General features: G+C 51.0%; 1 protein-coding gene across 1 annotated transcript; it reads right to left on the reverse strand.

Moving 5' to 3' along the window:
• Nucleotides 1-2,756: 2,756 nt before the first annotated feature.
• Nucleotides 2,757-111,394, reverse strand: ZBTB7C (zinc finger and BTB domain containing 7C). Its single transcript, XM_027525583.1, is given in 4 exon segments — nt 2,757-5,304; nt 5,307-5,647; nt 17,391-18,596; nt 111,135-111,394. Coding segments are annotated over 4 exon segments (1,980 nt in total). The 5' UTR covers nt 111,260-111,394; the 3' UTR covers nt 2,757-4,996.
• Between the last annotated feature and the right edge of the window lie 32,239 nt (nt 111,395-143,633).

Below are 143,633 nucleotides of genomic sequence, written 5' to 3' on the forward strand. Positions count from 1 at the left end.
TGTCCCCCTCTCACTTTCCCTTCAGAAGCCCTCCCTCCGCCGGCTCTCAGAGGGGAACCTGCAAGGGGAAAGCCAGTTGTGCCCGTTTCTGGAAACTGCACAGGCAGGAAGTGCCGGCGGTGAGGTCCCAGGAGAGGAGGAAGGGGGGTCTGTGCAGAGGTGTGCCGGGTGTGGCGGGGACCTCTGCTCCCCTCGGGAAGGGCGGGCCCTGGGCTAGGATGAAGGCCTGAGAGAGAGACAGTCTTAACTTCCTGTTGCTTCATTACTGTTCTGTCACACCTCCGGGATTTCACAATCAATCAGGGCCTTTTCTACACTGAGTCCTGTTTCTCCGGCCCCAAGCTGCTGTAGGTCACTGGGATGGCGGGTGGGGGGCAGCAGGCAGCCATAAGCCCCCACACTGAGTTTTGTGAAGGTGTTCCAACTTATCTTCTTCACTCGTCACCCCCTGACCCTGGTACGGTCCTTCTTCCATGAGGATATATATTCTCCTTTTTATAAGTCAGATGGCATGACCCAAGGGACAGGCCATCCAGAAAGCCCTCCTTCCACGTAGGAATCTTTGCTTCTTGGAAGGCGAGGTTAAACCCTTCCAGTGACCAAGAGCTCACTCCCTCACAAGGGACCTCATTCCCCTTTAGGATAATTCCATGTGGTAGGAAGTCGTCTTCCTTTGCTTGGGCACCTCGCTGTCTCCTGGAATCTCTCCCCTATTGGTTTGATTTGGCCAAACTTTTGGTATGATCCTTTCTCTACCTAACAGAACTTTAGAAGGTCCAAGGCCTGTTCTAACACATCTTAAGCCTTCTTCTCCAGGTTAAGATGCACCTGCTTCTTTGACCTGTCTTCAGTGGCCTCAGCCTCCTTCCTGTCCGTCCCTCTCTACTGAAGGTCCCTTTGCTGTCCATACCCCCCCTCCCTGAGCACATCAGGGAGCCTGCCATGTCCTGTGTGGCTCCAGGAAACACCTAACTGGCCAGGACTAGAGGCCACTTCACTCATCCGAGGTGAAGTGACATCCGAGGACCACAGATGAGTTCAGGAGCCCCCAGAAGTCAGGGTCCAGTGGGCCCACTTCCCTATCCTTTCCCCCTGTTCACCTCTGGTGCTCAGTGGACACCGATCCCCAGAAAGGGGACCCAATGATGCTAGAATAACACAAGCTGAGCCAGATCCTGACAAGCAGCTGTCCTCCTTTCCCTTGCACAGGCCCAGATTTATCCTCAAGTGCTCAGTCAGCCACGCGCTTGGGCCTCTCCAAGCTGCAAGGCAGCCAAGGGGCACTGACTTTACTAGAAGATCCTGGAGGAACGGCAAGTCACGTTCAAGACAATATTTTAAAATTAAGACAAACACACACCTATTGTGTCGTGGTTTAGTCGCATTAGTCCTATTCAACTCTGCGACCCCATGGACTGTAGCCCACCAGGCTCCTCTGCCCATGGGATTTTCCAGGCGAGAATGCTGGAGTGGGTTGCCATTTCCTTCTCCAGTGTATCTTCCCGACCCAGGGATCGAACCTGGATCTCTTGCATCGTAGGTGGATTCTTTACCAACTTTAGCCAGGAGGGAAGCCCCTTGTGTAACAGACTGCAAAAACGTGAATTTCAGAGCCACAACAGGAGACTTCAGAGGAGTTTTGTACTATGGGGAAGGTTGCTTTAGGCTATTTCTTTAAAATTCAGTTCGCAATCCCCCAACTGGCAGGCCCCCTTGGCTGAGGGGTGTTTAAGTTGGGCAGAAAACTTGGGGAAGTTTCTTGGAGAAACTCCATCTCCTTTCCTATTTGAACGAGGCAAGTGAGGACCAAGGTAGGAAAGTGATTAGCCTGAGGACACACAGCCTGTATCTGGATCTGAAACCCAGATCCGTGTTCTTCCTGTGCTGAGAAATGTTGCATTGCGTTTATAAGAGTGCTTACCACAGGAAGAAAGGGGATCTGAAGACAGAAAAGCAACTCTAGGTTAACCCTTGGTTATACAGAAAATGCAGCTCAAAGATCAATTTTACTCCAAGAGTCGGTGCTCTGGGTTCTGAGTAAGCTTGACCCCATTATATTCCCTTACCTTCTTCAGGGTCTAATGTTCCCTGTTTGGGAGACAGGATCAGGTTAATAAAGAAGAGAAGTCCAGTGCCAGTGCCAGGGAGTAAAAGGAGAAAGGCTGAGATGGAAGTAAGGCCAGCCACAGGTTACTCTGGATGCCAAGCCAGGTGACTGGTAGGACTGTCATGTTAAAATGGTCAGCACCCCTTTCACTTTCCCTTGCTCACACACCAAAGGCTGTATCTGCACATGTGAACACACACATACACACACATACACATACCTCACACTCGGAGTCACAGATACCCACAAGCTTATAGATCCAGCAAAGCCTCACGAATCAAAACTGTAGGGAACCACTGAAGACCTGAGCTCTGGATCCCCCATCAGTTCAAAGATCCATTTTACTCCAAGAGTCTGTGCTCCAGGTTCTGAGTAGAGTTGACCCCACTCAAAGCCCCCACCCCGACACCTGCAAGACAATGCAAAGGCGAATCAATGGAACCAGCGAGTTGAGTACCTGTGGCTTTCTTTTACTTAAAACGCTGTCCCTCACATTATTAAATAAGGGTCAAAGATTTGTAATTTTTTTTATAAAGGTGTCTTCAACATTTTTATAAATTTGTGACACCCAATTGTCAAACTCTTGAGCCACAAATGTCTGCACATTGTCTTGTGGCTGTCGCCTCTCACAGAAGTGCAACTCTCAATATAATTTCATCAAGTCAGTTAATACTGTTTAATAAATAGGCCAGAAAATTAGCTGAGAGTTTTTCTTGGCGGGATACGGCGTGCGACCAAAGTTATGGAAGATTGTCCCTTGAATCACTAAGGCAAACCTTGTTGAGCGTCATTTTACATAAAGCAATCACATAAAAAAGTTATAAATAGAAAAACTTCCAAAGTTCTCCCACAGACAGACAGGGAAATCGGAACATCCAAAAGAAAAAAAAAAAAAGGAAACAAAACACAAACATTCCTACGACCCATTTGCTTCAAGTTCTTGATCATACAGTACTCGACATCTTTGGATATTTTACAATGTACAACTCCAAATTGCAGCCAAGAGAAAACAAAACGAACTAACCAGTCGTCTGAAAAATTGAGTTTATAAGAAGTCATTACCTTTACAAAATAAAAACAAAAGCCCCAACACCACTGGATTCTAATTTGTTCATCTTCCCTTGTTTTCTCTTAAAGTTTGGGTCAGCCCCACTCCCTTGACTGAGGAGGGGGTACGTGGGCATGTTGGCTGGTGGGTCCCAGAAGCGAAGGGCAGAGTTGGAGACGGGAAGCTGAGAGGCGCTGCCCAGCAGATGACATCCGAGGACCACAGGGTGTCAGCAACAGCTCCCTCTGCTCAAAGGGCCAGAGGTGGTGTGTGGAGGCAGGGGTTTCTTCCAGCGAGTGGGGGAGCTGGGAGAGTGACAGAGTCTGTGGTCTTCTCTGGCCTTTTTGTTTTTTTTGTGTTTGCTCAGGAAGAAGCCAAGGCAATAGGAAGAGCCGAAGTCTCTGTGCCCACAGCTCCAGGGTTGGGGACACCAGCCCTTGCCCACCCGCCCAGATGAACTCGCCTCCCTTCTGGCCTACTGAGAAACAAAAGCAAACTCAGCAAGAAAAGGGGCAGGGCAGGAAAGTGGAGAGATCAGGAAGGCCCCAGCTGTCTTCCTTCTCAGGATGGCTACCCACCGGAAAGCCCGGGAGAGGGGGTGGACAGCCTTCACTCACAGAGCCCTCCACGCCCGTCCTGGAGCCAAGGCTCAGACTCCCCACACCGGACAACCGGCTTCCTCCTCGGGGGGCCAGGGAGGGGCTGTGGGTGTTCAAACACAGCAATGCCAAAGCCCCGAGAAGCCCACAACCGAAAAGCGAACATATACCTGGGTAACTGGGCGCTTTGTTTCTGGGAATCAGATGGAGGGAGGCAACGGCCAGGTGTTGAGAGGTGGCCTGTCTTTCTGTGTTGGCCCCAGGAGTCCTAAAAAACTCCTTATGGCATTGCCGGGGGTATGTGGAGGTGGGGACCATGCTAGGTGGTCGTCTCCGGATGTGCCCCTAGGGGAGGTAGGATTTGGAGTTCCCCAAAGCTTCTTGGGGGCTGTGGACAAGCCACACCCAAGCCCTCTTCCTCTGTCACCCTGTCTAGCATGGCCACATTTCTCACCTGTGCTAATGTAAAGATGGTTGTGATAAAACTAAGTCCAGTAAAATAGTATCACCAGGGGCATTAAGAGTGCAAGCTCCTGCTGTCTTCAGGCTTCTCTTTGGAGGGATGGGCAGATATGAGCATGTGGTGGGTGGGAAAGGGAAATGAAATCACCAGCCCTCTTTCACAGCAGGGAGAAACTGGGGTACAGAGGGTGAAGAGGTCCAAGGTCACAGGCCAGGGAGGGGAAAATGGGCCTGGATTCCAGGAGCCTCGCTCCTGACTCCAGGAGGCCTCCCAGCCAACAGGGCATCTCCCCTAAGGGTCCTAGGACCACTGGAGACCGGGAAAATGAAGCCATTAGAACCGAGTTAGCAGGGACTCCACTACAGAGCAGTGGGGCCCACAGGCGTGTGTCTCAGGACCCCACCCTCTTCCCTGCTCCATCCGGTCTGCATCTGGCCAAGCCACCTCCCTCCTTCTAGACCCTCACAGCTCCAAGGTGCTTTGGGACACGTGGCCTGGGGCCCCCACTGTGATATGGGCCCCTGTGGATTTCTCTTTGAGGGCAGGGAGAGGCAGCCAGGGAGAGGCCAGGCCTTTTGGGAGAAGACACCCATCTCAGACACCAGCAAAGGGGAGGCAGCTGCCTCAGGAGGCCCGGAAAATACCACTCCTGCTGCTATTTTTTTTTTTCTTTTTCTTTTTTTTTTTTCCTTTTGAAATAAAAAGTTCAGACCCATCGGATGGGGCAGGTGGGCCTGGGAGGGGACGGGGAAGCAGGACCGGGGTGGACAAGGACCAGCCTAATTGTTGGCTTCAGACATGGAGGCCACGTGGTTGAGGCCGGCGAGCCCCGGGAGGCCGGCCAGGCCCGCGGCCCAGGGGTCGGGCAGCGGGAAGTAGGGCCGCGCGGCGGCCACGTTCTCGGCCAGCGCGAAGGCCAGGAGGCCCCCCGCGTTCCGCTCGGCCTCGAGCTGGGCGCGCCCGAACAGCTTCATCTGCGTCTCCTCGAACTGCCGCTCCAGCTCCTGCAGGCTCAGCGCGCCCTTGGGCGCGGCCAGGAAGTGCTTGGCGGGGCTGGGGCCCGGGAGGCACACGGCGGCTCCCCCAGGTGGCCGCCCACGTCGCCCAGCGCGGGGGGCATCACGAAGGCCGCCTTCTCTGGGGCCGGGCCGCCGGGCCCGAAGAGCAGGCTGGCGGCCCTCCAGGCCGCGGGCTTGCGGCCGCGCCGGGGCCGGGCCATGCGGCAGCTCTGGCGCTTGATGTGGCGGTGCAGGTGGTCAGAGCGCGTGAAGCTCTTGTAGCAGAACTCGCACTGGTAGGGCCTCACGCCCGTGTGGATGCGCATGTGGTTCTTGAGGTCGTAGTTATGCACGAACTTGGCGTTGCAGTGGATGCACAGATAGGGCCGCTCCCCCGTGTGCTTCCTCATGTGGATTTTCAGCTTGTCCTGCCTGCAACACAGAGCCGGAGTCAGTCCCTGCCTGCAACCCCCGGGGCCGCCCCGGCTCTCTGCTGCCCTCCCTCCAGAACCAGCCAAGGCTCCCTACTGCCGTGGTGTCAACGCCCAGGAATGGGACCCCGGCTAGAATTTACCTTCAACTACGACATGGAACAACAGACTGGTTCCAAATAGGAAAAGGAGTACGTCAAGGCTGTATACTGTCACCCCGCTTATTTAACTTCTTTGCAGAGTACATCATGAGAAATGCTGGGCTGGAAGAAGCACAAGCTGGAATCAAGATTGCCGGGAGAAATATCAATAACCTCAGATATGCAGATGACACCACCCTTATGACAGAAAGTGAAGAGGAACTAAAAAGCATCTTGATGAAAGTGAAAGAGGAGAGTGAAAAAGTTGGCTTAAAGCTCAACATTCAGAAAATGAAGATCATGGCATCTGGTCCCAATCACTTTATGGGAAATAGATGGAGAAACAGTGGAAACAGTGTCAGACTTTATTTTTTGGGCTCCAAAATCACTGCAGCCATGAAATTAAAAGACGCTTACTCCTTGGAAGAAAAGTTATGACCAACCTAGATAGCATATTGAAAAGCAGAGACATTACTTTGCCAACAAAGGTCCGTCTCGACAAGGCTATGGTTTTTCCAGTAGTAGTCATGTATGGATGTGAGAGTTGGACTGTGAAGAAAGCTGAGTGCCGAAGAATTGATGCTTTTGAACTGTGGTGTTGGAGAAGACTCTTGAGAGTCCCTTAGACTGCAAGGAGATCCAACCAGTCCATTCTAAAGGTGATCAGCCCTGGGTGTTCCTTGGAAGGAATGGTGCTAAAGCTGAAACTCCAGTACTTTGGCCACCTCATGTGAAGAGTTGACTCATTGGAAAAGACTCTGATGCTGGGAGGGATTGGGGGCAGGAGGAGAAGGGGACGACAGAGGATGAGATGGCTGGATGGCATCACTGACTCGATGGACATGAGTCTGGGTGAACTCTGGGAGTTGGTGATGGACAGGGAGGCCTGGCGTGCTGCGATTCATGGGGTCGCAAAGAGTCGGACACGACTGAGCGACTGATCTGAACTGAACTATGTGTGTGTGTGTGCGCGCGCCTGTGCGCGCACTAAATCACTTCAGTCGTGTCTGACACTTTGTGACCCTATAGACTGTAGCCTGCCAGGTTCCTCTGTCCAAGGGATTCTCCAGGCAAGAACACTGGAGTGGGTTGCCATTTCCTTCTCCAATGCAGGAAAGTGAAAAGTGAAAGTGAAGTCGCTCAGTCGTATCTGACTCTTAGCGACCCCATGGACTGCAGCCTACCAGGCTCCTCCATCCATGGGATTCTCCAGGCAAGAGTACAGGAGTGGGATGCCATTGCCTTAGGCCCCCTGAAAGTCAGCAATCTTTCATTGTCTTCCAAGTGGGCAGCCACTTCTGATACTGGATTGCACTTTCAGCTCCGCTCTCTCCAGGCGACGGGGTCTTCCCTCTGGGTTCACCTGGTCCCATCCCAGCCCCTGGGCTGTTGAGACCTGCCTGTCCTCAGCACTAATCTGAAAGTTCCAGATAGCAGGCACACATTGTTCAAGTCTCCAGCGCTGTGGTTTCTTAGCTCCAGCCCTGGGCTCTCCTCTTTGTCTGCAGACAATTCCAGGGTTTACAAAAGAGCCAGGTGCAACAAGAATGCAGCCTAAGCTAGGGCAAAGCTTTGCAGGGTTTAAGTGGTATTATTCAGAGGTAAGCTATGATGTGGCAGGACGCCTCCCATAGGGTGTGTGGGAGCCCCTACTCCAGCTGCAGACCCACCGCTAACTGAGTGACTTTAGGTGAGTAACAACCTCTCTGCACAAGAATTGAACCTCGCATGAGACATCAGTTCCTGGTGTGCAGAGATGATGCACAGAAATTTGGGTTCGTGTTGAGCTGGATTCCACACACCTCCTGGTGGTCTTGAAAGGAGGACTGACATCTCAAGACTGTTCTTATAAAGACTGAATGCCGCCTAAACCAGCTAAAGGAGCCTTTCAGGCTGGCCAAGGTGGAGTCTGTGGAGCCATAACTCTCTTCGGCCTTCTGCACCTTCCTTGACCAGGCCCCTCAGGCCAGGAAGCTGGGTCGTCTCCCACCTCCTCCCTGCAGGTGTGGCTTGGGTGGAGCGTCTGCCTGTCATTTTTGGCTCAGGGTTGATGTTGGAGCAGATGTGGAGTCCAGGCACCCGCCCTAAAATGGCCAGATTTAAACCACACTCAGCAGCAACCCAGGACGCCAGCGGGAGTGGGTTCTGGCCGCCTGGTGTCCCCCCGGCCACTAGAGGTCTCGCTGGCTCTCGTTTTTTTCTGACTAGCTCCCCAGGGGCGGAGCAGGAGAGAAAAGGACTTTCATGAGCATGCTGGGGGGGAGCAGGGGAGAAGGATCAGGAGGATGGATCCGTCTCTAGAAGGCAGCCGGGCACCTGGGAGGTGAGGGCGGAGAGGGGGGCGGGCAGGGAGGAGGAAGGGAGGGTTGGTATTCTCCACACGCCAGAACCCCCACCCCCGGGTCCCTGCCCTGCCCACAACCCACCAGCTGCCCCTCAAGTGCACAGTGAGTACCCTGCTGTGACATCTCATGTGCCCTCCCCCCACCAGCATCCTGCTCTTAGGGTCTCCGTAATCCACATTTCATCCAGGTGATTGGATTTTGGAGCAGGAAGGGGATTTAGCATCTAGGCTAGTGGGCCTCAAAGGTAATGAGCCATTATCAGGGTTTGATGAAGCACGGAGGGCTGGGCTCCCCTCCCAGACAGCCTGAGTCAGGAGGTCTATGGGGAGAGAGCAGAGAATTTGCATTTTGAACAAGCTTTCAGATGCCACTGCTGCTGCTGCTGGTCTGAGAACCACCTGCCTAGGTTAATCCTTCACTTGGCTGGGGGGCAAACAGTGGCTCAGGGAGGTGAAGTCCCTAAGGTCACCGGAAGGATAATGACTGAGCTGGGACCAGAAGTGCCCAGGCCTCTGTCCTAAGTCCTGCGCTGTGGCCTGTGTGAACATGTTAAGGGTGGGGTGCAAAGTGCTATCTGTACCCCTGGAGTATGCTTGGGACCCCACACTTTCTCGAAGGCTCTGATGAGACGCTGATGCTCGGTACTTGGCCAGGCTCACTCACTGGCTGAGAGACTCCATCCTGGAGATTCGGGGCCTGGTGGAGCGTCACCAGTGGGGCTTTAAATACATCCTCTCATTCAGTCCTCACTGCAACCTTATAAGGTTGATTAAAAAAAATTACTATTATATATATTTAATAGTATCGACCCTGAGGGTCACCCTCAAATAGTGGACAATGCAAGTGGTAAATCTTCAAATGTCAAGGGCCTCCTTTAAATATGCACTGCTCTTCTGAGCTTTTCATTACGGCATCTAAAATAAATCACATCTCAGTAGCGATTGGCCCAAGTATGTGAGAAGTGCTGAGAAGGTGACTGTAACTTTGTCTCATTGAGTGCCTGCTTGGGGCAGGCGAATACACCATCTCAATGACTCTGGAAGGTCATTATTCACAAGCAAGGTGTAGTCAGGACAGGGGGCCCCTATTAGGGGTGTGGGAACCCCTTCCGGCTGCAGATCTTCCACTGACTTGCTGGATGACCTTTAGGCAAGTTACTTAACCTCTCTGTGCAGAGTTGAACCTAGGCCCAGACATGAGTTCCTATTGACCAGGAATCTGGGTTTGCATGAGCTTAATTCAACACACCTGGATCAATTTCCTCACTTGGATCCCAGAAGAGATGGGGGCTCAGAGAAGTCAAAGAGCTTTCCCAAAGGTACCAGGCAGTGAGGGGCAGAGGGGCCTGGAGGCCTAACTGGGCGGGGTTTGTTTGCAGGCTCTTTGGAGGATTTCCTACGGAGTGTTCCCAGCCTGAGGCCTGTAGGGGCTGCCTCAAAAAGTGCAGCCCAGACAGTCACACCAGGGCATCGGCAGCCAGCCTTCTGTCTCCGGGGCCAGAAGCCTGGGCCAAGCTGTGGAAGCAGCTCGGCCTGGGCAGGAGCCGCTGTCCCCAGGGGAGGCTTTTCCTGAGAGCAGTGGGGAGGGGAGTGGATGGAGCTCTTAAGTTAGTCCTGGAAAAAAATTAGCGATCATTTAGTTTACCGGGAGCATGTCTGAATCAGGGGCTGAGTAACCTGCATCGCTAGCCGTATGCTTCCCAGGACCTTGAAAGCACTGATCCAACCTGGCCCATTTCCAGGGAGGGAATGGCTTTCTAAGGTGGCCCAGCCTCCTTATTTCAGTAACGGCCTTTCCACATGGATGTGACGCGCAAGTGTGTTGGCTGAGCTGGGCCTCGGCTCAGCACACTCCAAGAACCAGACCAGGTCCTTAGCTGCCCTGGGCCTCAGTTTCCTGACCTCTAAAATGGGAGGCTCAATATGTCTGTTAGTTGCTCAGTTGTATCTGACTCTTTGTGACCTTCATGGATTGTAGCCCAGCACACTGGAGTGGGGTGCCATTCCCTTCTCCAGGGGATCATCCTGACCCAGGGATCAAACCTGGGTCTCCTGCATTGCAGGCAGATTCTTTACTGCCTGAGCCACTAGGGAAGACCTTTAGTGTTCTGAGAATGTTTGCATCTGGGTAATGGGCTAATATTGAATCTCTGGCTGGCTGGCTTCATATATCATGACTCTTCTGTTCTTGATCTGCTGGCGGAGGCATCATGAGTGAAGCTGGCACGTTCCAGCCTGACTCTCAGCCAGTGAACTCTTAGTCACTTTCCTTCAGAGCTAGGAGTCCGGTGGTTCCCCTTAAAATCTTCCAAGCCCCCAAACCCTGTCAAATGGCCTCTGTGCTAACTCACCCATTAAAATAGCTTTTCAGTCTCTTTACAAGCTCACCCCTTTCAGTTACAAAGGAATAAGATCTGGGGGCCCTTGGTGACTATAGTGCACAGTACTGTATTGTGTAATTGAAAGTTACTAAGAGGATAGATTTTAGATGTTTTCAGCACAAAAAAAGGTAACTAAGTGAGATGGGGGGTGTGTTAACTAACATGACTGTGGGTAATCATTTCACAATATATATGCATATTAAATCATCACTGTTGTACACCTTAAATATATACAGTGTTAAATGTCAAATATGTGTCAATAAAGCTGGAAAAAAGAATCACCCTCTCTCCCTTGCCAGTCCCCTGTCCCTCCTCACGGTACTGCACCCACATACCACACAGACTGCTGCTCCCCCAGTGGGCCCTGCTCCGGCCAGCTTTGCATCTTTGCATCTCTGCCGGCAGGAGCTGGACTGCCGGTGCCCCCAGCTCAGAGCCTGCCATATTATGGGATGGATGCTGGGCAGCCCTGGCTCCTCCCCCTTCTGTGCGTATCTTTGGACACACCACGCTCCATCCTCAGGTTCCCACCAGATGTCCAAGCATAGATGCGCTTCTTCCTTCCCAGCCGTGAGCCCCTCATTCCTGCCCTCCTCTTCCCTGCACCCTCGTCCTTCAGCTCTGCCCTCACCCTTGCAAACTGCCGTGCCCGAAATGCCTACCACTCCTAATCCCCGGGATCCTTCAAGGTCAAACTTAAGTGCAGTCTTTCATAATAACTTCCCCTGTCCACCCAGGTCTCATTCTTTGCCCTGACCTGCCAAAGCACCTGAACACTGCAGCCCAGGGCAGGTCACTCAAGGAGCAAGGAGGGAGCCACAGAGGACCACGTGTCTGCGTCGCCTTCTCCTGCCCTCTAATGGCCACTTACATATGAGCATTGCCTGCCCAGCAAGTCCTGAGCTCTAGGGGCCCTGTCTCCCCATCTGCATTCTGTGGCTCCCACTCAGCCACACGGGCGCTCCTGGCCGGCGGGGACGCTTGTCCAGAGGCTGTCCTTGCTGTCTTTGTTTTCCAGGCATGTTATTCCCAGGGCAGGGCCACCGTGTGTGCTGTTTCCTTAGCTGCTCCTCATGCCTGTGGAGCCACCGTCCTGTCCCTGGCTCCCAGGGACCTGTCTTGTTAGGCGCCTAGACAGCAAGATGATGCAGGAAGCAGCAGATTCATGGGCAAGGAGCACTGGCCCCCAGCAGATGCAAAAAAGGGACCCAGGCTCAGGGACAGTCCTGCCAGAACTAATCGTGTGCTCCGGTGGAGGCGTAACTATGCAGGTGATTATACCCTATCTCACTAAAGCCCATGAAGTCAGAGTTTCCATCATTCTTGGGAGGAAGTGGAGGCAAAGAGAAGTGCCGTAATGGGTCCAGGGCTTTCCTGATCTTGGGTGATAAATGGGGTCATAAACCTGGGTGTGAACTTATGGAGCACTTGCTTCAACCCCTCTGTGTTACATGGGGGAACTGAGCCCAGAGAGGGCAGGAGGCTTGGCCAAAGTCACACAGCTAGTCAGAGGCAGATCCAGGCCCTGAAGCTGGAGTTCCTGATCACCGTGCCCTGTCCAAGGGGTTGTAGCCCCTGGGAGACACTGAGCTCTGTGTTCCCTGCCCACCAGACCCTGCTCTCTTCCTCCTCATTCAGCACATGGCCCAGATGGTACCAGAACCTGCTCGGATAAGAACCCACCAGATGCTCTGGAGTTCCACCCAGTGCTGACCACTGAATGTACGGTGGGTGGTCATGGCTATGGCCTGCCAGTGTGGGGCCGCTTCTCAGAACTCCCCAGCCCAAATCTGACACGCTCCTCTCTTGCCCTGTGCCCTGGTCTGCCATCTCGTCCCTTTACCCTGCACGGGAGCCAGCCCAAGTCACATCCATGCAAGCCCCAGTAGGCATTCCCCCTTCCAACTCCAAGTGCTCCTCTTCGAGAAAGATAAGCCAGAACTTGTGGTCTCATTCCCCTGAGTGAAAGGAAGGGGTCGTGGGTCCTGGAGGCTCCCAGGAAGGAGAACGCTTTCCCAGCACCACCCATCCAGACCTCTTGGTAACCTGATGGTCGGAGAAAAATTCTCTTCCTGCTGCCACTGCTAATGACATTACATTATCTTAATAAGGTCCCCAGAGCTGCCAGGGGTGGGAGAACTAAAGAGAAAATACAGGAAAAGAAAAAAAAAGCAGCAACAGCCAGGATCCTGGCCTTGCCTTGAGAGCCAACAGCTGTCAGGCTACAGGGCAATCAGCAGCTGGCTTGCACTGGGCGTTGGGGTTGGAGGGTAAAAGCCGCAGGCTTTACGGGGTGTCCACAGGGGATTTGGTGGAGACTGGGGGAATTGCGGGGCATCAGAGACTGACACTTCAGGGCACAGAGGTTGCCCATCCTTTTCCAGGGCCTCTGTGGGACCTCTGTTGTCATGGGGACTGGTCTCTTTTCAAGTGTTGCAGTTTCTTGACTTCACAGTCGTCGCTCCAGGCACCTGGGAGAGCCAGGCTTCAGACAGGATGCCGGGGGGCTGGGAGGGGACCCTGCCCAGTGATGCTCTCCAGGGGCTCCCTGGACAGGCTGCCTGCACTCAAGGACCCATGTGGCAGGACAGGAGGAACCAAGAGTCTTCCAAAGCCTTCTTAGACTCAGGGCCAGGCCCAGTTGGCAGTGATGACTGGGTCTGGGGCAACAAGGAGCGGGAGGGCCCTGCGATGTGGGTGGGCAGGGAAAAGCCCCTCCAAGCACAGCCGCATCCTAGAGGACATGCAGAGAGGACGAATACCTTCCCATCTTCCCTGGCCCACATATTCCCTACTCCTCAAGGCCCATCCTAGGGCACCTCTGGTGGCCCCTGGAGTCTCGACCTTTGGCCTGGGCTTCCAGATTTTCAGATGAGGGGGGTCAGGGGCATCTTGATCCAGACTGCCTCTGCCCTAAGTCCTGGAGTTCTCTCTCCCAAGTGAGAGCCACGGGACCAGTTTCATCAGGATCTGTCTGTCTCTGCAGCCGGCACAGGCCCCGGCCAGCCTCAGGCAGAAAACGGTGACCTTGGACCAGGCTGGGGGAGTGGACACATAGACTCAGGCACAGACAGAGGGCTTGGAGCCCAGGTGACCGTAGGATGGTCAGAGCTAGGAGGGGGGCCAGCATGGGGCCAGAGATACACACTCTCTTTGAAGCCACTGAGGCCTTTTCTGGGGCACCAGGGTTGTCTCAGAGCTGGGAAAACCAGTGTGGGACAACCGTGGGCCTGGCTGAAATCAGGAACCCAGAGGTGAGGTTCCTGATGCCAAGGAATAGACAACATGCTGGTGGGAGGCCTCAGGCCCTTCTTGGACACCCATAGAATGAGAGCAGCAAGTGGGACCTTAGGGGTGGAAGGGGCTCTGTTGGAAGGCCCTCTGCCATGTTGTGCTGCTGTAGTCATGAGGAATGATGTTCCCATGGGGCGTGAACATGCTGGAAGTGGGCACTGGAGGCCGAAACTCAGAGCCTGAGCCAAAAGGCCACCTTGTGGGGAGACATAGCTCCCAGGAGAGAGGGAAAGTGGGTCAGTATCAAGAAGAGAGGAAAGGAGACCTGGCCAGAGGGCAGAAGCTCAGCTGTAATTAGGCGAAGACTCAGGCCCCAGAAAGGGAAATGATGTCCAAGAGAAGGACAGGAGGGCAGCAGGTCCCGGGTCCCTCTGCCTCTCGGGCTCCAGTCCAGCGAGTGGCTTTGCCTTGCAAGGGAAACTGGGAATTCTGAGTCAAAGAGGCAGCAGCTGCAGCTTTAAGTGGAGCTGGGGAAGGAGGGTGGGGTTACAGCTGGTGGCAATAAGGAGTCAGCTGCAAAGGAGGTCCCCACGGAAAGGCTTCGAGGGGACTTGGCTATAGCGAGAGTCACAGGCAACCCCAACCTGGACGGCCAGGGTTGACCCCGACCTGGACAGCCAGGGTTGAGGCTCTCTGATGTTTGAAAGGAATCCTACAGGGCAGCTCTGGGAGGAGGCAGGAGGGAAGCAAGGAATCAGTGATTCTGAGGAATGTGATGGGGAGGGGTGTCAGGGGGTGTCCATCATGTCCAGCCACAGCCCACAGTGAGAAATAAGAGTCCCCAACCTCCCCCCACTCCCAGTATCTCTGCTCTGAGGAGGTGCTGGAGGAGGGGGCGGGTCCCAGAACTTTTCTGGTCTTTCTCAGGAGGGCCAGTGCCCAGTGGGAAAAGAGTGAGGGGAGTTGCGGATAGAGGTGGGCATGGAGCTGCTTCAGCTGGAAGCAGGCCTGGGGACCCAGATGGCTGAGCAGGATTAACCCGAATGGAGGCCAGGGCCCCGGGCTGGAGGGCTACTTTGGCCTGGAGGAGCGGTGAGCCTGCCGCCAGCGGGCACAGAGGCCACCCTCAGTGATCAGCAGGAATGTGCTAGGAGGGAGGGTCTGGAATGCGACCCTCCTATGTAACCCCGCATGGAGGCTAGCTAGGCCAGAAGGCCCACGCAGAGGATGTTCTGGTGTCAAGAGGGTGAGAAGTCTGACTGTCTTGACCGACCAAGTTAAAAACTTTCCCTAGGGAAGGCAGGGACTCAGCCCCACATGGCCCTCATGGAAAGCGGACTGTGGGAAAGACCCAGAGGAAAGTGGGGGAGGGAAGGGAGATGGGGACTTGGGGGGTGGGGTGGGGGGAGGGGCAGGATCCCGTGGGGTACCCTCTGATGCAGCACCTCCCACTGAAGTTACAGTCCTGGGTCTCCCCTGCAGGGAGGGGTGTCCCCAGTGTCCACCATCTGCTCAGGGGACAAGCAAAGGAGGTGGAGCCTGGATGGCAGGACTCAGGGGCTGGCTTTTCTGGATCTGGCCTGTGAAGACTGTCCACGTCTTAAAGCCATTCCCAAGGGGCTGGGCTTGGAGGCACAGACTGCTAGATGGATGAACTACACTTGAATTTGGACTGGGCTCTTGCTTGTCTTCCTTCTGTTATCCCTGTGCTTTTTTGAAACCTTTCAGGTGTTCTGTGGATCTAAGGTAAATGCAGGGTGGGAGGTGGGAGTGACATCAGAGTGGCAGGGCCTTTAGTGAGGAGTACCTGAGAGGGGGTGAATCTTAGGGACTTTGGGTCTAGCTGCTCTGCAGCAATGAGAGAAGTGAGCACTTGAGGTCAGCACTGTTGGCTGGAAGGGGACACACCCCCAGGTATGGGGGGCCTGCCCTTCTACACCTGGAAATTCTCCATTTATTGTCAGCCTGGAGCAGCTGGGAGAGTGTGCTGGAGTTTCCTTCACAGCAGCAGCTGCGAGGGGACCCAAGGCCACCTTGGAAACAATCAGAGTTGTCCTTTGAAGCAGTCACCGGAAGAGCCTGCAGAGCTGTTTCCACAACTGCCATCTATTCCCTGACCCTCGCTGGCAACCTCAAATAGAGTTTTCAAGCCACCAGAGAGAGCGAGTCTCGTGACTTAGCAGGACTCATCTTGTTTTTCCCCTCAAAGCATTGCCCCTGATTTGATAATCTACCTGATTCAAAACACAGTAGTCTGTCCTCAAAACTGAAGCTTTGGGTCCACTGAGGAAAAGCAAAAGAATGAGCTCCCAGCAATTCCCAGAGCTAAACTGCTAAGAGGACATGGGGTGGCAGCAGCGCCACTGGGGTCAGTGTGGGTTTCTCCAGGTGGGTTCCTTGATGGGGACAGTGGCAGGGTGGGAACAACACCTGGACTAGGAAGTCATCGTCCCAGGGCAGATCCCACCAGGCTCTGTCCACGTCAGACAGACACACTGAAATGACGAAGCCCTGATGCAGGGCACTCACCAGGACCTTCCCCACCGTGGACATGGCTGTGAGGGTCAGCCTCACATCAGTGACCACCATTGATACCAACAGACCTTATCTCCCCCAACGAGGCCCATCGAAACCTAGCCCTGGACAAATCGGACCCCAAAGGATCCCACCAGTCAGTTTGGATCACAAAAATTGCTGTGCAGAGAAGGTATATAATACTTGAGTGCTGAATGGAACACAGTCCAGGGAAGATGAAAGGTTTATCATGTACTGATTTCAAATTTCCACTTTCATAACAGCATAAAGTTAACCCTCTTCCTAACACAGACAGTCAAGGGGGACCTCATAAAAGGAGGCACATCTTGAAGGTCTGACCCCACATAGGACTGAAAGGGCCTCCGGGGGTCTCACTGAGGTTCAAGTCCTAGCCCTGCCATTTCCCAACTGGGCTTAGGGGTGGCTAATTAGCTACTAGGAGACAGATCACCCATCTGTGGACAAAGGCCATGGCCCTCCCTGACTTCCAGGACGTGGCGGGAGGGGTAGTCTGAGGAATCCACTCAGGAGAGGTCCTGGCATGCTGACTGTGCTCCAAATAAAAAAAAAAAGGGCGGGGAGGGTGGTGCTGCTGCACGCTATTGGGGAGCTTCAAACTGGCTTCCCTGGGTCTGCAGTGGGAGCTTCCCTACTTCCGCCTTAACCAGACGGCTCTGCTAGGATCTATTTCATATCTTGGCCTTCCACCTAGTAGGGTAATATGAGAAAATATTTGAAAATCACTGCGCCTGGTAATGCCCAGCACCTATGACAATGAGCTTGCTGTGCGGCTACGACCCCGGTGGACCTCCCCTGACCTGGGTCCTTTCCCATCTCGGTGGCCAGCTTTCCATCCGGTGGCCCTCGACTCTCTCCACCGCGCCCCCGGCCCTCCAACCCCCGCCTCCAGCCCGCCCCGCCCCATCTCGCCCCGCCCCCGGCCACCAGCCGCGCCCTTTCTCTGCCCCCATCTCGCCCCGCCTCCGGCCCTCCCAGCCCCGCCCCCGGCCCGCCCCCGCCCCATCTCGCCCCACCCCGCCCCCAGCCCCGCCCCTGCTCCGCCCCCGACCCGCCCCGCCCCGCCCCGCCCCCACAGGCAGCCCTGCGCACCTGGTGAAGCGGACCTCGCAGATGTTGCACATGTATGGCTTCTCCCCGGTGTGGGTCCTCATGTGCCGCGGCAGCTTCCCCGCCCCCATGATAACTTTGTGGCAGATGGGGCACTGCTGAGAGGCCTTGGGCTTCAGCTTGCGCTCCTCCACCAGCGGCCAGGGCGGGAAGAGGCCCCCCAGGTGGGTGGCGCTCAGGAAGTTGAGATAGGCACCGTAGTCATTCTCCGCCTTGATGGGGCCCAGCGGCCCCCCGGGAAGGTCTGGGAACATGTCCTTGAAGAAATCGTTGGGGAAGGGCGGCGGTGGGGGTGGGGGCAGCTCCTCCTTCTCCTCCTCCTTGATCTTGCGGTTCTTGATGACCAGGTCCAGGGGCCCACTGTCCATGGGCTGCTCAGGCAGCTGGGCAAAGGCACCGAAGTCCCCTGGCCAGAGGTGCGGAAAGAAGTCCGGGGCGAATGGAGATAAGGAGGGTCTCCTGTCGGGGAGGCTGGCTTTGGGGTACAGGTTCTCCCTCAGCAGAGATTCGATGGAGAAGTCCCGGATCACGCCCAGGTGGCTCGGGCTGCCGGCCTGGAAGGAGTCGGGGAAGTCCCTGGGTGTGTCCGAATAGGCCTTCTCCGAGAGGTGGTCCGACTTGGAAGGGCTTTGGTGGCAACTGATGTCCTGGGGGTCAGGCAAGTTTTCTTGATCAGCAAAATCCTCCGTGTCATCATCGTCGTCCTCTTCTTCCTCCTCCTCCTCCTCCTCTTCGTCCTCATCATCGTCCTCCTCGTCGTCGTCGTCGTCCTCCTTGTCCCCCCCGGGCTCCATGATCTCCAGGCACACATTCACGATACACTGGATCTCCAGCATCCTGGCGGCGTTGAGGATGTGCTTGACGTTGGAGGCGGTGATGGTGAGCGTGGAGGTGTAGGCGAACTCCAGGATGGCGGCCAGCGCCTCGGGCTGGACAAAGTCGATCTCGTAGACGTAGGGCTGGCTGGCTAAGGTGCCGGCCGTGAAGAGCTTCTTGAAGTACTTGCTGCAGGCAGCCAGGACCGAGCGGTGGGTGCGGTATTCCTGCTCCTGCACCACCAGGAGCACGTCGCACAGCAGCCCGTCATGCCGCTGCTCATTCAGGCTGCAGAGGACCTCGCTGCTGTGGTTGGGGAAGGGAATGCCGATCAGCTCGTCAATGCCATTGGCCATGTTCTCAGCCGGAGCCCTGCGGGGGCACACACAGGAAGAGACTGAATTAGAGGACCTGGCTGGAGGGGACACCAGCTCTGGGATCCTGGCCCAGAGAGGCCAGGCTGGTGGGCCTAGGCGGTGCTCTCCTATCCCACACCTGCCTTTGCTTGGGGCTCCCCTCCCTCCTTCTCTGCTAGGGAAGCTGACCCCTCTTCCTCAGCTTTCCCCACTCTAACCTGTCACTCAGAGCCCCACTCCCAAGTGCCTCTTCTCAAGGTACTACTGGGCTCTTCCCAGGACCCTGAAGGCCCTGGAAGCTAGGCCCCTCATCAGGCCAGCTGGCGCCTGCCTTTTAGCAAAGGCTATGGAATCTCCTCTGGGTCACGATTTCACCAAATTCCACTTTGGGAATGTGCAAGTCCCGAACGCGAGGCTGGCCGGCCACGTGAGACTCCGCTGCTCTGTGTGCTGCGGGAATGGGGGCCACTCCTGACTCCCACCACGTCTGCCGGTCAGGGGCCAAAGGGGGAGTCTTCTCTCATGACTCGGGGCTCCCGCTGGGAGAACGCTTTGGTTTATTTCACAGATCCTCTGCCTCCTGTCACAGACTCCCATTTTGCTGCTTTGGCTACTGATGTGGCTGTACTAACAACGGGAGTGCTAATGGTAGCTGAGTTGTTCCCCGGTCCAGCTCCATCATGTTGAAGTCTCAAGCCCCAGGATGTCAGAGTGTTACTGTGTATGGAGGTAGGATCTTTAAAGAGGTAATTAAGGTTAAAACGGGGTCCTAGAGTGGGCTTTTATGCAGTGTGACCCCCAGAGGGGAGACCATGTGAGAACATGGGGCGGAGGGGGCGGTGGAGGCGGGTGGAGACAGCAAGCTGAAGAGAGAGGCCTCAAAGGAAATGGAGACTGCGACACCTTGATCTTGGACTAGATCCAGCTCTCTAGAACTGTGCGAAAATCAGTCTTGTTCTTTAAGCCCTGCTCCATGGTACTTTGTTATCACAGCCCTAGCAAACTGACACAGTTACTAGAAACCTTAAACCAATTTTGTGACCCCTTTTTTGCAAGGGAATGGGGGCCTTACAGCAGGTGGTTTGCCTTCTGCCCTCAACTTCTGGCTTCATCTTAGTCGATGAGGTTTCCCTTCACTTGCCATTCTTGGTTTTTTAAAAAACAGTGACCTCCTACATACGTATATCTCAAGCCATTTGATAAATATTTATATTCAGTGTTAAATTCAAGTTATATTTGGTATTAAATTCAAGTGCATTGTTAGCTAATTTATCATGTCAGTATTCTGTTACTCTCAGGGAAACATATCCCTGTGGGGAGAAGCCTCTTCTGAGATACATCAGGATTATCTATACATTAAACACAGTGTGGCCAGGGATAGCTGCTAGGAGGGAGGGGGGTCAGAAGGAGGGGTCCGGGCAGAGGACAGCAGGCACCCACTCCCTTCAGGGAGCAGAACAGAGTCAATTTGGACAACAAGCCACCTTAATTTTTAATGCCAGGACATGGAGGGCCCTGCTACTCTGGGCAAAGCTTGGTCATGGCCCATAGATAAATCCTAGCCAAGACCTGGCCCTTCCCTGGGTGCAGTTACAGTGGGGAGAAAAGAAAAAGGAAAACAAAGCCTGGAAGCCCCACGGCTCAGTGGCAAGAGCTCTGGGAGTTCCCATACACTTATCTTCTGGGTGTTTCTGCCCTAAGAAGGCAGATGCAACAGAAAGGGACAAGGGAGAAGTGTCAGGCCCACAATGTGGGCCCCGAGTGACCTGGAGGCACCAGGGATCCAGTGGGGTATCAGGGTGTCAGGGTGCCTCCGCCCCCTCCTCCCTGCTTCTCTATGGGTGATGGAGGGCCTTAGCCTTCCCTGAGCAATCCCACCTGGGCAGGTGTTCAAGCCGTTTCCTAGAGCAAAGGCCTTGCTGTTTTCCTGCTGTTTTTAAAAAGGACCAGAGGCCCTGCAGGCCATGTGTTTGTTGCCTGAATAGTCATTGGGTTTCTTCCTGAACGCGGCACTGCCCTGGGGTGTGGGAATGCACAGAGAGCAGACAGAGCAGGCCCTGCTCTAAAAGAGCTTACAGGGACATAACAACTATGAAAAAGGTGGAGCAAGATCCACCAATGAGGAATAAGAGAGCACCACACATCTACCAGAGTGGCTAAAGTAACAGGAAGTGACAACACCAAATGCTGGCAAAATCATAAAAGACATTGCTGTGTCCGCCTGGCTCTCTCTTGGATCACTCGCTCCGGGGGATGCCAGCTGCCATGTCATCAGGACAGTTCTATGGAAGGTCCACAGGGCAAGGGGCTGAGCTGTGTGAGTGACCACCAGGAGACTGGGTCATTGAGCCCCAGTCAAGCCTTCAGATGACAGCAGCCCCCTGACATCCTCACTGCAACCTCATGAAAGAGACTGACTCAGAACCACTTAGCAAAGCTGCTTCTGAGATAGTAAATGTTTATTCTTGTTTTCAGTTGCTCAATTTTAGAGTAATTTGTTATACACCAATAGATAACTGATAATCCAGGGAGATAACAGACGATACAACAGGCTATCCAGAGGCACTATTGACTATTCATAGACATTATAGACCTGTGATATTTATCAGGATACTTTCTGGCAATGGCAGTTAAATACTATCTTCTAACAAAATCAGTATATTATGACACTTGTTTGATAGATGGAAGTAGATGTATTGAGAAAATGATACCTTTTTCTAATTCCCACAAAGCTGCCCTAATGGTAGCAGGGTCCTGACCCTCAGAGGACCCTTTTCCTCTGAAAATGCCATTTGTGAATGAAACGCCCCCTCAACTGTTAAAAGCCCAAATCAGTAAGACCTCAAGAAATTAGTTCTTTCAAGCAAGTTTTCTTGCTTGCCAAGGGCTAATTCATTTAAAGACAAAAATGATTTTGAAATGTTTTTCAGGGAAAAATTCCTGCAATTCCTTAGACTCATCCCCATGTTCTTAAGTAGAGGAGTTGGGAACCCACTGGATGGGATGGGAGTGGTCAGGGTCTCGCTCGAGCGCTCCAAGGGATGGATCGCACCATCCTGACTTGACATGTCCTGCCTCCCAAGCTTTGGGAGCCTGGTCTGCTAGGGCCTGGGGGTCAGGAACCACAGCTGTGTGACTTTGAGAGGCCCCACCACCTCTCTGAGCTTCTCTTTTCTCATCTTGTCATTGGATGGACAGGGGAAATCTGATACTGGAGTCATGACCGTGAGGAGGGGCTTCCCATGTGGCACTGGTGGTAAAGAACTTGCCTGCGAATGCTGGAGACATAAGAGGCATGAGTTTGATCCCTGGGTTGGGAAGATGCCCTGGAGAAGGGCATGACAACCCACTCCAGTATTCTTGCCTGGGGAATCCCATGGACAGAGGAGCCTGGCGGGCTACAGTCCATGGGGTCACAAAGAGTTGGACATGACTGAAGTGATTTAGCACACCTGCACACACGACCTTGAGGAGCTAGAAGCACAAAGGGAATCTGGCCATGAGGAGGGGGGCAATAGGCCTGGGTGACTCTGGACTTGAAAGCTGGTCTATCCAGCAGTGACTTCTCACCGTGGCATGGTTTGGAGTCTTTGTCCCACTCCTGGAGGAACAGAAGTAACCATAGAGCTGGGAGGTGGGGGCTGTTTTTCCTGGCAGGAGGTAGCAGGGGAAGGGGGGCTGTGGCTTGCTGTTTTATTGACTTTTGCGGGAGAAGTGCCCCCACCCTGCCCTCTAGAAGCTTCCCTGGTGACCCTGAGATTCCCATGCCTGGAGGGTCTGCAGACAGCAGTGTTCCAGAAGGACTGAACGTCCAGCCCCCCTTCCCACCCGGGCCCTCCCTCCCATGGCCCAAGTGAAGGTACTCTGTCTCCAAGAATAATACGCTCAGGAAAGAAAATCACACACACACGAAAAGCAAAACCAAACCTCTTAACAGTTAGGAGAGGCTCGTAGGAAGGGGCTAGAAAAAATATAGAGCCCAGAAATAAAGGCAGAGGACAGAAAGGGGGAAAGAGGCGCTTGAAAATGGAGCAAGGGCACAGGTGTGGTCCCCATTCCAGAGGATGTGAAGCCCACCACAGCCTCCCCTGGGTATGTGCCCTCAGTGGAAGGTTCTAGAAGCCAAGGTGTGTCCATATAGCTTATCTGGCAAGAGCAGCATTCTCAGCTCTGGCCTAGGTTTATTCCATTACAGCATGAGAATATCACTTGCCTCAGGTACTCTACCTGTCCCCTTCCACTACAGGGAGCTTCATCATGCCCTCAACTCACCAGCGAAAGAAGGGGAGGGCCTGCTCCTACGATAGGAATGGAGACGAGATGGGGGTGGAGCCTTTGGAGAGAGAGGGCCTTAGACTTCAGAAATGCATTGAAAAACCTGGCTCTAGAAGTCCTCCAGAACTAATTTTTTGAGTGTGACTTGAATTTTTGTTTTTCATTTGTGTCCTGTTCTAATAACCCTATCATTTAAGCAAGCAGGCCAACATTTCTAATAACAATCAATACCAGCTACCATTAATCAAGTGCCTGTAACATGTCTGCCATTGAACCTCTAATCCTTCTTCACCCAACACAACCCTGAAAGGTACACATTTTTATCATCACTTCCAATTTGGCGGCAAAGAGTATGGAGAGGGTGAGTGACTTGCCCAATGGCAGACACAGTGTCTGAGCCAAGATTTGAACTTGGCTGCTTTGGTACCAAAGCTCATGTTCATTCCTCTTTACCATGCTGCTCCTACAAAGTCCATATGGGAGTGAGGGTTGGGACCCTACCTGTCAGAGGTTTAGAGATTTAATCAGAGACAGAGCTGAGGGGTGTGCACCAGGGGGCCTGAGACCCATGGAGGCCTGGGGGACTCAGGGCTGAGGGCACATGAGAAATAAGGACAGGGAGATAGCAGACCCCTGTGGGTTGGGGGATCCAAGCAGGTTTGCAGGAGGAGGGGCCCTTTCTGAGCTGTGAAAGATAGAGAGGATTTTGTTGGGCAGAGAGGCAGGAAGGACCAGCCCCATAGCATTTGGATCTGGAAAACTTTGGATCTCTAGAGTCCCCTCTGAAAGTGTGTTGAACCTGGGTACCGAGCAGGCTCTCACAAGAACTTGCTCTCAGCCAGCATGTGCCTGAAGTTGGCTGATGGCCATCTGACCACAGGGGGCTTCTCACGGGAGGTGGAGAGTGAGGACCCTGCTTTCAGACGTCCTGGGTCACTTCTGGCCTCGGGCACTTAGTATCACCCTCCTGAGCTCAGTTTCTTTATCTGATCGTGGGGATGATAATAATGTCCACCCCATAGAGTGGCTGGGCCGATCAAATGAGGTCAGTGCTGCTCGGACAGAGGAGGTGCTCAACCACTGCTGGCAATTATGAAGTCCAGGAGGGACCAGAGTCCTAACAGGGGTCTCGGCAGAGGGAGACAGGATCATACCAGGAACTAATTTGCTTTCTGTATAGTTTTGCAGAGATCACACTATTTAATCACCTCTCCCAAAGACACTCCCAGGGCTACCCTGGCATGTGGAGGACATCATGATCATCCAAGGTCCTTCCATATGTCCTGTCTCATGGACTCCTAACCCAAAGAGGCAGGCAAGGTGGGTAGAAACTTTATGCCTATTTTACAGATGAAGAAAATGAGGCACAGAGAGGAGCTGATGCCCAAGGTCACACAGCACATTAGTATCAGAGCTAGAACTAGAGCTAGATGCTTTGATGCCCAAGCTTGTGCCCCCAGCCAGGTGTGGGGCTGCCTGGCTGGTAGGTGCCCCATGTTCTAGGGCTGGCTTTACTAGGAACATGAAGTGCAGGGATGGGTAAATTTTGTATACACTCCTGCTGCTCTCAAGTTTGCTTATCTGGGAACTGGGGAAGTAATTGCATGGCTCTCATCTGCTCCCGGGCAGAGTTTGTCTCTTATATGTCTGTATCATTACCAGGATGCTATCAAGCAGGAACATGGCAGATGCTGAATGAACAAGGTCGGTTCAAATACATGGTAGGGAGAGGCTTAAAGTCACAAAAGGTGGTAAGAAAAGAAAGAAAGTGAGTCACTTAGTCGTGTCTGACTCTTTGCGACCCCATGGACTGTAGCCTGCCAGGTTCCTCCATCTGTGGGATTATCCAGGCAAGAATAATGGAGTGGGTTGCCATTTCCTTCTCCAGGAGATCTTCCCAACCCAGAGACTGAACCCGGGGCTTTCCTGGTGGCTCAGACGGTAAAGCGTCTGCCTGTAATGCGGGAGACCCGGGTTCGATTCTTGGGTTGGGAAGATCTCCTGGAGAAGGAAATGGCAATCCACTCCAGCACTCTTGCCTGGAAAATCCCATGGAAGGAGGAGCCTGATAGGCTACAGTCCATGGGGTCACAAAGAGTCGGACACGACTGAGCGACTTCACTTTCACTTTCATTCCTGCATTGTAGGCAGATGCTTTACCATCTGAGCCACCAGGGAAGTCCCTACAGAAGGTGGTGGGCAGCCCCAATCCTCTGCCTCAGGGACACCTGATATTTGAACAGAACCCTATCATTCCTAAAGTATTTCTATCTGTTCATTTCATCCTTATTACGATTCCCATTTGGTGGGGATCAGAGAGGCTGAGTCATTTGCCCTGAGTCACAGCTTGATTTCTACTCCAGTCCCATCTCTTTCCTGTCCTCCATGGTTGCCTCAGTGATGTGAATTTCAGGACAATTCTATTGTTGTGATGCACAAATCCAGCACCTCCTTGAATCACGCTCAGGTGAGCAAATCTGGGGCCCAGAATGATGTTTCCATCTGCCCCATGGCGAACTGGCCCCAGCTGGCAGGCTCTTTCTGCCCTGAGAGTGCCCCCCTCTCCAGCCTCTAGCCCCTCCCCTGCCCAGGCCTGGCAGAATCAGTGTCTCCAGGAGGGCAAGGGTAGGGTTCTGTAGGGTCAGAGAAGGCATGTGGATTCTTTTCCATATTTGGGAATGAGGCTAGGTAGCAGCTGGCTGCCTCCTCTGAGCAGGTTCTTAGTGTCTCTGTGGTCCGTATAGGCACAGAAACCTGCCAGGGGCTGGTGGGCCAGGGCAGGGCCAGGGCAGGGAGGCCTGGCCCAAGCAGCTGGCCGGCCCCATGAAGCCCTGCTGGGCGCACCCTACCTTGGCAGTTCCCCTAAGCAGAGCAGCCACACCCCTCGGCCTTGGAATGCCCCAGAGGCTGGGGCCAGACATGTGGGCTGGAAGGCTGGGCAGGGCCTCCTCTACTTCCAGCCTGCGCCCCGCCTCCCAGAGCACCTCCAGCAGAGGGCTGCCCCACCTGCCCTGCCACCCTGCTAAGACATGCCTGGAGCCCACGGTCCCCAGTTCAGCCTCGGGCCCAGGGCTTGGAGCTGCCTGGTTTCTGTGAAATGAGCTCTGGGTTTCCCTCCTCTGCCAACGATGACGGCCATGCCAGATGCTCTCCGACGGCTGGAATGGGGGCCCTCTCTGACACACATGGTCGTGCCCCCTTATTCTCTGCCTGCTCACCCCCCCACCCTCGCCAATGCCTGACCCCTCCACTCACAGCACACCATGTGAAAGGGCAGAGGCCAGCCTGGCAGGCAGGCACTCCTGTGTTCCTGACCCCACACAGAGGGCTTCTCCCCACATCCCGACTCCTGGGGGGCCTGAGCTTTTGCTCCTGAGACCAGATATTCGAGTCCCCACCTTACTGCTGTCCGAAGCCCCTGACTTACCATGCTGCGTGTTTGTGGGGCACACTCACCTTCCTCTATACATTTTCTTAGGATCCCCGGGTACAGAAGGAATTATTTGGCCCACGTGCTGGTGAGAAACCTAAGCTTGTGCTGGTGAAATGACCCACCCAGGGTCACAGAACAAGGTAAGGAAGTGACAGAGACCCCAGACCCCATGACTTGTCACCCACGCCCTGCCCACTGTCTCCTGTGGCATCTATCTCTTTTTACCCCGACCCTCACCATCATTACCCCTCCACACCCCACACGGGTTTGGTTTTTATCAGAACGAGGTCTAGGAGCCCCGTGGGAGTTTGGAGGGAGGACACGAGCCACGTTTGTATAGGGATGAGGCACACTCGGGACAGACTTGGGCGGTACCCCAGAGGGCAGCTGGAGTGATGGGCGACAAACAGCAAGGGGCAGCTGTCCTCCTGGGCTTTGGTCCCGAGGTGGGTCCGGGGCACCTGAGTGTCCGAGCTGTTTAATCTCCCCCTAGAGGAACCTGCTCTTCACAGCATCCCGTGAAAGTGAAAGGAGAAGGGAATGGCAATGCAGGCCAGTATTCTTGCCTGGAGGATTCCATGGACAGAAGAGCCTGGCGAGCTACAGTCCATGGGGCCACAAATGGTCAGACATGGCTGAATGACTAACACTCCCACTTCCAGAAGAACGTGTTCTTCACAGCATCTAGGTGAACTTCAAGTGGGCATGCTGGGGCCTCTGCCCCCATCCCCTCCCTCAAGGGGTGGCTTGGAGCCTGTTACTTTTCAAAGTGGGGCTTCCCTCATAGCTCAATCGGTAAAGAATCTGCCTGCAATGCAGGAGACTTGGGTTCGATCCCTGGGTCAGGAAGATCCCCTGGAGAAGGAAATGGCCACCCACTCCAGTATTCTTGCCTGGAGAATCCCAGGGACAGAGGAGCCTGGTGGGCTACAGTCCATGGGGTTGCAAGAGTCGGACACGACTGGGTGACTTTCACTACTACTACTACTTTTCAAAGCACTTTCACCTTCATGGTGGCAGGTGAAGCCTGTACGATACCCATTTTACAGACCAAGGAACAAAAGGGAAGCGAGGTCAAGTGACAGAGGCCAGCAATAACACTGCAGAGCTCACATATCCCTGAGGCCATACTCTGGGGGCACCCCTGCTGTGCCCCTTGGGCTGGGTTGTCTAAGGGCAGTGTGGCCTGGAGCAAGGCTGTGGGGGCTGAGACCACCCGAAGCTGCTGTGGGGAGGGTTCTCTGTGCTGCCTGGGTTGGCCATGGGAATCTGGGCTGGACAAATAAGTGGTATCCCTTCAAATGGTTGTTCTTTAATCATTTATTCATCCTTTATTTATTAGAGAGAGAGGCAGGGCGGGGTGGAGGGGAAAGACTTGTTTTCTTTTAAGAAGTACTGCACACCTCTTTATGTTCGGATAAAGGATTTACTACTTGTGTTTATTACAGGCGATTTTCCTGAGCCAGAAAACTCCTTGGGAGGCTTATTAAACCTTATTAAACCGCTGAAAATTTGGATAATAAAATAAATCACTTGTTTCCCATAAACAGCACTCGGCCCCAGGTTACTGAGTTTCAGAATCCCAGCTGCCTCTGCTGCCTTCTCCGGGCATCCCTGCTGGCAGGCTGGTGGGCTGTGCTCCCCACAGCCATGAGCTCACTGGGGGTGGGGGGCGGGGGCCACACAGGAGCCCCCCGGGAGCCCTATTCTCTTAGCATTCCTGCCCAAAGGGGCTGTCTCCTGCAGAGGAGTGGGTACAGTTTAGATTGTGTGCATTATTTAAGGAGTTGTGCTTGGAGTAGATTAAGAGTCCCCACTTATTTGAACCCTTCCTGGGGATATATTTTAGTGTTTCTTTTAAAAGGCACCACAGTGGTTGCACAGCTGGCCTGCCTGAGCTCGCCCTGCCTTCAGGCCACCTTGACTTGCGCACCCAGGGCGCCCTGCACTTTGCCCATTGCTGCCGAACCAGGGAACTTAACGGTGGGAGAAGGGAAGCTGGTCCAGGTGAGAGGGCCAGAGCTCTATTCTGGGAAAGGGCCTGAAGAGGAGGTGCTGAGACATGCCCAGGTGTGCAGTCGGCAGAGGGGGTGACAATGCTTTGGGGGAGGAGGTACAATTCTAGTCTGCACTGACAATTCATCTCTGCTCTACAGCTGAGTTCTTGGTGACCCTGGACTGGCCACATGCCCTTTCTGAGCTGCAGCTTCTTTTAAGTGAGACCAGGAGGCTGTGAAGGTCCCTTGTTGGTGCTATGGCATCCTCCAGCTGACCCACTTCAGTCTTTAGGTTCCAGGGTGGATCTCTGGATTCTGAGGGCATGAACAGCTCAGCTTCTGCAGTCTTGGGGCTGTTGTACCAGATGGTGGACTTCCTGATTCAGTCCCCCCCACCCCCATCCTCACCCCAGGTGTCTCAGAGACACTGCCAGGTTATACAGGGAAATACTGTGCACTCACAATGGGCTTTCAGAGGACAAGTGTTCTATCTGCAAGGTCAGGAGGGGATTAGAATTTGACCACACCAGGCAGGATGATGGACACGTGACCAGTTGATAGAAGATGTATGATACGTTCCGTCTCCACACCCTGGAAGAAGGGCGAGGAGGCCCACTCTGCGTTTATCTTCCCAGCTCTCAGACAGTGACCAGGGATAGGCCTGGAGTCTGGAAGTTGGCCAGGGCAGTGGCCAGGGCAGGGTCTGGAAGTTGCTTCCCCAGAATGTGCCCTCATTCATTATAAACAATCCTACAGGCCCTGTGTGGGGAGCGTGGGAGACAGACAGGCACCCAGCTTGCCAGAGATGTGACATATGGAGACAGAGGGTTGCTTCTGAGATTCCTCCAGCTATCGACAGAATGACGCTAGCCATGGAGATTAAACTAGCCATGGAGACGTACCTCGAGTGCCGGGTGTTTCGCTTGGTATGAGTCGCTGACCTAAATACAGTACGTAGATTCTTGCACTCGATAGCCGCTCAGTTGTGTCCGACTCTTTGTGACCCCGTTTCTCTTTGTGACTCTTTGTAGCCCTCCAGGCTACATGGGATTCTCCAAGCAAGAATGCTGGAATGGGTTGCCATTTCCTTCTCCAGGGGATCTTCCCCACTCAGGGATCAAACTTGGCTCTCCTGCATTGCAGGCAGGTTCTTTTTATCTTTACTCTGCAAAACCCAGTTTCAAACGGAGAAACTGAGACAGTCGGGATTGGAACCCAAGCCTTTGGGCCCCAGATTTCCTAAGCAGAGTTTACCCATTTGGGGCTGGAGAAACAGGGACGAGAATGATGGATGGAATTCCTAAAGAACTCACAGAAAACTGGGAGAGGAAGAAGCCAAGTTCAGAACTGGCCCAGAGGTGAGGACAGGGCCCCTCGGGGCGGAGCCAAGGGGCAGAGGCTCTGTTGGGGTCAGGGCGGGGACTCCACTGAGGAAGCCATGGCAGGGAGAGGAGACCTCAGATGCACCCGCACCCCTGTGTAAGAGGCCGGGGGAAGGAAGTCAGGGAAGTGTCTGGATCGGGGGAGAAATCTGCTTGGCACTGCGTCTGAGGAGGGGTCAGCAACAGGCAGTCCTGGCGGGGCAGGGCAGGGTGGCTGGAAACTGGCTAGGATCGGGTATCTTCTGACCCATTGCTCAGAGCCACACCCCTGCCCCTCTGCCTGCTCCAACCCATCCTGGGGGAGGGGGACCGGGTAAGGAGAAGCTCCTGGGGGAGGGGGCCGAGGGCAGAGGAGGGCAGGATCACTCTCCCAGGCTTCGTCCAGGTATAAGATGTCCTAGTTACGCCTCAGCTCTTAAGAGCCACCTTGACCTCCCTGCCCCGTCCACCTCGATTTGGAGATAAGACCCGGATGAGTGGCCCAGCCGGATGGCCTCCAGATCCCACCCCTGCCTGTGTTTTCCAAAGGAAGTGAAACCTCAGATTTGCCTCAAAACTTGCACTTTTCTTCCAAGCAGACGCCATCCGCCACGAGAACTGCCTGGCATTTGGCTGGGAGGACAAACTGGAAGCTTGCAATTTTCGGGCGTAATTGCACAGTTCCATATAATATTATTATATAGAACTTTTATTGCACTGAGAAAGTCCAAGCATTTCCTTTTCTTATTTACACTTGAGCCCAGTCCCTCCTCGGCTGTAATTTTCCCGCTTGCCCACTGCACAACTTTCGGCTGTTGGGTTCCAGGAGCCGTGCCCAAAGAAAGGCCAATTAGGATGTGAGTGGAAACTCTTGTCACAAGTGGTTCAGTCACAGAATGGGAATCAATTCACAAACACTGACCACTTGCCACAGCTTGCCTGGGGCTTCATGCTGTACGGGGCTCTGAACAAGACCTTGCATCTAATTTTGAGGGGCTTCTGGCTTTCCTGACCAGTAAGAATAACCCACAGTCTTCCCTGGTGGCTCAGACAGTAAAGAATCCACCTGCCGATGCAGGAGAGGCAGGAGACGTAGGTTCAATCCCTGGGTTGGGAAGATACTCTGGAGAAGGGAATGGCACCCCACTTCAGTATTCTTGCCTGGAGAATTCCACGGACAGAGGAACCTGGCAGGGTACGGTCCATGGGATTGCAAAGAGTCGGAGACAACTGAATGACTGACACACACACACACACGCACACGCATACACACACACACACACACAAGAATAACCCACAGCAAAATATTAAGGAGAAATATGGACCAAGAGGGAACCCGGTGTGGGCTGGGTCCTACAACTGGGGATGTGGGAGCCAGTAGGTGGAGGTCTGGGCAGAACCCCAGCACCAGGCAGCTGTGATGGAGGGACTCCTTGAGGGCATACAGCAAACACCCGCTTTTGAGCACAGTCCCTGGAGTCCAGCCTCCCTCGTGTCGGTTTCCAGGGCACATCTCAGGGGACGAGAGCTGTCCTCCCCTCTGCCATAGTGGGTCAGCCGCAAGTGCGTCCCACAAGTCCACAAGCCCCAGCCGGCACCAAGGGCAGGACGCTTTCACACCCTCTGGGGAGGGTGTCTGACTGTCCGCAGCTTACAAAGTTAACTGTCCCATCCCCCATCTCCCGACCACCATCGTTCATCATCCATTTGCACTGAGGGTTTTGGTCCCCAGACTACCATAAATTACAGTGAAAATATTCTCAAGGGACAAGAATCCCCCACCCTCCCCCCATCCGTCAGTCCCCAGCCCAAAAAAGCCAAAAAAAGCGCCAGAACAGGCTTAGCAATTTCTTCGTATCTCGGAAGTCTGGTCCCTCTTTGAAGTCTCAAGATCAAAAATGTTGAAGAAATACAAGGTTAAAGAGTTAGAAAAGAGTTGGTGAAAAACATCATTATTTGCAGAGGATATTACTGGATACTTTCCTATACAAACAATGGACAAGCTCAAAAACATAGAGGATCCCATTTACTTGGCAAAGGAAATAGATATAACACCTAAGAATAAGCTTATAAGAAATGTGTAAGGTCCATATAAAGAGAGTTTTAAAACATGACTCAAGCACTCTTTAAATAGAAAGTATAGCTGCATTCGGATAGGGAGCTATAATACTGTAAACATGCCAGTTCCCCTCTAAATAGTTCAATCAATGCAATATGGTCCCAATAAAAATATCAAGCAGAATTTCTATTGAAATTAGATAAGCTAACTCTAAAGTTCGCATGGAAAAATAGGCACTTAAGAATAGCCAAGAGATTTCTAAAACAGATGACTAATGGGAGTAAGGGGACCAGCCTTACCAGATATGAAAACACATTATAAAGTCATAAAAATAGAACATTTGATACTGGATCATGAACAAAGAGACAGATCAAGATGATGCCCATAAACAGACACACACAAATTTATATACATGTGAACTTAGCAAATAGTAAAGGTGGGATTTCAATTTTATTTTAAGATGGATTTTTCAATAAATAGGATGGGGACAACTGGCCAATCATGTAGGAAACAAATGAAACAAAATTCAGACCCCTTCCCCACTCCTTATACCAAAGCAAATGATGGGTACAGCAACAATTTTAGAATTTTTAAAAAGAATCATGAAAAAAATCAGAAAATAGTTTTATCATCTCAAAGGGAAGTGCTCTTCTAAGTAAGAAATAAATAATCTGGGAAAAAATATTTGCAAAACATATGATGAGGGCTAATCTCCTTTATAGCAAAAGCTTATATTAAATCAAGAAAAGACCTATACCTTGCTGGAAAATTGCAAAAACCGTTTTAGCTAAAAAAAAAAAAAGAAAACCAAACAAGGAGATCACAGAAAAAGAAATACTAGTAGCTTTTAAATATGTGAAAAATGTTCAGCATCACTCGGGATTAAAGATATAAAGATTACAGAGAGATTTTAACTCTGATGATCAAGAAATTTCCCTTATAAATATTGGTTTCATTATCACATGTAACTAACATAGGTACAAAGCTAATCCCTGCAGTATTGTTCCTATAGCCAAGGACTGGAAGTATCAGTATTCATCAATGGAGCGCTAGCTGGATACATCATGGAGTACTATGCAACCACTAAAAAGAATGAGACATATCTGAATGTGGATGTATGGAGAATAGCTCTAAGATTTAACTGCAACACAGAGTGTGATTTGTTACCATGTTTGGAAAGAAAAAGGTGACCACAAGTACATATCTTTTGGTAGATGCATGGGCTGTCTTTAGAAAGACACATTAAAAACTGGGTACTAGGTCTTTCTGAGGCGGTGTTGGAGAGCTGCCAGTGAGGGGTAGAAGGTAATTAATTTTCCTATATGTACTCTTGGGTGGTATTTGAATATTAAAACCATTGCTATTAAAAAGGTTGAATGATTAAATGCTCTCCCTTCTTTCACAAAACTCTCAAACTCTTCGGGATTTTTTGTAATGTCTGATCACTACTGATTTTTCTGGGGCCTTTCAACTAATTGATCTGTTTTTCTGTCTGTAAAATGGAGTTAATGACATTGGGCCATCTACCCCATTGGTGGTTGTGAGGATCAGATAAGAACTGAATGAGAACAGGCTTTGGCTGACATCAAGTCCTGTAGGATACAATTGTAGGATATTAGGAGGGGCCTATGGTCTGACTAGAATCTGCCTATGACACAGCACTGTTCCTGTGGCTAGAAAGGCAGGTTATACAGAGGGGTAGTTTTCTAACAGTAGAAAAGCCCACAGTTTCAGCCTCAGGAGGTCAATGTTGGTTAGTCCAACATTTATCATATAGCAACAGAGAACATAGGGAGAAGGAGCCAGGAGGTTGTTTTGGCACCTTCTGAACTTCAAGAACCTTGGGAAGGTCTGGTTGCAAATGATGATCCTCATGATAATCAAAACCTGACTGCTTTCCGGTCAACACCTATTACAGTTATTAACTCATTCATCATTCCCATTTTACAGGTGTGACTACTGAGCTCTAAAGGATTAAAGGGACTCATTCAAGGCACCCAGACAGGAAGAGGCTGAGCCTCCCGACCTGGATCTGGTCATGTCTGCACTGCAGAACTCTTGATGACTCCCTTTATTTAAGAGATCTCGCCATTCCAGTCTGCCCATCCTAGGCCTCCATTGTCTGGTCTTGACTTTATTTCCCAGTGCTCTCTGACATGGAACCTCTCTTTAAAGCTGGCTTGTGCATTGCCCTCAAAACACACCATGCTCATTCCAGCCCTGTGCCTGTTGCTTTAAGCTGCCACACCTCCAGGTCCACGTCTCTTGTCAACAGTCTCTTCAAGACTATGGTTGAGTCTCACTTCTTGCCTAATACCCTTCGTCTGTCACCTAAGGCAAACCTAAAGCCCTCCTGGTCCTGGTCCAGACCTGGGCTGGGACCGCGTCTCCCTCTCTCTCTCTCTCTTGCTCCCCTGCTCCCATTTCCATTTATTTCATTATATGTCAGGATGGCCCCCAAAGAACCTCACTTTCTGGTATTCAAAGCTTGTGAATTCCCTCCCACATTGTATCAGGGTTGGTTGGTGTGGCCAGGGAAGTGATGATGTGAGACTTCCAAAACTAAGTGATGAGAGACCTTGCCACTTTTGCCCTGCTTTCTCTGGGTACTCCTGCTGATGTTGGGGAATGCAGAAGCAGCCTATGGCGGGGTCTAAGTAAGGAGGAACTGAGACCTCACCAACAACCAGCTCCAAGTTGCCAGCTACTAAGTGAGCCATCTTGGAAGCAGGTCTTTTAATCCTAATCAAAGTTAACATGATCCCAGTCAATCAGTGTCCTGACTATAACTTCCTGGGAAACCTGAGCCAGATCTCCCCAGCTAAGCTGCTCTTGAATTTCTGACTATAAAATCATGAGAATAAGTGTTTAGTGTTGTTTTCAGCTGCTCAAGTTTGGGAGCATTTTTGTTACACACCAACAGCTGACTAATGTACATTCCTCTCACCACCCCCGATCCCTCAGGAGTTAGGACCTTATTGCTGGCCCTTGTCTTTGCTGGCTTTTCACATATAATCTTATTTGGGCTTCTCAGGTGGCTCAGTGGTAAAGAATCTGCCTGCCGATTCAGAAGATGCAGGAGACACGAGTCGATCCCTAGGTTAGCAAGATCACCTGGAAAAAGAAATGGCAACCCACTCCACTATTCTTGCCTGGGAAATCCCATGGACAGAGGAACCTGGTTGGCTACAGTCCATGGGGCTGCCAAGAGTTGGACATGACTGAGTGATTGAGAACGCGCGTACACACACACACACACACAGTGTTGTTTAATCTTATATAATCTTACTTCCTCAAGAAACAAGAAACATATGTGGTTTACAATTCCTGCATATCTCCCATCATGCCTAGTGAGGTCTGGGAACAAAGGGTGAGACCAATAATCATTTTCTGACTTCCTATTTGCGAAGAGAAGGTGAGTATGTAACTGAAAGGCCACAGGACATGAATGCACGATTTTTCCTGCTTGACTAGTAGCCTTATAAGCATGCAAACAACTCAACTTGCACAGAATACCTGCAAACCCAGCACCTGAGAACCACAGCTCACGCTCACACTGGAGCATCCACGTGGGAGCACTTGTGAACATTCCCGAGTGTTCCACAGTGAGTCACGGTCATGATTCACCCCAGGGGTCTCCCAGAGGGACTGAGCAGGAGGGGGACCTGGAAAGGGCTGTTACTTCTTACTAATGCCACTGAATGCTGGCTCCACACCCTTTCCAAAAATATTCCTTTCAAAGCTGGAGTAACAGCCCCCACTTCTGATGCTCAGTTCTAAATAGATGGTACGCCTCAGCCCAAAGAACAATTTAGAAGTTCGAGAATCATAAAGAGAAATACTGCCAAGGGAGTTGCTGCTACTGCTTTTAAGAAGCCCCGCTCCCACCCCCTAGTCCCTCTGCAGCTGCCACCCCAGACCCCAGAGACCAAACCCGCCCAGGCTCTTCTCCCTACAGGAGCTGGGTGGGAGGACATGACCCTTCCTCTGCTCCCTCCCTCCTCCCATCTCTTTCCCAGGCCTGAGTTTTCCAGACTAACCCAAAAGAGCTGAAGGGAGGAGGGGAGCCCTTTTGTAAAACGGTGTCTAAACAGAGGCAGCCCCACCAGTTTCTTGGCTGGGTGGGTGGAGGTGACCAAAGATACAATTATAACGGAGCCCATCCTCTCCCACAAGACCCGTTTTAACCAGTGTGTAATAAAGCCCCAGCTCATCCACCCTCTGATTTGGGTCAGATGAGATGCATTTTTAGCTTTTCTGGGGAGTTCATGCCAGCAGGGGAAGCACAAGGGGGAAGAAACAAACAGATAGGCTGCAGTCATTGGAAGAGAGAAGAGTCAGGAGCTGACTGCGCAGGAACCGGGAGTCCATCCTCTGCCTGCCACCACTGCTGGCCATTCTGGTCCAGACCTGGGCTGGGACCGTGTCTCAGTCTCTCTCTCTCTCTCTCTCTCGATCCTCTGCTCCCAACATCATGTGCTCACCTTCATCACCTGGGCTCTCCTCTCCATTCCTGCTGTCGCTTATTCAGAAGTGAATCGATTCTCGCTACCAGCTCCCAGTACAGGTGCCAGGATCCACCATGTGGGCCCTGCCTACCTTGCCTTTTGTCTGCCTCCAACAACCAGAGCCAGCATGTCCGGCTCCCACCACCTTGTCCCTGCTGCCAGAGCCTTGCTGCCTGTCAACTTCCTTAGCGCCCCCCTCTCCGACCTCCGCCTTTAGTGTGCTAACTCAGCTCATCCTTTTGGACCTGGCCTAGGCACCACCTCCTCCTGAGGTTAGGTGCTTGCCGTCCCTCTCTGCCAGCTCCTACCACGTAGAGATGCAGCTGGAAAGTGGGTGTGACTGTGATCAACCTGGGGGAGAGGAGGGAGAAGCCACTCGGATGTGAGGTGCTGAGAGTGGGGGGTCAGGATAGGGGTAGAGAGACCACAGGGGGTGCTGCGGGATGAGCTCTGGGTGTCAGGAATCCCCATAACCCATGGGGCGAGGGGGCTGCCAGGAATGGAGAGAAGCATGTCCCCAGTCCAATCCCAGGTGCCTGAAAGGTGCTGACCAAGCAGCCACGGCATTAGGAGGGGCTGGGGTGGGACTGGACAAGGTAGGGACAGGAGTGTGACCCTGCTCTGGCCTCCACAGGCAGAGGGACTGTCCACCCAGGGAGAAGAGCAGGACCCCTTGGAAATGTCTATAGGCAATTTACAAAGATTCGGTTATTAAAATTGTAAAAGGAACAACGTGTCTCCTGATGCAAAGCTCATCAGAAAGAAGGGTAGTGACGAAGGTTTCCTAAAACGGACAATGGACAAATGCTGACAAAAGCTAGGTTACTTACATCCCCCAGGAAGTTCCGTCCCTTCCTTTTTCTCTTCGCCCCGACATTCACCATGGTCTATAACGGAGGCCGCCACTCTGTGCTCTCCAACCTTGGAGCCCGTGGCTTCCTCCCTTCCTTTGTCAGGGAAGCCCTCACCCTCTCCAACAGTCCAAGTCCCCAGTCTCCCTCCAACTGTCCTGAGCATTCATCAGTTAAGCCCCTCAGGCTATTGGAGATGAGGGCAGAGGGTCTTCAGACACATAAGAAGCTCCTACTCCATGAGTATGTTGAACAAACTGTTTTGCAACACACACGCATTTGGCCAGTTTTCAAATGCGAGCAGATGGCATTGTGACAGATTCAACCCAAAGACACATAAAAACATTACTGAATCACAAGAGCCAGGTGGAGCCAGGCAGAGGTCCATGAAATGCTTTGAGCTTCAGAAAGGGATCCTCATCTTTAAAAAGGTGAGCTCCCCACCCCTCAGGGCTGGAATGTGAGTTCCTTGACAGTAAGAATGGTTTGCTCCTCTCTACCCAGCACAGGATGGAGTGCGGAGCTTCACACCCGCAGGCATCTGGCATGTTCGTCCAGCGACTCACTGAGCACCCACGGCCTCGTCATCTTGAAGTGGTCAGCGTCGCCTTGACCTTCTGAGAAAGAGATGACCCAGGAACATAAATAACAAAGCTCTCAGTCTGCAGCAGATGCTGGGTAAGCCTGGCCCTTCCAGCAACGTCACCCGCCGCACGCTGTGCCCCTGTGCAGCCAAGGAGAGCAACATGCTAAACCAGAAAACTGCATGAATTAAATTCCCAAGGGGAAAATGAGAGCATCTTATTTCTTCCGATTAAACAATTTATGGATCAGGATAAGAAGAATTTCCTCTAAAAACCTTCAGCACAATCATGCTTCACAATTGCTATAACCTCAAAACATAACAAGCACAGCCAACTGTGAGACACCCCTTTTTGTTCCTGAGTATTCACGGTTTGAAAGACGAGAAGAGTGTCCGATCGAGGCCTGTGAAGAGGTTTCATCCCTGGGAGACATTCCCTCGCCTCCTCTCCCAGGAGGAGCTGGGTGAGCTGGGGGCATCCATCACAAAGGATTCCACTCTGGTCGACGATGTCTAAACCTCACATCCCACCTCACCCACAGAGCCCCTGAGCCCTGAGCAAGTTAGACACATGGAGCAGTTTTAATTTCATGCACCACTTCCACACCTACTATGTGCCAGGTCATGAGTGGGCTCTTGTATGTGTATTACCTCATTGAATCCTTCCAAGAACCCTGGGAGCTGGTTGTGTCTGCTCCCATTTTCCTATGAGGAGACAGCCAGGAGTGGTAAAGTTTCAAGTCCCGGCACGTGCAGTGAGTCAGCGGTCTGCTCCATTCATTCTAAGGGCTCCATGTGAGAGCATCCAACAACCGACAGCTGGGATAATGGTGGAAGGAACTGGGAATTCGGTCTGCGTACATCTTAAGATGGCTTCTAGGATGTCGGGGCTGGGTGGGCCAGAGAGGGGAAAAAGACATCCTCCTAGGCAGACAACTCAGCTTGCACTCCTAGCCACACCAGGGTGCTGGTTCTGGCACTTGGAACCACAGCGGGCAGGGCACCCTTGTTTTGCCATCCCTGCTCAGCTCTCTGCTGTGGGCAGGAGTCTGTGACTCTGTCTGCCAGGACCCCAGAAAGGATTATTACATGCCAACCTCACCTTGCAGGTTACCCTCCCTGCTTCCCACCACCCAAAGCCCAAGGTGAGACCAATTAATCTTGGTTTTCACAAGAATTTCCTGGTTTAAGAATTTGAAAGTTCCATATTCTGGGAATCCCCTGGGTCTGGGCAGAGTGGGATGGGAGCTCACCTAGACGATCTCCAGCTTCTGTATAAACCTCCCGCCTCCACTGCCTTTTGTGATCATGTGATTCAGCTTCCCGAGACACACTATGCAGGGCTTACAGTCCCGACCAACACCCTTGAGAGGCCCTGCCCCAGTCAACGCCGAGGAAGAATTCCTGTTGTCCCAGTGGATTGTTCAACCCTGGCAACCCGAGAGGGGGCAGCCCTCTGCCTCTGGCTCTGAAGGAGCATGGAGGGGCAGAAGGGGAGGAGACAGATGTGATGAAGATGGGAAGAAGCAGGGTATTACAAGTTAATGAAATCAAGACAAGGAGAAAAGGGAGCCAAGGGAGTTGTAGAGAGAGGAGAGAAAGAAGGAGAGGCAGCAATATGGGTCATATAAATAAGCAAATGGCCACTTGACACGGCCAGCTGTGGTCCAGGTTTCAATGATGGCCACAGAGCAGAGACAGATTTAGAGTTACATGGGACTGTGGGATTACTTGGTTTAACACCCTCATTTTGTAGATTTTGAGAAAACTATAGCCTATAGGACTGGAAGGTAAGAGTCTCCAGAGCATAATCATGTCAAACTATTTTTTTTTTCCATACAACCCAGAACTTTCATGGTATTTGTGAGTGACAGTTTCTTAAATGTTCATTAATAAGGATGGTGACAGTGGTGATATTTATCTCTGGCAATACAGTCCTCTTCAGCAGGTCTTTCTGAGTCACTGTCAAGATGAGGGTGGATAATTATCTTGGAAATTAGAGCAATATGGCCACGAAGGATGAGAAGGCGGCCCCAATCTCCTGGGAAGCAGGAGAAGGACTGGCCCCACACGTGGGTAGCTGCTGTGATGGGGTGATTGGAAGGCACCTCACTAAGCTCTCAACACCCCAACGTACCTCTCTTCTCCCAGCCTGAAATGATGCTACCCAGCCCGCCTTTCCCACCACTGGGAATTCCCACCAGGGCAGATTTTAATGAGGAGCTCTGCTGGTGGGAACCACCAGAGCCATTTTTATCCTGCACCCAAGTTTTCAAGGATTTCTGGATTAGCTCAAGAGCAGTACCTGTGAGCTCCTCAGGACAACTGCCCACCCCCATGGAGGATCCAGGGCACCTGACCCTCGGGCCTTGAGTCCACCGTCCACACCACTGGCCATGCAAGTTACTGGGAAGGGGAAGAACGGTGATAGAAACAGGGAGAGTAAGGGGGAATAGGGGAGGGTGGTCTCTCTAGAAGGAGGGAATGAATGGGAGCAAGGGAAAGCGACTAAGGGACTAAGGAAAAGGGCAGGGGACAGTCTAATTTATAGAGAGGCAAAAGCCACAGTGGGTGGCTCAGAATCCAGGCTTCCTGAGGGTATTGCTAACTATCCTCCCTTCCTCCACCCCAAAAAGGACTTCCTGGTCAAAGATGTCAACACCCAAGATCTGACATGCTTTTTGGTTGGGGGAGGTCCCCACTGTGAAAGCCTTTGTGGGAGTCAGGACCCGACGGGAGGGCTGAGGAGTCAGTGCTGGGTGGCATGTTGGAAAGCTCTGAAACAGAGGACAGAGCCCTCAGGACAGGAGTCTGGAAGCTGACCTCCTGGCCTGGCTCCAACTAGAGCCAGCCTCCTCGAGGTCACAGGGGTAGCAGGGGCCTTGCCTGGGTCCCTGGGCCCCCAGCCTATGGGCCGCCTCTACCACACAACATAGCTTCCTGCCCAGGGCTCTGAGAAGTGGTGTTATTCAGACTCCAGCTTTCTGTCGTCCCATGAGGAGGGCAGGTGGGGAGAGCCCATCTTTTCATCCATCCCTCACCCTGGAGTTTGGAGAAAGAAATGGCAACCTACTCCGGTATTCTTGCCTGGAGAATCCCATGGACAGAGGAGCCTGGCGGGCCATGGTCCATGGGGTCGCAGAGTCGGACACGACTGAAATGACTAAGCATGCATCCCTGGAGCTAACTCAGCATCAGGACTTGTAGCTCTGTTTTCTGCCCCTCCCTCTCCCTGAAACCAGCCCCCGTATGGAAGCTTCGTGGGTGAGGCAGCCCTGCCTTTGAGGGTCTCCTGTCTCCAGCAGGCAGAGTCTGCTCTCCCTTCATCTGCTGGCCAGGCATCATCTCCTGGCCAGCTGAATCTTCGGTTTCCATGCCGTGCACCTTTTGAGGCCCCATAATTATTGCAGGATGTCCCTGGGGCCTGGCCCAGTGGCACCCATGGCCCTGCCAGCCCTGGCTTTCTGCCCTGTCCCTGGAGTCCTCCGTCTGCCCACAGCCTGCTGCATCCAGACTCCGGCTGGATCACAATCTCTGGCCAACATCACATGCATGCAACATGCACACCTCAGAGGGTCTGCACACCCCATCGACGTGGGTGCTCTGAAGCCCTTAGGGCCAGGAGTGAGGATGACATAACAAGACGAATCACCACAACTGGGCTTTGATTGAAAGCAAATTCCACCTCACAAGCCATATTTAATGCTGAACAAGAGGTGGGCGTGCAGAGACCGTCTCTGTGGATGATGCATTAAGTGTGTAAACCCGAACACAAATGAAGCAGCCACAAAATTATAGATAGCAGCGGGGCCTGGGTATAAATGCAGGAAGTCAGCAACCACTGGGGGCCTCCCAACCCTCCCCTCTACTGAGAGGTGGTGTCAGTGTACACTGTCCCCTCCCGGTTCCCAAGGTCTTGAAGGAGGAGTCTTCGGGCTGGGGCCTGGGGAGAGAGGCGGGGCTTGTCTACATGGTGACAGAGACGTCCTTCTCTTTGCTATCTTACTACGCTGCAACTGGGAGGAGAGGAAGGAGCAGCTGCAGGACATTTGATGTCTTGGCATTAAGATCCAGCTCCTCTCTGGCAAGATGCATGACCCGGAAAGGGTGGTCGGCCCCATCGACTCATAGCTTCCCCTGTCAGTGAATGAGCTGAACTAACTTCAAGGTCTCTTCAAGGTTTGATGATCCCTGAGTCTATGACAAATAAAACAGCAATGAACCAGGTATTGGGCCCTGGATAAGTTGCTCTGTTTCTCTGGGCCTTAGTTCTTCTTTGCAAAATGAGGTGGGTGACGGTTCAGCTGAGGTGTGTCAACTTGTCTAGGCCCCAGCTTCCAGATATTTGTTCACACACCAGTCTAGATAGATCAGTCTAGGCGGTATTTTTAGATGAGATTAACATTTACATCAGTAGATTCTGAGTAAAGCAGATGACCCTCCATAATAAGTGTGGGCCTCATCCAATCAGTTCAAGACCCTAAGAGAAAAGAGACTGGGATCCCCAGGGGAGGAGGAAGTTCTGCCTTCAGGCTTACTTCAGGCCTGAACTGCAACATCAGCTCTAACCTGGGTCTCCAGCCTGCGGGCCTGTCCTGCAGATTTTGAACTTGCCAACTCTCACAATGACATGAGCCAGTTCCTTGAAATAAACCTCCCCTTCTTGCTCTCTGTACACACACACACACACACACACACACACACTGTCGGCTCTGCTTCTCTGGAGAACTCTGACTAATGTGCGATAGTTGGATAAATTGGTGGCCCTCAAGCATGAGTCCTGTGGGTACCAACCCAAGTTACATCACTGCAGGATCTCTTAAAACCACCAGCGTCCAGACCCCATCCTCAGACCAGCTGAACCAGACTCTCCAAGGATGGGGCCTGGGCACTGCTGTTTTAAACTCCCCAGGGCCTCTCCACAGGCACAAGCCTGAGAACCACGGGAGAGTCACTTGGAAGCTTATTAAAAATGTGGCTCCACCTAGGACCTACAAATCAGAGCCTCTGGGGTGGGGTCTTGGCATCTTCAGATGGAAGGAGCACAGGGGTCAGCCGCTCTCTAAAATTTGCAATCTCTGGGCATGAATTGCCTCTCAGGGCCCTCCTGGCTTCAGCAAGCAACAACCCTGAAGCCTGAGTTTCGGGGCCGGAGCTCACAGGTCCTCTCAGGCGGAGGTTGAGGCCATTGCAGTGGGAGAGGCCAGCAGGGCACCGTGTTTGAGACGAGAAGCAGCTCTGCCTCCCGCCCTCCCCGCCCCCTACCAAGGGCATGCAGCACCTACCAGGAGGTCACACCTCCCGGGGTGGGGGCACACACAGTGTCCCGCCCACCTTTGTATCCCCGCCCTGGGCAGGGCCAGGTGCAGACGGGTGCTCACACACACCATTGTTGCCTCACTGACTGAACAGATGGACACATTGTCTCCTCAGGGCTGGGCTCACCTGTCCCTGCGGTTCTGTGGGCGGCACTCCTCTCCCCATTCCCGTCCTCCCTGCTCCAACCTGAAAAGGCCCTGCCCTTCCTCGTCCCGTCAGCTCCCCGCCATTCTCAGGGCCCCGCTGACACCCCCTCCCCCAAAAGGTCCTCCTGACTTCGCCCACCCACAGTGCATCTGACGGATGACAAGCGTGCCCTCCAGCTATCTCACCCACATGCCCTCTGTCATCCTCAGACTGTGGAAAGGGGCCACCCCCCGGGTCTACCCCAAACAGGGCAGGCGGCTGTGAGAAGGCGCGCTGAAGAAATCCCTGCCTTGTGGCCTGGGGAGGCCCATGAGAGCAGGTCGGGACGCTCTGGCCTCTCACACCGCACCCCACCCCTGACTCCCATCTGGGGGCCTCTGTTATCAGGGACGAGGTTTCAAGCTGTGCGTGCCTGGCTCTGTCCCTTCCAATTCCAGGACTCTTGACCAGAAGGCCTCCCCTTCTGGCCTGCCCTCTGGGTGGAGCCAGAAAGGTGTTCAGTGTCTCCAGGAAAGGCACAAATGAGCGGTAGGATTTGAGCCCAGGTGGGAGACTCGGCAAAAAAATGTGATAAAAGGCTTATGGGATTAGTGGCTGGGCAATCACTTCAGGGGAGTCCGGTCTGGCCCCTGGTGGAGAAGAAGAGGGAAGGGATGTGTCAGGCTCTGGATGAGGCTCCTGGAACTGCTGCCCCATTTCACAGGGGAGGCAACAGAGGCTCTCAGAGGTGACTTCACTTCCCCAGGGCACCTGGCAGAGCCAGGACCCAAACCCAGGTCTGTAAGACTTCAAGGGGATGCTAAGGAGGCAGACAGGGACTCACTGCTTCACCCACTCAACATAAACATGTTAAGCAGGCATGAAGTGCCAGGCATCAGGAGGCATATAGCACTGAACCAAGGTCCACACTGCGTTTCTATTCTAGTGAGTGAGAAATGGCATACTTTTGGGCCCTGACATCCTAGAAAACAAGATTTGGTGCTGCCTGCTCGGTTCTAGGAGCTGGTGAGACAAGCCCCTGGCTACAGACTGGTACCTGGCCTCCCACTGTCAAAGTCACAAAGACACTCATTGGATGGGGCCATCTGAGAAAGATTGGTGCTACCTTGCCAGTCAAACTATAGAGGTGGCAGGAGGCAGAGGAGGAGCAAGGCTGTCCACGGTGTTAGTGGATGATGGCCAAGAACCCGGCAACGCTGGGAAGAGCCCGCCCCGTCCCAACATGGGCCACAGCTCTTTCCAAGCAGTGTTCTCCTGGAGAAGAGAAACCCCCTGCCCTGAAACAGCACCAAGAGGTCAGGTCAGAGATTCCCCTTCAAGTCCTACTTTGCATCCCTACACCCCGTCACTCCCTTAAAAGTCTGCACCAGACTTGAAGCCCAGAGCAGCTACAAAGGGGGACAGGCATCTGTGCGTGATGGAGGGAGGGATGCAAACATGCAATCATGACAGTTTCTGGATAAGAAGATAGATACCAGGGACCGCCCCCCCCATCTTTCCTGATGTTTCTGTGCTGAATCTTTCCTTAGCTTCCTTCTGAGCCTGCATTATCCCCTTTCCCAGCATGTCTCATAGCCCAGCCTCGTGCACCAAAAATTCCCATTAGAGTATACACCAAGATTTCTGGTTCAGAAAATGAGCACATGCCATTTTGATTGCAACTGCTTCTTCCCAGCAGCTCCTTAAGGGCAGGGACCACGTCATTCTCCTTTAATGCCTTCAGCACAGTGTCTGGTACATCACAATGTACAAGCATGATAAATGAATGAAAATTTCATGAGAACTATGGATTCTAAGATATCGCAAATGCAATAAAACACACTTTACACAAAGGCACTATACATACTGCTTAGCTGATTCAGAAAGCCACTGCAGCTAACCCAGGTCCTTGTTATGAACATAAATAATGACCTAAGAGTCTCTGAAAAAATTCCTGATTATCTGTAATTCAGAGTAAAGATGCATGGATGACTCAACGCCACCAAAATAAAACAAAAAACCCCACAACAACCCCACTCAAAAATGAGCCAAAGACTTGACTAGACAGTTCTCCAAAGATATTCAAATGAACAATAAGCACACGAAAAGGTGATCAGTATCACTAAACATTAGGGAAATTCAAGTCAAAATCATAATGAGATACTACCTCACACTCATTTGGCTGGCTACTGTCAAGAAACCAAAAGGTGCTGGTGAGAATGTACAGAAATTGGAATGCTGTGTATTGCTGATTGGAATGCAAAATGTTGCAGCTGCTATGGAAAACAGTATGGTGATTCCTCAAAAATTAAACGTAGAATTGCCATATGATCAACAATCCCACTTCCGGGTATTTACCCAAAAGAATTGAAAACAAGGACTCTGAGAGAGATTTTTACATCCGTGTTCATAGTAGCATTATTCACAATAGCCAAGAGGTGGAATGGAGAAGGAAATGGCAACCCACTCCAGTATTCTTGCCTGGAGAATCCCAGGGACGGGGGAGCCTGGTGGGCTGCCGCCTATGGGGTCGCATAGAGTCGGACATGACTGAAGCGACTTAGCAGCAGCAAGAGGTGGAAACCACCTCAAATGCATCAACAGGTGACTGGATAAGTATATCCACACAAAAACCATAAAAAGGAATGACGCTTTGAAACATGCTTCATCATGAATGAGCCTTGAAAATATTGTGTTAAGTGAAATAAATCAGTCACAGAAAGGCAAACATTGTATGATTTTGTCTGTATGACATACTCGAAATTGACAAATCCACAGAGACTGAAAGCAAAGTGGTGGCTGCCAGGGGCTGAGGGGTGGAGAATAAGGAACTACTGTTTAATGGTTATGGAGTTGCAATTTGGGATGATAAAAAGAGGTTCTGGAGATGACCACAACTGCTGCACACAATCTATGTACTTGATGCACCTGAATAATGCCCTTAAATGGTGAATTTCATGTTATATAAGTTTTATAATGAATGAATGAGTGAACCATGGATGCCCCTTGGAGACGGCCTGAGGTGTGAGGAAGGCATTTGATCTCTGGAATCAGTCACCATCTCTAGTCTCACCTGTGTGGGATCATGTGACACTTTGCCTCTGTGAATTTCAAGTTCCTCATATGGCAACCCACTCCAGTATTCTTGCCTGGAGAATTCCAGGGACAGAAGAGCCTGGCAGGCTATAGTCTATGGGGTCACAAAGAGTTGGACACAACTGAGTGACTAACACTTTTCATCTGTAAAATGGGTAGGAATACCCCAAACAGGGGAAAGGTACTTACGTTACAAAATGGATCCAAGGATTAAATGTGAGCTGATACATGCAGCTTACAGGACAAGGAAGGAAAAGTTACCTCCCCCGCCTCCCCAGCCGGTCCCTGGACAATCACTCCTGTTGACCAGGTTTGCCTTAGGCGCCCAACTTCAGCTCACCTTTCCCCAGGGATGCCCAGCCTTCCCACGTTCCGCTCCTGAAGGCGGGCCGCCAGCTTCCCACACTTGATTCATGGAGGCAGGGGGTGAGCTGGCCAGGCCTTATTAGTGCCTCCTCAAGGCACTTGCAACAAGCAAACAAGCAAAGACCTAAATGGGAAAGGTAGAATTTCACTCTCCGTGGGAAGTTTGTGGCAGAGGTATTTTTAGGATGGGAGAAGGAGGGAGGTATTTTTAGGATGGGGTACTCTTCCCATTACTCCTCAAATCCCACTTCACCAGCATCCACCTTCTCTTGGGGGAGAAGGGTGGACGGGGGGGCCCCTAACTGCCTCGTTTGGGAGCTGAGGCAGAGCCCCTTCTGCAGAAGAGTTGGTCATCCTACGGTTCGCCCTGGGGCTGGGACCCCAGGTGTGTGACCCCGGCCAGGTCCTGCCGGCCTCCTCCCTTTGGCAAATGGTGCATGGGGTTCCCTTCCCCCTGCCGGCCACATCCTCACTCTCCCTTCAGGATGACCTGAAAGGGAAGTTTATAAGAGGAAAAGGAATGAAAAGGATCCATTTAACAGCGCACAGTGGGCGGGGGAACTTCCTGACAGGAAACGCTGTGGAAACCGGGCCCCGTCTGGCCATGGAAAACTGGTTTGGCTCAGAATCGGCCAGAGTGGACAGGAGACCTCGGGCAGCCGTACATCACAATTAAACTGGACTTGTCCAAGTTCACGCTCTTTCTTGTCCCCTCTAAAGTGAACAGACACTATAATAATGTGTACACCACAGGGGGAGAAAGGTACCACTTTTTTTAATCCAGGGGGAAAAAAAAAACCCACCCTGAGGGGGGAAGAAAAAAACAACCCTAATTTAGGTCGAAGAGACATAAAGGACTACTGCTTCAGAGAAGGAAATCAGCAGCAGATGTAGGCAGCTCAGCAGAGCCAGGCCGATCAGGGCCTCTGCCACCAGGCCACCAGCCTGAGTCACCAGGGCGGGGAGGGCGGGCGGGCAGGCGGGGCGATGGGCAAGGGGTGTTTATCTTTATTCCTGGGCTAGGGTGTGGGGTGCCGGAAACAATGGGAACAGAAGAGTCCCTGGGGCTGGGACAGGCGCAGAGCTGCAGGCAGGAACAGACAGGCTCCCAGCGGGCTGCTCTTCTGGGCCAGAGAATTCAAACAAGCCCTGGACCTGAGCAGGGAGAAGGCCTCTCCTCCCTGTTCCCCACCCAAAGAGACCTTGCAATTCCCTGTTCGCAGGGCTAAGTCTGGCTGCGGCTGGCCAGCTGGTCTCCGCCCCTGCTTCCCCACCCAACTGTCTTTAAGAGCCCGGCTCGGCCATCCTGCTGCTGGCGTGGGTGGCTCAGCTCTGGCCCGGCCTCCTGCTCTGCTCGGCACCTTGTCCTTGGATCGTGTTCCATCTCCTCTGCTAGCAGTTCCCTTCTTTCCCTTCGCTTGAATTCATTTCCTGCAGTTGCCAAGGGAAATGTGAGCTCCAGAGATGAAGGCCTGGCCCCTGCATCTTAGGACCCTAGTTCAGTCTGCAGTGAGCAGCCTGGTGTCACTGCCCCTGGAATGTGGGCTCTCAGGGACAAGGATGGTCCCTATCTTGGTGGCCCTCTAGCCCTCCAGGAGTGGGCCAGCTCAGCGAGTGCCTGTCAAATGAAAGGATGAGTACCAGGGGGCGTCCAGAGAGCCACCCAAGAGAGCACAGGGGCTTAGAACACCCCTGCACCCTGAGTGGATAAGCACCCACCCTTGTATAAAGAGGATGGTTTGCATGAGACCCTGAGGTCAAGTAAAGACAGAACTTGATCTGCGACACAGCGACTCGATTCTCCCAGTCCCCCAAACCTCCCAGTAATACAATGAAGAGGAAATGGAGAGCCTGCCCTTAAGGATGTTCCCCTGGCTCAATGCAGAAAACAGAATCAAAGCATCTCTTAGCAGGAGGGCCTCAGAGCTCTGCAGCCTGGGAAGTAGAGTTGGGAAATGGTACCGTCAAGGACATCAGCTTGTCAAAGGAATTGAGACCCCAGTCTCCTGCTGTTTCAAGTCCTTCCCATTCGATGAGGTTTTTGTGGTGAGTCACATAGTTATTAACATACTGGCCCCCTGTTTTTTTTTTTATTCTCAAATTTTCCTTGACCCTTAGACCCCGCTAGTTAATTAAACTCACATTTTTGCCAGCATCAAAATAGGTCATCTCTCAGAGTGCAGAGGGAAGAGGGAGAAGAGAAAAGAGGTGTTTTGCAGTGTTCCAGCATTCAAGTCTCTGCACTTTATCTCAGGCATTGCTCCTCCCACCCACAGTGCTACAGGCACCATCACGAAGAAACACATGTCTGAGCCTCGTCAGTGTGAGTGCCGCCATGGTTTACATCAGTACCCAGCTCACAAAACGTCCAGACTCTTGCTTTCTACCTAGTCATTCTACCTACCTGTTCCCGCTCCAATGCCCACCTGGTTCTTTGAGTGACAAGGGGCATAAAAGGGACCCTCCAGTTTTAGCTGCAGCGCCTTGCATTCTTGTCTGGCACTGTGGAGGGGCTTCTAGCTTGGTGCCTGGACAAGAAGACAGAGCAAGGTCCAAGTGGCAATAGCCAGCCCAAGGGGAGCAGGCACGAGCTTGAACCTCGGGCCTGGGGTTCCAGGAAGCCCAGTAGCAACCTTCCGTCCTCTACTGTGGGCTTGGCCAGGATCAGTGAGCATCGTGCAGTTCTGAGTTGATTTTTCTACACCCCCAGTTCCCCACTCCCAGGATGGGATCTAGGGGCTTCACCTGTAGCTTCTGGGAGAGTGAGAATCCCAGGCCTGCTTCCAGTTCTTCTGGAGGAGGGGTGGATAAATCCCTTGGGCTTTTTTCCCCCAGTGTCAGTTTTCTCCTCCCTGCATCTGAATGGGAGAGTGTTCAGGTTAAATGGAGTTGCCTAGAGCGGCCCCACCTGCTGGGCTGGCTAATCCCCCAGCACCTGCAGAAATCGGAAACACGGGACCCCAGCTGTCCTCGGCAGACTGAACACATAATCCATCTACATGTACTTAAGACAGCGCCTGGCACTAGAACTCGGTGCGAAGGGAGGAACTGCTCTCTGTCCTCCCCTCCTTCCTCCCCAGGGCAGGTTCAGGCAAATCCAGCAGATGCCCACTGAGCCCCTTCTATGCCACTGGCAGTCCCTGGGCCTGCTGCTACAGGAATGGAAAGCAAACGCGTGGTCCTCCGGAGGGCCGAGGGGTCAGGAGACCCCTGAGTGGGCTGCTTCTGTGTCACAGTACTTTGTGGAGGTCATCTACTTCCATGACCTGATTTAATTTTCACAATTCTGTGATGTATACATGTCCTAATTTCCTTATGAGAAGACTGAGGTTCTGAGAGTGAATGAAGGAATTAACAATCTGGTAGCGGTTTCCCTGCACTCAGCCATAGAGTTCGATGTGGTAGGGGCCTGGGAAAGAAAAGCAGAGAGAGGCAGGTGCAGGTGGGCATTTCCCCTGGGGATAGGCCACCGGCAGTTTTTCTCTATCCAGGACACTAACCCCAGATGCTCCCTGCTTTCTAAGCACCGCTTGGGCACTGAGAGCATGGCTGAGGTTCAGGAAATACTGGTTGTTCAAGTGGCTGATTTCCCAAGTGGAGCAGACAAAAGAACCCCAGGGGCAGGTGAGGGCTCTGGGCTTGGCAGGAGCCTAGTTCAAGCTGTTGATGGACTTGCGTCCTCACGGATCCACTGAGCTCTTGAGATGGCGACTCGTACAATGTGATGGCTCCACGGGGCACCCCCTGGACCTGCAGGTCAGAGCCAGGGCTCCCATAATGCACCGCTCCGCTGAGGACTCACAGGAGCCCAGGGGCACAGGGTCTCTACAACCTCCTTGTCCCCACCCTCCAGCCCTGACCACACTCACTTTTTCCATTAGTCTAAATAAATCAAGGAGGAAAAACTGAAACTGTCGCTTAGTTGTGTCCAACTCTTTATGACCCCAAGAGCTGTATAGCCTGCCAGTCTCCACTATCCATGGAATTTCCCAGGCAAGAATACCGGGGTGGGTTGCTGTTTACTTCTCCAGGGGATCTTCCTGACCTAGGGATGAGCCTGGGTCACCTGCATTGCAGGCAGAATCTTTACCTTGATTCTAAACCGAGGAGGAAGCTTCAACGAAATACTAACCTGGCTAAGTACCTCTCCTTAGCAGCCTACGTGTGTGTGTGTGTGCGTGTGTGTGTGTGTGTGTGTGTGTCTGATTGCCTCTAACCAAGAGAGCACCCAAGGTCCTTCCTAGCAAAGGCAATGAGAACAGAATGGAAAGAAACTTATGTATATATTATATAGGGGAAAAAATGAAGAAAATTTCCTCCTCTTTTGTTTTTTTTCTTATTTATAAAGGCTCATTCCTAACAATATTAGAAAACATAGAAGGAAAGGAAGAAAATAAAAGTCACTGTCTGGCTATTTGGGGTCTGCCCCATTCACACCTTGTGATATCTATGTTTCTTACACATACAGGTGTTTTAAAAATGGGAATATACACTATAAACTGTATACACTGCAATCTGCCTTTTTTCACTTAACAATATTTATACATTTCCCCCATACTTCCCCCATTGCCTTTACTAGAAAGGAGGTTAGCTGGTCTCTTAGTCACAAGTTGTCAAATATACCTTGAGTGTTTAAAGCCAGGTTAGTACTTAATTAAAATCTCCCCCTTGAATTAATTTGACTAGTTGAAAACCAATATTGGAAAGAAAAAAAAAAAGAGAGAGTCTGTGGATGCATGCTGGCAGCTACTTTGAAAAATTTTGTTCCAGAACAAATGTTTGAAGAATTCTCCCTCTGTTCTCTGGGATTCGAGCACCCAGCCCCTCTGAGTGAGGAGGAACTGCTGGTCACATGAACACTCCTGCGAAGAATCAGGGAGCTGGTGGGTGCAAGTCCTTAGCCCTCCAGGACTCCCTGAGGTCTGTGTCCTGCTCATCGGGGACCCACTGCTGAAGGCTGTGTTCCCAAAACTCAGAATTAAAGGAGAAACTGATAATTATCCAGTCAGTTGAGACAAAGTAGATGGTCACACTTGAGGCCCACCTGGAGGTAAATGTTTCGGCCCTGAACTATTTAGTATGGCTGAATTAACCGGGTAACCATCAGGGCTGCCCACCTGCAGAGCGTCATCCTCCCACAGCTGAGCAGGGCGCACACAAATCCAAAGTTAAAAGTTGAAAAAGTTCCCAAGTGCTTTGAAGCATCCCAGAGCCCTTCTGGACCTGTGCCCAAGAGCATTTTAGCACAGGGAATCTGTTCCTGATACCCCTCTCTTAGCGGGGGTGACAATTAGGAGAAGGAGGTGGGTGGCACTTGAAAACAGCCTACTTGTGACTCTGATATGGCAGCCCCTAATCCACCCCAGGCCTCCTACCTCTACCAAGGGTCCCTGCGATAAACACCCCAAACTCGGGGATGAGGAAGGACATGGGGGCACACCCACAGACCTAGCGAACCCAAGCCTGGCATGGGGCCTGGCATGAAGCAGCTGCTTGAGACTAGTCATTGAATGAATAAATGAACAAGCAGAGAAGGGGGGTGAGAAAGTACAGTCAGGGCGTATGTACAGGATGCCAGGGAGTTCAGCTGTGTCAGCATCAAAGGCGTGTGTGAAGGTGGTGGCTGATGAGCAGCTGAAGGTACAAGAACTCACTGTGACAGCACTGACCCCATTTACTGAGCACCTGTGAGCACTCAGGCCCTGGGTCACACTCTGCGTCCGCCATCCTCCCTGATGGAGTTGGGCCTTACCATTGCCACTCCCAGCAGGCAGGACCAGCACTCAGGCCCTACCTGATGCCCTGCTACCTCCCCCGGGGTGTCCATGGGAGAGGCTTGGCAGACTCACCACAAGATACTTTCCATCCCTGACCTTCTCCAGCTCCCACAGCAGATCCAGCTTGAACTGAAGCTGATCCACCCAAGTTGATCCACCCAGAGTCAGAGTGTGCCAGGTCCCATCTGGGAGGGCCTGGGCACCCGGCAGCCAAGCATCTGTGGTTTGCAGCTGCCCACCAAACGTGACTCTTCCTAAGGTGGATGGAGCTGAAGGCCACAAGCTGGACCCTCAAATGGTTCCTTCAGGCTTGGAGATGATGGGAGATTTGGGTGCAGCTAGATTTTGTCGCTAAGATGGCCCTCTGGCTCATCTCCCAAGATTCCAATATCCCTTCTTTCATCTGTTCATTCATTCACTTAACACATAATTATTGAGCACCTACAAAGTACCAGGTTTTGCACTAAGAAAGGAGTTCTAAAAAGAGAGTACATTCTACAGGGTCTGTGTCTCTAGCATCTCTGAGATGAGAATGAAGACCCATGGGGGCCTATGTCACAAGTGCCTGCACAAAGGCAGGAACATGGGTCTTTCCAACTCTTCAGAGAGCCTAGTGGGACCCCTAGCAGGGTGCCCTCGGGGTAGGCAGGACCCCCTCCAGCTTGGGTCTGTCCCCTGGCCCACACTCCACAGGCGGCACAGGCCAGTCATGCAGGATAGCACAACAGACCCCAGGGCGGGGACAGTGAGTCGGCAGGTGTACACAGGAGCAGTCATGCAACCCTCCAGGGCATGCAGACGGCTGTGGTGAGCACAGACCCAGACCCGCTGAAAGCTCAGCTGCAAGAAACCCAGAGCGGCAGAAAGAATCGGAGAAATACTATTGCTTATTACTTCCACGGGGACCCTAGTTTATACCCAGGGAGTATGACATAAGAGATAGGCTGTCCTTGCTATGGATATTAGGAATTATAGAGGGGTTTTTGTTTTTAATTGAGTTAAAAGTCATATAACAGAAATTAACCATTTAAAGTAAACATTCAGCGGCATGTAGTTCATTCACAATATTATGCAACTACCACCTCCATCTATTTCTAAAACCCACTCCTCATCCTAAAAGGAAACCTCATAACCATTTTGCGATTAAGCCCTGCCTCCCCGCCCCTGCCAGCTCCTGGCAACCACCAATCTGCTTCTATCTCTATGGATTTACTCATTCTGAATATTTCATATAACTAGACTCATATGTGACCTGTTGTGTCTGGCTTCTTTTACTTGGCATAATGTGTCCACAGTTTGCCTGACTTGTAGTATGTACTAGCAATTCCTTCCTTTTGATGGCTGAATGATATTCTATTGTATGGATATAGTGCAATTTGTTTATTCATTTAATTTTTGATGGATTTTTGCACTGTTTCAACTTTTTGGCTATTGTGAATAGCACAATATGAAATGAGTGTTCAGTCAACAAGCATTTATTTGAATCTGTTTTCAGTTCTTTTGGGTCTATTCTCAGGAGTGGAATTGCTAGGGGAATTAAATTTTTAGAGCTGGAATGAACTTATAGGTCAGTTATTCCAATTTTATAGGTGGGGAAGCTGATACCTGAGTAGATTATCTGCCCTGTTGGGGGTCACACTGTCAGGATGTGAAGGGTGGCTGAAAGCCAACATGCCAAGGGCTCTCTAAGTTCATCACATATAAGTCAAGACTCATCACCTGTTGTGGGTTCCATGTTGTGGGGGTTCCATGGTGTCCAGCACAGAGTCTCTTGTACATTGATAGGCACTGGTATTTGTGAAGTGAAGGAATGGAAGAAAACATTTCCAACCAGCTTCTAAAAGCTTTACCTTTTACCCATTCTGAAAAGGAACGTGCCCATTATCCCATCTTGGAGGTTCAAAGCATCTTGGGGAACAACTCTACAAGGTTCAGAATAAATGTGTCCTTGGAGGAGATGAGATCCACTGTAGTGGGATCGGGGGGTGCCTGTCACCCCATTTCCTAACGTTTTCACTCCGTGACTACTTCAGCTTCTCCTCAACACCTCACGCTGTAGGGTGGATGATGCTGGATGGACCTTACTGAACCACAGTGGCCCAAGGAGATGGCAGGTGGCCCACCCTGGACCAGACTCTCAGGGCCCACAGGCCTGATGGAATGCACTCGCTCTGGGAGGAGGTGGTACACTTGAGCCTGTCTGATCGGCCAGCGATACCACTGGGCTCTCATGGTACCAAGTGGTTCCATCTTGTGGGTCACAATGCAGCCCCTAGGACTTCTGCCTGGGGTCTGTGGTTCTGCTTCCAAGGAGACGGAGCAAAGGAACCTCTGCTGGCAAGAAAGTCTGGTCTGTGGGCAGCAGAGAGTGCCCAGCAGTTGTGGGGCCCAGGCAAGCTCTTCCCTCATCTTTCTTCCACCTGTAGGACCATTAAAGCTGTGGTCAGCAGCACCATGAAGCTATCCTCCCAAAACAGGGAGCTGTCACCACACAGGTGCAGGGCCCACGCCATTCCAGTGGTTTCTCTGGAAGCACATGGTGTGGAGGTGACATCTGTGTCTCCACTGGCTACAAGGTGATAGCCCCGGATCAGATCAGCCCTCTGTGGAGCACAAGAGCTTCTGGGTCAGCGTGCTGTCAGCCTAAACGATTCAGGCACCTCTGGGACCCCTGCCCTGCGTCCAGCAGGTAGTCCTAGGCACAGATGTGTCACTCTCAGGTGCCTGAGTGTCCCTTAAGTCGTCAGTGCTGCCAGTAAATGAGCAGCTGGGGATTCACCTCATCCCTCCACGGAGGATGCCTCTTTACAGCCTTCGATAGACCCCAGTGACAGTCCATACACTTCAGGTACTGACGTGCACGAGGAAGTGAAGGGAGCCACCAACAGAGCTCAGATTAACAGAGATGAAAGGAAGGAGCAAGGGCTTGAAAGTTATAATCCAAGGTCTCCTCCCACTCCTCATTCTATCCCTTCCTGGCCTTGGCAAGTCATTTATGCTTGCGGGCCTTAGCTTCTGCGTCTGGAAGGGGAGGAACGGCCTCTGCGCCATCCCTCGAAGCTCTGCAGCAGTCTCCACACATAAGCACACTTGGACGTACGTTGGAGGTGTGACATCAGGCTGTGGCTGACGCGGCACCATGGGACATGAACCGAGCTGTCCTGACACGCAAGTGGATGTGGGCTCTGCCCGTCCCTGTCTTGGTTGCACACACACCTACAGAATCCATGAGGCCAGAGCAACCTCAGAGCCCACGTTCCCCCCACCATCCTCTTTGCCTCTGCCACTCCTGGGAGCCTGGGCACGCTCATGAGTTCCTTCCCGCCTCTTCTCCTATTTGGAATCTGTGCATTCTTTAAGGCACTCATCCTCTGTTTAGCCTCTCAACAGCATTACTGTAGTCTTCTCCTGGGAGCCAGATCCCAAGCAGATGTCCATCTGTCCCTGGAGGAGCCACAGCTGAGAGGACCAGGCAGCCTCATGTACAGATAAACACGCTCTCAAGGGTAATATTTGAGGATAAAGATGTGTAACAGTAATAGTGGGGCAGCAGAAAGGAGGGAGTCAATGGACTTCCCTGGTGGTCCAGTGGTTAAGGATCTGCCTGCCAATGCAGGGACACAGGTTCGATTCCTGGTCCCGAAAGATCCCACATGCTGCGGTGCAACTAAGCCCGGGCACCACAACCGCTGGGCCTGCGCTCTTGAGCTCGTGTGCCACAACTGCTCAGCCTACAAGCCAACTACGGAAGCCCGCCCTCTAGAGCCTGTGCTCCACAACAAGAGATGCCTTCGCAAAGAGAAGCCTACACACTGCAAAGAAGAGTAGCCCCCATTTGTGGCAACTAGAGAAAGCCTGTGTGCAGCAACAAAGACCCAGCACAGCCAAAAACAAACAAATAAATAAAAAGGAGGGGTCAAACCTGCTGGGTGGGGCTTGAAGGACTGAAACCACCTTAGAAGAAGTGGCCCTTGAATGAGCAGCAGACATAAGAGATGCTGGTTTGATCCCTGGGTTGGGACGATCCCCTGGAGGAGGGCATGGTAACCCACTCCAGTATTCTTGCCTGGAGAATCCCATGGACAGAAGAGCCTGGAGGGCTATAGCCCCTGGGATCGCAAAGAGTCGGACATGACTGAAGGGACTTAGCACACATGCATGCAGACATGTGTGCAAAAGACTCTCTGCCTGAACTGTCCTACGTGGAAGCTACCAGCCACATGTGGCTACTGAGCCCTGGAAATTCAGTGAGTCAAATGAAGATGAACTGTGGGTGTAAAATATATACCAGATTTTGAAGACTTAGTACAAAAACAGAGTAAAATAGAGAAGAAATAATAAATAATTTTCATATGAATTACATGTTGAATGATAATATTTTGAATACACTGAGTTAAATAAAATATGTCACCAAGATTAATGTCATCTATTTCTTCTTTTTTTTTTTTAAAATGTGACCATTGGTCTATATACTAGAAAAGAAAACTGGTCCTTCACCCTTTGAGCATCACAATGGTTTGGGCTCTGAGGCATTCTGAGTGAGTTGAAATGAAAACAGTCTCCACAAGGCATTTGTTTTCTATATAATTATTTGCCATCCCCTTGGCAAATCCCCTTGCCTTCACCTGCTTGGAGAAGATTCCAACACACTGAGCCTTTTAACAGGTCAACAGAGAGTAAGACAGTTGGGGTAAAAGGTGGGGTCTGACCCACCATTATTCTCTGCAAGTGAGACTACAGGTAAAAATCTTTCACAATGGCCTCTGAGTATGATCAGATTGTTAGGTTGGAATTTTCTCAACCCATCTACATTCCTAGCAATCATGTTCATTATCTATAGGGACCCAAGATGGAAGGAGCTGTCACTCAGGCCCTAAGCAGAGGAGCAGCAAGCTCAAAGAAATGCTAGAATCTGGCTTAAGAAAGGAGATGGGTGCAGAGTCTCAGCTCTTCACCTTCCTTCTGGGCTGTTTGCTTGTGGAGAGGTATTAATTAGGGGAGTTGAGTACCATGACCAGACATGTGGAAAAAAGACAAAATATAGGCAAACAGCATACTCTGTGTCCCTTCCATGGGCTAGGCATGGGTTTTATGCAACCTCACTCTCCTCACCTGCTGGGTGGGTACGGACCCATTTTATAGATGAGAAAACTGAGGCTCAGAGGATTAAGTGACTTGCCCAGGTACTAGTGCAGGTTGCTTCTGACTGCCCCTGACAAAAATGATTTGATACATGAAACTGGAGGATTAGGCCTGGCCTAGAAATCAGGCCATATGTTCTGGATTCAAATTTCAGGAGCTGGATGATCGTGGACAAGTGGCTTTCTTTCCCTGAAACTCAATTTTCTTGGAAAAAAAAAAAAAAAAAGGTAGGTATTTGTGGACAAAACAACTGTTTTTTTAACTTTTTTCAACTATAACCGATTATAATATTTTGTTTTCCATGACCAGGATCTAAATCTGTGTATATGTAAAACTGAAAAAAAAGTTTGATCGAGCAATATTTACTTTATGTATGATGCACATTAACATTTTCTAATCTATTATATACATATATATTTAAGCTGATGTATTATGACCCACTAGACTGATCAAATGACCCATAATAAGCTGCCACTTATGATCTGAAAACAGTGCTCCAAATGATTGCTTTCCAAGCTTCTCTCCAGAACTAATATCCTGAGGGTCTGTTGTTGCGGCCAAACAACAAAAAGTCTGTAAGTACCTCTTGGTCTGGGCTGAGCTTTCCCCAACCCCTTGCATTCTACCTGCCCCGCCCCTCCTCAGAGAACCAGACCCAGAGAACTTTACTTCTCCCCTGGCATCAGAAAGCAGAAGAGAGGAGCCTGTAATAAGAACACTGCCTCCCACCCATCAAGAGGGCCCCGTCTCTGCAGGCTGTTCACCAGGACACGGAAATCTCTCTACTATAACAGAATGCTTCTCTGTAATAGAATTTGTTGTAATGGGGCTTTACCATCCAGTCTAGCAGCAAAATACATTTCAGAGCCTTGGAAAAGATGAACTTGAAGAAGTCCCCCTGACTGTAAACCGTGCCAGTGAAAGGAAACCCCACTGTCCCTTTTGATGACAAGACTATAAAGAGCCTTATTTCGGCATCCCCTCTGAGGAGCTCGTTTTCCCTCTTAGCTTGTCCCTGAAGAAATGAAGGCCTCATCCTGGGGTGAGGGAGCTGCTGTGCTCTAGTCTCACATGGTGAATGGGGAGTCGTGGCACTCAGACACAGCTAGGCTGACTGCTAGGATTGTCGCAGCAAAAACCTCTCCCCTCCCTCGCTTCCTGCCAAGTGCCTGTGCAAGGTCTCAGTTCACTGCAGTTGCTCAGTTGTGTCCAGCTCTTTGCGACCCCATGGATTGCAGCATGCCAGGCCTCCCTGTCCGTCGCCAGCTCCTGGAGTTCACTCAGACTCATGTATGTCCACTGAGTTGGTGATGCCACCCAACCACCTCATCCTCTGTCATCCCCTTTTCCTCCAGACTTCAATCTTTCCCAACCTGATGGTCTTTTCCAATGAGTCAGTTCTTCACATCACGTGGCCAAAGTATTGACATTTCAGCTTCAGCATCAAGTCCTTCCAAAGAATATTCAGGACTGATCTCCTTTAGGATGGACTGGTTGGGTCTCCTTGCAGTCCAAGGGACTCTCAAGAGTCTTCTCCAACACCACAGTTCAAAAGCATCAACTCGTCAGTGCTCAGCTTTCTTCATGGTCCAACTCTCACATCCACACATGACTACTGGAGAACCCATAGCTCTGACTACATGGACCTTTGTTGGCAAAGTCATGTCTCTGCTCTGCAAGGTCGCTACACCTGAGCACTCCAGAAACTTCTGTGAGTATGAAGCCTCCTCTGCGTCCAGGTTCCTTGCCTCTTACCCCTGGGTGTATGCCCCAGTGTGCTTTAGTGTGGCACTGAGAATGCAAACAGGGGGGCCTGGGCAGCTAAGGAGGGGCGTGAATGGTGCTGGGGGCAGGCCCGGCTTCTGAAGGCAAAGGGAGGGGCTGGCAGCTGGTAGCAGAGCTCAGGGGCGAACAGCGCACGAAGTCCTGTCACAGCGGCCACCCCTCCTCACGCTGGGTCTTTAACGACCCTCACAATGCCTCGAGTGGGCGTGTGCCTGTGTTTCACGTCACCGTATCTTTTATTTCATTGGTCAAATTAGGAGCTTATCTAGCTTCAGCTTTGGGGTAACGCCTACAAGTGGTGGCTCTTGGGGTCCCGGCCAGCCTTCCCTCACCGCTCCTGTGCCCTCTGGGCTGACTCCACAGTAGGCCATGAACCACAGTCGGGTGAATTGCTTGGCCCCCCAAACTCTATCCGCAGCCTCAGGCCTCAAGGCTCATTCTTACACAGACTCCGATACAGCATGGTCAAGATGGGCTTCCAGGACCTGGAAAGTCTACAGCCTGCAGCATCTGGCAGCATGGGCAGAAGAGGGGGCTGCTTGTGCGGGGTATGGTATCTGGGAGTCAGGGAGGGCCTCTGTCACCGTCACTTCTTTTCCCTCTAAGTCTCCTTGGCCGGCTGATGCCCATAATTCCACAGCCAGGTTTCCTTGGGGCAAGACAAACCTGGGCTTTCTTGCTGTTGCTTAGTCGTGTCAGAGTCTTTTGGGACCCCATGGATTGAGATTTTCCAGGCAAGAATACCGGAGTGGGTTGCAATTTCCTTTCCCCAGGGGATCTTACCCACCCAGGGATTGAATTGCAGGTGGATTCTTTACCGCTGAGTCTCTGGAGAAACCCATTAAAATGCCCATATCTGGGTGTCTTTACAATCTTACCAGCAATTTCCATCTTAGAATGAATGAGTTCATTCAAATCAACTCAGCTGAACTCAAGGACCTACGTGTGTCTGGGCCTTTCCTGGGCCTTATGGGGAAGAAAAGGCAAGATGACATAGTGGAAGGGGCTGCAGTCTAGTTCACAGGCTCTGCTGACAGCAGTCTTGAAGGAGAGCTGGGAGTGCGCTGGGGAAAAGAGACAGAGAGGCGGGGAGAGGAGGGCCCCAGTTTCCCACCAGGTACATTTAACCTTGTGAGGTAAGCCCGAGGGGGTGCATTACCCACCCCTCCCCCAGTGAGATGTTCCCCACCAAAGAGGTTTGTCCTGGTGAATGTCAGACGCAAGTTGAACTTCCTGAACCAACGTGAACCGACAAGGACAGAAGATGTAAAAACGCAGCCTCTGGATCAGGGTTAGGATTCCTGCCCTGCAGTCTAATCGCTGTGACTCTAAGAGACTTAGCCGCTTTGTGCCTCAGTTTTCTCATCTGTCAAGTGGGGAGAATAATAACACCTACCCCCTAAGGTTATTGTGAGGATTAACAGAGTTCATTAAGTGTCCAAAGACATTACCTGTTAATAGCGCCCAAAAGTAGATCTCCTCAGGGGAAGCTGAGTGTTGACCATGCACAACTGGACTTGGGGCTCATTGTGAGAAATGGGGGCACAGAGAGACTCTGGGGCCCCTTAGGAGTGTCTGCCATCATAGAGACCTCTCCCTCCCCGGCCAGCTTTGCCCGGGGGCAGTGACTCTGGCCCTGGCGGGAGGCACCTGAAAGGCTCCGGCTCCTTCTCCAGACCCCTGCTGCCGCCCTGGCCATGCCTGGCCCATCTTGGCCAGGGGTTGTCAGAGGCCAGAGAACCCCTGGTCACTCCAGGGCAGGGTGGGCAGCAGGGTCCTCACTCTCCCTGCAGTAGTCTACTCTGAACATTGCTGGCTGGAGAAAAACCAGGATCGTATTTTTTTCTTGCTCAGTCATCTTCAATGAGTGAGCGGTACTTAGTGCTAAGTACTTAGTATTAGTACTTCACCCATGGCATGGAGGACAATTCCTCAACCTGGCATTCACATTGCCGCCACCCTCTTCCTGGGCTTTTCTTTTTCTCACTGCTATTCATCTGTAATAACCACAGTGAGCCCTCTCTGAGCTCTTAGTTTGTGCCCTGAATGCTCCAAGGGCTCCACATATAATATCTCATTTAATCCTCACAACAAGCTCCTGGGGTAGATACTACTTTAGCCTCATTTTATAATAGAATACTGAAGCACAGACAGATTAAGAAGCATACTCAAGGTGACCCCGCTAGTTGATGGCGGAGTTAGGACTGAATCCCAGAAGCCAGGCTGCAGAGCCTGTCTCCCGCCTACAGTCCCTGAGGCCACCCCAGCATCCTAGCAATCTAGGTCACTTTCTGTTCCCCCAACACACCGGGCAGGTCCCGCTGCTCACATCAGCTCTCCCATCGCCTTGGTGCTCTCCCACTCTTGTTGCCTCCAGAGTCCTGTCTCACCCACAAAGGAGCCCCTGTGACAGGGTCCACGCGGAACCAGCGACGAGTCCCCTGCTGCTCGGCAGGAATCATCCTTCCCTCTCTGCCTCTTGGCGATGCATGTGAACATAATTTACCTGCCTTATTGGATTCTGAGGGCCCGTCTGTGGAACTCTGCATCTTGCCTGGGCAGGACCAGAACTGTCTGCTAGGTGAGTGAATATATGATGTGCAACAGGTTTTAAACTTTACAGACACTCTAACATGTCCCATCTTATTTAATACTCATGACCCTGTGTTGGAGTGGATATTGTTATCCCAGTTGTGCAAATGATAATAAGTATCATTTGTTAAGTACTGTGAGTGTAGAAAGTGAAAGTGCTGGTCATGTCCGACTCTTTGTGACCCCATGGACTATAGCTTCACCAGGTTCCTCTGTCCATGGACTTCTCCAAGCAAGAATACTGGAGTGGGTAGCCATTCCCTTCTCCAGGGGCTCTTCCTGACTCAGAGATTGAATCTGTGTCTCCTGCACTGCAGGCAGATTCTCTATCATGTGAGTCACCGGGGAGCCCCATGCTAATGAGTTAATATATATTTCCTCAAAAACTCTTTCCAGCTATTCTGAGAAGTAACTATAATGTTCCCCATTTTCCAGATGAGAACTCTGAGGTCAGAAATGCTCAGTGACCTCCCAGAATCATGCTTGGAGCCAACCCTAAGTCTCCCAGTACTGACTTAAACCCCTTTTCTGGCTATATTTGCATTTTAAATAGGCTATGTTCTTATTCTTGCTATACTCCCACTTCTCTGATTTGCACTCAGAACTGTGAGACCCCTCTGACAGATGGGCTGAGGGGAGTCACCCCCTCACCCCCATCTCTGGCTCTGGGAGCTGCTCAGTGGTTGATACCTGGTGTTGCTAATTCAGGACCAGTGACTGATGGAGCTCAAAGGACTCCAGATTTGTCTCCTTAATGAACTGCTTTTGCCCTTTTCTCCTATTTAACTTCATTCTTTTCTTTCTATTCTTTAAAACTACCATTTTCTTTTCAAAAAGTCTGAAAGCAGTAAATTTACATAAAAATGTAAATAAATAAACATGTGTGATCAGTATCCACATTAACATCCTCCTCATTAAGGTTGTACTCTGATCATCCACCATAAATCAAATGAGACCCAGGTCATGCATCATTACAGTGCTAAACAGGGTTAAGGAAGAGAGAAGTGGTAGATACAAAGTTAGCCCAACAGGAGCTCATAGCAGGGACACATTGGTCTGAAGTTGAGCTGTCAGAGAAACTGGCCTTAAAGGATGGACAACATTTAGCGATGGATAAGTTTTAGGCATCTGGTCCCATCAGTTCATGGGAAATAGATGGGGAAACAGTGGAAATAGTGTCCGACTTTATTTTTGGGGGCTCCAAAATCACTGCAAATGGTGATTGCAGCCATGAAATTAAAAGATGCTTACTCCTTGGAAGGAAAGTTATGGCCAAACTAGATAGCATATTAAAAAGCTGAGATATTACTTTGCCAACAAAGGTCTGTCTAGTCAAGGCTATGATTTTTCCAATAGTCACGTATGGATGTGAGAGTTGGACTGTGAAGAAAGCTGAGCGCTGAAGAATTGATGCTTTTGAATTGTGGTGTTCGAGAAGACTCTTGAGAGTCCCTTGGACTGCAAGGAGATCCAACTAGTCCATCCTAAAAGAGATCAGTCCTGGGTGTTCATTGGAAGGTGATGCTGAAGCTGAAACTCCAATACTTTGGGTGTTCATTGGAAGGTGATGCTGAAGCTGAAACTCCAATACTTTGGCCACCTGATGCGAAGAGTTGACTCATTGGAAAAGACTCTGATGATGGGAGGGATTGGGGGCAGGAGGAGAAGGCTGCCCCCTCAGAGGATGAGATGGCTGGATGGCATCACCGACTCGATGGATGTGAGTTTGAGTGAACTCCGGGAGTTGGTGATGGACAGGGAGGCCTGGCGTGCTGTGATTCATGGGGTCGCAAAGAGTCAGACACAACTGAACGACTGAACTGAACTGAACTGAAGTTTTAGGCAAAGAAGCGGCTAGGCAGCTGGTCTATTAAAAACAACTTCCCTCCAAAATGGCTTCCCTGATGGCTCAGCAGGTAAAGAATCTGCCTGCGATGCAGGAGATGTAGGAGACATGGGTTTGATCCCTGGGTTGGGAAGATCCCCTAGAGAAGGGAATGGCTACCCATGCCAGTATTCTTGCCTGAAAAATCCCATGGACAGAGGAGCCTGGCAGGCTACAGTCCATGGGGTCGCAAAGAGTCGGACACAACACAGTGAATAAGCACGAGAACGAGCTGCCCCGAAACAAAGCAACAAGGAAATGAACACAGAAGATGTGTTCAGTGTATCACCTGGTTTCATTTTGGTTGGTGTGATGGATGAATAGAAAAAAAACGTTAGGTGTGAACTTGGCGATGGGCAGGTCAAATTATGGAGCTTCTTCAATGCCAGCCTAAGGATTTGACCTTAACTTGATGGCAGTGGGAACCACTGAAGGTGTGGTGTGCTTAGCTGCTCAGTTGTTTCCAACTCCTTGTGACCCCATGGACTGTAGCCCTCCAGGCTCCTCTGCCCATAGGGATTCTTCAGATAAGAATACTGGAGTGGGTTGCCATGCCCTCCTCCAGGGGAATCTTCCCAACCCAGGGATCAAACCCAAGTCTCCCGCACCACAGGCGGATTCTTTGCCAGCTGAGCCACCAGGGAAGCCTATGAATAGTGGAGTGGGTAGCCTATCCCTTCTCCAGGGGACCTTCCCAACCCAGGGATGGAACCCAGGTCTCCCGCATTGCAGGTGGATTCTTTACCAGCTGAGCTACTGGGGAAGCCCAGCAATGGGTTGAAATCATGGTTCACCTGGTGTGCCTGCAGTTTCCTTGGGTCTGCTTTAATAATCACAGGCAGAAGAAAGGGCTTGGGAGAGACTAGTCCTGAATCCATTATTCCAATTAAGTAGAATTATCTAGGTTGCTGGTTGACCAAGGATTCCTGTGCTTTACCCAGACTTCAAGAGTCAGGTTCAGGAAGCAGGGCCCTGGGTTTTTTATTTTCCCCAGTTCCCCTAGGTGATTCTAACATAGGGAGAAACAGCAGAGCCTCTTACTCTGACCGCCTGGGGATTCATTAACTGTGGATTCTGATCCAAGAAGTCCGGGGAGGAGGCATCAGAGCCAGCTTTTCTAATCAGCTTCCAAGTTCAAGGACCACACCTGGAGTAGCAAAGTGATAAAATTTTGTCCTAAACCTAAATAGTTGTTTTCACCCTTCAAAGCTTTGGAAAAAATACTTCCGCCTGGTTCTCCAGCCTAATTAATCAGATTCAGGGGTGGAGGCAAGCCTGGGTAGAGTTTAAAACTCCCCAAGTGCGTCTAGTGAGCAGGCAGGTTAAGGTTCTCCATCCCTAACTCTGAAGATCAGCCTTCTTGTTCAGGACTGGATCATCAAGGGTAGTTCCGTGCTCTAGAACTGGGTGCAAGCAGTGGAGCATGGCCAGTAAGCAGAGCAGTGCAGTGGGCAGTCCCATGCCCCCAACCTGAGCCAAAAGCAGGCACTCAGGAAGGCTCACGTGGGGTGGGACGCAGTCACAGGCAGCGACAGAAGAACACCCACCTCCAGAGACGGCCTGGACTCTTTTCCTATGCACACTCAGTCGAGTCTGACTCTTTTTGACCCCGTGGACTGTAGCCCGCCAGGCTCCTCTGTCCATGGGATTCTCCAGGCAAGAACACTGGAGTGGGTTGCCATTTCCTACTCCAGGGGATCTTCTCGACCTAGGGATCGAACCCGAGTCTCCAGCAGCATCTCCTGCATTGGCAGGCTTATTCTTTACCACTGAGCCACCCGGGAAGCCCCAGATTTTCTTGGGTCATCAAAGGGGAAGGTGAGGTGGCAGCACGCATGGGGCCACTCCCAGGCCCTGTCCCCGTGAGCCCGGGATGGGGTGGGGGGAGACACAGTGAACTCTGAGCACCTGGCACTCCACCAGCCACCGGGGTGGCAACCCGGGCAGCTTGGTTTTTGGCGCTTGCCTACCTGGCTTAAATCCCAGGCTCCAAATCTCCATCAAATGGAGTTCTCGCCCAGGGTGTTAGAAGTTGCTGTGGTGACACCCACTATGTTCTAGGTGCAATTCCACGTGCTCCTGAACAGTGTCAGTCCCTGGGTGAGGAATAGGGAACTGGCCTCAACCGAGGAGCAAGGCAAGAAGAAGGAACCAAGTTCTCCCTGAGCCACTGCTCATCCTGAAGCCCTAGCTGGGTTGAACATGCTCAATGAAGGGCATCAAAAAAAAAAAAAAAAAGAGAGAGAGAGAGATGAGCAAAGGAGGAGGGGGCCATGAGGGAGGCTGGGGATAGGAATGCTTCATGTGACCTAGGCCTGCCTTTAGAGATTCAGCCCTCTTTGGCCCCTCTGCAAAGCTTTAACTTCCAGAAAGGTTAGCCAAACAGGCCTCTTGGTTGCAGAATGAGTGTTTCCTGCTCTCGACCCGAGCCTAGCCCAGGCCAGACAGACTCACACTCTCGCTTCTCTGTTACCTGAATCAGGCCCACCTTGCCCACCCTGTCTGGTCTTGCTGGGAGACTCCAGCCCACCGAGCTCCTTCCTCTCTGAGCTTCAGCAGCTGCTGCCCCCGGGGTTGGGGGGGGGCCCTTATCTCTCCACGTGGCTTCTCTCCGCAGCCAGGCTCTCCATGAGAAATGCATTGCAGCCCACACACTCAATTTACAATTGTCTGGTAGCCACATTAAAAAGTAAAGAGAAATAGGTGAAGTTAATCTCTAACAATGTATTTTAACCCAGGATATCCAATATATGATGGTTTCAAGATATATTAACCACGAAGCATGTGAAGTTTGTTTTTTGTACTCAATCTTTGAAATCTGGCATTTTACCTTAGTGAGCACCTCAATTTGGAGCGGCCACATTTCAAGTGCTCCACAGCTATCGGCAGTTCGTGGTTATTGCATGGACAGCTCTGGACTTCATGCACTCGGAGGGCAGGAATAATTTTCTAGAGCCCACAGATGGACTGGGTGTGGGAGCTGGAGGCAATCTCAGGGACACCTGGTCTAACGCCTTTGCTCTGCAGGTGCGGAAACAGCCTCAGCTCACGAGGGGAGGAACACGCCCCAAATCACAGTGAGCAGAGGATCTAGCCAGGCCGGAGGTCTGTCTTCCGAACAAGACCCTAATGATCCCCTGTGTCTCAGCCTGTGTGGTCCCCTCTGGGCAGGAAGACTCTGTCCCCTTGTCCACTGTGGATCCTGGAGGGCGGCCAGTGGTGGTAACTTAGGGTCCACTCGGTGGTCTCTGTTTAGCCACTGGGCAGAGTCCAGTGCTCAGTGTTCACACTCAGGCCAGAGCCTCCATTCACCCCCCATCTTCTCTAGTCCTGGGTCGAGCTGTGACCCAGGAGAGAGAAAGACTAGGAGGAAGGAACCTTGGCACACAGGCCGCGTGTGGATGCCAATCATACAATTTTTGGCAGTGAAGCCACTCTGGGAATCCTGAACACACTGATACTACAGTCATGAGGCAACCGTCCATCCAATTAGCCTGAGTGGTTGGTTCTCCATGCCGGGTGCACACCTCCAGCCGTGGAGCCGCGCCTGAGATTACAGGAGTGTCGCCTCTACTTCCTAGACGCTGCATCCCATCGGTAACCTACTGAACCACGCCCGCCATGCTCTGAACACTGGGCTAGCAGGCGTTTTTCAGGCCAGCCCAGACAGCCCACGCCCATCAGCTGAGCTGCAGGCCTTGCAAGGGGGCAGCCGTGCTGTGCCCACACCTGCTTGTGCCAGTTGTGTTTGTTATTGTTAGTTCACAACTTAATTAAATCGAACAGAAATTGATGAGATAGAAATTCAAAAAGAAAGCAAACTGATATTTACATGCAAACTGAAGTGACAGACTCAAAGGTGAGTCATTAAAAAAAATGCTCTTGAATGAGGTAAGTGTGGATGAGATAACAAAATACTGGAAAGCCAGCCAGAAACCTAGAAGGATTTTGTACTCAAATATGCTTTACGTGTGTCTTTAAGTTCTTTACTTCAATAAATCCATTTTAGAAACCTCCCAAGATGTCTTATTTATGGGTATGTGAAGGTTATGCGAGAAGAACAATGGGGGACGCCAACCACTAGACCCACAGGCAAATGAAAGGCCTTGACCAACCTCAAGAAACTGGTGAAGAAATGTCCACATGCACTGTAAATTAAAACACTTAAGGTATTCACATACCTCTGGTTTCCGATGCCTGCTTTAACTGGCTTTTGGGGTTGACTAACTATGGGCTCTAGGCAAAAGCTGACCGAGTCAAATTTTTGCCCTTTGGGCGAAGCCCATGATCCATAGCTGATCTCCATTGAACACTGTGGTTGGAGGTATTTGAGGGCCTTGCATTTTAATATGAGGATCTCGTATTGGACAGGGACCAGTCGGGACCAGGTAACTCAGTTCTGTGAGGGAAGTCATGATTAACAACAGCAGGAAGCTGGTAGAATACCTGGAGAGGAGAGGGTATTGGTGCTGACTCGAAGCTTTCCTGCAGGTGCAGGACCATGGTGGGGGGACTTGGAGCCACAGAGAGGACACGGGCACAGTGGAGATGTCACCAGGTTTAGAGAGGAGTAGGGGAACGAAAGAGACACCTGGCTTCTTCCTCCCGCCTCCCCTCCCGCCCTGAGCCAAACGTAGCCAGAAGTGCACTGGCAAGGAAGCCCAGGTAACGCAGCTTTGGGGTCGGTCCCCAGGAGGCAGAAAAGAGCAGGAAAGAAATGCTTCTGAGGGATACAGGCCCAGGACTGGCCCAGATCACCTGAAATCCAAAAAGGCCCCACTCAATGACTCAGAGTGGAATTTCAGACACTTTTAAGGCTGTTCATGAAAAAGTGTGTATTGGAGGCCAGAGCAGGTAGAGACTGTCTTCCTGGTACCCTACAATTGTGCTGCATAAGTGATTGCCTGTGCCGAGGCTGGTCTTAAGGGCAGCTCTGAGGATAAAACAGGGGTGGGGATTCCTTCAGACACAGACACCAGACTTCATAGAAGAGGCGGGAACAGGGTGCCCCGAGAAGGCCAAAGTCTTCAGTAGGCAACAAGGCTGGGCTGTACCCCAGGCATTTAATTTTTAAGACTTTTAAAGTTTGTTTTTCTTTTTAAAGGCTTTCAAAGTTTAATAGACTTCTTGTTGATTCTAACCAAATCTAAAAGATGGCTAAATAGCACTGCACTCTCTGTTCGCTACTGTCCAACTGCTGTCCTGAAGTCAGATGCTCTGGACCTGATGGGCAACGCGGTCAGGCTACTCGAACAATGGTGCGGGGCCCCTCTCATTTCCCCCTCATGTTTTCAGTTTATGTGAGTCACTGGGGGGACTATAAAGATTAGGTGGCTAATTGTGAGGATGGTGGCGGGTCACAGCCGCAGCATCTGACTAACATTTAAGGGACTTAGCTGCTGGCAGCCACCAGTTGTGTGTCTTGGGGCAGGTAACTTCATCCCCCTTGGGTCTCAGGGTCCTTGTCCGTAAAATAAGGAAGTTTGAACTGACGTTATGCATTTCAGGATCATCCCTCTGACATCAGTTTCCATCACGAGGGCTTTTAAATGGAAGTGAAGAAGGAAAGGGACTTTAGGAAGAAAGTGGAGTCCAGGCAGGCCTTGGAAGAAGCTGAAAAAATAATCCCTGAGATGAGATTCCCTACCCCCATCATACGCTTTTTCCCTTAAAAGTAGAATGTTAAAGAATAAATCCTAGTTAATTGAGAGTTCTGGTTACTTGGGGTGCACTTAATCAAAGTTTTACTGCATTTTCAATTGCAGTGAGTTACACAGCGGTTTGCATATGCAGTTACTTCTTAAGTGACTTCTGTTCCCTGACCTCATATCTGTTTCATTAAAATTGAACACTTTGAAACGAAAAAGGGAGCACAGAGCAGAATGGTTCCACCTGGATACCGCTCTGGGGAAACAGCAGTCAAGGTGATAAAAAGCAGCATCCAACTATGCCCATACATTAGCCGCCCTGCCTGAGAGGCAGTAATTGTATTTTCAACCACTCTTCACAGAGCTTTTCAACCTGGTGAGGCATTTCTAGGTTATTCTTCTCACTCCGGGGCAGGTAACTTTGGTACAAAAATCTCCCCCACTACCCTCTTAGTACAGAGCATAATTGAACTTCAGCTGGCTAAGCAATGGAGCAGATTATCTCAATACTCCCCAAATGCTTGTTTGGGTTTGGACAAAAATACAGAGCCCTTGAATTCTCATGACCGCTTTGAGGCAGTGGTGTTGCCATGTCCTCTAGAGGTGGAGCAGAGGTTTCTGAAAACAAAGCAATTTAGAGCCTATGTTCTCATTCTGACCAGAGGTCTGGTAGTCAAAGCAAGAGATGGCAGAGTGAACCGGGAGGAGAGTTCTGGCGTAGGGTCAACCAGTGGGGATCCCAGGCACTGATTACTAGGCGGATGAATGAATGAATGAATGAATGAATGCTTCTTGCTGAGGTGACCTCCTGCAGCCCACAGCTGAGGGGCAGATGGCTGGCTTCTACAAGACGGGGAAAAGCCCTGTGAGCTGACAAGCAGCTGGAAACCCCTTATGCGGAACCCAGCAAGCACAGAAGCCACATTTCAATCAGGCGGGTGCGCTGCAGTCAAGGCACTCACCCAATATCTCCTCAAAGCTACCCTTTCTTCTGGAAACTTCTGTCACTGTCCGATAGCACCTGCAGCTCTGCCTTTACTGGGGACTTGGGTCCCTGGGTCCATGAATGTTCTCCTATCCCTTTATAGAAGTTCCTGAGCCGACTCATCGGGAAAGACTCTGATGCTGGGAAAGACTAAAGGCAGGAGGAGAAGGGGACGACAGAAGATGAGACAGTTGGCTGGCATCACCAACTCAACGGACATGAGTGTGAGCAAGCTCTGGGAGATGGTGATGGACAGGGAAGCCTGGCGTGCTGCAGTCCATGAGGTTGCAAAGACTCAGACACAACAGAGCAACTGAACAACAACAAATGTGCTTACATTCTTTTTCTGGAAAGAGCAGAAGGAGAAAGTGCCCCTTGTGAACATCTGATTGGAAAATAAACAATGAGGAGGCATTTTGATTTAAGAGAGCATAGGAGATCAAACAATGAAGAGAGAGAAAGGAAACTGAACCACAGGCCTGATCTCTTAAAGACAGGTCACAAGCTGAGTTGCGACTTTTTATGAGAGCTCTGAAATGCCAAGTTCTCTGATGGCAAATGCACTTCCTGGGCAGGGCACTTAGACAGAAAGGAAATGAGGCTCCTGATGACGTCAGGGCGGCCACAGATTGCTTCCTGGGCTCTGGCATGACTTTATCCTTATTTTTTTTCTTTAAAATAATTATCAGGATGTGACAATGTTGGAGAGCCCCTTCCATGCCCCTTTGCCATCTCCCTTTGCCATCTCCCTGTCCAATAGGCCGTTTGGGTGACGAGGGTACAACTTCAGTTGTTGAGATGGGACAGCTGACCAGAGGCTTCCTCCTGAGGTGGAAAGGCTAAATCTCAGTATGATCACGAAGCTTGTGCCTCAGTGTTGCCTACTCAGCGATGGACATGAAGACAGCTAGTGGGGCTTGTTCAGAGTGAATCCTAAGGCTTCAACTGTAACAACCAGCAAGAAGTGTTTTCTTCTTTTATACTGGACTTGAGCTAGAGAGGCTGTGGGGCTATCCCTACTGCTGCCATCTTGCCTCCTTGCAGACCTGAGAATGTAGCCAGCCCTTCTGGGGAGCAGAGCTAAGAGACAAAGAAACCCGTGTCCAGAGGTGGTTGGACCTGGGAGCAGGGGTATTTGAATCTGACCCTACCCAGAGGTCATTGCCAATACATGTCCTGTTTCACTTCAGCCAGTTTGAGTTGGGTTTTTTTCTCATTTGCATCTGCTGCTGCTGCTAAGTCGCTTCAGTCGTGTCCGACTCTGTGCGACCCCATAGACGGAAGCCCACCAGGCTCCCTTGTCCCTGCGATTCTCCAGGCAAGAACACTGGAGTGGGTTGCTATGTCCTTCTCCAATGCATGAAAGTGAAAAGTGAAAGGGAAGTCGCTCAGTCGTGTCCGACTCTTAGCGACCCTATGGACTGCAGCCCACCAGGCTCCTCCATCCATGGGATTTTCCAGGCAAGAGTACTGGAGTGGGGTGCCATTGCCTTCTCCGTCATTTGCATCTAAAAAGTCCTATTATACTCTGCCTCATCAATAAAATGGGATTAACAGCTATCCTTCCTATAGGACTGCTGCCAGGAATAACTGCATGCCTCTCAGTTATTTAGAGTGAGTGCCTCTAAAATGCTTTATTAATGACCAGGCAGGTCCTAGCAGTAAATGAAAACACCCCTCTGATAAGTGGTTTGGGGAAGGGTGGAGACCGAGCTTTGGGGAAGTGGTTTGGAGACCGAGCAGTCTCCAAAGAAAAATAAATGTGAAGAATGCTGTCTCGTACCTCAGACAATTTATCCTAGCACGATGCCTGACCCAGGACAGATGTCTCAAAAATAATGGTCAACCATTCAAAGCTTTTGAAACAACACCCCTCCCATGTCTGACCACTGGCCCCCTGGGCTTTCCCCATTCAGAGTGACACCAGTCCAAGGAGGTCCCATTTTTAGAGCATTTAAGTGGACTCCACTCTCACTCTGGCTTTAGCTTAAACTTTGTGACTGTCCAGAACCCCCCCTTCCCCCGATACATACCTTCGAAAACTCCCAAGCCTACTTGTTCTATGGGGGGCAGGAGAGTGGGCTCGGTGACAAATTCAGTTGAGGCACTGGGAAAGTTTGGTGACCGTGTGATTCCTAAAAATGAATTGACAGAGTGCCGCCCCATCAACCCTTCTCACTGGCTGGGGTTGCGGCGGGAGTCAGGTAGTTATCTCTGCCATCCAATCTCAGGTGGCTGGCAGCCTTTCCCAAGCCACCTGCACAGGTACAATGGCTCTGCTAATGGCCTCTGTCTGCAAATATCATTCATCACCTAAAACTAGCCTAATACAACCCTAAAGGTCTGCACTCCCATATAGACTTCTAAACATTTATTTATTTTTAATTGAAGGATAATTGCTTTAAAGTATTGCATTGGTTTCTACCGAACATCGACAGGAATCAGCCATAGGTTTACCCATGTCCCCTCCCACTCAAACATCCCTCCCACCTCCCTCCTCCCCATCCTACCCCTCTAGGTTGTAACCGAGCCCCGGTTTGTGTTCCCTGAGTCATACAGCAAATTCCCATTGGCTGTCTTTTACATATGGTAATGTTGTTTCCCTGTTACTCTCTCCACACCCTCCACCCATTCCTCCTTCCCCCCACCCAGCCGTGTCCATAAGCCTGTTCTCAGTGTCTGTCTCCACTGCTGCTCTGCAAATAGTCTCATCAGTACCATTTTTCTAGATTCTGTGTATATGCATTAGTGTACGATACTTGCTTTCCTCTTTCTGACTTACTTCCCTCTGTATAATAGACTCTAGCTTCATCTACCTCATTAGGACCGATTCAAAAGTGTTCCTTTCAATAGCTAAGTAATATTGCATTGAATGTATGGACCACAGCTTATTTATCCATTCATCTGTCAATGGACATCTAAGTTGCTTCCATGTCCTAGCTATTGTAAATAGAGCTGCAATAAATTCCCTCAGGGTATACACCTGGTAGTGGGATTGCTGGGTCAAATGGCGATTTTACTCCTAGTTTTTTAAGGAATCTACATACTGTTCTCCACAGTGGCTGTATCAATTTGCATTCCCACCAACAATGGAAGAGGGTTCCCTCTCCAACATTTACTGTTTGTAGATTTTTCATACTGACTTCCAACGCAATTCACTGTAAATGACTCGTGTCTCCTTTAAGCTGCCCACTGCAGCCCTTCTCACATTCCTCCTTCGAAGCCTGAACCCCCAGGCACTCCCGGGAGGGGGCACCCATATCCCCATTTCTTCAGCAACAACAGACTTCTCAGTGGTGCTTTCCTTCTCCCACCAACAGCAACACGAACACCCCCACATCCGGGACATTGGGTCTGGGGGAGTTGGACACGTTCTCCCAGGTTTTTCTCATCAACCGTTCCCTTTTCTACTTTTCCTCTGTCGTCAGCAGATTAGGATTGAAAATCATTTACATGGAAGTAGGTGATTCTACAATTCAGCCTGCCTGCTTTTGACAATTAACTAAATAAACTGCTTGGGGTCACTCGGAGTAACAATTCACAGGCTGCCTGTGACAGGCAGAAGTTAAACCCCTCTGTGCTGAGGACCTCCCCACGGGGTGAGGGGGAGGCCGGTTCTGGGGAGGGAAATTCAGGCATCTTATTATTCACCGGCTCCCTTTCCAGCTCTGACCTTAAGAGTACTCTTAACCTTCCTCCTCCAGCTTGCTAATGGGGAAATAAATCTTGGGAGAGTATCTTAAATTCTTTTTTATCACAGACTGTATCACCGAGATAATAAGACCAGCCTTCAGAGTAACCATTAAGCCACAGAAGGTGTGGTCATCATTTATGATTTTTTTTAGCCTTAATTGCTAGACAGACACTTTAAGTGGGAAGTCTGTCTAATGAGCCCAGTCATTAAAACATCAAAAACTGTTATCTGGGGTTTCTATTTTAGTTAGACATTACATTATTTTAATAAGGGGGCCGCATTTCTTGTCACAGAGTTTGGTAATGGAGGCTGAAGCAACCCCCTGGGGACCGGGGGAGGGGGAGGCAGGCCTGCCTTTGGAAAAACAAGGTCGCAAATCAAGCCGGAGCCCTGGAAGGGGGAGGCAGATGAGCAAGTCTGGGAACCTGACCAGGATGAGGGCCCCCGTGGTTGGGGCAGTGGGGGTGGGGGATGGGGCCGCCCTCCCTGACCCGGGATGGGGACCGGCAGGGCACAGGGTGTTCTGGCCTCCGTGTGCGCTCTGATCAGTTGCCACACCTTGTGCAGTGCGTCCTGGAAGCTCCTTTCTGTTGGCCTCCTGGCTGCTGCATGGGATAGGAGGCCGCCTGCAGGCCCGCCCAGTCCCTGGCCTCTCTCCTCATCCGAGCCCCCTCCCCGCTCCTCGGGCCTCCTAGGCAGGCATTCTCAGAGCTGGCTGGCAGCACAGGATTGACACTGGGCGTTCCCAGCCTGAAGGCTCTAGACGTGGATACTCGCTGTTGGCTACTGTTTATTGATCCGGACCAGCACTGTCCTCCGTGAGCCACAGATGCAGGCCACGTGTGTAATTTACAATTTTCTAGTAGCCACATTTAAACAGCAAAAATAAACAAGGTCATTTTAAGGACACATTTAGATACTAACATATCCAAAATATTATCATTTCAACATCTGGTCAATATTTTTTTAAGGATTAGGATCTATTTTACATTCCTCTTTTCACACTAAATCTTACCCTTCAAGCTCATCTCCACTTGGACTACATTTCAAGTGCTCCAGAGCCACCTGTGGTAGAGACAACTATATTGGAAAGGACAGTTTAAGCTTTGGTTTTCCAAGTAGCTAACTGTTACCAAGCACTTACTCTGTGCCAGGCACTGTTTTAAGCAGTTTATACATAATGATTCATTTAACACTCATAACAACCCCACTGAGTGGATGCTACTATTATGCCCATTTTACAGGTGAGGAAATTAAGGCAGAGTGAGGTGAAGCAACTTGTTCCAAGTCAGAGCCTGTGAGCGGTACCCCCCAAATGAGGCACACTGTAGGTGTGCGCTAAGTATATATTTGAAGGCTGACTGTCTGGCCCCTTGCTCATTCTTAAAGGAACTGAGCCCTAGATGACCCTGCAACTGTGGGACAAATTACCCACCACACCAAGCCATCTGAGAGCAGCTGGTTCCCTCCCTCTGTGTGACTGATTCCCCTGGCCATGGAAGCCCCAGGTAACCACCAGCGGATTGTCTGGGGGTGCATGTCTAATACCAGGAGATCCTCCTGAAATATGAAACTTGCAAACAAGTAGCTTCTGTTTTGAAGAAAAAAAAAATCAAGAGGTGAGCTTAACAAGACAGCCTTTAAAAAACAACTTACAAAAGAGAAAACTTCTGATACTGACAACTTCTGACGTTGAAGCACTGAAGAACAATCCTAAAATTCACCATCAAACCACAGGGTAGCAAAAGATGACAAGAGGAAAATGTTTCCTTGGTTATTATCACCCCATCATCAAAAAGATATGAGTGAACGGTAAAGGAACACCACACTCCAGCCTAGTACTAATAGATACTCAATGAATACTGGCTGGAAAGGTCAGCTAACCCAGTGTTCTTGGAAAAAGTAGACAGAGCTTGATAGAAAGAGTTATCATCCATGGTAACCACTCCGACACAACTGAGAATGGTTATCAAAACCAGGAAAATTGAGTAGGATGACCTCAGCAGACAGAGCTTTGCATGCAAGGAGTGCGAAGTCTCTCAGTGGACGATGAAGGCTGGCAGGGCAGAGAAACGGAAGCGTACCATATGTGGTCCAGCCTTTACACCCCACATGGTCAGCCTTCCTCACTAGACCAGTGCAAAACACGAAAAGGGACATGTGTAGAAGGGATGGTAGCTTTTCAAAAGGCAGGCATAATTCACAGCACCATTGCGTGGTTTTATATTACAAACCAAATGAACTGATTAAATTTATAGAGTGGCAGGAAAGGCAAATGTCAGACATATCTCCTATATGTATATACAGGAGAAGAAAATGCTGGGGTCCTAGTGTGTCACAGACCAGACCCAAACTTCCAAAGCTCAGAAAAGCACATTCTGAACTTGCCTGGTCATCCAGTAGTTAAGAATCTGCCTGACAACGAAGGGGACATGGGTTCTATCCCTGGTCCAGGAAGATCCCACATGCTGCAGAGCCACTAAGCCTGTGCTCTAGAACCCGGGAGCCACAAATACTGAGCCCAGGTGCTGCTCACTGAAGCCCATGCACCCAGATCCTGTCCTCCGCAAGGAAGGAAAAGATTCATAGAAAAACATCGAAGACACCCTCAACAACCAAGGCCTCTGGGAAAGAGGAAAGGATCAAGGCTTAGTGAGTTCAGAGAAGAGACAGCTGGTAGGCTGCAGGGGTTCTAGCCCAGCAGCACACAGAGTCACGAGCCAAATGACTCCCTTGCTCTGTGGTCTTGAGCAATCTCTTTACCTTTCAGAGTCCTGGCTCCTTTACCCATAAAACAAGGATGATAATAGCTGCCTGATAAAAATATATGTAAAGTTACCATCCGACCAAGTGATCCACTCCTACGTATATCCACAAGAAAAATGAAAACATTTGTCCACAGAAAATCTATACACGAATGTTCATAAGAGCCCCAAAGTGGAAACAACCCAAATGGCCATCAACTGGTGACCGAAGAACAGTGTGGTAGATCCACAAAGGGGAATATTATTTGGCAGCACAAAGGAATGAACCACTGGCACGAGCTACAATGGATGTGCCTTGAGAACATCGCGCTGAGTGGAAGAAGCCAGTCAGAACTGGACCACACGTGATACTCTTCCATTTCTGTGAAATAAACAGAATCAGCAAATCAGTAGAGACAGAAAGTATATTTGTGGTTACCAGGGGCTACTGGGGAGTTCAGAAAACATTGATCCTTTCCTCTTAACTAGGGGAGTGGCTGCTGATAGGTATGAGGTTTCTTTTTAAGGTGATGAATATATACTAAAAATGACTGCAGTGATGGTTGTACAATTCTGTGAATATACTAAACCTGAATTGTATCCTTTCAATTGGCAAATCACATGGTATGTGAAATATATTTGTATAAAATCCAGTCAGTGCATGGCATATTAAAGGTCCCTGGTAACTGTTGTAATAGAAGATGCTTTCCCCGTCTTATTTATTTGCTAGAAGGATGCAAGAAGGGCAAGTAAGATGGGGACCTAAGTGCCCACCCAGGCCATCTTCCACAGGAGGCAAGCTTCAGGTTTCCCTAGGTGGGCCTCTTCCCAGGTGGAAGTGAAGGCGATGATCCAGCAGGGTGTGGGCACGCCATGCACTACCAGGGCACACTTCAGGGCTCCTGGGCCCCAGGGCAGGCAAGCCCTGAAGTTCAGGGTGGTGGGGTGTGGAGCTTATATGAGTGGAGGCCACACCCAGCTGTCTTTGGATAATTCAGCCTTGATTTCTGTTAACACCACCTCCCATAGCGCCTGCCAGGCTGGCAACACATTAATGAAAGTCTCTGTGTTCCAACCAGGTGGCCTGCTCCCACGGGGTGTTATAGTGTTGAAAGTGCTCCCAAAGGTCCACTTCCAGCCTTTCCTCAGAAGACAAGTCCTTCCTTCTGGCCCCCAATTCTGCCGACGCGGGCAGAGTCTGGAATGGAATTTAGGGTATGGGCAACTTTGGTTCCCAGGCCCACTGCAGACCTTCACAGAGCCAAGTGACTGCAGGCCTACGGGAAGGCAGAGCTGAGGACCGGTCACCTTCATCACCACACATGGCTCCTGACACAGTCTGATGGCGCCTCCTTTACAAAGCCAGGACCTGGCAAGGAGCCTGCGTGCCTCTCTGCAGCTGCTGTGTAGCCGCTCAGTCATGCTCAGTCATGTCCTACCCTTTGTGGCCTCATGGACTGTAGCCTGCCCGGCTCCTCTGTCTGGGATTTCACAGGTAGGAATACTGCTCTCTACAGAGACACTATTGCGTCCTGATACAATTTTAGGGCATGTGGGATTGAGCTAGGTCTTGTAGGACACATGGGGTCCATGGCCCTGGCCCCCTTAATACCATGGTGCCCCCCAGGGGTACAACCCCAAACAAGCTTTCCGCACACACTTTCCAAATGCCCCATGAAGAGGTATTGCTACAGAGCGTGATGTGTGGCTGGGGAGGTATTGTGCCTGGAAAGCCAAGGTTTCTTCCAGCGCTGTGAGTGGTAAGCTGGGAAGCTTTAACAATCGGCTCTCCTGAATAAAGGAGGGATTGTGGTTCCCTAACCCTAACCCTTGGAAGAAAAGCTATGACAAACCTAGATAGCATATTCAAAAGCAGAGACATTACTTTACCAACAAAGGTCCATCTAGTCAAAGCTACGGTTCTTCCAGTAGTCATGTATGGATGTGAGAGTTGGACTATAAAGAAAGCTGAGTGCCAAAGAATTGATGCTTTTGAACTGTGGTGTTGGAGAAGACTCTTGGGAGTCCCTTGGACTGCAAGGAGATCCAGCCAGTCCATCCTAAAGGAGATCAGTCCTGAATATTCATTGGAAGGACTGATGCTGAAGCTGAAACTCTAATACTTTGGTCACCTGATGTGAAGAACCAACTCATTGGAAAAGACCCTGATGCTGGGAAAGACTGAAGGCAGGAGGAGAAGGGCAACAGAGGATGAGATGGTTGGATGGCATCACTGACGTGATGGACATGAGTTTGAGTAGGCTCCAGGAGTTGGTGATGGACAGGGAAGCCTGGGGTGCTGCAGTCCATGGGGTCACAAAAAGTTGGACACGACTGAGCGACTGAACCGAACTGAACTGCATGGGAGGTGGGGGGTGGGCAGTGGTGCTTGCGTGCAGACTGTGCTGATTTCCACGGTGTGCCTACCTGCACCACAGCCGATTTCAAGGACGGCTGTGTTGAACAACTGGTTACAAAATTCTAAAACCTAACCACCGACTCCTGCGCTCACAGGCAGATACAGGCTGGCCCCCAGCACACCTGCCATTGCGAGTCTTCTTGTGCAGCTAATTTAGAAGGTGCCCTGAATTAAGAACTCAATCGGAATATTCTTTGTAGGGTCATGTTTTAGAACCAAATAGTAATACTAATCAAAACCCTGATAGCATCCTGTGACCTGAACCAGGCTTTGGGAAATTGAGAAATGGTTCACTGAATGGCAGGGCCCCTGCCTGTGTGCCAGGCGGGCACAGAGCCAGGCCCTGGGGGCAGGAAGCTGCTTGCTCCTCTCCCGATCCCGGCTTTGGTGGCAAACGCCATCCCACAGCCCCCATCGCATCAGGGGTTAAAGGACTCTGGCTGGGCTCCCCGCTCCTAGCCTTTGCTGACCTGCAACAGAATCCTCTCCTCTGCCCAGCATCTCAGCTTCAGAAAGTACTTGACAAACTCCTCTGTGCCCAGACTCAATGTGTGCCTCCTCCCAGGGAACCTTGCATCTCTGAAAGTGGCAACAAAAGGAAGAGGGCAATACTTAAACTGAAGCATCCACAGGCAGGCAAGGCAGGCCTGCAGCTGTAATAAGAAACGAGGGGTGGAAACCCTATTATCCTGAGCAAGGGGTTATGGGAGCAGGATGACAAGCAAGCGGTCCAAGCAAGAAGCTGAAGCCGCCTAGAAGGAGGCATAGATTGAGAACTAGTCCCCAGGCTGGTGGTGGGGAGCCCCAGGAGAGCTGGAGGGAGCGTTAGCAAGAGGGCCAAAGTTCCTGGGAGCTAAAGGCTTTGTTCACTATCCTGATTGTGGGGATGTTTCCCTGGCAAAACCCATCAAACTGTAAAACATACACGGTTTATTGTGTGTCAGTGATACCTCAATAAAGCGGCCACAAAAACATCCCCCAGGCAAGCTGTGGAGATGGGTATTCGGCTCGACCCAGAGACCCACCAGCTTGGAACTAACCCTCGTGGCCTTAGGAGCGGGATCTGGGGACAGGGGTGGGGGGCGGGGGGTGGGACAGGACCTCTCAGGTCGCCCACCTCCAGGCTGCACAGACTGCAGGGTCCCAGGGAGGGGCAGGGAGGAGCGGGGGATGGTTATATAAGTGGGCTCGGCAAGCAGTCAGACTGCCCAGAATTGTCTGTTTGCGAGGATGAAGGTGATATAATTGGAATCAGAGCCTCAGCTGAACCAGGAAATGAGTGGAGATTTAAATACCAGGATGCAAAGTTTACCAAAGGGATAGGAGAGAGGGAGGGAGGAGAGGCGGAGAATGTGGGGAGGGAGCTTTGGAGAGAAAAGTGGAAAGGGTCAGGAGAGGGAGGAGGGGAGATTGGGAGGAAGGCCAAGGGGGAGGGGAGCAAAGGGAGGGTGGAGGGGAGGAGAGGAGGGCTGGGAAGAGGTGGGGAGAGGGATGGAGGGAAGGGAGGGGGAGGGGAGGGAGAGGGGAGGGGGAGGACCGGGAATCAGGGGAGAAAAGATGCTGACACAGCAAGGCCAGGAGGGGCTTGCAGAGTGGGCTCCCTGAAAAGATTTCAGGAGGTCGCCAACACCTTTCAGGCAGCCGGGAGCGAAAGAAGAGCCTGCAGATACTTCTGGAGAGGAGCGCAGTTGGGTGGAGGCCAGTGGCAGGCCCAGAGGCTAGGCTGGGCTGGGCAGGACCCAGGGGGCTGGGCAGCGCCTGCGGTGACTGCAGCACCTGGGTGATCCCGAGAAGCAAGTCACATGCTACCCCAACTTGGGAGCCCTCCTGTGCCGCCTCCCCTATCCCCCCGGGGGGTTGTTTGCAAATGAGGATGGAGTCTAGGTTCATCTCTGGAGGTTAAGAAGGAGCTCAGCTCAGCAAACTCTCCAGGTGCCCAGTGACGTGAAGAACAAGTTACCTAGAGAGTAGCCGTAGAACTGGCTGGTTGAGCTGATTTCTATTCAGCCCCTGTCATACGTTGCTCTCAAGGGCGTTCAGATGTTCCTAGGGGGGTTGATTTTATGCCCACACAGATGTTACCTCTTCTTCCTCCCCTCATAAAAACAAAACCTTTCCCTCAAGTATTTGTTGTTTAGTCGCTAAGTCGTGTCCGACTCCGTGCGATCCCATGGACGGCAGCACCACGGGCTTCTCTGTCCTTCACTATCTCCTGGAGTTTGCACTCAGCCTCACACGGCAGGCTGTAGGGATGGCCCCACTTCCCAGAATGGGAGACTGAGGCACCGAGAGGTGAAGTGGCTTAACTATTGTTGTTGTTCAGTCGCTAAGTCATGTCCAACTCTTTGCGACCCCATGGACTAGAGCACGCCAGGCTTCCCTCCTTCACTGTCTTCTGGAGTTTGCTCACACCCATGTCCATTGAGTTGGTGATGCCATCCAACCATCTCATCCTCTGTCGTCCCCTTCTCCTCCTGCCTTCAATCTTTACCAGCATCAGGGTCTTTTCCAATGAGTCAGTTCTTTGCATCAGGTGGCCATAGTATTGGAGTTTCAGCTTCAGCATCAGTCCTTCCAATGAATATTCAGATTGATTTCCTTTAGGACGGACTGGTTGGATCTCCCTGTAGTCCAAGGGACTCTCAAGAGTCTTCTCCAATACCACAGTTCAAAAGCATCAATTCTTTGGCGCTCGGCCTTCTTTATGGTCCCCCTCTCACATCCATACATGACTACTGGAAAAACTATAGCCTTGACCAGGTGGACCTTTGTTGGCAAAGTGATGGCTTGGCTTTTTAATACACTGTCTAAGTTTATCATAGCTTTTCTTCCAAGGAGTATGTGTCTTTGAATGTCGTGGCTGCAATCACTGTCTACACTGATTTTGGAGCCCAAGAAAATAAAATCTGCCACTGTTTCTACTTTTTCTCCATCTATTTGCCATGAAGTGATGAGACCAGATGCCATGATCTTTGTTCTATGAATGTTGAGTTTTAAGCAAGCCTTTTCACTCTCTTCTTTCACCCTCATCAAAAGCTCTTTAGTTCTTCACTTTCTGCCATTAGAGTGATATCCTCTGCATAACCAACTCCAGTATTCCTGCCTAGAGAATCCCATGAACAGGGGAGCCTAGTGGGCTATGGTTCATAGGGTCACAAAGAGTTGGACACGTCTGAAGGGACTTTGCACAGCACATCTGCCTATCTGAGGTTGTTGATATTTCTCCTGACAATCTTGATTCTAATTTGTGAGTCTCCCAGCCCGGCATTTTGCATGATGTACTCCGCATAGAAGTTAAATAAGCAGGGTAACAATACATAGCCTTGACCAATTTGGAACCAGTCCATCTTCCAAGTCTGGTCACTGTAAATTCATGGTAAGTAGTTGGTGGGAAAAACCATAGATTCTTAATTTCAGTTTGGTGATCTTTTATATGGTCTGCTCTATTGAATTGATTGAATATAATTACCACCATCATCATCCATGGGCACAGTAATATTGCCTCACAAGGATGACAGCAATCAAGTTTTGTGTCTTTTATACATAGACTTTGGGCCTGACACAGTCCTATACCATACTGACCAGATGGTGGACGCCTTGCGACTCTCTTGACCACAGCTGCACTTGCTGCCCACAGCCTGGTTGCCCTGCCCCCTTTACCTGGTTTGAAGAGCAGAGCTCTCAAAGCCTCCCTGTTGCTGGCACCTCTTATCCAGCCTGCAGTGCATTTTAAGAGGCATGCTCTTTAGGGAGCTAATTACCTAATTAGTGCATCTAGAGGAAGGCTTAAGTTATGAGGCTGATAATAAGGCAAAACCCATGAAACAATTGTGCCAGGCGGCTCCTTACTGTCAGGCTCGTTGTCTGCGCCAAATTATTAATTACGATTCTTAATCACTCCTTTTCCCGTCAGAACCCCTGAGATTTAATTCGCTTCATCCTTTGCCCCTCCTAGAATACTCAGTTCTGAATGCCTTTCTGCTCCTGGGTGAGGGGGGTGAGCAGGGGGGCGGGGTAAACCATGACATCCAGCCAGGCAGCCTGAGAACACCTGTAGCCACCTGCCTGGCCGCCAAGCCAAGGCCAGGGTCTGCCTGCAGGTCCTGTCCAGGGGAGGGTGTGTTTGGACAGGAAGGCCCAAGGAGGGGGTCCCGGGGGGAGGTGACACTAGATGGGCAAGGGGAGCAGCGCAGTACGTCTGTTGTTAGCAATCTGATGGGGCTGCCGGGCAGGAGAGAAATTAGGCCTATTCCATCGCTTCACGGACAGGACTAGGATCAATGAGCACGATGTGTGAGGTTCGATTGGAGTTTCAGAGAATAACCTTCTGACTATCAGAGCTGTGAACTATCCAGGGGGAAACCAGCCTCTGCTGGCCAGACGTGATCTGGCAGCTCATGGACCCTCATCTTTGAGACTCAAGGATTCCTCCCTCTTCTGTGCCCGCTTCCATCCTAAACCGACTGTACTGATAGGTGTCTGGGTCTGTCTATCTCCCCTGAGGCCAACACTGTGCCTGACTCAGGCCTGTGTCCCCCTCCCCCAGCCCCTCTCGCGGCCCTTGGTGCTCATGGTGCTCAATGAACGTGAGCGAATTTGAGTTGAAACAGAAAACAGGCCCAGCTTCATCAAATCATAAAAGTCCTACACTGACATGAAATGGAATATTTGGATTGGAGGAAATGTCAGCGGTTGCTTAACTTTACTTTTCTCCAAGGAGTGGAATAAATTTATACAATGTTTGTGAAATTAACAGTTGTTTTAAGGATTAAAAAGCCAATATGAAACTTCAAAAGGATCCTTGGATGGCATTTTTTCCCCTTTCCTGAATATTTGGTAACCCAAGGTGAGCTACTATCCAAGATGGTTCTGATCCTGTCGTGATGGTTCAGGTGAGGAACGCAGTGGGGAGTCCTGGGTGGGGGTCAGCAGAAAGACGGTGTAGGAGGTGTGCCCTGTTTAACCTCAGATGTGACAGAGGTGAGGTGGCCTTCTTGTGGATGGACCTTCCATGCTTATTTATTTTTAGACCAAAACCTTGTCAAAACAAAAAACAAAATATATATGTTTTTATGTGTGTATATATATATACACACACACAAAAACATATATATACCAAAATATAACAGAAGAAACTCAGGTATAGCCATTCAAGAAAAAGAGAGAATAATCACAAATACACAATTTTTCTTGGTAGGCAAGTTAGCAATTTAGGGCCCTAAGATTATTGGGTACATTCTCGTCGAGCCAGCAGTTCTACATCTCATTGTTTATCCTAATAGTTAAGTATGTGCAGCAGTTTTATTACCTAATGTGAATCTTGGTATTGTTATGCCATGGGAGAAAATTTAAATGTCCAACAGAAAAAGCTTAAATAAAATACGTGATTGTACATTTATGCAATGAAATGACTTGCAATCGTTAAAATAGTACAGATAAGCATTTTACTGACATGGTAACATGCTACGTGGTGACAGGTATAAACAGTGTTGCACAGAAAGATCCCATTTGTTTAACAAAATATATGTTCTCAGAAAAATATCTGGGGTGATATAAATTCATAGTAATAACAGGAACTGGGAGGATTACAACAGTGTAATTTTCTTTCTCTTATTTTCCTTCTCTCTTTCTCCCTTTCTTCCTTCATTCCTTCTTTCTTCTCTCTCCCTCCCTTCCTCCCCCACCCCCCTTTCTTTCAACAATGGACATGTGTTACTTTTATAATTAAAGAGTTTAAGCTTATGCATGCTTTTCCCAGGAAAAGAATGTCATTATAGATAGTTGAGAGAAAAAAGTTTGCAAAATGTATGTGCAAAAACCTGACGTGTGTGTGTGTGTGTGTGTGTGTACACACTGAGAGAAAAAGGAAAATAGACTATCAGAGGATTAAGTCTTCTGTTTCTTACCTGTTTCTTAGTAGTGGAACTTAGAAGATTTTCCTCCTCTTTCCATTGTCTACATAAGATGTAAACAGAATTTTACACAAAATGTAAAAAGTTTTGAATGGAATGACTGTGTGTTCTCACATACTATGTGGGTTTAGCTTTAGAGGAGGTGACAGGAAGTGTCCACGCGGATGATACCTGGCCCTTACATGTGGAGCACCTTTGAGTGTCCATCATGGGAAATCTGCGCCCCCAAATCCAGGAGGCTGACAGGGTGGTATCTCTTGAGTAATCCTTGAAGGTATGCCTCCCGTACTCCTATGACTGGGCATTTTGGGGCAGACGGGACTGTGACATAAGGGGACAGAGCCTGGACCTACTGGCCAGTGGACCCACCTGTGATACCAGCTGATCCCCTCCAAGCCTCAGTTTTCTCATCTGCAAAGTGGAGATCATCCTCTCCGATCTGCCACTCTTCCCAGGGTTGTGAATGGACATGGAAAAGCAAAACTCCAGGATGCAAGGAAGAACCATCATCGTTAGTTATTGGGAAAGCCAGAGACGAGGCAAAAAAGGTAAGCTAGACAGAGGATGCTAAGTCGCTTCAGTCGTGTCTGACTCTGTGATCCCCATGAGCTATAGCTTGCCAGGCTCCTCTGTCCCTGGGATTCTCTAGGTAAGAATACTGGAGTGGGTTCCTGTGCCCTCCTCCAGGGAATCTTCAGGACTCAGGAATCGAACCCAGGTCTCTTACACCTCCTGCATTGGCAAGTGTGTTCTTTAGCACAAGCACCCCTTGGACAGGAGATAATTGAGGTTCAATTGGTTTCTGAACCAGCTTAGACTGGAGCACCTCCCTAGAACTCGCTCTGTCCCACAGGGCTGGCAGGAGGCAAGGGGCAGGGAGCGCCTCAGCTCACCTTCATCAGAGGCTACCTCCTGACCTAGGGTATGTCTATCTTCACTCGGCGCCAAGTCAAGGGGAAAGCCATGCAAATCCCGAGGGCTGGTATTGAAACAGCACATGTGCAAATGATGAACTCATCCTATCCTCAAACCCAGCCCTCAATGCAGATTCCATCTCAAGTTGCATTTTGGCCGCTGGTGGTGTGAACACAGCCCCACAGTGCTCTGCCTGCTCCCTGAGCAAGGTGTGCTCCTGGCCCATCATCAGGGGCCGCAACAGGAAGTAGGCGGCTCCCCAGCACAGGAGGTGGCTGTGCAAACACCATCAGGCCAAGTGTCCCTTCACCCTGGGTCTCTGTTGTTGTTGCTTAGTCACTAAGTTGTGTCCGACTCTTTTGTGACCCCATAGACCGTAGCACCCGCAGGCTCCTCTATCCGTGGGGTTTCCCAGGCAAGAACACCGGAGCGGGTTGACATTTCCTTCTGCAGGGGATCTTTCCGACCCAGGGATCAAACCCATGTTTCCTGCCTTGGCAGGTGGATTCTTTATCACTGCACCACCAGCGGAGCCTGGGTCTCTGTTCACTTGTCTGTAAGGTGAGGACTGTGCTGTCCCATGAAAGGCCTTTTCTACTTTTGAGATCCTGAGGTCCATCACCTAGCGATCTAGAGGCAATAGTTCTGCCCTTGACAGAAGTCATCACAGTCCTGGGACTGATCTCATACAGGTGGGTCTGAAGATAAATTTACAGGCAGCAGGAATATCGGGCAGGAAAAGAGCTCAAGAAAATATAACTCTATTGGGGAGGACATGGGGCAACTAGGAACGGATGGATGGCTGGATGGACGACTGTTCCCTCCCATGGAACACAGACTGGCATCATTTTATGAACACAAACGCCCCCTCTGACCCAGCTACCTCACCCCTAGTTGTAGAACGCAGAGAAACTCCTGGACACGGCTGTAGGAGACACGTGACAACATGTTCTCAGAAACATTGTTATTAACAGCAGAAAAACCCGCAACCATCGCCAGTGTCACTGACCTCAAACTGGATAACTAGGTTATGGCACCTTCACATCAGAGAATACTATTCAGTTGTTAAAATGCATGAACTACAGCTGGCTGCACCATGTGCGTGAATTGTGGAAACATAATATTGAGAGAAAGAAGCAATCACAGAAGAGATACAGTTTGATTTCATTTATGTAAAGTTCAAATACTGACGAAACTACCAATAACTTTTTCCTAAACTGTGGACAAATATATATAACATAAAAGTTGCCATGTCAACCATTTTGAAGTATACAATTCAGTGGCATTAGGTACGTTCACAATGTTGGGCAACCATCACCACTATTTCTAATACCTTTGCTTCACCCCCAAAAGAAACTCTACCCACTAAGCAATAACTTCCCATTCCTTCCTCCACTCAGCCCTGGGGAACCCCTAACCTACTTTCTGAGCTTATGAATTTGCCTATACTGGATATTTCATATACATGGATTCATACAATATGTGTCCTTTTATGACTGGTTTATTTTGCTTAGTATAATGTCTTCAAGGTTCATCCATATTAAGCATGTATTAGAACTTCATTCTTTCTATGGCTTGCACTTATTTCACATGCTAGCAAAGTAACGCTCAAAATTCTCCAAGCTAGGCTTCAACAGTACATGAAACCGAGAGCTTCCAAATGTTCAAGCTGTTTTTAAAAAGGCAGAGGAACCGGAGATCAAATTGCCAACATCCGTTGGATCATAGAAAAAGCAAGAGAATTCCAGAAAAACATCTACTTCTGCTTCGTTGACTACGCTAAAGCCTTTGACTGTGTGGATCACAACAAACTGTGGAAAATTTAAAGAGATGGGAATACCAGACCACCTTAGCTGCCTCCTGAGAAACCTGTATGCAGGTCAAGAAGCAACAGCTAGAACTGGACATGGAACAACAGACTGGTTCCAAGTTGGAAAAGGAGTACACCAAGGCTGCATATTGTCACCCTGCGTATTTAACTTATATGCAGAGTACATTATGAGAAATGCTGGGCTGGATGAAGCATAAGCTGGAATCAAGATTGCCAGGAGAAATGTCAGTAACCTCATATATGCAGATGACACCACCCTATGGCAGAAAGTGAAGAAGAACTAAAGAGCCTCCTGAAGAAGGTGAAGGAGGAGAGTGAAAAAGCTGGCTTAAAACTCTACATTCAAAAAACGAAGATCATGGTGTCCGGGCCCATGACTCCATGGCAAATAGATGGGGAAACAATGGAAGCAGTGACAGATTTTATTTTCTGGGGCTCCAAAATCACTGCAGATGGTGACTGAAGCCATGAAATTAAAAGATGCTTGCTCCTCGGAAAAAAAGCTGTGACAAACCTAGACAGCGTATTAAAAACAGAGAATGTCTTTGTAGTAATGGACTTCGCTGACAAAGGTCTGTATAGTCAAAGGATTGGTTTTTCCAGTAGCCATATATGGATGTGAGAGGGAGACCATAAAGAAGGCTGAGAACCAAAGAACTGATGCTTTAGAACTGTGGCGTTGGAGAAGACTCTTGAGAGTCACTTGGACAGCAGGAGATCAAGCCAGTCAATTCTAAAGGAAATCAATCTGAATATTCATTGGAAGGCCTGATGCTGAAGCTGAAGCTCCAGTACTTTGGCCACCTGATGCGAAGAACTGACTCATTGGAAAAGACCCTGATGCTGAGAAAGATTGAAGGCAGGAGGAGAAGGGGATGACAGAGGACGAGATGGTTGGGTGGCATCACTGACTCAATGGACATGAGTTGGAGCAAACTCCAGGGGATGGTGAAGAACAGGGAGGCCTGGTGTGCTGCAGTCGATGGGGTCACAAAAAGTCAGACACGACTGAGCAACTGAACAACGACAACAAGAACTTTATTCTTTTTATGGCTGAAATATATGTATGAAATGCATACATGTGTATACATATATGTATATACACACACAGAAAAATATCAAATATATATTTGGTTTTTTTTACTGGTTCATCTGTTAATGGGCACTTGTTAGTTTCTATCTTTTGGCTATTGGAAACAATGCTGTCAACATTCGTACACAAGCATCTGTTTGAGTCCCTGTTTTGAAATCTTTTGGGTATCCACCAAGAAGCAGAATTTCTGGGTCATATGGTAATTTTACCTTCAATTTTTTGAGGAAATGCAAACATTTGTGGAGTCCTATATAACTGATGCTGAAGCTGAATATATAACTGATACTGAAGCACCACCAACTCAATAGACATGAGCTGAGCAACTCCAGCAGATAGTGGAGGACAGAGGAGCCTGGCGTGCTGCAGTCCATGGGGTCGCAGAGAGTCAGATATGACTTAGCGACTGAACAACAACGCATGTAAGTAGTAAAACCATCAGTAAAGCAAGGGAATGATGAGCCCACAGTTCAGGATAATAATTATTTCTGGAAGAAAGGAAGGGGATGCAGTGGACGAAGACTAAGGAGCTTTAGTACTTTGGGTCACATTTTATGCCTGAAACTGAATGACAGGTTCTCAGGAGTTTATTTTCTTCTTCACAACCTACATACACACGGCAGATATTCTTCTGCATGTATCAAATACTACATTAAATAAAAAGAAAAATGTAAAGAGTCCACTGCCCAGCACCTTAATAGGACAGCGGCAGAGACCCTGGCGTCCCAGCTCCTGGCGGGAGGGAGTGCCACACTCAAGGTGCCGTCCAGCTCAGAAGCCCGGGGTCAGTGCAACCCTTGCTACCTCTCCCATCAGACGGCCAGCTCCTTGAGGGCAGCAAAGGAGGCTAGTTTATCTTTGGATTCTGCCAAATGATGCCTGCTCTACACACTTGTTTACTGAATACATGAAAACATCAAGATTTCTCAGTAGCCTCTTCCCGGAAACTAACAGCTGTGGCTTTCAGAAAGCCTCCCTTTTAGCCACACCCAAGGTTTCCAGACACAATCCTGAGGATACCTTCTCTCTCCAGCCCTGAGAAGACATAAAGAGAGGGGTTGTCAGGCCTGAAGCCAGCTCTGTCTGCTGTTTCTCTCACTGCAACTTCTCTCAGGCAACTGTCTCTCCAGCAGCTCCCCGGAGCGGGCCAGATTCCTGATTCCTCTCCTGATTCCTGCCGCCTGCCAGAGGGTCCCCACCCTCGGAGGGCCCTGCTCTGACCGCTCATCTCTGCCACTGTTCTCTGCATGGACTACCTTCGTCCTAGCTGGTACTCAGAGCTCCTTACACGTCCATGGACCTCTTACTGCCCAGTGTGCGGAGGAGGGATGCCGAACAAGCATGGCTTCTGCGTTGCTGTGACTCAGTGAGAAGCTGACGGTGCTGGGGGTGGATGGCAGAGAGCCAGCGGGCCTCTGTGCCTCTAGGTCTGCTTTTACTTTGCCGCCGGCCGCCTCTGCTGCTGTCCACCCCAGGCAGGGCACTCACCCTGACCAATTCTTCTAGTACAACCAACCAGCCTTGGCCGAGGACCCTCATACAGATAGCCCTTCAGCTTCTCCTCCCAGCCTGTGTCGTTGTGTGTTCCCACCCCGAGATCCTGGGGCCTGCATACTCAGAGGCTGCCTCGCAGATATGGCCCACCAAGGACTCGGAACCCAGGCAGCGGCCAGGGCCAAATCTCCAGTATAAAAACATCCCCACCGGAGCTCCAGTCCCTGAATGACAGCTGGGTCGGCAGGTCCCAAAGGGGCGTGGCCATCCTCCCAGCGATGCCTGCAGATGCAACCGGATGGACACTCACCTGCCAGTGGTTTCCCACGGGCCACAGCCTCGGCCAGCACCAGCAAGTCGCCTTCTTCCAGTCTCGGCGTCTTAAAGTTCCCTCCCAAGGAGCATCACCTTACCTGTCCATCACCACCCTGCCTGGGACTCCGCTTCACATCCATAAAGCTAAGCAACACCTGAGTAATTCTACCAGAATTTTACTTTAATCATGATACTCGATTTGGCTATTCGTTCACTTACAAGCGATGAGCCATTCCTAGGCACAGACTGTGCTGGGAACAGGGACACAAAGACCAGGAAAACACCGTCCAACCCCCTCGGCCTGTCCCTCGAAGCCCTCTGCCACAGGGGCCCATCCTACATAGCCGGGGGGGGGGGTCTCACCTCTCCCCTCATCCAGCCAAAGTGGAACGCTCACTTTCCGAGGATCCCTGAACCCGCCACCACTGTTTGTTTCCTTCTGTCTTTCCTCATCTGTTGCTGTTGAAATTCCTTCAAGGTCCCCTTTAAGTGACACCTCCTCCAGGAAGCCTTCCTGGTTAACCCTACCAGAAGCTCACTTCTGAACAGAGAAAGCACAGGGCCTGCATCCACTTGGCCCATCTAGTTCTTCCCCAGTCCTGTCGGGAGAGGAGGTCGGAAATGCCCTAAAGGACATTCCATTCTTCAAAGGCATCAGCTCTGCTTTCTAATTCTTAGGCATCTCCCACAACACTTCGCACATACCCGGGCACATGAGCAAAAGCTGTGACCTGGGAAAGGACTTCATTTTTATCTTTCTGAAAATTCCAGCATTGCAACTGGCCAGGAGAGGGGTTAGTGCCATGGACCTAGCCAACAGCTTCTCCTTACTCCAAGAATCCACCAGCCAGAGAAACTACAAGTACATTTTTAAGAAAAATAGGCTATACCAGAATACACTAGTATCTTCACAGACAAAGCAAGTTTCCACCTCTTTATAAATCACAAATCTTTCCTTATCATCTGAAATGCGGATGCTTCAGAGTGGAGACAGAGTCTTAGAGGCAGCATTGAGCAGAACCCACAGTCGAGGTCAGGAGATGAAAGGTAAGAGAGAGGGAATAATGTGTGCCAAGCTAACAGACAAGAGAGGACCGTCCAATCTCTCAGTTTCTGCCGAACTGAAAGTCAGTCTGCCATGGTGGGTAAGCACGTAGGTGTTAGGAGGAGAGTCACGGGTTCTGGTCGTAGCTCAGCCACTTTCCCGCTGTGTGGCTGTAGGCAAGTTACTTGGCCTCTCTGGTCTCATATTTCTTCTATAGAACAGTAATAATACACAGTTGCTCACTGGATGGTTTTGAAGGTTCAACAAGCACTTGTAAGTACTTATAACAGTGCCTGGACCTCTGATCATTTGCTATGAGTCAACCCTTAGTGTAAAACAAAATATCTCACTCATTTCACTCCATGAAATATCATCTACGGATGGAGCCTTTATGACGTCTAATGAGCTGTCCAAGTAGAAGAATCTTTACTAAAACAGACCCAATTTCTCCCCAGAAAGGCACTACCAATTTATATTCCTTACAGAAGACATGGATGGAAATATCCATTTCACGGCACCTTTGCTTGCCAGCTCTGGCTATTCTAATTAAAAAAAAAACAAACAAAAAACAAAGCTTTCTGAAATTGATGACTTTAAAAAAAAAGGTGGCATCTCAAGAGTTTTATCTTGAATTTTTTAACTAGTTTTGAGGTTCAACCTTGCCTCACATGTGAACTGACCATTTGCCATATATAGTCCCACATATGTGAACTGTCAGTTCCTTTTTCTGCATTTATGCTGCTGAGAGTTATATCTTTCTCTTAAGGTTTATGGAAGCTCTTTTTATACAGTTAATATATTAACTTTTGCCATATGTTTTACAAATACATGCATATGTTTTTAAACTTTCAAAACCATCAAAAGATGTTCACCAAGAGACCTGAAATACTTAGTCTGCCTAATCATTCCTCTTTTAGCATCTTATCCTAAAAATTGGAACCAGGATGTTCATTCTAATGCTATTTATAAGAAGAAAATTTGGAAACTACCCAAATATATAGCCCCGAGGGTACATTAATGTGAATGAATAGCATGAAGGCATTAAAATGAGATTGTCTATGAATGATTAGGAAGTGATCACAGCTCAAATGCAAAATAATAAGAACAACATAATGTCCAGAATAACCCAATCTGGCTAAATTAAAAAAAAATACACTTTAACCAAGGTTGAAACAAGATACACCAAAATATCGATAACTTTCATTGGAGTAATTTCTGAATGATGAAATCAATGTTGCCTTTATCTTCTGCACCCTTTTCTGATTTTCAAAATCTTCTATGATAAATGTATTATTTTCTGTATTTTTAAAATAAAGATTTACTTTTATCATGTCAGTTTTTCAAAATCCAGTGCCCACCAGATGCCTCACTCGGAGGCTTGTTAAAACCTACATTACTGCATCCCACCCATAGAGTATCTGATTCAGGACGTCCAGGGTGGGGGGCTGAGAGCCTGCATTTCTAACAAGTTCCCAGGTGATGCTTGATACTGTCCGTTCAGGGAACGCACTTGGAGAACCACGGGTTTGTACTAAAGCCCATTGCCTAATTTTCATCTAGCTTGATATGATAAACAAAACCGGCACCTGATCTTAATCTTTGAAGATTGGTTGTTTCTACCAGGAGAGAAAGGAGCCAGAACACCAGCACAAGCCCAGTGGGCAAGCCTCCTCGTTCCCACTGCCAGCTCCGCATTCTTGGAAGCCCTACGTTCCATGCATTCCTTCCTTGAAACTACCAGGCACCTCCCTTTCCTTCTCATTTTCCAACCAAGTGAACTTGGGGAATGAGGGCATTTCTCATTAGCATTAGCTCCCACAGTTTGAATGAACGTTCATGTGTGACTGGGGGTGGGGGTGGGAAAACCTCCCAGCCTGTCCATAAACTCCTGATGAGCTCAGGGCACCTTGCACGGGTCCATCAAATGTATGTTGGTCTGAATGGGTCCTTTCCGCCCTCTGAGGACTGTTCTAAACTGGGAGGACAGAATGGAGAGCAGGATTGGCTGGGTCCTACCTACATGAAGCTTACATTCTAGTGGGAAGGCATACACTCTCACAAAAGCATGGATAATGACCTCATTGATGGGCCTGAGCACGCTGAAGGAAATGAAACAGAGGGACAGAATTGTAAGTGACGGGCGGGGCGGTGGGGGGCACTCCACTGGTTGGGCACTAAGACAGGGCCTCCTGAATCTGCAGTGTGATGGTCCTAAGTGAGGTCAAAGGGGCAGGGCAGGATAGATCTCGCTGGGGACCTTGCCCAGCAATTCCAACTCAGTGGGTTTGGAAGGAGATTCTGTACTTCTATCAAGTTCCTGGTTGGGGGCGGGGGGGGACACAGTCCAAGCTGCTGGTCCAGGGACCACCCTCTGAGTAGCAAGGTCTTAGGTCATAGCTTCTCTGGTAGCTCAGCTGGTAAAGAATTCGCCTGCAATGCTGGAGACCCAACTGTGATTCCTAGGTCAGGAAGATCCCCTGAAAAAGGGATAGGCTACCCACTCCAGTATTCTTGGGCTTCCCTGGTGGCTCAGATGGTAAAGAATCTTCCCACAGTGTGGGAGATCTGGATTTGATCCCTGGGTTGGGAAGATCCTCTGGAGAAGGGAAAGGCTACCCACTCCAGGATTCTGGCCTGGAGAATTCCATGGACAGAGGAGCCTGGCAGGACTCCATGGAGTTGCAAACAGACATGACTGAGCAACTTTCCTTTCTAGGTCATAGTAAGGAGTTTGGAATTCAACCTAATTATAATGAAGGGCCACTGAGAGTTTGAAACTAGAGTGACAGATTGTATTTATGCTTTCCAAAGATGATTTTGAGAGAGAGAATAGTGTGGGAGAGCTTGAGAGGCAAGAGTTCGGATGAGAGCTGAGGACCCCAGAACACTGGAGGAGTGGACAAGCACAAGTCCAGCATGCAGGCTGCAGCCAGGGTTGGCAGGACAGGCTGCAGCCTGGATGCTGGGGGAGCAGGGAGGGGGAAGCAAAGGAGATTTAACCTGTGCTGAGCCTCGTTCTCCCATCAACCCACCAGGGATTCACTTGAGGACTTCTGGCACTAGGCCCACAGTCCGGGCTTCCCAGGTGGCACAGTGGTAAAGAACCCGCTTGCCAATGCAGGAGACACAAGAGACTCAGGTTTGATCCCTGGGATGGGAAGATTCCCTAGAGTAGGAAACGGCAACCCACTCCAGTATTCTTGCCTGGAAAATTTCATGGACAGAGGAGCCTGGAGGGCTACAGTCCATGGGGTTGCAAGAGTCGGGTACTACTGAGCACACATGCATACACACACAGTCTGTGTTCCAGGCCCTCCCTGACTTGCTGCTGGGAAGGAAGACGCACGGTAAGTTTTCACGCTCGCTTTCTGGAGCACCAGCTTGGAAAGCAAGGAACGCAGTGGTGGATGGGTTTGGGTGGGGCTCTGAGGCAGTAAATGGGCATTTCAGGCATCTCTGCCAGGACTCTCAGCTGGCAGGGCCCCCCAGAACTGCCCCTGGTCCTGAGACTCTTCGTGGTGGGGTGCAGACACCTCCCATTCCTGCTGCTGTATCTCCTGCAGGCCCAGGGGCATTGTCTTTGCCATTGGCCACTCCAGGTAAGAGAGAGAGACACAGGGAGACAGAGGTCCAGCCAATCAGCAGGGGCCGTGATCAAGGAATGATGGTCAGGAGAGAAAGAGGAGGTGGACCACCCAGTTGGTGGCAAAATCTTTACCTAAGCAACTCTCGGGTACTCATATGTCTGTATCTTTACAGTCAGCCAATACCCCGCCACTGTCGCCAGAGCCTTCTCATTCTCAGCACACACCAGCTGCCCTGGCTGTGTATCCTGAACCTTCTAGAGTCTTCTACAACTGCTCCCTCCCCCTTCTTTCCTTTTAAGGTTAGATTAATGCTCATTTAGAAAAATAAATGTATTTACTGTATCGTAATGTTAAAGGACCATTTGAAAAAATGCACACAGTAGACCCCTCTCCCCCCACGCTCATGCTTCAATACACCTGATTCCATCTCCTCGCTCCCTCTGAGCTGCATTCTTAGCTGTGTGTGGACTGATGGGTGGTGATTCGTGTGGAAGCACTGGGTTGAATGAGAGAGCTTGGTCTACAGGTCTGGGGACAGGCAGGGGAGACAGTAAGACTGATGCTGTGAGCCTCCGCCTGGCCTAGGAGGCAGGACTGACTGTGAAATCAGGGCTTAGAGGAGAGGCGGTGGGGCCTTGGTGCCAAAGGGAAGCAGAGAGGAGCAGAGGGCAGTGCCAGCATGTGGTGGCCCTGGTGTTCCCAGGAAGGTGGCCTTCTCACCGCGCAGTAGCAGAGCTGCCCTTTGCCTGGGCCGGTGCACACCACGGCTCCAGGCGACTTTCAGCAGCGACGGAGTTTCTTGCACGTCCTGCTGCAGTGGGCGGCAGGGTGCTGCAGTCGGGCAAGCTGAGTTTGGAGCCATCAGATCTGGCTTGAAAGTTGGGATCTACATGACCGTCTGATGCCAGCACAGCTCAGTGGAGGAACAGCCAGGCGGGCACTGCGATTTTTGTTCTGTTCCTTTTAGCAAAGCTTCGTAAACCCACATCCATGTTGCTACGCATTGTCTACCTTTGCGGTTTACAATATTTTCATGGTTTACAATATCCCATGAGTAGACGGCTAACAATTGATATCACCATTCTCCTCTCTTAGGCTACACTGATCGTTAGTAGTTTTTCCTCTCTTGTGAAGGTACAGAAGTTGTCACATCTTTACTTTATAGCTGCATAGCTGCTGGAGCAGGGTGCGTGAGGGGTGGGCAGGGGCCATATGTGCTGTCCTGCCCACACGCACATTTCTCTGGACATGAGCCCTCTAAGCAGGTGGTCTGGAGCCATGTGACTCCAGGCAATTCTACCAAGAGGGCTCAGAGCAACTAAGGATAGTGACGGCTGACTTACTACTTTACAACTCGCTCTGCTGAAGCATCTGAAATAAGCAGCGCTGTGCAGGGGTGGTTGGGGCAGGACATTCCAGGTGAGGGCAGAGAACCAGCCACTTCAGGCTTGTGGGGAGCAGAGGCCAAATGAACACAAGCAAGACTTTCCCAGGTGGGCGGATTCCACGGTTCAGGGGGGTCTAACAACCCTGGATTCCCATTCAGCTGTACATATAGTCTACCCCACAAAGGAGAAAACTGCCCACATCTTGTGTCTTGGGTTCACTGGAGATGCTCAGTAAATGAATGAATGAGTGAACGGACGAGTTGGGAACAACTTTTGTAACTCACACAGTCTTAGTCCCACCCCTAGGAAATTTGAATATTCCCTCCCAGACCCTGACTCCCTGCAGAAGGAAGCGGCGTGCATCCAGGACCCAGGGGAACCTGTCTCTGAGGCTCTGTCCAGAGGAGCTGACACCCTGAGCTGTAGCATCTCCCGCCTAGCAGCTGTGGCCTGGGTGATCGGTGCCCAGGCACTGAGGCCACCAGCAGACCTAGGTCTGGACCTCAACATGGATCACTGACTGCTTTCTGATCACCTGTCTTGTGCTCAGCTCTATGCTAGGGAGCTAAACAGGATATACATCCTGTCCACAGGGAGTTTACAAACTGTGACAGATGAGCCAGATGCAGTCTGTGCAGGTCACAGATATGAGCCACCGGGTCCCCCTTCAAGAAGGACTGGCAGACCAGCTGCTAGGAGAGTGGGCTGCAGTCAGTCATCAGCCTAGAATTACCCTGCCAGGGTGGCCTGGGCTGCCAAGCCATCCAAACACATGGTCACCCAGCAACACCCATATCCCAGGACTGCCTGAGGTTCCAGGGGCTCTAAAAAGGCATGGGACAAGCCTGAGGAGGCCAGGCGTGCTCCAGAGGACCCCCTGGGGATGACCAAGGCTCCAGTACCAGCTTCGCCTCTGCCCTGTACCTGCTCTCCCTCAGCCTCCTGCAGGGGTGGATCCCCAGGGCACCCTTGACTAGCATCCTCGCACTAAACTCTGATTCCTGGTCGGCTGGCCAGGGCCCTCAGCCATGGAGAAACAGGGACTATAATGCTGAATATAACTCATAGACTAAATTCAGGGTTAATTCTGTCCTTTAGCCTCTGAGCGCTGGAAGAACAGTGGATGTAGTGATAAATGCTCTAAGATACAACCTTGACATGCAGTTCTCCGTAGGAACTGTTATGAAAGTTTTTATTAATTAACTTGTAAAACACAAACACACATATATTATGGTCTTGCTTATTACTAGGAAGAGTTGCCTCTTTCATATTTTATGTATGATGTTGGGCTCTAGGGTCCTTGATGGACGGGAGGAGACCTAGCCTGGGGACAGTGAGAGAGTTCCTTCCTGCAGGGCTCAACCAGCCAGGAAAAAAATGCCAATTAAGGCAAAGCTGTCTGTAAGGAGTCATTCTGGTTGCTATGTTAACCCTATGACCTGGGGATCACAGGCTGGATGCTGGCTCCCCAAGTCTTCAGGCAAGCTGAGCTCCTTTAATTGGCATCTGTTACGTTGGGGTGCAGTGACCTCTCCCTAGTCATGCTGAACTTTTGCAAGTTTGATGAAAAGCCAATGAAGAGCCAAGCAAAGCCTGCAGTTTGTCTGCCTATCTGAGCCCCTCAGGCGAGACTGGGGTGGGAGGAGGTGGGAACAGCTGCCCCCCATGAGAATATGTAGGAGACAGTGGGTGGCATAAACCTCGTCAGAAGCCAAAAGCACCTGATGAAATAGACTCTGCACCAGAGTCCCCAGAGCCAAACAAAACGCAGCCTATCGCCTTGAAGAACCATAGTGTTTGCCTGCTAATTTCCCTTTTCAGATGCTTTTACTACTAACTTGCATGTGTGCGTGCTAAGTCGCTTCAGTCATGTCTGACTCTTTGAGACTCTACGGACTGCAGCCCGCCAGGCTCCTCTGTCCCTGGGGATTCTCCAGGCAAGAATACTGGAGTCGGTTGCCATGCCCTCCTTCAGTTACTACTAACTTATTGTTTATTTTATTATTGATCACATAAATCATTACTCCAGACAGCCTGCTGGGGGATGGGAGAGTCTGCATGCCCACCCCTGTGGATCTGGCCAACAGGACCAGCTACAGGAGTCCTGACTGTGTGAGGACCATAAGGGTCTTTGGGGCACACAGATGCAGGGGTTTGGGGTGTTGGCTGGCTGGCCCAGGGACCTTGGGATTAAGGTTGGGGCACCCACCTTCACTAGCTGAGACAGTGGGAGTCCTCACATTTTTAGTTGGGTGTCTATAACGTGCTCTCTGAGCCAGCCCAGGAGCAGCTTAACTTTGTCAAGGAGCACGGGTGACTTAGATGATGGAAAAACAATGACATCTTCTGGGAAATCGACAGGAAGGGTTTTAACATTAGTCGGGGAGAAAGCCCCTTGCCAACACCCACTTTCCAAGCCCCTCTGCTCCAATAAAAACAAGTGGCCAATATAGGGACAACCAGAAGGAAGTGTAGGGCCAAGACAAGGCAGGAGTGGTGGCTGCTGACGTAAGCGTTCAGCTTTCCATGGTGGTAGCAGGAGAAATACCTGGTCACGGGCAGAACACAGGAGCCACTGGGAAAAGGAGAGGCTCTTGGCAGGGTTGGGCAGGAGTGTCAGGGCCCAGAAACTTGCCTTATGGAAGTGCTGAGTTGAAAACTATTTTCAAAATTATGGCTACTATGGCCCAGAAATGGTGCATAATTTAGCTTTTTAATTCATTCATCAGCTCAGAAGGCAGCTATAACTTTCCCACTGTACGGGTGAATAACCCGAGGCTCAGAGATTCCAGGAAGTCCACAGTGACCTGGCTGGAGAGTGGGTGAGCTGAGACTGGACCTCACCCAGCTGGTGCCTCCTGCTGTGGAAGCCATGGAAGAGATCTCACTCCTGAATGGGACTCTGGGTGAGACAGCGTCCCAGAGAGCAAGGTTGCCCAGCCAAGAACGGCATGTCTTCTCTTGTCTGCCTTGCAGACATCCCTGAGTCACTGACCGCCAGTCACCTTGCTGGGAAGCCCCCTTGGTCATACGAGTATGGACAGACCTCTGTGCCGGGGACATCACCACTCAAAGCAACTTGTTTCTCGATTTTTCCATCCAGGGACTCAGATCACAGAAGGCTGGGGAAGCAAGATGGAGGGTGCTGGTCATAATGACCCAAGGACTGTGAGGAGCCGTCAAGCACCATGGCAAGAGTGTGGCCTTGGGGGTTGCCTGTGAGAGCTCAGTCGTGTCCAACTCTTCGTGACCCCCATGGACTATAGCCCGCCAGGCTCCTCTGTCCATGGGGTTTTCCAGGCAAGAATCCTGGAGTGGGTTGCTATTTTCTGCTGCAGGGGATCTTCCCAACCCAGGGATCAAGCCCATGTCTCCTGCAGATGTCCTTCTATCATGGTGGTGCCTTCTAAGAATGTGTGACGTGGCGAACCCGTCCCCTAGTGTGTCTCGGGCAAGCAATTCCAGCAGTGCCTGCTGAGAGCTGGGCCTGGTGCACCCGCCTGGTGCACCCGCCACGGCTGGAGCAGCGGGTGTTCTGGGGAACTGTGCACATGTGGCCGGGCGTTCTTTGGTGAGAGCATCACTTTTGTAACATTTGACCTCTTCAAAGGACGGCATTTAAAAACTTTATGTGCTGATGTCTTCTATTTCCTTTATTACTTCTCATGTTGACCCTCCCCTATTATTACTTGCTCTGGATTTTATACCTGGTAATAATGATGGTGAATAACACATTCAATTGTAATTCTTCACTTTCATTAGTAAACTGACTTAGTCTAAGAGCAGGCCAGGATTTTGTCATAGACAAGTCTTAATAAATACACCAACATAACTGTATCTTTAATCTACCCACCCCACCAGGGACTTGAAGACGGCCCCCGCTGTCCCCCATCAGAGCAGGTCTTAGAGCCCAGCCCTGCCCGGCGTGATCAGTGGATTTTTATTCAAGTCACCTAAAGCCAGCTGTGGCCTCCACTGCTTTCCACAGGGGGCTGCTCAGTTTATTGTTAAAATTCCAGACAGTTCCAGGCCCCACAGGAGATCTTGGCCAAAGGGATGCCCCCGTCTGGCTTCATGTCAGCTGGGACATGTGCTGGGAAGAGTCTTGACACGGCATCAGAGTCTGTCCTGTCCAGCCGGTGAAGGCCAGCCCCTAGAGGGGCAGGCCCTGAGGGGTGCTCTCATTCCGTCCTCACAATAACCCTGTGAGTTTTCATCCCCATCTTACAAACGGGGCAGCCACAGCGTGGAGACGTTACGTGACTCGCCCAATGCCACAAAGCCTGTGAGTGAGAGCCAGGACTTGAGCCAGGCCCTCCCCAGCTGCAGAGCCTGGGAGGCTGTGCCATGGGCTCCATCTTCGCTCCAGGCTCAGTGCCACCCCAAGAAGCCTCCCCTGAGCCCTCTGCCCCTCATCCCTTGCTCTGACTCTGAACAGACCATCTCTCCAGACCAATCAGCAGAGACTCTGACTGTTATAGACTTGCTTCACTGTCAAGTTCTGGTCTTAACCGGGTAAACAGATGACAGTCCTGGGAGGGCAGGGGTCAGAGAGCGGCGTCTGCATCCTCTCTGGGACCAGCGCAGGGCCTGGCACACGGTAGGGGCCACCTCTGTCTTCCCTGATGAGGCATCACTTGCCATGGCCTCACTGGCCGCGGTCAAGGCCCCACCCGTCCCCTCCCGGCTCCCCCGAGAGGAGGCTCACTGGGCCTGGCCTTTCCTCCCAGTGTGGGCCCGGGGTTGGCTGACGCTCAGCCCCTCTCCTCTGCCTGGTCTGCAAAGAGTTCACCATCATGTTATTGGAAAGGCTTCCAAGTGCTGGAGGCCAGGTTCACTCAGAGGGTGCACCACGGGAGGAAGGAGGGCAGGAGGTGGGGGGCAGGGAGGGAGCGGGTAGGGAAGTGCCTCTCAGAGGGGAGCCCCAGAAAGAAGGCAGGGAGGAGAGGGCAGAGGCCCCACAGCTGGGTGTGCAGCAGGCCAGCCAGGGGCCCACCGCCCAGGGCCCCGTCCCCTGGGGCAGCCCCTATGCTCCATCCTTGGCTTCACTCCATTTGTTCCCCAGCCTTCCTGGGGTCCAGTGTCACCTTGAAGAAACCCACTGGCCAGTAAGAGATTGTTCTACCCACCCAAACACTGACCTGTGGTCTTGTTTACTCTAGCCTGTCCTTTCAGAAGTCCCTGGTTCTCCCTGCCCTGCACTCCAACTGACAGTCCTCCCCAGGATGCCCTAATTCTGGTCATTCTCACCCTAAACCCCCACCACCCCGGGGCCAGGTCTGTGCCCAGGCCGCACAAGCAGGCATGATATCGCTTGATCAAGGTGGTCCTATGAGGTCCCCATTCCCACATAAAGTGCCCCCACACTCTGCCCAGAGGTACTGTGCTTTATCTTCACACCTGAAGTGTCTCCCCGCCCACACGCCAGGAGATATGTCCTCTTTCTAAGAAGTGTCCTCTTTCTAAGACAGACATCCCACAAAGCGGGTAACACAGTAGCCAGCATCTTGTATACCTTGGTGTGAATTAGTGTCAAAGATTGACTTTCTCCTAACAACCGGGTCAGATCATCAGAAAGAGAAGACAGAGTGGAAGTCCTGATGCTATGAGGCTGGGCAGCTGGGGTGATTCCAGAGCACAGAGTGACTTCTGAATGGACAAGCTCCACGCGGGGGGAGGAGCTTGAACAGTGGAAGAAGAGCACGTCAGGACCGGGAAAAGAAGCTTCGCTGCCCTGCACAAGTATTGCTAAAAGGGAGGGATGAAATACTAGGGGCTGAACATACACTCAGAGGGTCTTCATGGCTTCCCAGTGTCTCTGTCACTTGGTGAGAACCCCAAAGCGTAGGCAGTCCATACTCTTAGAGTGGGATGTTCACCAAAGATACGCACAGACACAACACGCCCGCCCCCCGCCCCCCAACCCACAATCCAAAAGAAGATACAGCAATGCCCAGAAAACTGCCTCAAACATATTCCCTTCTAGCTAGGCTGCCAACAGAGGAGGCCCCACAGAGCAGCGGAAGGCGGATCAAGCCTGTTTCCTTTTATTGAAAGTTCTACGCTTCTAGAATTTCTCCTCTGCAGGTCCAGGCCAGGGAGACATTCATCCCCATTCAAATGAACCTTCAAGGTTCTTCCTTCATTGGGAGGGGAAAAAAAATAATTCTCTCGAGCCATTCCAGAGCAGTGGCTCTCACGTTGCCCAGAGTGCTATTGTGTCTTCACCAGGAAGGCCGGGCGGGCACAGACTCTGGGCCTTACCTGGTCTTTCTGCTCAGGAGGCGGATCTATGACTGTACCACCCCCGCTCTGCCCTGCTCCCTCACCCTCCAACAGCTTTAATAAACACCGATTACTTCAGTCCCTCGGGCGCAGCTGTCCGTGAGTTGTCCAGTCAGGGGTGTTGGGGTGGGTGCCAAGGGCTGGATCTCCAAATAAACCAGCCCTCCCTTCCCCTCCTCTGCCGCCTCTCCGGAGTGGGTGGATGTTGAGGAGGAGGGCACGTCTCTGGCTGAGACCAGGGGTGACAGAAGCGTTTTTTCTGAGCCGCCTGCTAAGGGTGGAGCCCCAGTGGGGGAGGGTGGGGGAGCAGAGCTCGAAACAGGGTGAGAGGTGAGGCCATCCTCCCCATGTGTCATGAATCCAGGCCTTTCTAAAACCCTCCATCCTAATCAAGGAGCCCTGAAATGGCACTGCGAGGGGCTAGCCTTAGGCTGCCTCTCTGGTAAAACTTGCTGGCACTTTATTCGAGGATAGAAACAGAGTGTTAGGCAATTTGTTATCCATAGGAGGTGTGTGGGAAACGGCTAAATGGATGAAGGAACAAATGACTGACACTCTGGGCCACTGTTAGAAACAGCAGTAGAAGAAGGGGAGGAAAGCTCCAGGGGCTTCAAGGGAGGCGGGTAGGGATGCTACCAAGGGGGCTGAGAGAAGAAAGGGCTGCCAAGCCAAATTCTACCCCATCACTGTTGTGCACACAGCCAGCCAGGCAGTGCGTGCCCTCGAAGAACACGACTGCCTTATCAAGTAACTGTCACTTGCAGCTACACCTTCCTCCAAGAAGTTGTGATAATTGTCCTCAGAGAACGTGAAAACAGAGAACACTCGGAACTGTCATAACTGAACTTCAGAAACCATGCACTCAAGGGCTCTCTGCATTTTTTTTCAGCAGCAGAACCCCCCCTTGTACAAATAAAGTTTCATGCAAAAACAGACGCACCCTGAACTGTTCTGCTTGAATCAGCTCTATGAATCCCCTTGGAGATACCTGTCTAATCCAACTCCTTGTTTCAAGCAGGGAAACGGAGGCCCAGAGAGGTCAACCTGTGTTCTCAGGCTCCATCACAACCACCTCCAAGTACCTGGTCTCCTCCGCTGAGCATCTACTTCAGTACCTCTTGGGTGGGGTCCTGGCTCATGTAATCTTTAAAAGGGTCACAAGGTGACAGGCGTCAGGTTTAGGCACTGCTGGATTAAGCACTCGTTTGCAGGTGAAGAGTAAATTAGTAGCCAGATCTGATCCTAGCTGCCTGACAATGATTTCCAAGAGGTATGGAATTAATTTCCGGTGCTGGGTTTTGCTTATATTGAACTTGAGGACACTGACAGTGACTCTAGCATGTTCTGGTAAAAGGGTAAATTTTTTGGTAATCTTTGGCAGTCTTTCAAACTACGTGAGCCCCACCGTACCACCTGGCTCACGTCTATCTCTGTCGAGAGTGTGACTCTAGTCAGTCCCACAGGTATGACAATGGGGAAAAAGACTATTTCATATGGAGCTGAAATACCGGTGAGAACTAGAGCACTCAGCCACACCAAGCGGTTTTGGATGAATCAATGGATCCTGCTGGCAGCTGGGGCCCAGACAAGAACGGGATGAAGAGGCCTTGAGTTGCCACCTGGTTAAGATGTTAGCTCTCTAATGGTTTTATTTGTGGTCCCAAAGGGGTCATTTAATGCAATAAAAAGGTCAGGATCTTAGTCGAGCCTCCACCAAAGCCCTGCACATTGGACAGCTTGTCCAATGGATGTCACACTCATTTCCGTTCAGGTCAATTTCTTCCTTTTCCCGGGCCTACCTTTCCATCAGCAGCTGCATCTGGATAAAGTGGGGCTGAGGGAGTGGGCCCCACTGCCGGCTCTCTGGAGCACTGCTTGGGGAAACAACCCTTGTGTCCCCCATGGGACCCTGCACTGTCCCATAGAAAGTGAGAGCGAAAACCTGGTCAGAGGTCTGCGACGTGCAGGGGAAACACCAGGCTGGGAAGGATGATCAAGAAGCGGAGACAAACGGATCTCACTACAGGTATGGTAAGCAAACGTGACCACGGATTCCAGAATATTTCCTGGCTGCTGCCTCCTTGAACATATAAGCCCCTAGAAAATAGGATGGCTACAATTACAAAAGCAGATACTATCAATTAATGCTGTCAAAGACATCAAGAGTGTGGAATCCTTACACTGCCGATGGGAATGTGAAATGGTACAGCCACTGTGAAAACCAGTCTGGCAGTTTCCCAAAAGAGCTACCATCTGACCCAGGAATTTCACTCCCAGGTATATATCCAAGAGAAAATGCTAACCTATGGCCACACACAAGCTTGCACACAAATATTCACAGTGTTACTGACAAGAGCCTAACATGGAAATGACCCAGCGTTCCATCAAAGGATGACTGAATTAAAAAAATGTGATATATCCATACAAGGAACATTACTCAGAAATAAAAGGAAATAAAATAGTGATACATGTTACAGTATAGTTGAACTTTGAAACATTAAGTGAAGCGAAAGATGTCAGTCACAAAAGGCCACATGTTCTATGATTCCACTGATATGAAATGTCCAGAAGGCAAATACATTTAGAGACAGATAGCAGACGATTGGTGACCTAGACCTGGGGAGTCGGGGTGAAACGGAGAGTGACTTCTACTGGTTATGGGATTCTTTTCGGTTGTGATGGAACTATTCTAAAATTGACGATGGGGAGGGTAGCACAACTTTGTAAATATACTAAAAACCATTAACTTGTACATTCGAAATGGGTGACTTGTATGGTATGTGAGTTACATCTCAATAAAGTTGCTACGAAACAGAAAAACAAACCTTAGAAAAGTGCCTGCTGTTTAGGTTTTGCTGACTAGAGGCACCCTCTGCTAGACTTCCCAAGGGCTTAAAGGAGGGCAGGTATCTACAGGAACTGGGGTCACTGTCACCTCTTGCTTTTACCAGGAGCTTCACAAAACCAACGAATCAACCCATTAGCTCCAGGAACAACAGAACCATCAGCGAGAACCCACAGCCAAAAAAGCAAGAGCTGTGAGTGTGCATATGTACACATGTGTGTGTGCAGTCAAGGCAGAATTCTCCTGAAGGCCAAGTTCAGTTCCATGACATTATTTGGGAAGGTCACATATACATTTGCTTCTGGTTTGTATCCCATTTGAAAACGCCGACACTGACCATGTACTCTATTATTAGGCAATTTTTCCCAGTGTGGTGTCTCGGTGGTGCTCTACACAATTTGTTTGGAGGCTAAACTAACTTTTTGAGTGATGAAGAACATCCCACCCCGGGGTTCTGGCCTAGGAAGGGCAGACTTCGGTTGTGCCGACTTTCCCATCCTGCACCTCACGTGACCCGAGCCAGGCCACCCCTGGGAAAGAACTCTTACCCCGAGGGAAGCTTCCTTCTTTCTGGCTAGCTGGCCTCCTGCAGGTGGAGGGGAGCCGGGGGACGAGGAGAGGGAAGGAGGCCCACTCTGGCTGGTCCCCTTCCAAGCAAAGGCCCCAGAGGAGGGGGCCTCCCAAAGGGAACAGAAGGGAGTGAGACAGGAGAGCATACGTTCTGCTCTTTCTAAACACGGGCTTAAAATGGATAAAGGAAAAATTAAATTACGCCGCGACTCTGAAAGTCATCCACTGAAGATAAACCCTCCCTTCAAAGAAATTACTCATCTTACTCCATGGTGGTATCTCAGGGTGTCTCAGTATTCAAATGTATTAAGCAATGCATAATACAATTATACACATATAATACAAATTATGCACAATGTATAATACAAATGGCTCGTGTCAAAACTCCACTTTCCAAGTTCTTATCATCAATTTTTTTCTTTTTTGCTAAGTCATGAGAAGTCCAGCAACTTAAAACCCAAACAAAAACTAAGAAGAACACGCGCGCAAAGATGGAAAAACATCCTTCGTGGAAGTTACTATGAGGCGAGCAGCTTCAGAAGGGAAAAAACACAATCTCTGACTAATATGAAGGAGACTCCAAATTGCTCTTGGCAACAATCTCTCAACCCTAGATTCCCCTCCCTCTATTCATCTCCACAGTTCCCAGCCAAAGGAAAATAAACTGAACAGCTCTCTCCCTGGCCCAACCTGTAGGGCTGCACGGCTGAGCAAGCATTGAGCAAACAGACATCCCCATGCAATTCTCCACCTGTGCAATCGTGGTAAACACCGGGCAGCCAGGCAGGGACTCGCCGCTCTGACCGGGCCGATCATCTCGATATTGGGAGAAAAATGCCTTTATTCTGGCGCCACGACATCAAAACAAGCATAATATCATCTCGTGACCTCAAACCCAAGAGATTTTCTTTTTTTAAAAACAAGGAAGAGGAAAACCATCCTCCTAGGAAGAGTGGGTATCAGTTCTGAAGAAGGAAGGCCCCAGAGCATCCCTCAGAGTGACTTAGCTTCAAGACAAGATTTATCAGTTCACCTTTCTCACAAAAGTGAGAGTTAATTCTCGAGGTGGTTCTCGTACACCTATTACACCATTCAAGATGGAAGGAGAAGTTAACAGACCAAATGTCCTGGAATATTTATGGCCGTTCTGTCTCTCAAAGATTCATCTGACAACGATTTTTTTAGGGCAGATATGTCAGGTCAGCAGAAACAGAGATGGACAGGAGCATGGGGAAATGGCACTGCGAGTGGAGATACAGTGGAGAGAGCACAAGCTTTTCAGTTGAGTCCTGAAACACCCTGGCAGGCGGGTGTGAGCCGCTCTGAGAGCTCTGCACAGTCCAGAGACCTGGGTTCTAGTGTTGATTTTGCTACCAAGTGCTGTGAACACGGACAAGCTTCCCCAGTGGTAGGATGCGGGGACTGGCACTCCCGCTGCAGCTCTGAGAGGATGGCAAGTGCCATCCCAGCCACTGAGGAACGAGGGTGGGGGTGGCAGGATGATGCTCTGGGGTGGCTCTCTGCCTGGCTGGCACGGATGCACAGAGGTGCCAGTCCTCCTGGAGGCTGCATGGGGCTCTTGTCGTCTTCAGCTGGGATGCGCCAGAACTAAAATCTCATCACAGAACCCATGATGATAAACCAATAATCTGAACGGCAGGGTCTCAATCAGCTTCATGGGCACTCTGTGCATGCTATGACGTCTCTTGGAGCCAAGGACCAGTCCTCATGACTGAAGCTTGGGGACACTCATCATTCCAGTCGCCCACCCCTCTCCTTCCCCCAGGCCTCCTGCTGCTACTCTTTCGTGGCCGTGCTTCTGGAGCACTTCCCCACATACCATCTCATTTCATTCACTCAGTACTCACTGCCCACTCTCCTCTCCCAGCGCCTGACCCTGCCGTGCACACATCACCGAAGGACTATTACAAATACTATTCCCACTGACAGAGGCCAGAGGCCAGGTCAGATTCCCGTCACGACACTTAGCATGGTGCTTGGAATCACACGGTAGACAATATCAGTTCAGTTTCGTTGCTCAGTCGTGTCCGGCTCTTTGTGACCCCATGGATTGCAGCACGCCAGGCTTCCGTAACAGCTGCTAAATAAATGACCGACTGATTGAATGGAAAGAAACTCAGGTTCAAGAAGGGGAACAACGGATGTAACATATACCACTGCTGCTGCTAAGTCACGTTAGTCCGACTCTGGGCAACCCCATAGACGGCAGCCCACCAGGCTCCGCTGTCCCTGGGATTCTCCAGGCAAGAACACTGGAGTGGGTTGCCATTTCCTTCTCCAATGCATGAAAGTGAAGAGTGAAAGTGAAGTCACTCAGTCGTGTCTGACTCTTCTCGATCCCATGGACTACAGCCTACCAGGCTCCTCCTCCCATGGGATTTTCCAGGCAAGAGCACTGGAGTGGGGGTTCCATCGCATTCATACTATTTTTGTACAATTATACCAGAGTGATGTGGAGTCCTGTCTCCTCAACTAAAACTCAACATTCTAAAAGATGGGTGGTCGAAGAGGTAGCTTGGATTCCTGGCTCTGTCACTAGGTAGCGTGGTGGCTGACTTAACCTTTCTGAGCTTCAGTTTCCTCATCTGCCAAGTGGAGTTAATGTTTCCTATCTGATGGGTTATGCAGATTAGAGGAGACCTGGTACATGGGAGATAGTCTCTGAATGTCCCCTTCCTCTCCTCCCTGCCGGGAACCTCTCTGGCTTATCTCCCAGTCTTGACTCGGCAGGATAAGCCTCAGGTTCTACAACCTCCAGGCCTGTACTCTTTCTGTCTCCCTCCCTCGGGGTCCTGCCCCAGTGCCTCCTCTTAGCTGAAGCCTTGGGTGACCTCTCTTCTCATATCCCACACTGGCTCTCCCTGCAGTCTCTCCAGGTCACCCTGCTTGAGCCCTAGGTTTTGCTAATTCTGTGCAAGCCTCATTCATCAGTACTGGACGACCCTTGGTGGTGGCTCAGGCCGGAGTTCTTTCCACCTCTCCCAGCAGGTCCTGCGAGGTGTTTGGTGGAATCCTAGTCTATCCGTTTTATGAAGTTCTGGAACCCACGCTGGAGGCCTCCGGGGCTAGGTGGCACCAGCGTCAGTGGTTCTGTGTAAGAAGCGCTGGACTCACCTGGCCCCTGGCCTTCCAGTCCCTTCCCTGTGAAAACGGGGTGATGAGGGCCGTGGGGGCTGTCCTTGGGTGGTAGTTTGGGAGAACTTCGGAAACAGTTCCAAACACCAGGCTCAGATGACAGAGCACAGGCTGACTCAGTCATCTTTTAGGAGGGCGGATTTCTTTCCCCTTTCAGCCCAGGTTGGGCCTTAAGGGGAGAGGGTGGCACCCAGCTACTTTCTCTTCCTGGGGATCTAACCAGAGGAGGTTCTAATCCCCAGGACTTAAAACCGGGTGAAGGAGCAGAGCTGAAACTTGAACCTGGCAGGGCCTTCGCCCTTCCTCTCCCTCCCCTTCCATACAATCTTCTATGACTCTAGAGAAAAACTGCCTGATTGTTTCAACCACTTCCTTTACATTTTCATACTTCTGCATTTGGAGGGCTTTGGAAGGGGTACGCCCCCAGTCGGCCAATGAACGGCGGCGGCCTCGGGGCTGCCTCCTGTGCCCGGAGAGCCCAGTACCTGGGTTAAGAAAGAGGGCAGTGGCCCTCAGCCAGGACAGCAGAGGCCAGAAACCAGGACGACCAGACCCGACGACCCTCGGAGCCCTTACTACAGACAGGAAAACTGCACCGCGCTGGGCTGTGTAGCGGGGTGCGCGCTCTTTCCAGAGTCCCTCCCAGGCCAGCCCGTGGCCCCTGCAGGGAACCGGGGCTCGGGAGGGTGCGACGGGGGTCCGACCGCCTCGCGAGCGAGCTCCGGGATGTCCCGGCTTAGCTCCACGCCCACCGACGCCCACCCGCCCTATTCTGCTTGCGATTCAGCCCAGGGACCGCGGCTGGACTCCCTCCGGCTTGCGCAGCGACTTGTGCCAACTCCCCCTTTCATTCCTGCCCCTGTCCTAACTTCTGCCAGGAGTTGCCTTGGCTTCCACACCACCTCCACCCCCAACCAAATTTTGCGTCTGATATTGGAAGGAGGCAAGCTTTATTTTATTTTATTTTTTTTTTGGTGTTGGGGGCGCGGGTAGCAAGGTATTGAAACTAACTGTTCATCGGCCACTACCTTCCTGAGTGCCGCTCGCACTCCGCTGTCCCCTCTCCGTCACCCCAGAACCTGCCGCGAGGGCGGCGGGTGCGGGGAACGAGAGCAGAGTTGCTGCACCCCGAGTCCCCGGTTCTTTCCTGCGTTTCGCCGCGCGCCCCTGCATAAGCGCGGGGGCCCCAGCACGCTCGGCTCCAGCCCCAGGGCGGCTCTGAAACTCCTCTCATTCGCCGCCACCCAAGCCGCACGAGCGCCAGTCGGAGCCGCCACCCGGGCCCGGGATCCCCTCGGTGGAGCGCGAACACCCGCAGCGCCCGAAGAGAGGACGCAGCCGCCCGGCGCCCGAGGGGCCTCCCCCGACCCCAATCCCCACCCTTCCCCACCCAGGGCCGCCTGCCCAGAGCCCCAAGCCCATCCCAAGCCCGCTCCGGTCCGGTCCGGTCCGGTCCCAAGGCCGCGGCAAACCCACCTGGCCGCCCCGGGGACGCCGCTCGTGCCCGGGTCGTGTCCTGAGCGCCGCCAGGGTCCCGGGCTGGGAATCCACGCGGCAGCGCAGCTCAGGGGAGCCTGCCGCAGCCGGCGGGAGGTTGTCATTGATTCGTGCAGGGCGAGTTAAGCCATTCCAGGAGTGGTTTTGAGAGAGCACTCCCACCCCTCCCTCCAACCAGAAGTATTTGGCAGGCAGCCCCTTTTCGTCCACCTGTACTGTTGAGCGCGGACCGGGACCAATTTCACCAGTCGCGCTTTACACCTCACTTTTTGATATGCAAAGTAAGCCCTTTGCTCAAAGGGAATGCAGAAATGGAAGCAGGGTGATGGAGGAGTTCCCCGCCCCCCACTTTCCTCCTGGATCTCACCATTTGTTTATTTTTTTTTCTCTAATATTTCACAAAATGCCTTACCATTTATCTCAAATCAGGGGCGGCTTTTCATTGTCACTGTCCCCCCACCCCCAATTCTGCATGTCTTTTATTTTTAGAGGCAATTTGATTCCCATTTGCCTGAAACCTGAGCCCAATAAAATTACTGGAATTATATGTTTTCTCTTTAAAGGGTCGTGAGTGTAACTTACCAAATAAAACACTGCACAGCAAGCATTCAAGTGGCAAGTGACAAAGAGGGAGGTGCAGGAAATAGGCAGAGAACCCTCCACTGGGTTGCCCAGGGGAACCTGGCCCAGAAGGAGTCCTGAGGCCTGAGGTGGGGGGTGCCTACGGCCGCTCCTCCCCAACAACAAACAGTATCACCAGACTTGCTTTGGCTTTGCTCCTTTCTAAGACTGACTCAGAAATGCCAACCAGAGACCCAACAGTCCACATTTGGGGTGGGCCAGCCACCAATCCCAGAAAGGTGTGGCGGGGCGCCCTTGCCCAAACTGTTCCTTGAAACCACACACCACGCCCTTTTCGAAAAGTGCCAGCTAGGAGGTGCCTGCTGCTGTCGGCCCTCTTCCCCAATAACTGTCCTTCATTTGGGGGCGGTGTGGGGGGGGACCTTCATGAACTCCTTGGTACCTAGGCTGGCAGTTCTCAGAAGTGGGGGAGGAGCAGGGGGTAGGGGGTGGGATCCTTCTTCCCCGGTAACCAGCTCCCCCTTGTGAGATGGAGAATCAGCAGGGAACAAATGAGACCAAAGAGAGGCCTGGACCTCACCACCTCTGCCACCAACACGAAGCACCCTAAAGCCAAAGGTAAACCCCAAAGGTCCATCACTCTATGAAGGCCAAGGATGGGACGGAGGGTTTGCAGCACGCCAGGAAGAATGGGTCAGACTTAAATGCCTCCTCCAGCAGGTGCCCCCTGCCTGAAATCCCAGTGTTAATGATTCATCCCGTTGTGGGGCACACCCAGCAGAGAGCCTGCTCCAGGCAGGCAAATTTGCTTCAGGAAGGCAGGAAGGATCTCTCTCTGTGTAGTTCTAAAACTGTAAATACCCATGGGTTTGGGGCAAGAGTCCCTACAAAGGGCTGGAAGGAGTTTGTCAGATTTTCTCTGTATGGTAGGGGATCACGGATAGCAGCCTGTGGGGGAGCAGAGAGGTTTGGAAGCAGGGAGGGATGAGGAAGGCAGGGGAGGGAAGGGGAGGGGGTGCGAAGTCAGGGAATTGAGCGCTGGAGGTCAGAAGGGAAGGTGCTTAATCAGGGCAGGTGGACAGTTTCCAAGACTGGATGACTCCATAGCTTTTTATCAAAAACTCCCGGAACACCCAGACCAAAGAATGAAAAGTCAAATCCCTTTGTCCACAGAGGCGCTAATGAAATACCCAGTCAAGCGCAACTCCACACTCCACTCCCAGGCCCCGTGGGTGAAGGTGCCAACGCATGACCTGGATGGAGTCAGGATCAATCCAGAGGTGTTAGCTGTGTGCCCACAAGTTGAGGTTTGGTTCTGACTGCCTGGGTGGAGGTGGGGCGCCGTGGAGTGCCACCCTCGGAGCCTCAGGTCTTGTGAGGAGAGAAAGCACCGGTGGCTTGTCGGCATGGGGTGGGGTCCACAGAGCACTCTTCGGGGTCCATTAAGGAGCCGGGTCCTGCAGTCATGAAGATAGAACTCCTGGAGGGGGGAGAGGGCTCCCGGAAGCAGTCCCTCAGGCCTGGAAGTTTGTGCTGCTGTGAGCAGGGGTGGGAGTGAGGGCTAGGGGACAGGGCAGCTGGCCAGGCTTATGGGGTTCTTCCAGCAGATAAACCATCAGGCCGACAAGGGAGACCCAGTTTATGGATACAGCTTCCAGCTAAAAGGAGAGAGTGCAGGGCAGGGCCTGCTTTGGAGGGAGCGAGGATTGGAGCACCTCTTTCAAACCCAGCTGGAGCTGGATGTGGGCAGAAGGGGAGGAGGCAGGAGGCCGCAGGGAGGGGTGGTGGAGAGTTGCGTGCCCAGCCCAGCCTGCCCCTAGGCGGCTCCTCCTAGCAGGGCTCTGGCCCCTGGACCTGAAGGAGTGTCTGAGTAGGCCAGTGGGTGGTGCCAGGGCTGACTGTATTGCAGCCAAGAGCCCCGGGGGAGAGCTGGCCACGGTCCAGCCCGCTGGCTGGGTACCTCGGTGGACAGTGGATGTCATTGCACCCTCCGCCTTAATCACTGTGTGTGCGTGCTAGGCTGGGACCCGCCCTTTCGGAAGGGCTGTGGGCAAAAAGTGGGGAGCCCTGCCCCAGTCCCCCTCCAGCCTCGCCTCTCCCCTGTTCTCAGCCCCCAAGCCAGCTGCCTCCTGAGAACAGGAACATAAAGGAGTCTTGGCGGGTGGGTGGGGGTTGGCGAGAGAGGCTCCCACAGCCACACAGAAGGGGCTCAGGGCGGGCCAGGCTCTAGATCTGTTCCTGTGCCTCTCCTCTGGGGAGGTGGTTCGCCCCCTCCCTCTTACTCACCCCCCCTCCCCCTCCTTCCCGCCCCACCCCCTTCCTGGGTCAGGTCGGTCAGAGCACTTGGAAACAGGCTGGCTTACAGACGCCTTGCCTTCCACATCTGCCTCCAAACCCACAACACACTCTTGTTCCAGGGCGGATGAAAGTTCCTGCTCCAACCACCAAGCAATGGCTCAGAAGGCTAAACAGAAGCACAGGCAGCAAATCGGCTACTGTCAACTTGCAACTTCAGTGGTGCCCGGTCCTCAGCTGTGATGCAGGCACGCAGACAGCTTCTGTCTGGGCATGCACGCTTACCGAATGTCCGTATATACATGTGTAGAGAGGTGGACACAGAGACAGGCCGTGTCATCTGAGAACACTAATCACTGCCAGCCATGGAGCATCTAGCCCCTCATTTAATCCTTGCAGCCACACCAGGAGGTAGGTCCTTTCATTCTCTCCCCTTTACTGATGAGGAAACGAGGGCTCAGAGAGGCCATATCACTTGTTCGAGGTCACACGGCTTGATAAATCATAACCACTGGACATAACACCTGGGTCTTTGGACTCTGCTGCCCAGAGGCTGACCCCAGGCTTGGCCTCTGGCTTTTTGTCTGGTTCCTACAACTGGCTCCCTAAGGAGCAGTTTGCTTTGCTGGTGTGTGTGCCTCGATTTCCCCACCTGCTAAGCAGGCAGAGTAATGGCTCTTACTGAATTGAGAGGCTGTTATTGGCCAGGAGGAGGCTGAGAGGGAGGTTAGGCTTCGGTGAAGCACGAGAGCGAGTCTTCCCTAGAGGATGCACACGGCACTGGGGTTGAATGTTTCTCAAGCTGGAAACCCGGAATCACCCTTGCTGCCTCTCTCTCCTTTTGCCGCCTGCCCCCCAACCCTGCCCCAGCCATCCATCCACGTGCAAGACTCAGATCTCCACAGCAGACCTCGGATCTACCTTCTTCCTGCCTCCTCCCCGACGGCCCCAGCCACCACCCCACTCCCCATGACTTGTGCAGGCAGGACCCTTCACCAGCCCCCCTGCCCCGACTCCTGTCCTGTTCCTTCCACCCAGCACCGCCCAGGTAATCTCCAGACGTGCATCTGGTCACATCGCAGAGCACTTAACATGTGGGCCAGATGGCTCTCCACGGCCCACGAGGCACAGAGAAATCCCTGCCCCTCTCTCCACACCCACCCCTGCCTCCCACCCCATCCTCCAGTCACAGGCAGACACGCCAGTTCCTCTGCCTTCCTGTTGTGGGAACTTCCTTGGCCTGCCTTGCCCTCCCCTACCTCAGGTTGTGAAGACACGTCACCTCCTCAGAGAAGGCTTCCTTGACTACCGCAGATAAATTAGAAATCCCGTCCCTCCTCCCCCACTATTTGTTTCTGACCCTTAGTCAAAGCACTCATGCAGCTTGCATACTTATATCTGACGTCATGTTTACGTTGAACTGGTGGCTCAGATGGTAAAGCGTCTGCTTGAGATACGGGAGACCCGGGTTCGATCCCTGGGTCAGGAAGATCCCCTGGAAAAGGAAATGGCAACTCACTCCAGTACTCTTGCCTGGAAAATCCCATGGATGGAGGAGGCTGGTAGGCCACAGTCCATGGGGTTGCAAAGAGTCAGACACAACTGAGCGACTTCACTTTATACTGAACTATATTTGACTGTCCCTCCCACTAGAACAGGGGCTGCTTGTGGGCTGGGGACCCTGTATGTCTTTTTCACTGTATATAGTTGGGCTTCCCTGGTGGCTCATCGGTAAAGAACCCAAGAGACTCAGGTTCAATCCGTGGGTTGGAAAGATCCTGGCAGAAGAAACTGGCAACCCATTCCAGTATTCTTGCTTGGGAAATCCCAAGGACAGAGGAGCCTGGCAGGCTGCCATCCAAGGGGTCGCAAAGAGTTGGACACAACTTAGCAACTAAACAACAACAAAAACATACCTGAAAAACACAAATAAACAAAAAACATATTTGATACAGGTTAGCCTCCTGACAAATACACTGGGGGAAAAAAATGCTTATAGAGAAAACCCTAGATCCGGGAGACTGGAGGACTGGCTCTAGTCCTGGCTCAGCCACTGGCAGGCTGCGTGCCCCCGGAGGTATCACCCGCCCTCCCCCATCCTCATCCTCGTCCTCTGTAAGGGGGAATGATTCCCAGGTGGCTCAGAGGGTAAAGCGTCTGCCTGCAATGTGGGAGACCCGGGTTCAATCCCTGGGTCGGGAAGATCCCCTGGAGAAGGAAATGGCAACCTACTCCAGCATTCTTGCCTGGAAAATCCCATGGATGGAGCCTGGTGGGCTACAGTCCATGGGGTCACAAAGAGCCGGACTCGACTGAGCGACTTCACTCAGGGGGAACTATGGGTGAGATGACCGCCAGGAGCCTGAGCAGGTCGACATTCAGCAGCCAGGCTGGCTTTCATCCTCGGAGAATGAATGTGTAGGTGCTAATAAACAAACGAGGAGAGAACCCTGGCTGTCAGGCACTCAAGAGGGCTTCGGGACGGATTTGCTTCTGCTGTTGGCCCCCGGCTGACACTTGATGCGAATCAGCTCACATCCCTAAGCACTCCTCCCACTACACCCCGCTCCCTGCCACCTCTGCACAGGCTGCCACACGAGCGTGGAAACAGGACCACACACAAGTGTGGTCCAGAGCAAGTGAACCAGTAGGAGACCCAGTCGGGGCAGATTTTATCTGGGGATTACCAGCCAACAGCCATGCTCCCCCGACTCGCCACGTCTGAGGGCCCAGCCTCTGAGGAGGCCTGTGCGTGCGTGTCCGTGGCTCCTACACCCGTCACGCTGCTTGGCTTTCACAGCGACCCTGAGTCCCACTCTGCAGATGAGGAAACTGAGGCTTAGATTAAAAAGCGAGTGAGTGGCCGAATGGAGCTCTTTGAAATCAGAGACGCAAAACTCTCGTGAGGTTAATATTCTTATAAAAACTTATGTATATGATTTTAAAGAGAATATGATGTAGCTGAAAAAACAGAGGCGAGAAGGTGACCCATAATCCCACCACATGAGGCGATGGGACGGCCACAGGGCAGGGCCCCTAGTCTCTCTCCAGGGCTTCAGTGGCCATGACCTACCTCCCCGCAACTGGAGCAGACAGTTCACGCCCCCCACCCCAACCGCCTCATTAAACACAGGCTTCACCCGCCATCCTACTTTCAACAAATGTTTAATTAAACATTTAATTAAATTTTGAGGAAAACTCAACTGGCTGGAGTGGAAAGGGGCCGCTTCGGACACACCCGGCCGCTTCCAACAGGCCCAGCTTCCTGTCAACGACAAGCCGAGTCCTCACTCCTCTGAAGTCCCCAGTTTGTACTGTGCTCACAAGGATGTCCCTGTAATCACGCAGCTCTATCACTTTGATCCTCAGATCAGATTTTATTCACCTGTATTAGAATGCCAACATGAGATAACAATTCATCGGCTGTTGAGCATCGAGAACAGAGAGGGAGCCACGACTGAATCTAAGCGAAGCTTATACAGTCACAAAGTTTATCCGAATCTGCCAGTGGCCAGAGCTGCACTCACTTCTGCTCCTGGGTCTTAGGGCAGCAGACACATCACCCAGAACCCACTGCAGTTGACCGGACACCTTGATCTAACTCCCTGACTTCTTCAAGCACACAGAGGTGATCCAGGGAAGCCCCTGGCCTTTAGTTGCCCAGTCCAGTGGGCACTGGAGAAGAAAGTGAGGCCCAGTGAGGGTGGTCGGGTACTGGGAGCCCTCCTTCCCTCCTCAGGTGGGCTGGGAGACCAGCTGGAGCTCACCCTGGCCTCGGGTGGGAGCCTCTGAGAGGAGGTTCGGGCTGAGCACAGGGTGCCCAGGTGCCAGAACTGTTGTCTCCGGGGAAGTGAGGGCGAAGTACCCGGCCAGGCTGGGCTCACGGCAGACTCAGTGAGCTCAGCCTGGGGGCTCAGGGCTGGGGCCTCGCCTCCTGGAATATTGTACTGCACGGCACCCTCGGGAGGAGGGGAGGGCCGTGAGCTTCAGCAGAGCAGCTGGTGCTCTGGGTGACTGGGCCTGTCACCGGAGCAGGCCGGGCGGGCGTCCAGGGAGGAGGGCTTGGCCAGTGGGGGCAGTGGCCGGAAAGGGGCCACACTTCCGGCTGGGGAGGCAATGCCCCGTGTCCATTCCTCTATCCCTCCGCCTTTTTCTTTTCCCAGGTGTGTACTGATTGCCTCCCCGTGGCCCCCACTGCTTCGGCCGTGGCTATAACGTGAACACATCATGCGACACCTTCACATGTCACGTCTCCATCCTCGTGGAGCTGATCATCCAGTAGGGGAGAGACAATGAACAGATATCCATCTACCATGAAGTCAGCTGGGTGAGGCCAAGTCTTTGTCCCTCGGTCTTTTCCTTCTTTGTCGCCCACGGCCTCTCACCTCATTTGATCCCCACCCCCAAGGGGCCAGGAGAGCAGGATTTATAGCTCCCACAGACAGTGAGGCAATGGTGTTGGGAGTGGGGAGGTGACTTGCCCAAGGTCATACTGGGCGCAGTGGTGAAGACGCTGCCTGTAACCCCAGCTGGCTGACTCCTTGCCCAGTGCTCCCAGTACTGTCCTCCCCAGCACAGTCACCTAGACTTAACTGCAAAGCAAGAGAGGACTTAACTCTGTGCTTCTAGCAATGTCCTTTTTTTTTTTTTGTAAAGGGGATATTTATGCACAGAGTACTAAAAAAAGCAAGAAAGGAAGGAAGACAAGGAGGGAGACAGAGAGAGAAAGCAAGGAAAGGAGGAAGGAAAGGAAGAAAAAAAAAGGAACTAAGAATCTCAACCTCGAGAAACAACTAACTTACCTAATAGTAAATGACCCTTATGAGACAGGACCCCGTGGGTCTAGGCAGCCTAGGGAACTGAGGTCCCAGCTACACCAGCTGCAAACTCTAGCCTCAACCCAAATTTTCTTTGGTAAATAAGGCGAAAGTTGGCCTATGCTTCCTGGGTCCCTGCAAATGTGGGAGGCCCCCTAACCCAACCAGGCTGTTGATATCCTTGGGCATAGCATGGATGCCCACTTGTCCCTTAGCTGGTGTTCGACCAGGAGGAGGAAGGGTGGTGACAGGAATGGGGAAGATGAGGCAGGGCTGCGTGTGTGCGGGCACGCTCGTGTGAGTGTACTATACACGGAGACTGGTGAGTAGAGGGGCCAGCAGCTGGGCTGGGTGACTGCTGGGGAAAGGCTACACACCAGCCTCTTCTCTGTTGGATGAAGCAGTGAGCAGGGCTCCAACACCCTCCAGAAAAGTGTCTGCCCTCAATGGTCCCAGGGTGCTCAGGCAGAGGGTGGCCTCACCCCTCCCCTTGTGCTGGTCAGCATGCCATTGCTGAGGTTGTGGGAGGGGGGGCAGTGGTGAGAATGGCTAGCACAGCCCACGACCCTTCTTGAGGGTCAGACAAGCCAACCAGGCTGGAAGGTCAGCCCAGTGACCTTCACTCATTGAAGCTGGTGTTTTCATTAAGGTCAAGGGTAGGTCTGTAGGATGAATGGGAGAACAAGGCAGAACTGAATGGTCATGATGGAGATCAAAACAAGGGCCTTGGCCTCCTACAAGGACCACATCAAAGAAAAGACTCACTGTTAACCCCCAAGGACAGGAAAATAATGATAATCATAATAGCTGCAAGCACTAAGGCATCATTTCTTTTAAACCTCGGCAACGATTCTATGAAGTCTATATATTATTATTCCCCTTTTAGAGAATGGCAGCTCAGAGCCAGGATTTGAACCCAGGTCACAATGACCACCGTTAAAAATCACTTTTAATCCTGAAAAACCACATGAGGTAGCTCAGAATATTTTTGGCCTTTGAGTGGAGTGGGAGAAATCAGAGTGAGACAGAAGGTTCAGTTCAGTTCAGTTCAGTCGCTCAGTCGTATCCGACTCTGTGACCCCATGAATCGCAGCACGCCAGGCCTCCCTGTCCATCACCAACTCCCAGAGTTCACCCAAACTCATGTCCATAGAGTCAGTGATGCCATCCAGCCATCTCATCCTCTGTCGTCCCCTTCTCCTTCTGCCCCTAATCCCTCCCAGCATCAGAGTCTTTTCCAATGAGTCAACTCTTCGCATGAGGTGGCCAAAGTACTGGAGTTTCAGCTTTAGCATCATTTCCTCCAAAGAAATCCCAGGGCTGATCTCCTTCAGAATGGACTGGTTGGATCTCCTTGCAGTCCAAAGGACTCTCGAGAGTCTTCTCCAACACCACAGTTCAAAAGCATCAATTCTTCGGCACTCAGCTTTCTTCACAGTCCAACTCTCACATCCATACATGACCAGTGGAAAAACAATAGCCTTGACTAGACAGACCTTTGTTGGCAAAGTAATGTCTCTGCTTTTCAATATGCTATCTAGGTTGGTCATAACTTTTCTTCCAAGGACTAAGTGTCTTTTAATTTCATGGCTGCAATCACCATCTGCAGTGATTTTGGAGCCCCAAAAAATGAAGTCTGACACTGTTTCCACTGTTTCCCCATCTATTTCCCATGAAGTGATGGGACCGGATGCCATGATCTTCATTTTCTGAATGTTGAGCTTTAAGCCAACTTTTTCACGCTCCACTTTCACTTTCATCAAGAGGCTTTTTAGTTCCTCTTCACTTTCTGCCATAAGGGTGGGTCATCTGCATATCTGAGGTTATTGATATTTCTCCCGGCAATCTTGATTCCAGCTTGTGCTTCTTCCAGTCCAATGTTTCTCATGATGTACTCTGCATATAAGTTAAATAAGCAGGGTGACAGTATACAACCTTGATGTATTCCTTTTCCTATTTGGAACCAGTCTGCTGTTCCACGTCCAGTTCTAACTGTTGCTTCTTGACCTGCATATAAGTTTCTCAAGAGGCAGGTCAGGTGGTCTGGTATTCCCATCTCTTTCAGAATTTCCCACAGTTTCTTGTGATCCACACAGTCAAAGGCTTTGGCATAGTCAATAAAGCAGAAATAGATGTTTTTCTGGAGCTCTCTTGCTTTTTCCATGATCCAGCGGATGTTGGCAATTTGATCTCTGGTTCCTCTGCCTTTTCTAAAACCAGCTCGAACATCTGGAAGTTCACGGTTCACGTATTGCTGAAGCCTGGCTTGGAGAATTTTGAGCATTACTTTACTAGCGTGTGAGATGAGTGCAAGTGTGCGGTAGTTTGAGCATTCTTTGGCGTTGCCTTTCTTTGGGATTGGAATGAAAACTGACCTTTTCCAGTCCTAGTCTCATTAATCATAATGGGGGAAAGCATTAGAGCAGACTCTTGTCTGAGGCTGTCCATGTTGTTTGGGTATCTCAAGGCCTAGCTTAAATAGCCATCTGCCTATTAGAGTTAGCAGGCTCACCTAGCAGTGAGCTCTAGGACCAATAAAGTCCTTGGTAAAGACTTTACACTTCATGGAATTCTCCAGGCCAGAATACTGGAGTGAGTAGCCTTTCCCTTCTCCAGGGGATCTTCCCAACGCAGGGATCAAACCCGGGTCTCCTGCATTGCAGGCGGATTCTTTACCAGCTGAGCCACAGGGGAAGCCCTCCTTGAAGAATAGGAAGGTGTAACAGTCTGCACTGTGTTCTGTAGGGGAGTATGGACTGCGGTGGTTGGAGCATGGCGCTGTCACTCAGAAGACGGATTTCAGTGGTGATGGGTAACTGATTGGTTTGGCCTTGCCAATGAGTGGCCCCGGGTTGAGAATCAGTGCTCTGCAAAGACATTGTCACTCACCTAGGTCCTTTGGGTATGTGCTGAGGGTGGGGGTGCGGAGCAGAGATCTCATGTTAAGCATGATTCTTTACATCAACCATTTTTAATAGCTGCATAGAGCACCAGCGAGTGGATACAATATCTCATACATAAGCACTCTGTCCTCTTGAACACTCGGAGCTTTTCCATATTATAGGTAATACTAGGATGAACATTCTTATGAATGAACATCCCCCATATTTGGGATTATTGTCTTAGACTCTCAGAGAAAGGATGGGAAGTATATGAACATTTTCATGGCTCCTAACATATAGCGCTAAGTTGCATTTTCCAAAAAAATATTGCACTTTAGGCCGACCTGGCAATGTTCAAGAGTGTCAGTTTCACCACAGAAGCTGCCAGTATTTCCACAATTTCACTTTAAAGATAAGGAACGGAAGCTGGACTTGTCAAAGTGACCTGTGGCCTGTCTGAAGTTACGCTTAGTCAATGCCAAACTGGGGACAAGAACTCAGAGATGTCTTATTCACCAGCCAGGGTATTTTGCTGCTGCTGGCTTTCTCTACCTCCAACCAGGCAGGAGGGAAGCCATCAAGCCTGGCGCATCGTTCCCTCTCTGCCCCCCTCTCCCTGCCAGCTCTGATGTCAGCTGCCCAAGGAGCTCACGTTTCAGGGCTTTTCACTGTTTTTCTGCTTCTAAAACCCAGGCCTCTCCTCTCTCAAGCTCCCCACCTTCTGAGAACCTTCCTCCGATGGTTCAAAGGAAATCGTCACATACTTGAACTGTGGGTTAGATGTAGATAAGTGGGTGGGGAAGCAGTGGGACAAAGGCGAGGTGACAGCCAAGGGGAGAGACAAAGGCCAGCCAGACCGGCCAGAGCAGTGGGTGCCACAAGAGGAAAGACACAGCGAGAAGGTGGTTGGGCCTGACGTGCTGAATTAGGGAGTTAAGTCTAAGGGACTTGAGAGCATCCCTGGCCAGACACCTGCTGCTGTGGGGACACGGACTGTTTCCACAGGAAAGCTGGGCAGGGCCCTTAACAGGGTATCTCGGAGGGTCTCAAAGGATCCTTAAACCCCCCAGCTAGACCATAAGCAAAACTACAAGAGTATCTGAGTATGCTCTTTTTCAGGACAGACAGCCCAGCGTGTTCATCAGATTTTCAAAAAGGTTTCTAACCAACTCCACTCCCCTTCCAAATTTCAAAGCAAAATTAAAATGAAAGGTTAAAGTCATCTAGAAATATATACTTTGTTCCTGAGTTACACACACACACACACACACAAACACATATATTTACCATGGTAAAAAGAGAGGAAATAATTATAGATGGTCCTTCTCAGATAGGTGGATGGTAGATAGATATGTAGGTAGGTGATAAATTGATAGATGATTGTAAATAATTGATAGATGATTTCTAATGATAAATGATTGACAAGCAATTGCTAGAACAGATCTATAGATAGCAAGTAGACCCAGTAAAGAGTTATTATTTGTGCCATCTGTTTTCTTCTTTTTTCCTACGTGACAGGGAGCTGGTGGAGCTGGGAGGAGCTGGAAAACCTGGTCCTGAGGTGTTCAGATCACTGCCCTCCAAGAACGATCAGAGGCAAAGATAAAGCCTTTGTGAAGTGACAAAGTCAGTTAGTGGGAAAATGGGATTTGGTTTCACAACTTTTCCAGAGCCATCTCTTGCGTAAGACGGGACGCCCTTGAAAACAATCACAGTGAGCCCTTCTCGAGCACTTAGTGGGTGTCGGGCGCTGTGCTAAGTGCTTTACAAGTATTATCTTGTTTACTTCTCAGCAGCGCTGGTGATTCGGGCAGTACTATACCTCCTGTTTTACAAGAAAGGAAATGGAGGCCCCGGGACGTGAAGTCACCAGCCCCAAAGCAAACAGCCGCCAGTGGAACAGTGGGTACCGGAAGCCAGCCGGGCTGGGTCATGGAGCTGGGGCTCGAGACAGCCTTTGAGAGCAGTCATGTCATGTGTCAGTAATCCACCCCATCTCTGTCTTCCACAAAAGGGCTGGACACTGAGTAGCTTGGCCCTGCTGTTCTCTTCTCCTTTAAAGGAATAGTTTAGTGAGTATACTTGAAATTATCCAGGTTTATTGTCAATACTTGTGAAAAAAAAGTGATAGTAATATCAATAGTAGTTATAGTCATACCTCCCATTGACTGAGCATCTGAGTCAGACAATGACACAAAGGCTGTATAGTCATTTTAATTCCATCCTTACATTTAATTCCATCCTTACAACGAGGCTCCAAGGTGAGTATCAGAGGGGGTCCCTTTTATGGATATCGGTGCTGAGGCCCAGCGGGGTTTAGATAACCTGCCTGATGTCAGCAGTGAGTGGAGGAAGGCTAGAAGGCACCCCTGCTCTTTTCAGTTCTGTCTCTTTCTGGGCTGCACAGGGCACAGAGGTGCAGAGGTTGGCAGTCTTGCTGGGGCCTGATGGTTCGGGCATGGAAAAGGCCCAGGTAAAAAGGAAGGAAAGAAGGGGAGAAGAGAAGGAAAGGAAGTAGGGATGAAGGGGGAGATGGAAAGACAGGGGAAGAAGGAAGGGAGGGAGGAAGGGCAGACGCGTGGTAGCACAGGCTACGCGTCAGGCAGCACCAAGACAGGGCTGAAGGACCAAATCTAGAGTTACAAAAGCCCCAGCAGAAAAGGGCCAGAGTGACTCAGCCCCCCGGAGTCACTCACTCCAGGATACAATCAGAGGTATGGCCCGTGTCTTTTTGGAATTTGGCTACAGTCTTTGAGGCCAAAGCTCACTACCCCATAAAATGTTCCTGGGAGGGTCAGGTGAAGATAGGAGTATGCCTCTTCGATGGACCTTTTAGCTCCTCCCCTCTCTTGGGTTTTGATCTTGATTCTGGAAGCCCTACGGCCTGGGACACATGAAATGCAGAAGGGACAGCCAGCCCCTAGGATGGAACTAGGAGGGTGGGGGGTGGACAGGTCATAGCCATGATTCAGGGTCAAGGCTGGGAAAACCTATAACAGAGAAGCATGTAGTCTTGTCAAGAACAGAGGCCAAAGCTGGACACAGTCTTGAGAGGACTGCGGGGCAGAGGCTGCAGCCAGTGTTCCAAGTAAGCATGCAGGGGTCAGGGAGGCGTGATGCAGACACCAGCAGGTATAAGGGATGAGGAGCTCCATCTGAACAGCCAGGAGGAAACAGTCTGGGCCGGATCCCAGGCCCTGGGAGGGTGAGAGGATCCCCTCACAAATGACCCAGTGAGCCCGGGACCCCCTGGGCAAGAGGGACACTCTCTTCTAGGTGGGGCAGCCCTCCACACTCAGAGTCCTGGGGCTATTCTCTGGGGCAGGATGAGAGCTGAGCTTGACCAGAGAAAGTGGGCTCCCAGGAGGTGTGACTGGTGCCCAGAAGCCAGGCTCATCGTCCACGGCAGCCTCCAGAATCCATGCCATCCACTTTCCAGAGCCTTTACTCCCCTGCCCTGGCCTTCAGTCATCCTGGGCCTGACATTTTCTTTCAGTTCAGAGAATAAAACTTTGTGTTTCTTGATCCTGAAAGTAACATCCGTGTATCAAGGAAACTACCCTGTGTGGAGGGTGATTTTATCCTACGATAAAGGCAGATTTTCGCCCTGTTTTCCTCTCTGGCCGTTTTATGGTGAGCATTTTCCCTGGTGCCCTTGCCCCACCCTCCCCCCCTCATCCCTGTACTTTTTGCCACCTCATCTTAAGTCTTACCTGCAGGTGCCTCTGGCTGGCATCTGTGTACTCAGATTAAGCAAGCCACGTTGTCACTGCTAAATGCTCAAGTCCTAGTCTTTTCATGGGAATTGCTTAAACAATTGGAAAAAGTTTGCATAACAGAAGCCAAAGAAACCCTCCCCTGGCAGTGCCAGTCATCAGCCAACGCTGACTCCTAGAAGGAGTCAATACAGAACTCTACCCCATATTCTCATTTGTTCTGTAGGTTTGAAACTAGAAAACCAAGCCTGTTAGAATTGGCCATAAAATAAGAGTAAATAGGCCCTTGCGTGACTTGGGCCTCAGGGAGTGAGTAAGAAAGCATGTGCTGAGTGAGTTCAACATGGTGGTTCAACATGGTCTTATTTTCCTTTCAGATTCTTGGCTGTGTCCCAGAGAGAGGAGGTAGGCAAATAAATGAGGTTTCGCTGTACCTCTAACATTCTTTATGTTACATGAGCTTTGTTTCTCGGAAACATTAAATTATTTCTGTCTCAAGGCTGTAACATTGGTATGGTGCAGTCATCTCAGCGCAGGAAGGGAAATGCTCCTACCTTCCAGGTTTTGCTCCTTTACCCAGACGGAGAACCACTGGTTTAGGGCAAACAGCGCTATACTAGACAAACCAGATTTTTAGATCCTTCTTTACCTTGAACTGTGGGACTAAGAAGGCTGGAAATAGAAGCAAATTCAGACCGTCAGAGCTGCGAGGCTCCTCAGGGGACCTACAGACCCACAGCCTGACTTCACCCCCAAGGAAACAGGGTGTGTCCAAGGTTACAAAAGAAGTTATTGGCTAACCCACAAATACCTCATCCATGCAAGACTTTATGAAGTGATTAACAACGACATCCTGTGTAGGAATGTGTACATTTACAACCCATCTTGTTTCGAAGGATTTGAGCCAGCTTACAAGAATGCCTACAATGCAAGGTAAACACACATTAAAAGTAAGAAAGAAAAATGAGGCACAGGGCAAGTAAGAGCAAAGATGGAAGCCAGGCTTGAGATGAACCCTGGAGAGATCTGTGTGCTTGATTCAGCAGAGCCCTAGAAGTGGAACCAAGATGCCCAACAGTCAAGAGTAGGGGGCGATATGCCAGCCCTGCGGGGCTCCACATTCTTATTCTCTGGGGCTTGCTACTTCCCTCTCAGTTTGCCCATCTGTCAAATGGACAAATCCTGCCTTATAGGATCTTCATGAAAATCAACTTAAATCTTGTACGTAAAAGAAAGCACTTAAAAAGTACAGTGTACAAAAGAGCTGACTGTTTTATCTTCTTGCTGTCTCCTGGTGGTGAATGAACGACTGTTCATTTCCATTGGCCGATGTTGACCCCAGGTGGAAATGGCTACAGTTGGTCACAGTAAATTCTATATACATTCTCAAGAACGTCAAGCACTGTCCAAACACGGGATGAGAAGCCTTGTAACATTTCCTGAACTCTAACTAAGCCTATTTCCACCATCATACCTTTTTTCCTTTCCTTGATTGGGAAAAATTAAGATATTAGAAGCAACAGGGACTGTAAAATTCTAATGTGAAGTTTGAGTACCCCCTAGAAAATTCCTGTTTCCTGGTGCAGACTGTTGCATAGTGGAGAGGAGAGAACGAGGTTGGGGAAGGGAAGTGTGGGCCCTTCAGGGGCATCCTCAGCCGCAGTTTTGCAGGCACAGTTTCGACCTGTCACCGGAAGGTTTTCCAGCCCTATGTGTTGGGGTGGATGGAATATGGCATTTTCTCAACACCAGCCAGAGCTTTACCTAAAAGTTAACTAGTGGTCAGGAGTGGGCATGCTGGGGTTCCAAGAGGTGGGAGGGGGCAAAGGAGCCACGGAGTTTGAGCAAGCAGAGCTCTGTCCCTTATGTGGCTCTTGTCTGAGATAATAACTGGGGGTACTCACTGAGAAGAGTTTTTCAATAAACAGGGGCATTCATAGCAAGAACTATGTAAATACTATAATAATAGAAATATTAAAAAAAAAACATATAGACAGTATGTCTGGTTTGGGACTAAACACGAGAAGGTCACTACGAGCAAAGATATCCAGCATTCTCCTTGGAAAATCATTGGTCTCACAAGGTCATTGCTTCCAGAGTCCACTGACCTGTGGAGGACAAGTAAACAGTGGGATGAATCGGCCTCAGCTGACATGTGGCTACAGAAGAACCTGCATTCTGGTCTGTGTAGCCCTTCACATTTCTCATTATTTGAAGCATTAATGTAGGATTAATATCATCATCCCCATTTTATAGATGAGGAAGCAGAGAGCCGGATTGGTTGAAATTATATACTTGTTGGAATGGCAAGAATCTAGTTGTCCCAGGCAGAGAGGCAGCCTGGAATCCTCACTGAGAACAGGAGCTCTGGAGACAGACTCTGCATCCTGGTTCCAGCGTGGCTTGCTCTTTGACCTTAGGCGAGGTCTGGACTGCAAGGAGATCCAACCAGTCCATCCTAAAGGAGATCAGTCCTGAGTGTTCATCAGAAGGACTGATGTTGAAGCTGAAACTCCAGTACTTTGACCACCTGACATGAAGAGCTGACTCATTTGAAAAGACCCTGAAGCTGGGAAAGATTGAAGGCAGGAGGAAAAGGGGACGACAGAGGATAAGATGGTTGGATGGCATCACCAACTCAATGGACATGAGTTTGGGTATACTCTGGGAGTTGGTGATGGACAGGGAGGCCTGGCATGCTGCGGTTCATGGGGTCACAAAGAGTCGGACATGACTGAGCGACAGAACTGAACTGAACTGAGCCTCTCTCTGCCTCAGTTTCTTCATCTGTAAAGCTGTTGGCTGGATTACCTAGGTCAACACGTGTAAAGTGCTCAGAACAGCCCCTGACACATGAGCTGCCACACGAACCTGTCAAACACATCAACTCCCAGCTCGGAGCCCACCTCTGCAGCCCCCAAACCAAAGCAGAGCCACGGCAGGACCCCAAAAGCGTGTGCTCCATCCTGCAGGAGAAATTCCGATGTCAGCAGAGAGGCGTCATGGGGCGGAAAGAGGGCCCAGAGTGGACGGGAGTGGGCAGCAGACACTTGGCAAGCCTCTCCAGCGCCCGGGGAACAGTCCTGCTTCTTCTCCCTTCGAGGACTTTGCCAAGGAGGAACTCACGGGCTCGATAAACCCGTGCCAAGCAGGAACGAGATGCTATCTGGGCCTGACAGGCTGACGAGTTCTGTGTGCACAGCTTCCCACCAGGGGCAAACACCAGCCCGACCGTGCACCGGCCCCACTCCCCTTCTTTGCTTTGGTGGATTTGTTTTGGTTGCTGCCAAGGGCACCCGTCAGAAATGACGGGGAGGTTTGCCTTTGGGGAGGGCTGGGAGAGTGTTAGGCAAACAAGTCCTGGCGAGCCGTCTCATAACTCTGGCCCTAACAGGCCACGGGTTGACCATGGGACTGCATGGTGCGTCCCAAAAGCCATGGGTCCATGCACCGAGGGGCAGGTCTGAACTGGGAGGCAGGTATCCCGCTTCCGGCCCGGGCTCTGCTGCTACGAGGCTCTGTGTCCTTGGCCAAGTACTTCCTCCTTCCAGGTCCTCACTGTTCTCATTTGTAAAACGAGGGTCTTGGGAGGCGGAAGGGGTGATGAGCGCAAAGGCCCTTTTCGGCCCTTCTATCTGTGAGTCTGCAGGAAGCGCCATAGCATTCCAAAGGGCTGCAGGTAGCTCTGCCTTCTTGTGGCTCCTGGGTCCTTTTCTGGAAGACCCTCGGTTGTTACTATTGACGTGGCAGCATGGAGGGGTGTCTGTGCATTCAACAGACATGGAGCGTGAGGGTCCCCACGTCCCTCACCCTGTCCTGGTGGGAAGAGAAGAGGATCGACGCCACTGGCAGAGGATGGCACGGAGAGTCAAGGGAAGACTGCCAGGCACAGCCTCCGCCAGCTCACCTGGCCCTCCGTGTGCTGTGTGTGGGGAGCACCAGCCCGGGAAGCCCGCGGCCTTGGCCACATCCCTTCCCCCTCACAGGAGGTCCCTTCATCTGAAAATACCCAGAGCAGAACTAGCGACCTTGCTCATCCTCTGTTCCTGCACTGTATTGGTTATTCCATGTCCATTACACACAAGCACTGGAGTGGGGTTGGGAGAAGGGCGAGATTCAAGGTCCCCTTTGCCCTCAAGGAGCTGACCCCACGTCCTCACCATCACTTAATGAATTGATTCATTTATTGAGTACCTACTATGTGCCAGAAGCATCTGGAAAGGGTAGGGGTCATGATCTATTCTTTTTTTTTCTTATCCAATTCCCCTTGTCCTAATATATGAAATATCTGCACATGTGGTGGTTAAGGGTACAAACCCTAGAGCCAGTCTGCCCAGGGGTGACTCCTGATGATGTTCCAATGACCAGGTTCAGTTTCCCTGACTGTAAGATGGGAAGAATGATAATTCCTACCTCCAAGGGTTCTTATGAGAATTCAAAAATTTAACACTTTCACAACATTTAGCATAGGGCCTGGCATGTTGACGGTCCCCAGTAACTGTCTATAAATAAAATATTTACCAAGATGAATAGAGCCAGCCTGCTATAAATTCATCATCAAGAGAAAGTCACACACATGCACTTTCCTTCCTATTCTAAATGATGTGGGCACTGTTAACTTAGTCATCAGGCTCTGTGTTCACAGACAGTGCACAGGCAAACTTCACCACAGCTAAGCTTAACTATTCTACGTTCCAAATCGGTAAGGTTCAAGTTCATGAGCTTCTACTATAACCAAAACTAGTCATCATTCATTTCATCCTATTTCCTCTCCAAATACTTAGTTGAAACTGAGACTAGTAATCTAGCTGACTTGAATTTCTCCAGCTTTTTATCTTCCCGGCCCCACATGCCAGGGCAGGACTCACAGGCCACGCTCAGCAGGCAGGACCCCAGAGGTGGGAAGAGGCACAGATCCCACTGAGCTCAGGGCAGCCTAGAGCTGAGAACAGAGGCCTCCAGTCCCAAGGCTCAGGATCTGTGGGCTGTGGTCTCCTAACATAATGCCTGGCAGGGTCCCAGGATGACAAGAGCCCCTGCAGGAACAGACATGCTTCGGTCTTTTGCAACCTGTTCCAATATTGGCTGAGGGCAGTAAATGGAAAAGTCACAGGATAAATCTCACTTGGAGTTGCCAATTTGGTTCATGCTTAGACCCACTTCCAGACCCACAATTGCCTTGGGCACAATGACTGGGCTTGAAGTGACCAAAGCTGATGCCAGACTCCTAATGGTGGTCACCACTGGGACAACTACCCCAGAGAAACACCTCACTAGCACATTCAGGGAGAAGGAGCTGGAGCCCTGAGCCCACAGGCCTTTGGGGTGGTCTTCTCACTTCTTCCCAAAATGTGCTTCACCAGCTTCCTCACTGAGGGCTCACTCATTCAGCTCACCAGTACTTACTGCACATCAACTCTCTGCCACACAGGTGCTAAGCTAGGTCCCCAACATGAAGCCACCCTACAGCGAAAGCACACTGGGCTGAAGCTGGGAGATGAGGTCAGAGTTCCAGCTCCATCACTAAGGATACGTGTGACAGGTCACTTCCCTCTCTGGCTCTCAAGGGCCTCAATCCATAAAAACCCAGAACTGGGCTGAGAATGCCCTTGGTCCACTTCTGTTAAAGATCCTTTGTTATTTAATCTGTTAGGTAACATCTCTGCTTGGCAATTTGATCTCTGGTTCCTCTGCCTTTTCTAAATCCAGCTTGAATATCTGGAAGTTCACAGTTCACGTACTGTTGAAGCCTGGCTTGGAGAATTTTGAGCATTACTTTACTAGCGTGTGAGATGAGTGCAATTCTGCTGTAGTTTGAACATCTTTGGCATTGCCTTTCTTTGGGGTTGGAATGAAAAATGACCTTTTCCAGTCCTGTGGCCACTGCTGAGTTTTCCAAATTTGCTGGCATACTGAGTACAGCACTTTCACAGCATCATCTTTTAGGATTTGAAATAGCTCAACTGGAATTCCATCACCTCCACTAGCTTTGTTTATAGTGATGCTTCCTAAGGCCCACTTGACTTCACATTCCAGGATGTCTGACTCTAGATGAGTGATCACACCATCGTGATTATCTGGGTTGTGAAAATCTTTTTTGTATAGTTCTTCTGTGTATTCTAGCCACCTCTTAATATCTTTTGCTTCTGTTAGGTCCATACCATTTCTGTCCTTTATTGAGCCCATCTTTGCATAAAATGTTCCCTTGGTATCTCTAATTTTCTTAAAGAGATCTCTAGTCTTTCCCATTTTGTTGTTTGCCTCTATTTCTTTGCATTGATTACTGAGGAAGGCTTTCTTTTCTCTCCTTGCTATTCTTTGGAACTCTGCATTCAAATGAGTATATCTTTCCTTTTCTCCTTTGCCTTTCACTTCTTTTCTATTCACAGCTATTTGTAAGGCCTCCTCAGACAACCATTTTGCCTTTTTGCATTTCTTTTCTTTGGGGATGGTCTTGATCCCTGTCTCCTGTACAGTGTCATGAACCTCCCTCCATAGTTCTTCAGGCACTCTGTCTATCAGATCTAATCCCTTGAATCTGTTTTGTCACTTCCACTGTATAGTCATAAGGGATGCGAAGAACTGACTCACTTGAAAAGACCCTGTTACTGGGAAAGATTGAAGGCGTGAGGAGAGGGGGACAACCGAGGATGAGATGGTTGGATGGCATCACCAACTCAATGGACATGAGTTTGAGTAAACTCTGGGAATTGGCGATGGACAGGGAGGCCTGGAGTGCTGCAGCCCATGGGGTCGCAAAGAGTCGGACACAACTGAGGGACTGAACTGAACATCTCTGGTGTACAGACAGTGGCAATCTTGGTCAAAGAGCTCCAAGCTTGTAAAAAAATAAAACAGCTACAAGCCCAGCAACCCACAAAGTTCTCCATAGCCACAGGGAGGGTTCCAGGTTTGCTCCCTGTAAATAGAAGAACCAGTAGCCTTGGGGATGAATTTGAAGAACTGGCCACAGGGAAACGGTAGGGCAGAGCAGGGGAGGGACAAGGGGGACTGATGTGGCTCCCTTTCAGATGTGATCCGAGGGATCCCCGAAAGGGTTCCTGTGCTCCAAATATCCCCCTCCCCCAATCTGGTGTCCTGCCTTTGGAATTTCTCCATTTGCAAGTCACTATGTGGGAGTGGAGAGGTGGCATTCCATCGCAGGGATCTGTGCAACATGCAGACGCTAGAGAAGGATGAGGTTTTTCACCCTGCTGAGGCTGCCTGGGTCTTCTCTCCCTGCCAGCCGGGGCCTGGGCAGCCTGTAGGCACCGAGGCTCTGAGGCCAGAGAAAGAAGGGACCCTGAAGGGATCCTTAGGGGGTTGGGGGCGGGTGGGGTGCGGGGAAAGAGACAAAGAGGGCACGCACAGAACCTGAATTCTGCAGGAAGGGTCGGAGTGGGAGGGTTGAGGGCCAGAGTTCGCCGCCTCCCTGCGGGTAACCGATTCCTGGGAGGAGCCCACAGGGAGAGGGGAGGGAGAGGGAGGGCGAGTCAGGAGAAAGGGTGGGGCCACACAGGGTACGGATTCACAGAAAAATGCCCGAGTGTGGTGATGGAGGAGGGTGCAGGGCAGCACCCGGGTTCGCGGAGCCCACGCCCCTCGAGTTACCCGGCCGGTTCAGACTGGTTCGCCCACCTCTCCCTCCCCACCAGCCCCTCCGGTTTCATCCCTGAGAAATCAGAATCGGAGCGTGATGCAACCACAGCCGTCCCGCCCGGCCGCAAGCCCTCTGGACTCCGCGCCCGCCCCACCGACGCCCCCTCCCAGGTCCTGCCAGTGTCCCCGCCCCTCCCCGGCGCCCCGCCCCTCCGTCCCCTCTGCGATCCTGCACCCCCGTCTCCCCCCGTCCCCCACGTCCTCACCCTCCTCTGGGGCATCCTGGCTGGCTTGGCCCCTCCCCTCCACCGCATCCCTCCGGGTCTCTGCGCTGTCTTCCTCGTGCCCCTCTCCGCGCCCTCTTTCCCCCGGGCCCCTCCTCCGCATTCTCACCCTGCCCTAGCCCGACCTCATCACCCGCCCTCCTCTCCTGGAGGCCGCGGCGCCTCCCCTGACCGCGGGTAACGCTGGAGAGGCCGGCGCCTGCCCCCGGCGGGAACTGCCCTGACACGAGATGGGGGCGGGGGCGGCTGGGGGTTGAGGAGGGGGCCCGAGGGCCGCGAGGGTATAACGCGGAGCCGGACCCCCGCCCTCGTCGCCCCATCCCACTCCCACCCCAACCCCACTCGCCCGCCCACTCCCTTGCAAGGCTTGGTGCCAGAGCCCAGCGTAGGCCAGGCAGCCAGCCAGCCAGGCTCAGCTATCAGCGGGGTGGAGGGCAGTGCCAGCTGCAGGCTTCTCTGCCACCCCAGCAGCCGTGGGCCTCCCTCCAGCAGCACCTTCCACCTGAAACTGGAGCGGGCCGGAGGTGGGGGGTTGGGGGGAGCGGGGTTGGTTTGTCAAAGACAGAGGACCCCGCTGCACCTGGGCATCTTGCTACAAGGGGGAGCCTGGGGCTGATCCTGAGTCAGGGCTAGACTGAAGTCCAGCTCGTTTATTTTCTGGGTGACCTCAGGCAAGTCACCTCTCTGCCTCAGTTTTTGCATTTGTGAAGTGGAGATAATAATAATACCCACCACCTGGGTGTTGTGACTTTTGGTGCCTGGCACATAATAGTTGCCTGGAGAATCCCATGGACCGAGGAGCCTCTTGGGCTATAGTCCATGCTGTGGCCAAGAGTCCGACACGACTGAAGCGATTTAGCACACTTGCACACCCGCACACAAAGTAAAAGTGAAAGTCGCTCAGCCTTGTCTGACTCTTTGCCACCCCATGGACTATACAGTTTGTGGAATTCTCCAGGCCAGAATACTGCAGTGGGTAGCCTTTCCCTTCTCCAGGGGATCTTCTCAACCCAGGGATGGAACGCAGGTCTCTTGCACTGTGGGTAGATTCTTTACCAGCTGAGCTATCGGCGAAGCCCAAGAATACTGGAGTGGGTGGTATATCCATTTTCCAGTGGCTTTTCCTGACCCAGGAATCAAACTGGGATCTCCTGCATTCATAAATAATAATATCAGTATTAATTTCAAATAATAATTTGAATATTACTATTATCTCCCTGGGTGGGGGGTTGCCACTTACCAAAGGGAAATAGAGTAGAATCTGTCATTAAAGATCTATTAGGTGCCTGTTATGGGCAACGAAGGCCACTTGGTGTAGTGCAAGAGTTTTGGGAGTGAGATGTGGGTTTGAATCCCAGCCCTGTCATTTGGTAGCTGTGTGATCTTGAGAAAGTTACCTCTCCTTTCTGAACCATAGTCCCCCAACAGTAAAACAGTGCCAGTAATGCCCACTTTGCAGAATCAGTGCAGGACATGAATGAGGTAATGTCAGGAGAGTGTCTAGGGCAGTTCTGAGATCAAAACAGGTGCCTCTCAGTGAACGAGAGGCATGGAGAAGGTCAGGGGGATGGAAAGGACAGACTCAGTTTCTGCCATGTGGGACCTCTGGGGAGATAAGACTTACATGTGAAAAAAAATACTGCTAACTCAATGGGATCCAAGCTCAGAATCAATTCCAAGGTCAGAAAGAAGTGTTGTGGGAGAGGGGGCATGCCCTTAGCATCCATGAGAACAAATAAACTGCCAAGGGTGGAATCCCAGGCATGGGTGGGGGTGCTTCTGAACAGCTCCCCCTCCTCCGTCAGCTACTCCCCGCCCCGCCCCCCCACAGCGTTCTCCCACCAGGATCAAGGCAGCAGTCACAGGGCTTGAGGGGTATGCAGTTGCTCCAGGACGGGTGTCAGCATTTGCTTCACTAGGGGAGGCCCTTATAGGAGAAACAGGAATTTTAAGGGTAGTTGGAAAAGGAGGCCTGAGCACAATCTCCACCCTTTCAAATGGCTGTCAATGAGGCAGAACACCATTGCCACCCACAGCTATGGCTGTGAGACTGGAACCGGGTTCCCTCATCTGTAAAACAACAGGGTGGGCAGGATGCTTTCTAGGCCTCCCCAGCTGCAACCCTCCACCCTTCTTGAAAACCATACTTGCTCTGATCTGTAGGAATGTGGGGGAGAACCGCTCCTCCTTGGAGGTGCAGGGCTTAGCCCCATCAACCATTCCATGGGCGGGCTCGGAGCCCTCCTTAGTGGAGCAGGAATGAGGTGGGATTCCACCCTGGGACAGGCTCCCTGATACTGGAAGGTCAGCAATTTAATGGAATATGACTCGTGGAGCTAGAAGGAGCCTTGCGAGCAGGCATCCAGCCCTCTCACTTACAGATCAAGAAACAAAGCCCAGAGAAGTCAAGGGACTTATCCAAGGTTCATGTGTTTCTTTGGGGGCAGAGCTGAGGTTCAACCCACTGCAGCGTAGTATCTCCAATGAATTTATTAATAGTTCACAGCAACAACAACAAGAGATCCCAGTGAGCTGGTAACCAAGGTCAATCAAAACTTCTCTGAGTTTCTTTCATGAAAGCAAAATGGAAATGCTTTCGCTTCACGACCAGGTAAGAAAGTGTTTCCCAAAGTGAGGAAGTTGTCTAAAGGGCCCACACGGCCCCCATCAACACTGTCCAAGGCTGGAGGTGACCGGTGGGGCAGTGGGCAGGGGCTCCTGCCAGGTTGGGGCGGGGATTTGCTTTTGTGATCAGCACTGCAGGCTCCCTGAAGAGAGTCCAAGGACACTGGGCTTGAGGACTAATATGCATTTTTATTCTACAATAATTTTCATACTGAGTTCAAGAGGCACCGGCTCCAAGTACATAAAACCAAATCAAATTACATTAATTGATTTTATTGAAACCTGCTGCAGTTGTATTCAAGCCCACAGTCAGGGGCATGACCCCTGTGAAATACCAAAGGGGCTTTTGAAATAATTAAATTAATTACACCCTGGGTTATGCACAAGGGCTTGCTCCTCGTGCTCAAGGCAGGCAATGCCTGCTCACTGCCATGGGCGACATGACTGACCACAAAGTAAGATGCTGCCTAGGGGAGCCCAAGGCACACACCTTCCATTCCAGGGTGGGTCGTCTTTGTGCTTTTTAGGCAAACACAGATCCACACGGGCACACACACATATGGTCACCGGCTAGAACGGCCCTCTCTCTTTCTCTCTGCCGACTTATGGTCCAAGTCAAGCACTCGCCCCATCCTCCTTGTCCTCCTCGCTCCTTGCTCTGCCTCCTTTCCTGACCACCCCCCCGCTGGACCCCCCAGCACTTACATCCCTGCCCTTGGAAGACGCACTTTCAGGTTACCTGTTCTTTCATGAGGGGCTACCTTGTATGACTAAGTAAAGGATGAGAAGCCCCTCGAATGCAGAGAATGGGCTGTGACCCTCTCTGGATCTTTCAGGAAGCTCAGCCAAGCTCTGTATATGGAAGAAACTCAGGACATTTATTTAACACCTACTATGTGCTAGGCACTAGTCCAAAACTTTACACGGAGTGTAAAAAAATTAAGTGGAGCTCTGTTGCTTCTAAGTAAATCTTAAAACAATTCCATCAACCCTGTTGCTAATCAGGTGATGGCATCACCCTTCCGATTTGACGATTTACCTACAAACAAATCCCAGTGTCCCTGGTGGAAGGGCTACTCCCCACCAACCTTCATTTCACAGAGGACATTTTGCAGATCCACAGGGGGAAGGTTCTGGCACAAGGTCACAGAGTGGTTCAGAGGATGAGCACCCTGTAACCTGTCGGCTCTCAGCTCTGAACACATCTGTCCAGGGCAAAAAGTCACCCATGATTCCAGTTACTCCTGTACTGGGGGCTAACGCACCAGATTAGCCTGTCCTGCAGAGAAGATGCTGGGTGTCCAGGGACGGAGTCGCCCAAGTGCTGTGGCCTTGTGTGTATTCAAGGAGCAAAGCAGGGCAGAGTGGGGACCTAGCCCTTCACGGACCGAGCCCTTACGCCATAGCCCCATCAAGACCTGCTCTGCCCTTGCCTTAACCTGTCGGGACACCATCGGAGACAAAGCCTGCTGCCCTACCCCCTGCTGCACAACGAGCTTTCCAAACCCCCACCCCCACCGCAGCCCTCTCCCCGCTTCCGCACGCCTCTCACTACCCTCAAGACTGTACTCAAAATAGAGCCCTGGACACCAGCCAGCGCGAATCCCCTCCCCGACTGTGACCCTGAGCTGCTTAGTAATAACGACGAACACAATCCTCGTAACCGTGACAGCTGCTCTTCACAGAGCTTTGTACTGCTCCGTGCCAGGCACTCATACGCCTTGCCTTTCCATCTAATCCTCACAATCACCTCACCTGACAGGTGAGGAAACTTAGGTGAAGGGAGGTGAGAAGCTGGCCCAAGGACACAGAGCTCGTAGCTGGTGGGGCCTGGATTCAAAGTCAGGTCCATGGCACACCTTGCTGGCACCCCCGCAGACTACATCTTCCTCATATTGGTGGGCTGATGCTCCCTCACTGCGTTCTTTAGATGAGGATACTTATTTTTAAAGTTGTGGTAAAATATATATATAAAATAAAAGTTGGCAGTGTAATCATTCGAGGGCATGATTCAGTGGCACTGATTATATTCATGCTGTTGTGCCTCCGTCACCACTGTTTTGAAATGTTTTCCATCAGCCCCAGTGAAAGCTCTGTAACTACTAAGCAATAACTTCCCAATCCCACCCCCTCCAACCCTCACCCCGTCTCGCTAATCCCTGCTCACCTCCAGTCTACCTTCTGTCTCCATGAATTTGCCTGCTCTAGATATTCATACAAGTGGAATCACACAACATTTGTCCTTTGCCTGCAAAGCCGGTTCTCTTCAACAGTAAGCCTGACCCGTCAACTTTTTAGGCCCTCAATCTCTCACCGGCCAAAAGGGCACAAGGCCTTGGCCTGCCTCCGTCACCAGGAGGTTGCGGACGCGTGACAGCTTGCGGGTGGGGATATCATCTCGAGGAGGGCCAGGCCTTGGAGGCTCAGCATCCCCAGCTACTGAAGTTCGAGAAAGGCCTCATTGGGTCCTGAGTGTTACTGAGGGGACCACAGAAGCAATGTTTTCGGCTGGGGTGGTGGTGGGGGGCAGAAAGCGGACTCTCTAGAAGGGAAAGGTGGCAAGAGGGCACCCTGAGACCTCTGGGGGCCTGGGCAGCACTGCCTTGGCACAAGGGGGCCAAGGCGGGCCTTGTATGGACTCTAAGGAGGACTGCACGCCTGGGGAGAAAAGTGGCGGCCCAGCCAGAGTTCAATAGCCCCCTCCCACCAATTTGGGGCCCACAGACTCTTCACCTCCTCCCCACTATCTGCCCCTCCCTGTGGTACCAGCTGGGCAATCGCCTTCCTACCTGGGGCATTACTCGTGCAGCTAGCACCCCAGCTCCCTCCAAAAGCCTTCCCGCTCCCCAGTGGTTCCTCTCCAGCTCCACTAGGTCCTTTTCAATCTACATCACGTGATGTACCACGCTGGGGCGGGGTGGGCACTGTCTTTCAGGGTGCACGCACAATGGAAAGCCTTCTGCTCTAGAGTTCTGGGGCTGCCACCTTCTAGCCGATCTAGGACAGGCGGCTCAACCACCCTGAGCCCCAGCGCTTCATCTGTAAAGTGGACGTGACAATGCCCACTGCCTGCGGGCTGTCCTCAGGACCAGAGCGAGGCGCGTCTGTGACTTGTAACCTGGGCGTGTGGCAGAGCTGCGCAGAGACGCAGCACACGACGTGGCAGATCTTCCTGACACTCAATTCTACTCAACTCTTTGGGGGAAAATGCGTCCTTTTTATGTTAAAAAAAAAATAGAGATGATTATGGAGGAGAATGAAAAACTTGGATTGCTTTTAAAAGACCAAACAGGCAACTTCCAGGGCATTTCTAGCTTTCTGGGAGCCATGTTCGTGGTTCTCTCGGAATCACAGCGTGCACTGCCCGCTTTGTTGGAAGGGTGTTTCTGGGATGCGCTGGTGAGACCAACTGCCTGGCTGTGGCAGGTGCTCAGGAAAGGGCAGCTGTGATGTTTCCCCCAGTTGTCACGGGGGGAAGAGTTTAATGCAATGGCATTGCAACCCCTCTGATTGGTGTTGTCTCTTGGTCTCCCTTGGGAGAGGCAAGGCACAGGGTGGGAAGCACGTGGGGCTGCAGTACCAGACTTTATGTCTCTGCTTCACCATCACCGGCTGGATGCATATCCTTGGACATACCACTCAATTTCTCTGCACCTGAATTTATTCCCCTACAAAGTGAGACAGAGTCTTAACAACTCATTATCAAAAAAAGACAAATCCAATTTAAAAAGGATCAGAAGACCTGAAGAGACAGTTTTCCAAAGAAGACATCCAGATGGCCAACAGGCTCATGAAAAGATGCTCAACATCACTGATCATCAGGGAACTGCAAATCAAAACCACAGTGAAACAGCATCTCACACTTGTCAGAACGGCTGTCATCAAAAAGACAAGAAATAACATCCTCATGTTGATAAGAACGTAGAGAAAGGGAATGCTCATGCACTATTGGCGGGAGTGCAAATAGGTGCTGCCGCTGTGGAAAACTGTATGGAGCTTCATTAAAGAAATTAAAACCAGAACTACTGTCTGATTCGGCAATTCCACTTCTGGGTATTTATATGAAGAAAATGAAAACACTAACTCAAGAAGATACATGCACCCAATGTTCACTGCAGCACTATTTACCAAAGCCAAAGTACGAAAGAAACCGAAGAGTCCATCAGAAAAGATGAATGGATAAAAAAGATGTGGTATAGATATATACGATGGGATATTGTTCAACCATAAAAGGAAAGAAACATCTTGTCATTTGCAGCAACACCAATGGGCCTAGAGGGTATTGGGCAAAAGGGAAATAAGTCAAACAAAGACAAATACCATATAATTTCACTTACATGTGGAATCTAAAAGCAAACAAACCAAACAGAGACAAACTTACAGTTACAGAAGAAAACAGGTGGTTACTAGAGGGGAGCAGGGTGGAGGAGATGAGTGAAACAGGTGAGGAAAACATAGAGGCGTAAACTTCCAGTCATAAAGTGCGTAAGTCACAGGGATATACCGTAGCGCGCAGGGAATACTGTCAATGAGACTAACAACTTTGTATGGTGACAGATGGGAAGACTTTCGTGATCATTTCATAGTATATAAAAATATCGAATCACTGGGTTGTACACCTGAAATTAATATAATATTATAGGTCAATTATACTTCAATTAAAAAATTAAAAAAAAAAGAAAGAAGACAAATACCCTAACAGCTCCCTTGCAGAGCTCTGTGCAGATGACATCAGAGCTCGCTGGAGGAAACAGAGTCAAGGATGGAGAAGTGCTCACATGCTTGTTTCACTTCATGCTCCCACTGCAGCTTGGGGAGGCAGGTGAGCAAAGGCAGAGGGCTCTTTGTGAGCATACCCAGAGCCCTGAGTGTGAGATGTTGCTACCACAGCCCTGCGAACAGACAGGGCAGGGGCGGCGCTGACCACTCTGGAGATGAGGATCCGGAGCCCTCAGTGGAGCTGGAGCCCATTTCTGACTCCCAGTGGATGGCTCAGCCTCCTTCTAGCACTCAGGGCTGCTCAGAGGTGAAAGGCAGGACCTCAGTGGGCAAGGTGACAAGGAGCTCCTTGTCACCTCCACGTTCATTCAGAGGCAGCAAGGGTGGGAGACTGGGATCCAAGCCCTTTTAAAAATCTCCTCGAGGTCCCGAGATTTTGGGATTCTAACTGGCTCCCAGATTGAAAAGATGCTCAGCATCACTAGTCATCAGGGAAATGCAAATCAAAACCACAAAAAAAGAAACAAAAATACATAAAAAGACTAATAAATCCACCTGGACTGGAAGTTTAAAAAAGAAACAAGCCACAGTGCAAAGGCTCTGCCTTTATCTTTTCTACATTTGCTTATTGCATTTCACTTGGTCACTTCTTTTCTGAAGAGTCTTGTCCAGAGCGCAGTGCCTGGTGGGTGCTTAAAAAACACTTGGTGACGGTCCTGCTGAAGTGGCCCTGGAATCTACCGTCTACGCTGGAACAAACCCTCTGGGACTCAGGCATCGCGGCCACTGACACTGGGCATCCTCTGAAAACCAAGCAGGGCGGAGGCTCAGCGGGGCTGTCCTGACTGAACGGGAGGAAGCTCTTCACGCTGTGTCCCTGCTGCTCAGCCCCGTCCCCAGACAGCCCCCTCCTCCATCGGCAGGAGGATCCGGTCTCGGCTCAGCCCTGGCCCCTCCACCCCTGCCGCCGGCCCTGCTGAACCCCATCCCACCCTTCCACCAGAGCTGTCAGTGCGGCTCCCCACACAATGGCCATCCGGAGGTAGTGCTGTGTCCGGTCCCTCCTTGGCCGGAGGCAAAGTCCAGACCCTTCCTCCACCCTCCCAGGCCTCCCACCCACGCCTGAATCTCTACTTTGAAAACTTCCCATGGACCAGTGATCTCTAGGCCACGGCGGCACACCACCCTCGCGTCCCCTCCCAGCCCAGGCCGCCCCTCCCACGGGCCCCAGCCTACCCATTTCCTCTGCCCTTTTCACCCTTTGGCGCCAGGACCAGCTATTCTGAGCCTCTGGCCCAGCTCCTTCCCCTGCCAGCTGCTCCCTTACCAGGGCCTTCATTTCTTGCCTCTTCTTTTCGGAGTGGACCCTTACTTAGTTCTGCCAACAAAGAGCATGTGTTCCTATGATACAGGAACACCAAAGGCAGCAAGATTCAGCGGAGATCTAAATGCTTGGGTTGTGCGAGCATGCTGAGTCACTTCAGTTGTCTCCGACTCTTTGAGACTCCATGGACTGTAGCCCCCCAGGCTCCTCTGTCCATGGGAGTCTCCAGGCAAGAATACTGGAGTGTGTTGCCCTGTCTTCCTCCAGGGGATCTTCCCAACCCAGAGATTGAACACACCTCTCTCATGTTTCTTGCATTACCAGGCAGGTTCTTTCCCACTAGTGCCACCTGGGAAGCCCCAAATGCTTGGGTTACTTGTTTGGAAATGTTAAATGCAGGCCACTGCATTGCTGGGTATGTGTGTGCATGTGTGTGTGTGTGTTTATGCATGTGTGTGTGTGTGTGTGTGTGTGTGTGTGTGTGTACACACCAATGGACTCTCAGTCCTTCCAAGAAGCTTTTCAAAGCAATCTTTCTCCCCCCTTGCCAGAAACAATGAATTAGTAAGGATGAGCCCCAACAGGATTAATAGTCCCTTTCTGGTTACCCAAGCTTCTTGCTTCTTTTATGACACAGCAATCACTGGATTTCAAGGTTTCTTGGAGAAGATGCTAGAACAATTACTGCAGATCTTATAAAATTACACTGAATGGTATGTTTGAAAAGATAATTTTCTGTATTCGGCTCTGTGAAAAGTTTCCCACAAAAGCAGCAACAGTCAGATAAAGGTCCCCACCCACATAAAACAGTTTTGGTAGATTTTCAGATCCCTTTCAGAGTGTAAGGAAGACACAGGAGAGAAGGACAGGGCCACAGAAAGGAAAAACAAGCCCCTATGTCTTGATTTGGCCTTGGTGACGGGGAAAACAGACTCCTGGGGTTGTCCCGGTCAATATTTGATTCACTGAGCTTATCAGCCAGACCTCAACCTGTGGGAAACAGACAGAGCCTGGCACAGGAGCTGGGTGCTGGGTCAGGTGTCCAAGATGATGGCTGAGTAGGTCCAGGGCCTCCTGGTCAAAGGCCTCCTGCAAAGAGGCCCTCGGAAAATGTTTACTTTCTGGATTTCTGCACCAAAGCTTTCTGATCCTGAAAAGTGAAAGTGAAAGTCACTCAGTTGTGTCTGACTCTTTGTGACCCCATGAACTACACAGTCCATGGAATTCTCTAGGCAAGAATACTGGAGTGGGTAGTCGTTCCCTTCTCCAGGGGATCTTTGCAACCCAGGGATCAATCCCAGGTCTCCCGTGTTGCAGGCAGATTTTTTACCAGCGGAGCCACCAGGGAGGCCCTCTGATCCTGAAGCTCAAGCCAATTTGTTTTTTGACAAATACATGGTCAGTGTGCAGATTTTCCTAAACACGACACAAACCATAATGGGGAAAAACATGATAGATGTGATTAAAGCTCAAACTTTTCTATGATAAAGATACCATGTACAAGTTAAAAGTCAACAATCTCAGTGAAAAGTATTAGCATTATGTATAACAGAGACGGCGTGAACCGAAAATATACAAAGAACTCCTCTGAACCAATATAGAAAACCATGAGATATAAATGTTCACTAAAATTAT

The sequence above is a fragment of the Bos indicus x Bos taurus genome, chromosome 24, assembly GCF_003369695.1.
Source record: "Bos indicus x Bos taurus breed Angus x Brahman F1 hybrid chromosome 24, Bos_hybrid_MaternalHap_v2.0, whole genome shotgun sequence".
Taxonomy (NCBI): Eukaryota; Metazoa; Chordata; class Mammalia; order Artiodactyla; family Bovidae; genus Bos; species Bos indicus x Bos taurus.